The sequence below is a fragment of the Enhydra lutris genome, unplaced genomic scaffold (genome assembly GCF_002288905.1).
Source record: "Enhydra lutris kenyoni isolate GAN:26980312 unplaced genomic scaffold, ASM228890v2 scaffoldscaffold22, whole genome shotgun sequence".
NCBI classification, from domain to species: Eukaryota; Metazoa; Chordata; class Mammalia; order Carnivora; family Mustelidae; genus Enhydra; species Enhydra lutris.
In genome coordinates, this window is record NW_019154106.1 from 16,109,466 (window position 1) to 16,250,278 (window position 140,813).

The 140,813-nt window shown below is 42.5% G+C and overlaps 3 protein-coding genes across 7 annotated transcripts; all 3 read left to right on the forward strand.

The window, feature by feature from the left end:
• The first annotated feature begins 1,938 nt into the window (after positions 1-1,938).
• Positions 1,939-42,222, forward strand: LOC111149561 (formin binding protein 4). Of its 2 annotated transcripts, none has more exons than XM_022506657.1 (17): positions 1,939-2,192; positions 3,141-3,230; positions 6,494-6,630; positions 7,170-7,356; positions 11,001-11,148; positions 11,293-11,413; positions 13,921-14,262; positions 15,180-15,390; positions 19,511-19,632; positions 20,708-20,812; positions 22,553-22,686; positions 23,676-23,863; positions 28,963-29,273; positions 29,402-29,546; positions 30,662-30,984; positions 38,214-38,371; positions 41,133-42,222. In XM_022506657.1, exons 1-17 carry the CDS (start codon positions 1,952-1,954, stop codon positions 41,221-41,223), a joined length of 3,054 nt encoding a protein of 1,017 aa, XP_022362365.1. In that variant the 5' UTR covers positions 1,939-1,951; the 3' UTR covers positions 41,224-42,222. The 2 variants fall into 2 exon arrangements, with proteins under 2 accessions (XP_022362365.1, XP_022362366.1); XM_022506658.1 differs by having other exon boundaries at positions 1,939-2,186.
• A 1,571-nt stretch (positions 42,223-43,793) lies between these two features.
• On the forward strand, positions 43,794-84,225 carry LOC111149824 (ATP/GTP binding protein like 2). Its single transcript, XM_022507117.1, has 18 exons — positions 43,794-44,239; positions 44,410-44,542; positions 44,812-44,875; positions 45,912-46,046; positions 50,667-50,720; positions 52,048-52,230; positions 57,273-57,380; positions 65,550-65,703; positions 67,429-68,211; positions 70,094-70,250; positions 70,950-71,076; positions 71,661-71,761; positions 72,783-72,913; positions 76,763-76,829; positions 78,974-79,099; positions 79,577-79,690; positions 82,258-82,341; positions 84,052-84,225. The coding sequence occupies exons 2-18, from the start codon at positions 44,507-44,509 to the stop codon at positions 84,223-84,225; spliced, it is 2,598 nt and encodes an 865-aa protein (XP_022362825.1). The 5' UTR covers positions 43,794-44,239; positions 44,410-44,506.
• A 19,295-nt stretch (positions 84,226-103,520) lies between these two features.
• Positions 103,521-123,740, forward strand: LOC111149800 (mitochondrial carrier 2). 4 transcript variants are annotated; one of them, XM_022507076.1, is made up of 13 exons: positions 103,521-103,671; positions 106,840-106,924; positions 107,084-107,190; positions 113,210-113,236; positions 113,808-113,870; positions 115,285-115,342; positions 115,601-115,652; positions 116,064-116,123; positions 117,645-117,738; positions 118,786-118,833; positions 119,570-119,637; positions 121,668-121,743; positions 123,531-123,740. In XM_022507076.1, the coding sequence occupies exons 1-13, from the start codon at positions 103,585-103,587 to the stop codon at positions 123,615-123,617; spliced, it is 912 nt and encodes a 303-aa protein (XP_022362784.1). In that variant the 5' UTR covers positions 103,521-103,584; the 3' UTR covers positions 123,618-123,740. The 4 variants fall into 4 exon arrangements, with proteins under 4 accessions (XP_022362784.1, XP_022362785.1, XP_022362786.1 ...); XM_022507078.1 differs by having other exon boundaries at positions 103,614-103,671; positions 107,052-107,190; XM_022507077.1 differs by lacking the exon at positions 113,210-113,236 and having other exon boundaries at positions 103,533-103,671.
• The last annotated feature ends 17,073 nt before the right edge of the window (positions 123,741-140,813 follow it).

Here is a 140,813-nt window from a genome sequence, read left to right on the forward strand (position 1 = left end):
GTAAGCCTGACAATTCACAGACCTGTACCCGTGGGGCAAATAATACATTATATGTTAATAAAAATAATTAATAAAAACATTAAAATCTTAATGGGGGCTTCTGGGTGACTCTGCCATTTAAGCATCTGCCTTCAGTACCTGTCATGATCCCAGGGTCCTTGAAATCATCCCCAGGTCTGGCTCATCTACTCCTCTCCACTGTGCTCTATCTCTCTCTCAAACAAAATCTTAAAAAATAAGATAAAAATTTAAAAACAACATTCTGAGGGATCATCTATACATTATGGATAATGATATACAGGGTTCTGGTGAGAATAAAATACACCTATACTTGGTTGTTTTTGTTTTTTAAGATTTTATTTCTTTTGGGGGCATCTGGGTGGCTCAGCTAGTTAAGCAGCTGCCTTCAGCCCAGGTCACCATCCCAACATTCGGGGATCGAGGCCAGCATGGGGCTCCCTGCTCAGCAGGGAGTCTGCTTCTCCCTCTCCCTCAGCTTCTCTCTTTCTCCTCAAATAAATAACACCTTTTTAAAAAAGAGAGATTTTATTTATTTTGAGAGAGAGAATAAAGTGAGCACGAAGCGGGGAGGGGCAGAGGAGAAAAGCTGACTCTCTGCTCAGCAGGGAACCTGATATGGGGCTCCATCCCCTTACCCTAAGGCAACCCCTTAACGGACTGAGCCACCCAGGCACCCCTACAATTGTGCTTGCAAAGCGCTTAGACAGTGGCTCACACATAGTAAGGGCTCAATAAATGTTAGGTATTATTAGTATGTTTTAGTAAGAACTGAACCGCTGGGGATATAAAAATAAATACACTCAATTTCTTAAGATTGAGAAGAGGGAAACGGATATAACGGACTTAACGCCAAAATGTCAAGCACTGGGGAGGGGCTCAGCACTGATACAAGGTTGAGAGATGATAATGCCTGCGCTGGATATTGAGGAATGGAGAGTTTTGCCGTGTGATAGTGTATTAGCTAGTCTTTAGCTGGGTGGCTCCAGAAGGGTAAGAAGGGGACGGGGTGGGGGTGGGGGGTGGAGGGCTAAAGGAAGATAAATCTAATAAAGCAGGTTATAAAGCAGGTTGAGAATCAATGGACTAGACTTGGTAAGCTCCTGTACCCCATCGCAATAATTTGGGATTTTTCCTCCTATGCAGTATAACGTCTAGTGATTTTTTCCAGCTGATAAGAATTTACAAAAGCATAAAGACCCACTAGTTTAGGGCGCCTGGGTGGCTCAGTCTGTTAAGCGGCTGCCTTCGGCTCAGGTCATGATCCCAGATCCTCGGATCGAGCCCCGCCCGCATGGGGCTCCTTGTTCAGTGGAGAGCCTGCTTCTCCCTCTCCCTCTGCCTGCTGCTCTGCCTACTTGTGCTCTGTCAAATAAATCAATAAAATCTTAAAAAAACAACAACACTCTTTTAGTGTTCAACGTCATACCCAAAGTAAGCCACAATAATCAGGACGAAAGTCTAGAAAGGGCCTGAAATGCAGCACAGCTTCCCAAAGGCCAAAACAAAACAATATAGCCAACAGCAAGCCGAGAAAAGGGACAAGATGGAGGACGACGGGATAAAGAAAAGACTTCGCAAAAGACGCATGGGTGGAGTCCGACGTAATAGAAAGTCACTCTAACTCAGGCCCTTCCGCGCTATTGGCCTGACTCTGACTCTTTTTCCTTTTCCATTGGCTCCTGGCTTCTTCGATGGATCAAAACAGCCAATCGCCTAGCATCGTGGGTAAAGCCCGCCCTTCCTCTCTGAGGGGAGGAGCCAGAAGAGCGGAGTGGACCCAAGGCGCTTGCGCGGGCGCGCGCTCCGCCGGTTAAAAGCAGATTCTCTCAGGAGGCGGTGTCGCGGTCCATGAATATTGATTACGCAGCGCCGAGCCGAGCGCCCGCCCCTCTCGGCTGGCCGACGCTCGCGGCTCGCGCTCGGGCTCGCGATGGGGAAGAAGTCCCGGGCGGTACCCGGCCGCAGGCCTATCCTGCAGCTCTCTCCGCCGGGGCCCCGAAGCAACACGCCGGGCAGGGATCCGGAGCCGGAACCCGACACGGAACCGGACTCGACGGTGGCGGCGCCCAGCCAGCCAGCTCCGGCGGCGCCACCGCCGACTACGACGACGACGACGACCACGGTGACTGCTGCCGCCGCGGCCCCGGACGACTCACCTTCAGAAAGTAAAGGTGCGCGAGGGGCCCCGACACTTAGGTGGGGAGTCCGAAACTCGAGCTCGGGGCTTGCGGCCTACGGCGAGGGCCGTGGGAGGAGGAGAAATCCAGGCCGGGGGTGGGGGGGCTTCCTGCACATCCGAGGCCTGCTGCGTGGGGCCCCAGGGGAGGACCGCTGTGGGCCCCGGGGCCGCGCAAGGGGCCCGCGGCGCCGTGCGCGCCCGCCCGGCTGACCGAGAGGCGCCATCTCTGGTGCGGGGCTCGGCCTGCATCCCGAGTCTCCTCGATGTGCGGCCTCGGCTTTGCATAACTTACGGATATTTGTGAAAGTACGAGCTTCTCGCCCGAGGCCTCGTGACCGGGAACCTGGCTTTCCAACACACGTCATGTGTTTTTCCCTTCGTTTTTGTCAAAACCAAGAGGGACCCTCTAGAAGGCAGCAAACCCATTTTATTGTAGCCCCCAAATTCCTTTAGAAGTGAAACTGGTGCGTTCCCGAGTACTTGTTTGTTCCCAGAATGGTCTTGGATTAAGAGTAACTGCAGCGCTGTTGCGGGAGCCAGATGCCCGAGAAGCCGCGACCGTTTCAGGCGCTAAAAAATCACGTTGGGTAGTTCCTGCGCGGTGCGGGGAGGGGGGGGCGGGTAGCTATAGCTGTGTTGTTGTAAAGGCCCGGTGGTAGCCCGGAGATTTATTGTGTGTGTATTTTTAAACGTTTAAATTATTTCAGATGTATTTCATGTACCATAATCATAGTCTTAATGTTAAAGTCACGTGGAAGAGGCCAGTTATGCTTGTTTATCGTCTCCCGATTATTTGGGTCAGTGATGAATTTAACACCCTGTTTTCAAATTGGTGAAATAGAGACTGAGAAGGTCAAATCGAAGATTGTTTGGTCATTTGTAGTGTTTTCTCTGGTCCATTGGCACACTGGTTTTCTTCTGTTCTTTTTTTAAAATCCAGATGAGCAGGAAGTGGTGGTGGAGGTTCCCAGAGTTCAGAATCCTCCCAAACCAGTCATGACCACCAGACCTACAGCCGTTAAAGCAACAGGTACAATTTTTTTTTTCATGTTTTCTACAAGGTCTTTCTTTCGTTAAGATCAAATTGGGTTTGTATATATTTTGTTGAATGCTTCAGTGTCACAAATTTACTGTTCTCCCATAAATGGAAATTTAAAATTTTTGAAAATGAAAGTAAAATTTTTCTGAGGGCTTGCTGGTATATACACATAAATCAAAGCAAAATTTGTTGTTGCTTTTTCTCTGTACCCAAGATACTTTGTACTGCTTTTCTTCTAATGCTGTTTTGTAGTTTTCTGGCTCGCCTGCCAGCTTGGTGTTCTTCAGAGACCTCAGCGATGTCTTTCATTCTGTGCATTTCTTTTCCAGCACAGTGCTTTGAGGTACCTAGTGAATACTTTTGGAGCTGAAAATTTCCCTTATTAAATATTTTTTTTAGCATTAAGGAATATTCGGATATACAGGAAATACCAAGAATGTTAGTTTTCTCCATTCTTTATATGTCTTGAAAGATCAAAATATGTTTTGTACTAAACATCTAATAATTTTATTCTTTTAAGTTTGGAGGTTTATGTATGCTATATTAATACACCTGAAATAATAGATGCTTGTTCCTCACTTCAAAAAAAAAAGTTGTTAAAATGTTTTTATAATACAGTAGAGCAAGCATATCTAATACTTTTATGCAGAAGAACATTAGGGTAATATGCATATGAAATTCTCTAAGGAGAAATTCAGAGTAGCCTCTGAAATTAGATCAATAGACTACTATGATTCTTTTAGCCTATTGATTGTTAATAGTTTCTATGACCAAAAGAATTAAAACTGTTTAAATGTTAATAGTTACTAGAAATAAGACACAGTTACTGTTTGAAACTTACAAGTAAGGTATACACCTAAGAAATAATTTTCCACCTAATGTAGATTGATTTGCAAATGGTGCTTATGGAGGTTTGAACAGTCAGCATCCCTCTCAAAAAAAAAAAAAAACAAAACTGCTAAGGACTATGGCTCTGAAGAATGTCCTTGCTTCCTCTGGTTTTAAGTAGAAACAACATCTCAGTAGTAGTCTGGAGTAGGTCCCATGAGGTTTTTTTTTTTTTTTTTTTTTTTTTTTTTTTTTTTAATTAAGTAATTTTACATAGTACTTAGGACTTTTTTCAGTGTTACTCTAAATTCATGCCTGTTCCTTATCAGTGATGAACTAAATTTCATGTGATTAGAACTTACATGCATTTCACAACTTGCTTTTATCTTGCTTTTATTCCTTTAGCATTACTTTCTGTCCCCTTAGCATTATTTCATGTAATCTTATAATGATCTGATTAATCATGAATTAGTACTGCATCAGGTACTGTGCTGTAATTTGCTTTACGAGTCCCCTGAGAGCATTTGAGTTGTTCACAGCTTTATTTACTTAATAAAGCTGTAGAATCTTTGTGTGAAAAAATTTTTGAATTATTTTGGGGGTTATACTCTGAAAAATGGGATTATGTAGCTGAAAGAAACTTGAAGAGTTTTGTGGGTCTTGATATATATAACCACATTATTAAGAAATAATTTATGTTGTCTCTACAGTATTAAGTATGCCTATTTCCCTAATATATTGGGTTTAATCATTTTCATTTATTTTGCTCTTTAACAGTCATTATGTTACTAGCTTGAAAGAGGTTTGATGTGTGTACTGTGAAAAGCTCTGAGGTAAAAAAGCAATAGGTGGGGCCTTGGCTAAACCTCTCGCCTGTGAGACTAACTTTGAGTCTGGGGAACTACCTACCCCTGCTTGGGGAATTTTGTAATAAAAATTCCATGCAGCTCATCTGGTTGGAACCTTTTACCAAAGGATGTGGAATTAAGGCTAATGATCTAGATGATTATATATATAATTTCCTGTAGGAAGGATTTATAAATTTCCCACCCCCCCCCAATCACCCAGAAACATCAGTGCTGAATACTAAAGTGCAGATTCTTTTCATACGCAAAGGCTTCTTTTCGTATTACTACCCTTACTGGGCTATTACTTCTTAGCAGAAAATCAGGAAAGTTGATGGACATGCCATAAAATACTTGGTAATTGGAAAATGGAGAACTGTCAGATGTCCACTTAAAAATCTTCCTAATCAGAAAAAATTTAAAGAAAATAAAAATCTTCCTAATCAGTTTTAAATATTTTAGAAATTGGTATTTAGTACAAGAACTTATATACTAAAAATAATGAAGGCAAGATGTATATGACTAAAGCAATGAATGTGAACTATGATAAATAAAAGGAACTTTTATATTTAGGTGATTTCATGAATTCATTTATGGAATTATGGTAAAACTGTGTTTTACTTTTTTTTTTTTTTTTTTTAAAGATTTTATTTATTTATCTGACGGAGAGAGAGAGATCACAAGTAGGCAGAGAGGCAGGCAGAGAGAGGGGGGGAAGCAGGCTCCCTGCTGAGCAGAGAGCCCGATGCGGGGCTCGATCCCAGGACCCTGAGATCATGACCTGAGCTGAAGGCAGAGGCTTTAACCCACTGAGCCACCCAGGCGCCCCTGTATTTTACTTTCTGATGAGTCTGTTCATTGACCAAATATTTATTGAGAACATAGAATGTTGCCAAGGTACTGGGAAATTTTATCTTACTGATAGCTGAAAAGTTTAGCTGGTGTTTAACATTTAATGTACTTAATTATAATGAAATGATCTATAAAAATAATATATATGTTTGTTTAATTGTAACAGAGTGGCCACAGGTAGAACAAAAGGAAATGGCGTACATAGCAGCATCACAGAGGCCATACCTGATACGTCTTGAGTTTGAGGAAGACATTGGTGATTAGTTGCTGGGTTTTTGTTGTATGCTTTGATCCTAGCACTTAGAATTCCATTATTATTTGTTGCTTCTTGTTTGAGGAAAAATCACTAAAGAAAGATTTTTAGTTTAAAAATCTCTTTGTTTCATCTACTAAACCCTAATTGGCTTGCTTATTTGGGATGGACACATAAAGCAACAAATTCTAAAATCAAGATTTACCATTTGCTATTTTGACAGAGTATGAGGTTGAATGATTATGTATTTTGAGAAGGATATCAAGCAGCTATGTGAATGATTTTATTAGCTCTAAGCATAATGTAATTTAAATCTCTCTGTGGTAGTTCAGTGATGATTTATTTTGAGGTTGTGGTCTAATCTGTAAGTAGAGTAAATGTAAACTCTGACTGAAGAACCATGTCATATTCTTTCTTGACTACTTCTTGGGGCATCCTGGCATTGTTATTAACACTGTTTACCATTTTGCTTCTAGGAGGTCTGTGCTTACTTGGTGCATATGCTGACAGTGATGATGATGAGAGTGACGCTTCAGAAAAACCAGCACAGTCTAAAGAGGCAAATGGAAACCAGTCAGCTGATATCGATAGTACACTGGCCAACTTCCTAGCGGTTAGTGGTGCTTTTGTTTGGGTTTTTAATTATTGAAGCCACTTTGGGACCTGGATCTCAAGTGATTAGCCTACTTTTTTGTCAGACTCAGTGTTTCCCGCTCCCTTCTTTTCCCCTTCTATCTCTCTTCCTTAGTCCCTCCCCACTGTTCTCTTCTCTTTTCTTTCTGTAAAGGTTGTAAGGAGGAGAAAAACGGAGAATTACAGGGTTTGAGGAACTTTTATGTAGTTGGGAGATGAGAGTTTTGATTCGAGAAGCTGAAAACTGTGTAGAACTTTTTTTTAAAAGATATTATTTATTTATTTGACACAGAGAGACAGCAGGAGAGGGAACACAGGCAGGGGGGTGGACTTCCTACTGAACAGGGAGCCCAGCTCAGAGCTCAGTCCCAGGACCCTGGGATTATGACCTGAGCCAAAGGCAGATGCTTAACGACTGAGCCACCCAGGTGCCCCCTAGAATTTTTTTATAGTGGTTGTCATCTTCAGTTTTCTGGTTTTGGGGTTATTAATGCATTTGTTAATGTTTTCATTCTAAAGGAGATTGATGCTATAACAGCTCCTCAGCCTGCAGCTCCTGTAGGAGCTTCTGCTCCACCTCCAACTCCACCTCGACCAGAGCCAAAGGAATCAGCAACATCTGCGCTTTCTTCTACTACTTCAAATGGAACAGACTCAGCTCAGACTGCAGGGTGGCAATATGATACTCAGTGTTCACTAGCAGGAGGTAAGTGTGATCCTTTGGGGGTTTTTTGTTTGTTTGTTTTTGATCTTTTATTTTATTTTACTTACTTTTTAATTTTCTTAAAGATTTTATTTATTTATTTGACAAGAGAGACCTCAAGAGAGGGGACACAAGCAGGGAGAGTGGGAGAAGGAGAAGCAGGCTTCCTGCAGAGCAAGGAGCCCAACACAGGACCCAGGGATCAGGACCTGAGCTGAAGGCAGATTATTAATGGCTGAGCTACCTGGGTGCCCCTATTTTTTATTTTTAAAATATTTGTCAATGAGAGAGTATAAGCAGGCAGTGGCAGTGGGAGAAGCAGGCTCCCTGCTCAGCAAGGAGCCTAATGCAGGACTCAGTCCCAGGACTCTGGGATCATGACCCGAGCCGAAGGCAGCCGCCTGACTGACTGAGCCTCCCAGGCATCCCTGATCCTTTGATTTTTAAAGAAATCTAAAGTGCAATTTTTAAAGGTGTTCTAGGCATTGACATTGTGAAAGATGAAAACCCCTATGCTTTAGCCCCAGACTTTAGGATTGTGGTCTTTTTTTTTTTTTTTTTTTTTTTTAATATTTTATTTATTTATTTGACAGACAGAGATCACAAGTAGGCAGAGAGGCAGGCAGAGAGAGGAGGAAGCAGGCTCCCTGCTGAGCAGAAAGCCCGATGTGGGACTCGATCCCAGGACCCTGGGATCATGACCTGACCCGAAGGCAGAGGTTTTAACCCACTGAGCCACCCAGGCGCCCCAGGATTGTGGTCTTTTAAATTCATTGTTTGTTTGTTTGTTTTTAAAGCAATGGGTGTGTGTGTGTGTGTAAGATTTTAATTTATTTATTTGACAGATCACAAGTAGGCAGAGAGGCAGGCGTGGGGGTTGGGGGAAGCAGGCTCCCTACAGAGCAGAGAGCCTGATGTGGTGCTCAGGACCCTGAGATCATGACCTGAGCCAAAGGCAAAGGCTTAGCCCACTGAGCCACCCAGGCGCCCCTAAATATACTATTTAGAAGATGATAAGGAGGACTGTTTTCTCTGAGAATTACTAAGATAATAATTGTATATATACATATGTGTGTGTATGTATGTGTGTGTGTGTATATATAATGTATTTTTTTAAGTTTTTATTTAAAAACTTAAAAGACACACCGAGAGAGGGAACAGAAGCAGGGGGAGTGGGAGAGGGAGAAGCAGGCTTCCCGCCGAGCAGGGAGTCTAATGCAGGGCTTAATCCAGCACCCTGGGATCATGACCTGAGCTGAAGGCAGATGTTCAACGACTGAGCCACCCAGGCGCCCCAATAATTGTATGTTTTGAAAAATAATTGCAAAAAAAAAGATGCATTCCCATTTTTTTAAAGATTCTTTTGGGGTTCAAGATACATGTTTAGACTATCAAACTGCCTTTTTTTTTTTTTTTGTTTTAAGATTTTATTTATTTATTTGACAGATCACAAGTAGGTAGAGAGGCAGGCAGAGAAGGGGAAGTAGGCTCCCCGCTGAGCAGAGAGGCCGACGTAAGGCTCTATGTGAGGACCCTGAGATCATGACGTGAGCCAAAACCAGAGGCTTAAACCACTGAAGCTGCCCAGGCGCCCCTCAAACTGCTTTTTTAAGCCATGTATGCAAAGAGGTTGTAGGAAGGAGGAGTTGGACCCCCCAGGGGACATTTGACAATGTATGAAGACATTTTTGGTTGTCACAACAGGGGTGGGAAATTGTTAGTGCATCTAGTGGGTAAAATCTGGGGTGCTAAACACAACATAGGACTACCCCCCCACCACATCAAAGAACTATCCAGCCTAAATGTTAACAGTGTTAAGGTTGAGGAACCCTGCGTTAGATTGTTAAGGCTTTAGAGCTGACTTGGGATGAGGTCAGAATTGCGGAGAAATTTGTGCCCCCCCCCTTTTTTTTTAGTTTTAAATTTTAATTCCTATATAACTAACATAGTGTTTATTAGTTTCAGGTGTACAATAATAATTATTTAGTAATTCTTTTTTTTTTCCCCCTTAATTTAGCAGTTCTGTCCATTACTCTGTGTCTATCATGATGAGTGCACTCCTTAATCCCCATTAAGTATTTCACCTATCTCCACTCCCACTTCCCTTCTGGTAATCATCAGTTTGTTCTCTATAGTTAAAAGAGTCTGTTTCTTGGTTTATTTATCTCTCTCTCTCTCTCTTTTTTTTTTTTTTTTTTTACCCCTTTTTCTCTTTTTTTTTTTTTTTTTTAAACCCCATTGCTCATTTGTTTTGTTTCTTAAATTCCACATGAGTGAAATCATATGTTATTTGTCTTTGACTGACTTTGCTCAGCATTATACTCTCTAGCTCTGTGTTGGGAAACAGCAAGATTTCATTCTTTTTTATGGCTGTGTAATATTCCATCGTGTATATATACCACCTTTTTATTTATTGATGGATTCTTGGGCTGTTTCCATAATTTGGTATTATAAATAATGCTATAAACATAGAGGTGCATATTATCCTTTTGAAATAATGTTTTTGTGTGTTTTGAATAAATACCCAGTGGTGTGATTACTAAATCATAGGGTAGCTCTATTTTTAATTTTTTGAGGAACCTCCATACTATTTTCCACAGTGGCTGCACCAGTTTACATTCCTACCAATAGTGTAAGAGGGTTCTTTTTTCTTCACATTCTCACGAACACCTATTCCTTATTTTTTTTTTAAGATTTTATTTATTTATTTGTTTGACAGAAAGACATCACAAGTAGGCAGAGAGACAGGCAGAGAGAGAAGGGAAGCAGGCTCCCTGCCGAGCACAGAGCCCGATGCGGGGCTCTATCCCAGGACCCTGAGGTCACGACCCGAGCCAAGGCAGAGGCTTAACCCGCTAAGCCACCCAGGCGCCCCATATTCCTTACGGTTTTTAGTCATTCTGACGTGTGGGGTAATACCTTGTTGCAGTTTTTTTGTTTTTTATTTTTTTTTCTTTCAAGATTTTATTTATTTGATAGAGACTCAGTGAGAGAGGAAACACAAGCAGGGGAAGTGGGAGAGGGAGAAGCAGGCTTCCTGCTCAGCAGGGAGCCTGATTCGGGGCTCGATTCCAGGACCCTGGGATCATAACCTGAGCTGAAGGCAGACACTTAACGACTAAGCATCCCAGGCGTCCCTGTCTCGTTGTAGTTTTGCATTTCCCCGATGATGAGTGATGTTGAGCATCTTTTTATGTGTCGGCCATCTGTATGTCATCTTTGGAGAAATGTCTGTTCATCTCTTCTGCCCATTTTTATTTTATTTTTATTTTTTAAAAATTTTATTTATTTATTTGACAGAGATCACAAGTAGGCAGAGAGGCAGGCAGAGAGAGAGAGAGAGGAGGAAGCAGGCTCTCTGCCAAGCAGAGAGCCCAGTGTGGGACTCCATCCCAGGACTCTGGGATCATGACCCAAGCCGAAGGCAGAGGCTTTAACCCACTGAGCCACCCAGGCGCCCCACTTCTGCCCATTTTTAATTGGATTATTTGGTTTTTAGGTGTTGAGTTATGCAAGTTTTTCAGTATATTTTGGGTACTAACCCTTTATCGAATATGTCATTTGCAAATACCTTCCCCCATTCGGTAGGTTTTTTAGTTTTGTTGATTAGAAATTTGTGTTTTAAAATTTGTTTTATTTTCTTTTAGTTGGAATTGAGATGGGAGATTGGCAAGAAGTCTGGGATGAGAACACAGGATGCTATTATTATTGGAACACACAAACAAATGAAGTGACTTGGGAATTACCCCAGTATCTTGCTACCCAGGTACAGGGAATACAACATTACCAACCCAGGTAAGAATAGACTTGAAAAAGAAATTACTTAAGAAGGAAGTTAGAGTTTTATCTTTTGTTGATAATATTTGCCTTCTGTTTTTCTTGCTAAGGATATATATACATGTGTATGTGTGTGTACATATATATTTTGTTTGTTTTTAGTTCTGTAACAGGTGCTGAAGCTAATTTTGTGGTTAATACAGACGTGTATACTAAGGAGAAAAACGTTTCTGTTTCCAGTAGTAAAAGTGGACCAGTCATAGCCAAGCGAGAAGTTAAAAAGGTCAGTTTCATGACTTATTTGCTTATTTCAAATCTAAAGAACTTGACTTATTTTTGCACAGGTATAGACATCTTCTGTTATTATTTTACAACCAGATGTGAAAATAAATAAATGCTGATTCTTAAAGCTTTACTTAATGTTTATATTTAATATGTAGCATTTATAACAGTTGTCCAGTTTAGTGGTTCTTTTGGAACTTTAGGGTACCGCCGAGGTTCATTGGGTCATTGTGAAGGATGGGGGAGCAGCAGGCAGGGCTTCAGATCTCCTTTTCCACTGCAGAATAGCTCTATTTTGGGAACCCCACGTAAGTTTTTTGTTTTTTGGTTTTTAAAGATAAGCTGCCATAAAAATTAAAATCTATTATTGGTAAAATAAGCATTTCTTTAGCCTCGTAAGACAAAGTAAGTTATATTCTGTAGTGTGTGTGTGTGTGTGTGTGTGTTGAATTTTAATTTATCTTGAATTTTAAATGATGAATTTAAATGGGGAGTATGGTAAGTATTTTCATTGGGTTCTTGACTGACTCAAGTAAGTAGAGGATGCAGCTCTTGCTCAGGGTTGTGAGTTCAAACTCCATGTTGGGTGTGGAGCCTCCTTAAAAATAAACACACACACAAATACACACATACTTTTAGAATAATTTGGTCTTTATAATAGAAGGGACATAGACTAAATATTACCCCAATGAAGGGAATGGGCACTTTAAGTTTAATCACACGTTTTATTTTAGAATTATTTTACTTTCCTCTAAATCACCTTTCTAGTGTGCCTGTGAAGTTATGTCATTATACAGAAGGGTGGAGATTATCCAGTTATATGTTGAGGTGACAAAACTTTTTCTTTTTTAAAGCAGACTTACTGTTTTGCCATCGGAATTGTTTTCAGTTTTGGAGGCAGAGCAATGGGTGATAGAAAGGTGGGCAGTTTAAGGAGGGCTGGTGAGTGGTAGAGACAGGCAGAAGTATATAGAAAATCTGAAAAAGGTGAACAGAGGATGAAGACCAAAACTAAGATTCCGGAAAGGTAGCTGCCTAGCTCCCAATTTCATCATCCTGTACCAACCTATCTTTCTCTTATTTGATGTCCTGTGATCTGTTCCTCTTCTGACACAAACTGGTTTCTAGAAAGGGAATCCTTTCTGTTTTGGAGGTTACTGATCTAAATTACAGGTCTGCCTCAAGGATGTGTGGAGCAAGGGTGACCATTAATTTGTACACTTGAGGAAGTTCAAGGCAATGTGGCCTACTTCTGGAAAGACCTGGATTCTTTTTACTCCTGATTGGGGGAAAAACCCAGCCTTGGGTTTTTTGGCAGGGCCCAGATAGAGTACAGAAGGCAGATGGGCGCTGGATTCAGGAGAAGGAACTGAAAGACTAGTTGTTTCACTTGTCATCTGACTCTCCTTTACTGCCCCTCTGGAAACTGACAGAGGATGGGGCTCTGGCAGGAACAACAGGTGGTCTTGGCTTGGCCCTCTGACTAACGAGAACTGCAGACAAAGGGCCTGACAGGTAGACTGAGAGTCAGTGATTGGCAACTGACAAAACTCAGATCTTTAAAAAAAAAAAAGGGGGGGGGGTGCCTGGGTGGCTCAGTTGTTAGGCGTCTGCCTTCAGCTCAGAGCATGATCCCAGGGTCCTGGGATCGAACCTCGCATTGGGATCCCTGCTCAGCAGGAAGCCTACTTCTCCCTCTGTTACTCCCCCTGCTTGTGTTCCCTTTCTCACTGTGTCTCTGTCAAATAAATAAAATCTTTAAAAGAAAAAAAAACCCTCAGATCTTATTTCATTTTAAAATTCTGCTTCTGGTAACCTGGCTTTAGACTTAAAGAATAAGGATATGTATGAATCCCACCCAGAACTAGGTTCTAGTTCAAATGCTGCTTTCTTAAAGTAACGATATTTGTATTATATTCATGTGAGGAAAATGGTACAAACATATTACTAATCTGTTGGTAGCCAGTGGCTTTTAAGACTATCCAGTAGTAGGGGTGCATGGGTGGCTTTGTCAGTTGAGCTTCTGCCTTCAGCTCAGGTCATGATCCCAGGATCCTGGGAACGGGCCCCGCATCAGGCTCCTTGCTCTTCGGGGAGCCTGCTTCTCCCTTTCCCTTTGCCTGCCACTCCCCTACTTATGTGCGTGCACACTTTCTCTCTCAAATAAATAAAATCTTAAAAAAAATCCAGTGATTGGGGGTACCTGGGTGGCTCAGTTGGTTAAGCGTCTGCCTTTGGCTCAGGTCACAATACCAGAGTTCTGGGATCGAATCCCACATCAAACTCTGCTTAGCGGGAAGTCTGCTTTTCCTACTCCATCTGCCCTTCCCCCTGCACAAGCTTTCTCTCCCTCCCTCTCTTTCTCGCTCTCTCAAATAAATCTTAGAATATCCAGTGATTGAAAAATAGTCAATTTTGGCATGAACAAATTGAATATATATTTAGGTGAGGGTTGTTTTTTCTTTATTTTTTTTCCTAAGATAAATGAGATTATTTTACTCTTTATAGGAAGTAAATGAAGGAATTCAGGCTCTCTCAAATAGTGAGGAGGAGAAGAAAGGGGTGGCAGCATCACTGCTTGCTCCTTTGTTGCCTGAGGGAATAAAAGAGGAAGAAGAGAGATGGAGAAGAAAAGTAATTTGTAAAGAAGCGGAACCAGTCACAGAAGTGAAAGAAACCAGTACCACAGCAGAAGAAGCAGCAACGATAGTAAAACCACAGGAGATTACATTGGACAACATGGAAGACCCTTCTCAGGAGGATCTTTGCAGTGTTGTTCAGTCTGGAGAAAGTGAGGAAGAAGAGGAACAAGATACCCTTGAGCTGGAGCTTGTTTTGGAAAGAAAAAAAGTAAGGTTTTGAAGCTTTTGTTAGATGCTTTTTCTCTCTTCTGTTGGACTCTGGGATCATTGTGCTCAGTTTACTGCCATTATTGGGATTTTGTTACCTTTACATCTAGTGATGTTTAAGCTTATACAATTAAAATTTGAACTGTGGAGTTGTTCTTTTGGTTCCTGATGGTGCTTTTGATAGTTGATAGCTAATAAAAACTGATACTGCTCTGATTTAAAGATAGCTGGATATAGTGAATAATACATCTTTTATTTAGCTTCTTAACAAATGAGCATTGTAAATTCTTGGTGGTAACTTGGTTTTCACCCCATGGTTAAGGCACAGGTTGACTTCCAGTGATCACCCATGGAATTGTACATATAGTTAAATGGGCCTTGTAAGATTAAGAGGAATCAATAATTTCATGTGCTTTCCTTTCAAGAAAGATGGTCCACAGGAAACTTTCCTGATTGAGAAATTGGTTTTTGCCTATTTTCTGCCCTGATTTTTCTTGGAACAGTTTCATCTACTACTTTGAATATGAAGTAAAATCTTAATGGGTGTTGTAACAGGAATATCTTCTTGAAGTTTTCCCCATTTTGAAAAATTTTGAAGCTATGGAGAGGGACAAGCTAAGTTAGACTGTATCTGTTATGTTCATATATTGGAAAATTTGTCTCAGTGGATCTCTGGGACCTATCCCATTCAAATTGATGTTTTTTTAACTACAATCATGAATAAGCATTTAGTGGATACTAATAAAAAATACGAGTATAATGCTTGGCTCTGATGGAAAAGTATATTAAGAAACACTTCCTGTTCTCAAAGCATTTTAATTCTCATAATATGTGGTTATCATTCTTGATATTCACAAATGCTTAAATGTTGGTAAACAGCTAATGACACTCTTAACTTTGTTGTCCTGTTCCTCTTAGGCAGAGCTACGAGCCTTGGAGGAAGGAGATGGTAGTGTGTCAGGGTCTAGTCCGTGTTCTGACATCAGCCAGCCAGCATCTCAGGATGGAATGCGTAGACTTATGTCTAAAAGGGGGAAATGGAAGATGTTTGTTCGAGCTACAAGTCCAGAATCTACCAGTCGGAGTTCCAGCAAAACTGGGCGAGAGACTCCAGAAAATGGAGAAACTGGTAATTCATGTTTTACTTTAAACTTTCAGAGTTGAAAGGTGTAGAGGGAGGGCTCCTGGGCGGCTCAGTTTTTAAGTGTCAGCCTTTGGCTTGGGTCATGATCCCAGGGTCCTGGAATCGAGCACCGGATCAGGGTTCCTGCTCAGCGGGAAGCCTGCTTCTCCCTCTCCCACTCCCCTGCTTGTGTTCCCTTTCTCGCCATCTCTCTCTCTGTCAAATAAATAAAATCTTAAAAAAAAAAAGGTATAGTGGGAAAATCCTTTCCCTTTTTTGGTTCCCTCTTAAGCAAAAAGGAGGTAACACTTAATCCGTTCATGGAAGTGCTGGAAAGGAAGCTTTCCTTTCACTTCTTTTTCTATCCGCCTCTAGTGGAGGAGTAAGAGTTAAGAGTTGCCATCCATTGGGTTGTAGATTCACTACTGATTGGGGGGGACTACCTCTTCCTCAAAAGAAAAGCAAGACTGATTCCACCCTTTAAAAAAAAAAAAAAGATGTTATTTATTTGGTGGAGAAATCGTAAGTGGGTAGAGGGGGAGGGGGAAGCAGACTCCCTTCTGAGCAGAGAGCCCAATGTGGGACTTCATGCTAGGACCCTGAGATCATGACCTGAGCCAAAGGCTTAAGAGGCTTAACCCACTGAGCCACCCAGGTGCCTCTGACTACCCTTTTTAAAGAAATCCTGCTGTAGTAGTCTTGATCTGTATTAAGCCCATGGGCTCTCCTTAGCTCACTGTTTACAGTTGGTAAGCAAGGCTGACAGGGACCACCTGTGGCAAGTGCAGCCTTGTCTGTGTTCTCTCTGTATAGAAGTTGCCTAGCATCTGGTTAGTTGTTTAGATGGATTGGTCCTTTCATGAGGATCCAGCTTATCTCTGTGCAGGGTAATGTAGAAGACACCCTGCTGTGGCTTTCCAATCTGTTACCAGAGCTGATATTTTGGGGCGCCTGGATGGCTCAGTTGGTTAAGCGTCTGCCTTCTGCTGAGATCATGATCCCAGGGTGCTGGGATCAAGCCCCAAATGGGGCTCCCTGCTCAGTGGGGGGCCTGCTTCTCCCTCTCCCTCTCCCCGGGTTGTACTTTGTCTCTCTCACAAATAAATAAATGAAATATTAAATAAAAATAAAACCTCTAATATCTTAATCTCCATTTGGCCTTAATTCTGTAGTGGAAAATTAGCAATAAGATTTCTGTACCGAACCTTAGTTATGTGTCCCTAACAGAAGATCCTTTATACCTATGGTTTAAAAACTACAAATAAAAAACACAGTAATAAGTAAATGCAAACAACCTTGTTTGAATTTTTCCTTTTCAATCAGCAGTATAGAAGAATAGGAAGTAAGAATCTAAAAGACCCCCTTTGTCTTTTCCCTATTCTCATTCCCTACCCCTGAAGTCTATTTTCTCTGTCCTTCATCTGACTATATCCTTCCAGAGCTTTCCTCTATATTCATTTTCTAGTTGTGTATGTATGTATAATGTATACATGTGCATATGTAATTTTTGCCATAGATGCGATTAACCATATGGATTGTTAGGCGACATGCTTTTTTCACTTAAAGTGTTTAAAATTGTTTTTAACTACTAAGTGGTAAAGATATTTTCATTAACTCTCCTCCATAAGTGGACATTTTCGTTGTGTCCATGTTTAACTCCTTAAAATAATGTTGCATTTGTATTGTCCAGTAATAGCTATAAGCCATTCAAATGTCCCAAGATGGAATGGATAAATTCTGTTGTGTTAATATTCAAACAATGAATCATGGAACACTACATTAAAAACTAATGATGTACTATATAGTGACTAACATAACATAAAAAAAAATTTATTTATTTGAGAGAGCACAAACAGAATGGGTGGGCAGAGAGATGGGGAGCCTGATGTAGGGCTTGATCCCAAGAATCTGGGGTCATGACCTGCACCAAAGGCAGATGCCCAACCAGTTGAGCCACCTAGGTACCCGTTCCAATATATTCTTGCTATTGAATACTAAACAGCTGTAAAATATGAACGATCTACAGTTAATATGGATCAACATGATTCTAAGAAACAGTAATGTTGAATTTAAAAAGCTACAGAAAAAAAAAAAAGCTACAGGAGAATATGTAATGTTAACATTCTGTTTATGTAAGTTGGAAAATAGGCAAAAATACTGTGCTTAAAGACCTATCCATGATGAACTAGAGGAAGGTACTTAACCATTGGGGTAGAGATTATTATGTCTGTGTGGACATGATAGCAGAGGTACTGTGAACTTCAGAAGTACCAGTGATAGTCTGCCGTAATGCTGGGTTGTAGTTACTTGAGTGCTTACTTCATTCTTTATGTTTACTATAATACTTAACAATAAAAACAGTGCTGTAATAAACATTTTGGTATATATATCTTTATGTAGATTTAGTGTCATATAGTGTAGATTCCTAGAGATACATTACTAGACTGGGACTAGGAGATTCCTAGAGATACATTGCTAGGTTAAGGGGTATGTACATTTTAATTTGATAGATCCTAATTGCCTTCTAAAACATTCTAGTGTTAGGGGTGTCTGGGTGGTTATTGGTTGGGCATCTGACTTCGGATCACGTGATCTTGGGGTCCTGGGATGGAGCCCCTCATTGGGTGTCCTGCTCAGTGTGGAGTCTGCTTCTCCCTGTCCCTCTGCCCCTCCACCTGCTCAGTGCTCTCTTTCTCTCTCGAATAAAATCTTAGAAATATCTATATATTGTAGTCTTAGAGTTCTTGTGGTGCTATCAGTTGGGTTTTTTTTTGTTTGTTTGTTTTTTTAAAGATTTTTTTATTTATTTTATTTGACAGAGAGAGATCACAAGTAGGCAGAGAGGCAGGCAGAGAGAGAGGGGGAAGCAGGCTCCCTGCTGAGCAGAGAGCCCGATGCGGGGCTCGATCCCAGGACCCTGAGATCATGACCTGAGCCGAAGGCAGAGGCTTAACCCAGTGAGCCACCCAGGCGCCTCGGTGGTATCAGTTGTTAAATTCTTACACCTACCACCAAATGTAAGGTGTCTAATGAATTATATACTAATAAGTGGGAGAACTTGGTTTCAGTTTGAAAATGCAGGAATATTAGTGATAAGAACAAGGCCATTATATGATGAGGTTATGTACTTAGGATAAACTTTTAGGCTGATAAAAGCTGTTGAAGGTGATATTAAAAGTCACATTACTTCTTCAGATCAAGGATTAATCAGAGCCAAGAAAAACCTTAAATTTGGTTATTTTCCTTAAAAAATGACTGATAGACTCATGACAGACTGATTTACATTGTATATGTGGATTAGTTTGGTAAGTGGTAAGCAAACATCCAGAGTTCTTATCTGTTACTCCATTTAAGTTGATGGTAAGTCTCTTCTCTATTGAAGATTCCCACTAAGACATCACCAACCAGAAGAGTAGGTGGGTCCAATAAAGGTTGTCCGCAGGTCTTAACCAGTTCAGAAATAAGATTATTAGGTAGTTTAAAATTAGTATTCCTCTGATTTTGAAAGCCTTTTTTTCAAAACCCAATTCATAAAGAATCTTTATATATCCTAGGTTTGATATGTAGCCTTTAAAAGTAATTAAAGCAGTGGTATTCTGGAATAGAAGATTAGAAAAAGTAAACAGATAAAGGAGAAAGAAGAAGCAGAGACTAATGTAAGGCTAATGTAAACAGGCTAATGTAAACGAATTAAGTGTTATTTATAGACTTTAAGAAAGGTGATTATAGGGGTGCCTGGGTGGCTCAGTGGGTTAAGCCTCTGCCTTCGGCTCAGGTCATGATCTCAGGGTCCTGGGATCGAGCCCCGCATTGGGCTCTCTGCTCAGCGGGGAGCCTGCCCTCCCCGCCCCGCACCGCCTGCCTTGCCTCACTGCCTACTTGTGATCTTTCTCCATCAAATAAATTAATAAAAATCTTAAAAAAGAGAGAGAGGTGATTATAAAGGATAAAGTTTTTTGGTTTTATAAAGACAGTAGGTAGATAAATCATTAGGGTTTCTTTAATAAGGAAAACAGGCAAAGGAAAAAGTAACTTTTTACAGATACCTCTGCTACAGGGATAAGAAAATATATATGGGATACTATGTTAGTATTGGTCCTTTAATTTCACATGGTTTCTTTTGTAGTAACTGGTGCTGACACTTCAGAAAAAACAGATGAGAATTCAGACAAAGAGATGGAAGTAGAAGAATCTCCAGAAAAGATAAAAGCACAAACAGCGCCTAAAGAAGAAGAACAGGATTTGAAAGTATGTATATTACTTAATATGGTCTGACATACAATTTTTTTTAAAGATTTTATTTATTTATTTGAGAGAGAGAGAAAGAACATGAGAAGGGGGAGGGTCAAAGGGAGAGGCAGACTCCCTGCCTAGCAGGGAGCCAGATGCAGGACTCGATCCTGGAACTCCAGGATCATGACCTGAGCCGAAGGCAGTCGCTCAACCAACTGAGCCACCCCATTGCCCCTTAACAAATATTTTTAAATTGGGCAACCATTAAAGTACATCCTTTATTAGCAAGTACAGTGATCTTTACCTCCACATATAAATCATTTATGGTGGCGGAAATGTCATATTTCAGGGTGAAATACTGAATTATAAGACAGACTTGTTGCAGAGAAATTATCTATAATTCTAAATGCTTTAATTGCTTTCTTAAAAGTTAAGCCTTCATTTGAAAGCAATAACAGCTTATCAAATATAGGCTTTTCTAGTTGGGAAGAACTGAAGAGCCTAAAAGTCACAAATTTAATTCCTGTGTGAACTACTTGGCCTTACACAAAGGCAAATTTGGTTCCAGTTTTATTTGAAGCCTCATGTCATGAGAATTGGACCACGTAAGTATGAGGCTCTTAAAGGTTGATATGTTGGAAAAGCTATTTAGCACATTTTTTTGACCTGAAAGAGTTTATCCAGTCACTGACTAGTGTACGACCATGTGAAAGGGACTGGGAGAATTAATTTTGTTCAGTGTGTAGGTAGTAAAAGAGGTAGTAATGCATAAATGATAGTTTGGACACTGTTGGGAGTTGTATCATTTAACATCTATTTATACCTGCGGAATCCTGAGTTGTCTCAGAGTATGTATACATTTAATTTCTCTAGACTTGTCATTATCGCTTGTTATGTGAATTAGTTTACTTAAATTAGAATCTTGTTTTCTCTGCATAACTTATTTAGATGCAGCTGTTTAAGAAGGGCTGTTTCTAGGCAGACCCTTTTTTTTAATTCATATTTAAGAAAAATGAAAGATTTTACATAATACTGAAAATACTGCTGATTCAAATTTATTTCTTCCTTTTTTTCATTTCTTGCATTGCAGTTTCAGATTGGAGAACTGGCAAATACCCTGACAAGTAAATTTGAATTCCTAGGCATTAATAGACAGTCCATCTCCAACTTTCATGTGCTGCTTCTACAGACTGAGGTAATTTAGCCATTTTTGGTTCCAGGTGGTCATGGTTGGTCATTGATTAAAATGCTGTATGTGTGAAGCATTTGTTTTACTTGTCTTATTTTATATTTTTAAAGATTTTATTTATTAGAGACCACAAATGGGGGGGTGCAGAGGGAGAAGCAGACTCCCCGCTGAGCAGGGAGCCCAACTCTGGACTCAATCCCAGGACCCTGGGATCATGGCCTAAGCCGAAGGCAGATGCTTAACCAACTGAGCCACTCAGGTCCCCTGTCTGTCTTGTTTTAATCCTAAACTTAAAAAAAATTTTGTCTTAAACTGTCTCTCTTGAAGCTTGCAGTCTTTTTTTTTTTTTTTTTTTTTTTTTAGATTTTATTTATTTATTTGACAGATCACAAGTAGGCAGAGAGGCAGGCAGAGAGAGAAGGTGAAGCAGGCTCCCCGCTGAGCAGAGAGCCCAATGTGGGACTCGATCCCAGGACCCTGAGATCATGACCTGAGCCGAAGGCAGTGGCTTAACCCACTGAGCCACCCAGGCGCCCCATAAATTAAAATTTTTAACATTGGTGCATATTTGAACCACCAACCCAGGAAATAAAACTGTTTATTAGCTAAAGCAAAACATAATTATGGAGGTAAATACTGAGATTTTATGTGTGTTGATACCACCTTCAATAGGCATATATTTTATTTAAAAAATGTTTGGGCGGGGGACTATCTGAGTGGCTCAGTCAGTTAAGCATCCAACTCCTGAGTTTGGCTCAGGTCATGATCTCACAGTGGTGAGATTGAGCCCCACATTGGGCTCAGTGTTCAGCATCGACTCTGCCTGTCTCTCTCTTCCCCCACTTGTTCTCTCTCTCTCTCTCTAATAAATAAATAAATAAGCTTAAAAAAATTTTTTTTTTAAGATGTAAGCTCTCTGCCCATTGTGGGGCTGGAACTCAAGGCCTTGAGATCAAGAGTCCCATGCTTCACTGGCTGTGAATGGGCATATATTTTAATATAGACCCGTTTTCTGACAAAATTCTATTGATAGTGATCAGATGAGGCCATGTCATGTTGAAAGACTTTGTACGTGCTACGAGATTATAAATCTGTTAAGAAGAAAAGTTCTGGGGGTGGCTGGGTGGCTTAGTTGGTTGGGTGTCTGCCTTTGGTTCTGGGATCAAGTTCCGTATTGGGCTCCCTGTTCAGTGGGAATTCTGTTCTCTTTGCGGCTCCCCTTGCTCGTGGTTGCCCGCTCTCTCTTCCCCAAGTAAATGAATAAAATCTTAAAAAAAAAGAAGTTCTGCGTCCTGTTTGTCACCTGCATAGTTTACAGTATGGCAGGTTATGATTTAGTAGGGAAGTTCTCCTGTAGGAATCTGACTTCCCTAAGGACTGAACTTTTGTTTTTGATGAAGAACATTACTGAACTGTCTACCAAACAAAGGTAAAATTGCTAGGGAATTTTACTGTCCAAAGGGGGAAATAAAACTGCTACTTGTTTTCAGGTACTGGAGAGCTGGCAGTGTAAAAAGTACTGGAGTACTGGAGTCCAGTCTCATTTTTCAGAACTCTGCAGAGCAAATAAGATTTTTTATGAAACTAAGATGGTTTGTTTTTTGTTTTTGTCTCTGTTTCTTGGTGTACTCTCTTCTTTGTGAGAGTATAGCAATACAGTCATGGACCAGAAAACATGTTCCTTTTACTGCTGCTTCTTGACGTAACAAGAAGTCTTTAACTTATTTCTCTATTTGTTGATTCTAGACTCGGATTGCAGACTGGAGGGAAGGGGCTCTTAATGGAAATTACCTTAAACGAAAACTTCAGGATGCAGCAGAACAACTAAAACAGTATGAAATAAACGCCACTCCTAAAGGCTGGTCCTGCCACTGGGACAGGTACGCACTCTTCTCCCCTTTTCACCTTTCACCTTTGACATCTCAGACATGATTTGTGATCACCACCACCTGACGACATGACAGCCTGTCTGGAGACTGAGAGCAGCTGCGGTTAGCGGTGCTGGGCAGGCAAAGCACCGCAAGCACTTACAGAGTCTGGGCCAGCCACACGGAGAAACAAAAAGCAATGTTTAAAGTGTTCCATGTAACGGATTTTTTCCCAAGATGGACAAAGCTGGTTTTTACTCTCCAGAGTGTTGTTGCACGGAGTAGGGCGGGCTTGGGGGTTAAGCGCATGCGAGAGCTCTGTGCGCTTTACAGGACCTCTGGAAGCAACTACTCCTGATTAACCTCGGTGAAGTTAAGGAAAGCTTCGTGCCTGAAGATGTGAATGAAGAACAAGATTACTATCTTCTGCCAGCAGGTCAGATGAAAATATTTCTTTTTATATTTGGCTTTTCTTGATTTTTTTTTCGTTATTTGAAATCTTTGCTCTTTTATTTTTCAGCTCCCAGATCCTCTCCCTCTCTTTAGCTTTCACTGTGTTTGATATCAAGAGTATGAAATGTGAATTCCACGGTCCAAGAGGGGAAGAGTCACCTTTCGCAAACTTCGTTGTTCTCTTCTTTGGAAGGGAAATTAGTGTTCTAGGATATTGAGTCCCTTCGTTAATGCAACTTGAAAGCCTGTTAAGCATTGGCAAAAAAAAAAAAAAAAAAAAAGTGTGAGAGGTGTTTTCTAAGTCATCTGTTGGAATGAGAGGGCTCAGGGCTGTATTCACAGAGCTGCTGGCAGTGCAAATAGCTTTGAATTATCGTTGGTTCTTCATTCTCAGTTGTCAAAGCTCTTTGTTGCCTTTGTGAATAGCAGTCCATTAAGAAGAGGTTCGTCCCTGTGAGAGCAGACTGCTGTCCTGGGACAGGACCAAATGGAAGTGTCTTTGTAGGAGAATGGGTCTTAAAACATGTGTTTTCTTTCTTGTAATTTAGGGATCATAGACGATATTTCTATGTAAACGAACAGTCGGGCGAGTCTCAGTGGGAGTTTCCAGATGGTGAGGAGGAGGAGGAAGAGAGCCAAGCACAAGAAAGTAGAGACGAGACTCTTCCTAAACAGACTTCGAAAGACAAAACTGGCACTGAAACAAATTCTGCAGAATCATCTGAGAATTCCACAGGTGGGACAATTTACCCTATACTAATTTGGAGAGAAATAACTTTTGGGGGAAAAAATGACTTGTGTTAGTTGATACCATAAAAGAAGGAAATAAATCAAGAGTTTCTATTAAAAAATAGTGACTTGACTTAAAACTACAAGTTAATTCTGAAGAAAACTAAGGCAGTGACTACTTGGAAATCAGCATACTATTAATTTCAGACTTTATTAAAATGTGAAATGATGAGCCAAAATATTTTGATTTTAAGAATGTCTTAGGGGCGCCTGGGTGGCTCAGTCATTAAACATCTGTCTTCGGCTCAGGTCATGATCCCCGGGTCCTGGGATCAAGCCCCTCATCAGGCTTCCTGCTCAGCAGGAAGCCTGCTTCTCCCTCTCCCACTTCCCCTGCTTGTGTTCCCTCTCTCAGTATCAAATAAATAAAATATTTTTTTTAAAAAGTGTCCCATAGGTGCTCCCTTCTACTTTTTAGATGGGATGCTTCCTGATTCTTGCATCATTTAATAAAGTGAATTAGATCTTAACAACAACAACAAAAAATTGTCCCATGTCCGCAGACAAAGCTGTGTATCCAGTAACAGGAATGCAAATTAATGTTAAGGAACTAGTAGTTGAAATGTCAATATCTACGTGGAGGTGATAATGGGGTTTTTGTTCTGCAGTTCTACAGAAAGCTTAGTCTGTTGGTACTGTAGCCTCATTTTTCCACTCCAGTCGTCTTAAAGACGTATGGTTGCTAAAATGTTTTGACGAAATGGTATGAAACTATGACCATTGTTTCAGATAAGCGAAATAATTGATGGGGTGCAAATTGCCAACAGTATTATAGTATAAAACAATCAGGATGGCTCTGAACCCATTTAAAGTTTTCATAGAGGTCTTAACGTTTGTTGTATACATTTAAAAAATGGCTTTCATAGCTCCTTAGTTCTCTGAGAATCTTGAGAGCACTAAAGAGAAGTGGCTTGATTTCTGCATTATGGAAGAAGATGTGTTTTCTTTTTTTTTTAACTTTCCCTCTGAATCCACTGTTCTTAAAATAACAAAAATAAGTGAATAGTGAAACATAGTACTATGATTAGCAACCATTTTGATCTGAAAAACTGGTAGCTGTTTATTAAAATAATAGCAAATAAAGCAGGAGTCTATGGTTTGGCTTTTAAAAGAATAAACCTTTTGCAGGTAAAGACATGGAATTTGTTGGTAACTTAGGGAGTGAAGAGCTGAATTTTTTTGTCCTCTGCTTATCAAAAATGATACTTTATTTATTTAAGATTTTATTTATTTGTTTATTTGATAGAGCAAGAGAGGGAACACAAGCAGGAGAAGTGGGAGAGGGAGAAGCAGGCTTCTTGCCAAGCAAGGAACGTGATGGGGGCTCGATCTCAGGACCCTGGGATCATGACTAGAGCTGAAGGTAGACGCTTAATGACTGAGCCACCCAGGCACCCCTTTACTTATTTATTTTTTAAAAATATTTTATTTCTTAGAGAGATAGCGAGAGAGGGAATACAAGCAGGGGGAGTGGGAGAGGGAGAAGCTGACTTCCTATGGAGCTGGGAGCCCCATGTGGGGCTCGATCCCAGGACACTGAGATCATAACCCAAGCCAAAGGCAGATGCTTAGTGACTGAGCCACCCAGGCCCCCGATACTTTTGTATTTATTTGGCTCCCTGATCCCAAACAGAAAGTTCTGATAATGTACCAAATGAAAGTGGTTGTGTTACCAAATGATTTTGTTCATTTCTTAAATAGCCTAGGGATAATTATCAGATCACTGAATAAAAAGCCACATTTGGCTACAGTGCTAATTTTGCACATAGCAAAGGGTATTTTGATTTTACTTCGTATTTCAGAAATATATTTTCTCAAGTTAGAGTATTTTACTAACATTCTCACAAAGAGATTTTCTTTTGATTTTTTTTTTTCCCCTTCTTTCAGTAGCAAAGATAGCTATGTCTCATAAGTTGGTTTTATCACTTGTTTGCTTTTTAGTAGTTAGTGAACTGAAGAGGCTTGATGTAGTTCTGGGAAGAAGACTACTCCTGAGCACTGTCTGATGTCCCTTGTATGTTGCAGAGCTGAATATTCCAGGATTACTAATTCTTTAAGTGTTCTCTGAACACCTTAGACTTAAAAGTTATTTTTTCCTTTTGTTGAGGACAAACACAGTTGGGTACCATGTGGTAAAGGGAAGACTTGGAGGCATTCCTGTCTGATGAAAACAAAACTAATTATGCTGTAGGAAAAAGCCACTGATAATCCTGCTTATATTCTTAAGCCTCTTTAATGAGAGCCACTAAAACTTTGATAAACTTGATTTAAGTAAAACCCAAATCTCACACTAAGGTCTTTGGGATTTGAGAGTATTTCTGATCACTAGTTTAAGCATATAAAGAAGGTTTGTTTCATATATTCTGTTTGTCATCGTCATCTCAGCAGTGGTTAAAACCGTCTTTTAAGAGAAGAAAAACTGCTACATTGTGCAGAGCAAGGAAGTTTCCAAGTTCTGTTCATTTTTTAATCCTTGTTCATTGTTCAAATTTAACATCTTGTCTCTAAAGACAAGTGATGTCTAAAATGTTTGTCATTTATGTTAAATTTAGCTGCTTTTCAGAAGTCCGTGGATCTCTTTTTTTTTTTTATAACTTCTTGCTTTAAATTGTTAAACTGTCCTCTTGGTTCAAAATACTAAGCAAAAGTTTTCTCTTTGGAGCAATACAGGAAAACAGTAAAGGAAGCCTGCCTTCAAATAAAAACAAAGATGCATAGAAAAAAGTTGTTGAAGAGCTCAAAATTTGTGTCTCCACGCTATTTTAAGCCTGTAGTTTTCAAATTTATTAGTGTATAGTAAAAGCTGTGTACCTTTAATCTCTCCTTGAACTTTAGACTTAAATGTTACCTTAAATGGCAAAATATACCAACTGGGTTATATTTAGAAACGAAGAGAAGCAATATGCAATAGAACATCCCTGGATATTCAAATGGATATTTCTTAAGTTTTTTGTGTCTAAGCTAAAGGAGATAATTATCAGTATTAACATACAGCTTTTGTGTTTTGAGCAACTTAATATGGGATTCAGATATTAATCAGAAATGCTTCTTGTTTGCTGCTAAATTTATCAAGTCTAGTTTATCGCATATTTACACAAAGTTTAATTCTGGTTGGCTTTGCTGGAGGTTGTAAACCACATTATTAAATTTGAACCTGTATTTCCTTGAGTTGCTTTGTATAGCAGCACATTATCATCATAAGCATATCTATATTGTATTACGCTTTTAGATGAGAGTGTAAAATTTGACTTGCTGATTTACCTACCAGATGTTGAAAGTTTAGAAGTTTACTAAGTTATTAATTCTCAGTATTTATTTTCTTGGGTTCTGATGTGATCTTGATATTCTGTTATTATGTAATATAGTAGACTACTTGGTCATACCTGGACTTTATTCATCTAAAAGTTAGTGTGTAAATTCATATTAGATATGACCAAATATAAAAGTCAGGTGAGGCAGTTGAAGTCTTTTAGCTGGAAAACTGCATTCTTGTTTTCTGGTGACTGTTTTTTCAGCACTCTTTTCCTTTAATCAACTTCTCAAAATAATTACAGTGAATTTTGTGAATCATCCTCTTAAAGTCTTTTACAAAAATATATTACATATCTGCTCCATAAAAACTAAAGCTGTCCTAAAAGCCAAATGGTTTATGGTGGCTTTGGTTTTACCTTGTTGAGAACCAGTGTGGTGTCTTTTGGGGCAACCAAGGTAAAGGGTTGTATCCTTGTTGAAAGACTTTGGTAATAGCACCCTTATTTAATCCACCACTTTTGACCATGAAATTTAACAGGTGATTACATTTGGATCTCTTCTCCGTGAGAAGTGAGATTTATCTAGCTGTTATTTCTAAAGCTCTTAGACCTCTGTCATTTCACCAGGACTTCTTGGTAAAATAGCACTAGCCTAGGAGTCAGACCTGGCCACTGAGAGCTGTATGATCTTAGGCAAGTCATTTTCCTCCTGGGTTTCATTACCTTTGAAATGAGAGAGTTGAACTAGATGATTTCTCATGTCTCTTCTACTCCTAAATTCTATGATTTTTAGGGAGAAAATTCCCTTCAGCATTCCTGGGATATATATCTAATAGTCCCATATATTGTGAAACTTCCCTATTGACGATAAAGAGGGATGGGGAAGGCTACAAGTAAGTATATCCTCCTATTTTCTTTAACCCTTAAAGCTTTTCCCAGGAGAGAAAGGAAAAGAATTAACTGGCTTTTGCAGAATTTGAGAACTGATTCTGCAGCTTTTTACTTATAATTTCTTTTTAACTAGACTCCAGCATCAATTTCACATCCTCTGGGTCTTCAAACACCTTTTTCATGTGTGCCTTCATTATCATGTACCTTGAAGATTTGTTGTTCTAAATTTCCCTTTTCTCATTACAAAAAAATTGCCCTTCTTGATTTGTGTTGCTGTGATTCAGCAAGTGTAACTCATTAAAAGGTGCAAAGGAATGATAAAGTTGACAAGAAAGAGCACCTTGCAAATGGATTTTTAAAACCTAGTAACTCAAATTAATTAAAATAAGTAGAATTCAGAACAGGTGCTTTGAATGAGTGCTTCTCTGGGTCATCCCCAGTCAGTCATCTAGCTCACTTAAAAATAAAATAACATGGAATCAGTATTGCAAATGCACATTATTCATTCCCCTCTTCGTTTTTGAAGTTAAAAAGACCCAGAGTTTTGCCTTCTAGTTGTGTATGTTGAAACTGTGAATGTTTGAAATAAGAAACATCAGGTTCAGATGACCAGATTTCTCACTGAGTTGATGTGGTGTGCTTCATTTATTCATCCATAAATCTGGACCCAAAGAACAAAACTAGTATATAATATAGCTGGGGCAAATACTAACTATGAGGTGCATAAATTCATTTTTCCATGGTAGTCATTTTTGAACTGAATTGTTTAATATTTCAGTGACCTCAGTGTAGAGTAGATGCCTGGGGGTCTGATTTTGTCTCACTAGTCACTTGAACATTGGTGCGAATGTAAGCCATAGAGTTTTTGTCTTGCCTTTGCCCTGACTCCTGTTTGTTTTTGTAGGTTCTCTTTGTAAAGAGTCCTTTTCTGGCCAAGTTTCTTCTTCATCACTCATGCCACTTACCCCATTCTGGACCCTCCTTCAGTCAAATGTGCCTGTGCTTCAACCTCCATTACCTTTGGAAATGCCACCACCTCCACCTCCGCCCCCAGAATCCCCTCCTCCCCCACCCCCGCCCCCTCCTCCTGTAGAAGATGGTGAGATCCAGGAGGTAGAGATGGAGGATGAGGGAAGTGAGGAGCCTCCTGCCCCAGGAACAGAGGAGGATACTCCATTGAAACCTTCAACACAAACCACAGTTGTAACTAGCCAGGTGAGAAATACTGTTTGGCATTCTGAAGAGTTTCTGGGGACTGGGGCATGATTTGACACCATGTTTTGTTTTAGAAGAGGATGTTTAATCAGGACTTTCAGCCACTAACTAGATTCTCTTTGTTTCAGAGTTCAGTTGACTCTACTGTCTCTAGTTCGCCTTCCACTAAAGCAGTAAAAAGAAAAGCTACAGAAATTAGTACTGCAGTAGTTCAAAGATCAGCTACCATCGGTAGTTCTCCGGTACTCTACAGCCAGTCAGCTATAGCTGCAGGTAAACCTTGTGATTAAAATGTTTTCCTCAGTGTGTTATATCTTTGTTTTCAGGATTAGATGTCAGGTAAAGGCTTTTCACTTCATTATTTTGTTTATATAGATGCCACACCCAGTGTGGAGCCCAGTGTGGGGCTTCAACTCAACAACCTTGAGATCAAGAGTTCAACACTTAACCACTGAGCTACCCAGGCACCCCGAAGTCTTCATTTTAAAAACTCTTTCTAGGGGTACCTGGGTGGCTTGGTCGTTAAGCGGCTGCCTTCAGCTCAGGTCATGATCCCGGTGTCCTGGGATCAACCCCTGCATCGGGCTCCTTGCTCAGTGGGAGGCCTGTTTCTCCCTCTCTCACTCCCCCTGTTTGTGTTCCCTCTCTCACTGAGTCTCTGTCAAATAAATAAAATCTTTAAAACAAAAAAACAAAACAAAAATCTCTTTCTATATGTTTCTTCTAGTTACTGAAAACTATTGTGTATCCTTCCAGATTGTTTTCTGTGCACTTCTATGATTTCAGTAATTTTGATGTTTAAGTACCTTACTGTGGGGGTGCCTGGCTGGCTTATTTGGTAGGGCATGCAACTCTTGAACTCAGGATCATGAGTCAGTCTATCTGTTTATCTATTTATTTATTTTTAAGATTTTATTTATTTGTCAGAGCACAAGCACGGGGAGCAGCAGGCAGAGAAGCAGGCTCCCAGCTGAGCAAGGAGCCCAGTTTGGGACTCAGTCCCAGGACCCTGGGATCATGACCTCACCCAAAGGCCAACGCTTAATTGCCTGAGCCACCCAGGCGCTCCTGTGGCTATATATATATATATATTTTTAAGATTTATTTAGTTGAGAGTTGGGGAGGAGGAGAGTGAAAGAAATCCTCAGGCAGACTCCCTGCTGAGCGTGGAGCCCAATGTAGGCCTTGATCTCACCTTCCAGAGATTATGACCTGACTCAAGACATTTAACCAACTGAGTCACCCAGGTGCCCTATGGCTATATTTTTTGAGGAATGGGTGTACTGATATTTCATAGGTGATCTAACCCCCAGTTCTCTTTTCTGTCTTTTCCTCATTTTTGCTTGTCACAATATCCTTACAGTCTTGTTTTATGTTTTCCGTGTTAGGTCACCAGGCAGCAGGGATTGGACACCAGGCAATATCAGTTAGCCATCCAGCAACAGGAATGGGTCATCAAGCCAGAGGAATGAGCCTGCAGTCAAATTACCTAGGACTGGCATCAGCTCCTGCAATTATGAGCTACACTGAATGTTCTGTCCCAATGGCAGTGACTGCTCCCACACTGCAGCCAGTCCCAGCCCGAGGTGCTGTGCCTACCACTGCCATTATTGAACCACCACCACCTCCTCCTCCACCTCCTCCTCCTCCACCACCACCAGCTCCCAAAGTGCCACCACCTGAGAAGACCAAAAAAGGAAAGAAAGATAAGGTAGAGTAAATCTAAGTTCCTATTTTAAAAAAATTTTGGGGTACTTGGGTGGCTCGGTTGGGTGACTGCCTTTTGCTTGAGTCATGATCCTGGAGTTCTAGGATCAAGTCCCGCCTCAGGCTCCCTGCTCAGCAGGGAGTCTGCTTCTCCCTCCAGCCCTTTCCCCTCTCATGCTGTCTCTCTCTCTCTCTCAAACAAAATTAAAAAAAAAAAACTTTAGAGCACCTAGGTGGCTCAGTCAGTTAAACATCTGCCTTCAGGTCATGACACTCAACTGACTGAGCCACCGAGGTGCCCCACGATTCTATTTTTTTTTTACATCCATTCTGGCAGTATAGAATTTAATTGGAGAGTTTCGTTTATATCAGTAAATTACAAATTTATTATCAGTAGTTACTAAAAGGGGAGGACCTACCACTACCATTTTGTTACTTGTTTTCTATAGATATCCTATAAAGCTTTTTATCTTCATTTCTTCTCTTACTGCTGCCTTTTGTGTTTAGTTGACTTTTTTTTACAGTGACACATTTTGATTCCCTTGTCATTTCTTTTTGCATATATTCTATGTTTATTTCTTTGTGGTTATTGTGGGTATTATATATAATGTGCTGAAGTTACAATAATCTATTTTAAACTAATACACTGCACTGCAGACAAAAAGCTATATAGCTGCACCGCACTCCATTACTGGTGTTATAAATTACGTCTTTATATGTTGTACCCATTAATGTAGTTTTAAAAGTATTTTTATGCTTTGCCTTTTAAATTTTTAGAAGAGTAATAAGAAGTAGAGTTACAAACCAAAATCATAATCATACTGGTTTTTATATTCATTCATGTATTTACCTTTACCAGAGAATTTTATATTTTTGTATGACAAGTTACCTTCTGGCATCTTTTCATTTCAACTTGAAGGACTCCACTCCCTTAAGCATTTTTTACAAGGCAAGTCAAGCAGTAAGGAACTCCCTCAGCATTTGTTAATTTGGGGAACATCTTAATTTTTTCCTTATTTTTGAAGGAAAGTGTCGCCTGGTATAGAATTCTGAATTGGCTGCTTCTTTTTTTTTTTTTTTTTTTTAATTTCACCCCTTTAAATATATCCTTCTACTGTCTTTTGGCCTATGTCATTTCTGCCAGAAATCCTCTGATAATCTTATCAAGGATCCCTTGTATATGACAAGTCACCTTTTTTTTTTTTTTTTTTTTTTTTTTTTGCCTTGCTTTTAGATTTTCTTTGGCTTTTGACAAGTTATGTCACAGTGTAGTCGTTTGGGGTTTATACTACATGAAGTTTGTTAGACCTCTTGGATATGTATATCCATGTCTTCCTTAAATTTGGGAAGTTTTTGCCTATTTTTTTCTTTCACTTTTGTTTTTGTAATTAAAAATTTTTTTTAAAGATTTTATTTATTTATTTGACAGAGAGAGTGTGCGCACACAACCGGGGGAACAGCAGGGAGGGAAAGGGAAAAGCAGGCTAACCAGAGCAGGGAGCCTGATGTAGGGCTCAGTTCTCAGACCTGAGCCAAAAAGAGAAGCTTAACAACTGAGCCTGACTGAGCAGGCCAGGTGTGCCTCCTTCCTACTTTTTTTAGAAGTATCTCCACACCCAGCATGGAGCCTAGTATGGGGCTTGAACTCATGACCCTGAGAACAAGACCTGAGTTGATATCAAGAGTCAGATGCTTAAGTGATTAAGTCATCCAGGCACCCTGTGCCTTTTTTTTTTTTTTTTTAAGATTTTGTTTGTTTATTTGTCAGAGAGACAGAATACAGGCAGGCAGAGTGGCAGGCAGAAGGAGAAGCAGGCTCCCAGCAGAACAAGGAGCCTGATGTGGGACTTGATCCCAGGACGCTGGGATCATGACCTGAGCTGAAGGCAGAGGCTTAACCAACTGAGCCACCCGGGTGTCCCACCCTGAGGCCATTTTTTTTTTTTTTTTTAAGATTTTATTTATTTATTTGACATACAAGGGATCACAAGTAGGCAGAGAGGCAGGCAGAAAGAGGGAGGGAGAAGCCCGCTCCCTGCTGAGCAGAGAGCCCCATATGTGGCTAGATTCCAGGACCCTGAGATCATGACCTGAGCGGAAGGTAGAGGCCCAATCCACTGAGCCACCCAGGTGCCCCCCTGTGGCTATTTTTAAAATGAGTTTTGCCCTTTTCTTTCCATCCTCCTGGGACTTCCATAATGCATATGTTGGTCCACTTAAGAGTATATTATAAGTCACTTAGGCCCTATTCACTTTGCTTCATTCTTTTTCCTTTTTGCTCCGCAGACTCAGTAATTTAAAATGACTTACCATGAATTTTACTGATCCTTTTTTCTGCCTATCAGAGTCTCCTGTTGAGCTAATGAATTTTTCAGTTCACATTTTTCAACTTCAGAATTTTTATCTGCTTTGGATTTTTTTTTTTTTATATCTATCTCTTTGTTGATAATCTCATCTTGTTCATGTATAACTTTCCTGATTTCCTTTAGTTCTTTGCTGGTGTTTTCCTTTAGCTTTTGGGGCATATTTAAAACTTTTCTTTTTCTCAACTTTATACTTTTTTTTTTTTTTTTTTTTAAGATTTTTATTTATTTATTTGACAGAGAGAGACACAACCAGAAAGGAAACACAAGCAGGTGGAGTGGGAGAGGGAGAAGCAGGCTTCCTCCTGAGCGGGGATCCCAATGTGGGGCTCGGTCCCAGAACCCTGGGATCATGACCTGAGCTGAAGGCAGACACTTAACAACTGAGTCACCTAAGCGCCCCTGAGCACTTTTAAGACAACTGTTTTGACGTCTTTGTCTAGTATGTCTTCAGCATGTGTTTATGGTTGGTTTCTAGAAATTTTCTTTTCCTTTGAATGGGTGTGTTTCCCAGTTTCCCAGTTTTGTGATTTTTTTTTTTCCTGTATTGAAAATTAGGCATTTGAGAAAACAACTCTCTCTCCCAGTCTTTGTAGCCTTGCTATATTTGTGGAAAGAACTTCATTAATGAGTCCTGTATGAAGGCTCAAGATCTTTGGGGGCCTTTTCTGGGCATTTGTATTCCCTGGATTTATGCTTTCCTTTTTTTCTCATTCCCCTGTATACATTTAATTTTAATTTTCCGAAGAGTCTCACACCTGCTTTTAGGAGCTTTACATGCTGTATAGTATTCTTCTGCCCCTAATCTCTTGCTTCCAGGTGTCCACATGACTGCAGTTTCCACATGGTTTTTGCATGCCATAATACCTGCCACTGCCTTTCATGGCTTCCAACCTGAAATCCAGCAAAACATACTGCCATTCCTACTTGAGCTCTCAGTTAGGCAGTTACAGAAACCAGTCCTTTAGGCAGCCACAGCCAGGATAGAACATTTCACTCTTTTCCTTCCCTCCTGAAGGAGGGAACGGAGAATTGGCTGTTCCACCCCAACCATGTGGGAGAGGGTGGTGCACATAGGCAAGCAGACAAGCCACAGAATTTCCTATTGTTTTGAGTGGGGCTACTACTACTACTTCTTTTTTTCACCAAGATTTTGTGTGTACATAATCTCTACACCCAGTATGGAGCTCAGACTTAAAGCTCTGAGATTAGAAGTCATAGGCTCTACCTACTGAGCCAGCCAGGCACCCGAAGTATGGCTTCTGATTGAGTGTTCTCTTGGTTGCTGTAGATCTTTGGTTCATTTCCAGAGTTCCTATAAAGCCATTTTAGTCAGTTTTTGTTTACAGTAATGTTTCTGTGAGGAAACAGGGTTTGGAGACATCATTCTGATGTCATGTCACACTCACAGCCACTTTTGAATGTCCTGATTACCAAAAAAACTTTCTTTCTTTTTTTTTTTCAAAGATTTTATTCATATGACAGACCGTGAGAGAGAGGGAATACAAGCAGGGGGAGTGGAAGAGGGAGAAGCTGGCCTCCTGCTGAGTGGGGAGCTTGACACAGGCCTGATCCCAGGACGCTGGGATCATGACCTGAGCCAAAGGCAGACGCTTAACAACTAAGCCACCCAGGCGCCCTGCAAAAACAAAAAACAACTTTCTCATCAGCTTTTGTCCTCTGTGCTAGCACTTCTCTTCTACCTCAACTTTAATCTTTTGCCCTGAGGATTAACAGGGCAAATTCATTTGCCTTACAATGGTTCAGAGAATCTTCTTGAATGGGTTCTGCATTCACACAAAATAGACAATGTTTCCAGATTAAACCATTTGTCCAACTTGGTACCATGTTTTCAGATAGAAATTATCTGGAAATGAAATGAATATTAGAGCAGTCAATAATAACAAGACAGTGTGTAAAGTAGACCAGTGTCAAGCTCTACACCAAAGTATACACAGCTCTCCTGAGTCAAAATACTGTTTACCACCTCCCTGCCTTTACTTTGTCCACCGGTCCCAATACTGTGTGCTTTTTACACAATTAAATGTTAGAACAGCCAGTTCTTGGGAATCATTTATCTTGTGAAGCCTTCCTTGACATCCTTTTGCTGACCCACCAGACATAATTGCTTCTGCCTCTTTTACTGCAGTAAGTAATTTTTTAGCCAGTCATGCTTCTATGGTCTTGAAAAATTGAGAATTCTAACTTGGTAATGTATTATTTTTACATACTTAATATTGAAACAAATGATGGCCTCTTTGTTGTGTATAGACCATTTTAAAAGAATATAAAATGGAGGAACCTGAGTTGCCCAGTCACTTGTGTCTGACTCTGTTTCAGTGCAAGTAATGATCTCAGTGTCATGCAATTGAGCTCCACGTGGGGCTTCGTGCTTAGCGCAGCATCTGCCTGGAATTCTCTCTCCTCTTCCTCTGCCCCTCTCCTTTATGTGTTGCACGCGTGTGCTCTCTCTCTCTAAAATAAGAATAAAATCTTTTAAAAAGGGGGGGGGCGTCTGGGTGGCTCAGTTGGTTAAGAATCCAGCTTTTGATCTCAACTCTGGTCTTGATCTCAGGGTTATGAGTTCAAGCCCCAGATTGGGCTCCCTGCTGGGCGTGGAGTCTACTTTAAAAAAAAATTATTTATATATATATATATATATATATATATGTAAAAGATATACTTAGTGCCTCATGTTCGGGAATATTTGAAATACATATTTTCAATCTTTTTTTTTCCTTTAAGATTTTATTTGAGAGAGAGAGAGCGCAAGTGGGGGGGAGGGGCAGAGGCAGAGGGAGAAGCAGACTTCTAACTGAGCAGGGAGTCCATCCCAGGACCCTGAGATCACAACCTGAGCCGAAGACAGAGCTTTAACCAACTGAGCCACCCAGGCGCCCCAGTTTTCAGTCTTTTTGCTAGAGTTTTGTGTGCAGCTTACTAGAAAATAAGTCCTAACCATTCAGTCTTTATTCATCTGACTTCAGTGTTCCCCTATGAAAATGTGCTTAAACAGTCAATGCAACTCTATATCCATGGTTTTGATTGTGATTGGCAATAAACTTCTAAAACATAACTAATTTTCCCATGACTGATAGGAATCACGTGATAAAAAAAATTTTTTTTCACAAAGCCCAGTAGAAGTCAAAATGAAACAAGAGTAACTCTACCCAGAGCTTTGTTCTTTGTTTTGTTTTGTTTTTAAGATTTTATTTATTTATTTATTTGACAGAGATCACAAGTAGGCAGAGAAGCCGGCAGAGCGGGGTGGGGGGGGGAGCAAGCTCCCCGCTGAGCAGAGACTGATGCGGGGCTCGATTCCAGGACCCCTGGATCATGGCCTGAGCTGAAGGCAGAGGCTTTAGCCCACTGAGCCATCCAGGCGCCCCAAGAGCTTTGTTCTTTAATCATGGTTGCCAATGTTCAGTGAAAGATTATACCTCAATGAGCCCTCTGTGCTCATGTGACCATTATTTGTTCATGTTATTTTTGACTCAGTTGGTTCCCTGCTAAGCCAGAGTGGGCTGTTCTGGAGCTTGCAGGAAGGGGGTATATACAGTATGAGAGCCTGTATCACAGGTGAAAGGACAGACTGGAACATGGGGACATGTGTGGGAACTAAAGGTGTCAGCACAACAGAGGGGCATTCGTTTCCCCCAGAAAGTTAAGAACTCTGAGTTACAATCAAAATAGGGTATCGAGTTACCAGGGAGCTACGTAACAGAAGAAAGACTAAAAATATGAAACTTATTTTCTCAGATTTTTGAAGACTTAAGAAATGTCTCACAAGTGCAGACTAGAAAAACAGGTTGGGCCCCCACATCCAGTCCAGAATGAGCACAGCAGCAGGTACTCACACCTACCACCTGTGTGCCTGCTGGTCATGCTTATGGTGTGGGTCTTCAGACTTAGCTCTGCTGCTCTTCAAAGTACAGGGATAAAATACTTTTAATGCATATGATTTGTCAGACATTCTCCTTAGAAGCTTGGGATTCAGTAGAGAGTCAAACAAACAAATCCTGTTTTTGTGGAGATTCCCTCCTGGAGGGCTGGAGAAGAGAGGGAACATGGAGACAAGTAGGCAAGTATGTGCATATTTGGTGCTTAAAATGCAGTGAGAAAAAATAAGCAGTGTTAGAGGACAAAAAGTGGTCTTTGGGAGGTGGTGTTGGCTCTGATAGGGTGGTCAGGGAAGGCCTCTTTGCTAGAGTGCCATTATCAGAGGCCTGTAGGTGATAATAGAGCAAACCATGTTGGACATCTGCAGTTACAATTTTGTAAGTATCACCAGGATTTTTTTTTTTACTATGAAAGTACATATTTATTTTAGATGATTTAGAAAATGAAGATGAGCCAAAAGAAGAAAAGTAAGAACTCCTCTTAGAACTGATCTTATTAATATTTTGATATATCTCCTTGCTTTTTTTAGTATTTGTTGCCATTGACTATGTTGCTCTTTCCAGGAAAGCTGGCCATTTTTTTCTCAGCTGTTTTTCACTTGATGTAAACAGGGCATCTGTTTAAAATTTGCCAAAGGAAACACTGTAATTCTGAGTTGAGATAAAAGGCAACAGTTTTGAATTCCATAAAATAATGAAGCTAAAGGAAAATTTTCTGACCTGATTTAATAAAAACACACTTAAAGTTTTTAGATTTTTTTATAGTTTTTAGATTTTCAGCCAAGCATTAATTAGGTTTATAGTTAGTAGAGATTTTTGACAAGAACTTATAATGGATTTATTTTGTTTCTGTCCTTTTGATTTTAAAGTCCCTTTATTCCTTAGATCTAAGAAGAGATCTTGATCTTACATGGGTCTCATTTCCATATTTTATGTATTATTTTCTTTTTGACCTTTAACCTTTGCTCTAGGCAAAGAAGAGTAAAACCAAAATGCCCTCTCTGGTAAAGAAGTGGCAGAGTATCCAACGTGAGTTAGATGAAGAGGAGAACTCTAGTTCTAGTGAAGAGGACCGGGAATCAACTGCACAGAAGCGAATTGAAGAGTGGAAACAGCAACAGCTGGTCAGGTAAAAAGAAACCACAAATGCGAGTGGGTTGGTGGTGATTTTAGAGCAGTCGTCATATTCTTTGAATCACAGTCCTTAATTTTTTTTTTTTTTTTCAAACTTACCTAAAGGTTCATAATTCACAGTAATGTTTATTTCCCCATAAAAATTATGATTTACCCTTTTTCAAAGTTAGAAATACCAAAGTTTTAATACTTTATCCTACTGATTGTTCCTCTTAAGCAAAGGAGTATCTTTAACTCTGAGCATACCAGGAAAAATAGATATCCCCTTTACCAGGTAGACCCAATAGACCCTTTTATAACTTTTTAAAAAATTATTTTACAATAATTAACGGAAGTTAAAAGGACGGGGGCTGGGTCAGTCGGTGGAGAATGGGACTCTTGATCTGGGGGTTAGGATTTTGAGTTCAAGCCCCATGTTGGGTCACAGACCTTACTTTAAAAAAAGACTTAAAAAGGGAAGGGGAGAAAACTTCATTAGAGATTTGATAAGAAGTGAAACATAGCTAACCCAGGTATTTTTCTTTATTTTTCTGGTTCTGAGGGTAGATAGAGTAAATAAACTGAGCAACATTCTTTGAATGCAACTAATAGTTCAGTTGTCATACATAACCTGGAATGTACTCATAAGTAGTCCTACGGTATTTCACATCCTTCTCAGTTAGGTTCTCACTTATTACTTCTGGTTCTCCCACTTGCAACATCAGTGAACACATTTGGGAGAGGATCACCATCTTTTGTTTCATAATTCAAAACATTTTTACTTTTAGATACATAACTACCAATTGAAATGGTCATTGTAAGGAATTTTTTTTGTTTCTTAAAATGTCCATTTATCCAATTATTATATACCTCCTTTTAGCACTTGGCTCCTTAGGAACCCTATGAAATAAATCATAGCATACAGCATAATAAAACCTGGAAGATTCTTGTTATATGTAATTTTAGGGAAATGACGTAGTCCTAGTTCTGTTCTTTTTCTCTCTCTCTCTTTTTTTTTTTTTTTTTTTTTTTAGATTTTATTTATTTATTAGCAAGCAAGGAGAGTGGCAGGGAGAGGGAGAAGCAGTCTCCTGCTGAGCAAGGAGCCCGATGTGGGGCTCAGTCCCTGGACCCTGGGATCATTACATGGGCTAAAGGCAGCTACTTGAATGATTGAGCCATCCAGGCCCCCGATAGTGTTCCTTTTCATTCATTCATTCATTCATTCATTTATTTTATTTTATTTATTTTATTTGTTATTGTTGTTCCTTTTTAGTGAGAATATATTTCCTTTTTGTTCTTAGAAATACACTGTTCACTCATCAATCTCAAATTTGAGAAAATTCTTCTAGGATATGGTCCTCTTAATATCCATAGTCTGAAATTTTACTTACCCGATAAGTTTTACCATCATAATTAGAATGTCTAATGCCACTGTCTGTTTGTTTGCATTTATCTTCTGGTTTGTCTAATAATTGTGGGATGGGGGCACCTGGCTGGCTCAGTTGCTAGATCTTGGGATTGTGAGTTCAAGCCCCATGTTGGGCATAGAGCTTACATAAAAAATAGTAATAATATGGGTGCCTGGGTGGCTCAGTGGGTTGCGCCTCTCTCTACCTTCAGCTCAGGTCATGATCTCAGGGTCCTGGGATTGAGCCCCACGTCAGGCTCTCTACTTGGTGGGGAGTCTGCTTCCCTCTTTCTCTCTGCCTGCCTCTCTGCCTACTTGTGATTTCTTTCTCAAATAAATAAATAAATAAAATCTTTTTATAAAAAAATAGTAATAATAATATTGGAGTGGAAGGAGACCATGAAGATGTTGCCTCCAGACTTTACTCCCTTGAAAGGTTGTGTACTCTTTGGGGCAACACAATAAGAAAACTAAGGGTGCACTTAGTGACAGTTTATTGCACTTTTGCCTCATTCTTGTAGATGATTCCATTATTTGGTTTTCTTATTATTTTTTTGTCTTTTTTAGTATTGCTGGAAACTGAGTAATGATTAATTCCTATGATGAAATAGCAAACTTTCGAGATGATAGGTGGGGAATCACAGAGATTCTGTATTTAGATTATTTTAGATTTATGAAAGGGTCCCAATGCATCCATTCTGGTTATTGTAAGAATAGAATCTGAGCTCAGGCTGTTTTGAAAATATTTGAATAAGCCATGAGGTATCATTGCTTAAAAATAAAACTCTTCAAAAGAGAACTTCAGGGGCACCTGGGTGGCTCAGTGGGTTAAGCCTTTGCCTTCGGCTCAGGTCATGATCTCAGGGTCCTGGGATCAAGCCCTACATCAGGCTCTCTGCTCAGCAGCAAGCCTGCTCACCCCCCAGCCCCTGCCTGCCTCTCTGCCTGCCTGTGATCTCTCTTTCTGTCAAATAAATAAAATTTTTTAAAAAGAGAGAGAACTTCAAAAACCAAAGGTTTTTGACGATGAGTTGAGGGTTAAGATACGTCTTTCCTAAAGAGTGGAACCTCTTCGGGGCCAAGATAAACTTTCACAAGAATTGTTGTCTTTCTTCAGTGTTGCTTTAATGATTACAAGAGATAGATAAAATTAAATACGCACTTACATGTTCATGAAACTGTAGAGAGAGTGTGTGTGTCTTTGATGCATCAGAATTAAGAAATTTGATGAAGAGTATATTGGTACCTAGTTGAGAAACTTGAAGCACATTCATAAAGATCACAGTTTCAGTGTCACGTAATGGTTTTTGTGAACAGTTTCCTCCTTTTTCTTGCCAGTGAAGTAATCTGTATGTTGTTTTCACAGTGGCATGGCAGAGAGGAATGCTAATTTTGAAGCACTGCCTGAGGATTGGCGAGCAAGACTGAAGAGGAGGAAAATGGCTCCAAACACATAGTTTTGTGGGCAGGGGGAGTGGGTTTTTTTTGTTTTTTTTTGTTTGGTTTTTTTTTTTTTTTTTACTGATCTTTTTCTTCTTCATGTTCAGTTCAGAGTCTTCATCAGTTTTACTGTTGTCAATAAACTATAAATGTTAAGAGGGAGAGCATATGAATTTCCTGGGCAAAAGCATACATGTACAGTTTTCACATTTATGAAATGTAATGTTTCTGTTTTGCTGAAGGGTGACATTGACCGAATGCTTTGACATGGCTGCCTTTATTCTCACACTGGCAAGCTCATTGTATCAGGTACATTAATCTCATCAATCTGGAACATGTGATTCAGGAGTATGATACCTCAGTAGAGCACTCGCTGACAAAAAGTGAAGGATTTTCTGTCTCATAGAGTCTCATTTAGTTCCTAGTGCGGCTCTCTCTCATTAACTTCTATCCAGAACAAGTGCAATTAAGAAGGCAGCTCTGTATTCTGTTTTGCTTAACTGGGATTATCCGAATCTCTGACCTCTTCTAGCCTGCCACTCCTGAAGTGCTGAGGTATATCGAGGTGTTTCTCTTGTGCTGACAGACCGCCACACTCTCTAGAGATCTCTTTTTCAAAAATTCTAGAACTGGTAGCTCAGTCATTTCACGTACCAGTGGCGTTACTCATATTTCAATACAGGCAGCAGCAGGTGTTCGTATCTTTAATTTTGAGGATTTCCCCCTCATATGTGTGGCAGTAAATGTAACAAGAGCCACTGTATGTATTAATGTGTCTCCATTGTCTCACCTTATTCCAAAATTCACCTCCCTTTTATGTGAATGTACTCTCCATAAAATTCCAGTATTTAAAAAGCAGTTTACTGTTCTGTACTTTCTATTGTATCACAATCAGGTAAAAGTCACTTTAAACTGAAGAAACAGCAAATTGTGTTTTAAAGCTGTTTGTATTTCTCCAGTTTCTGGCCTTGTAAATTTGTATATATGCTCTAATAAAGCTTTTTTTATACTTCTGATTGGTTATCCTTTTGCTGTTCTAAGGCTATTATTTCATGATTGTGTAATCAAGACTTGTTTTAAGTCCAGTCTTAATTGTTTTTTCTTCCAAATACAGCAGAAGGCATGTGTGAACACTGAAGAACAGCCCTCGGGAAAAAGAAGAGCCGCAGGGTCTTGAGTCAGTGGGGGTGAGAGTGGCGGTGGGGACAGGGTTTTGGCACCAGAAGGTGCTAAGACTTGTATTTTGGAGCTTGCACTCTATAATATTAGCTAATGTTTGACCTAAAATCCTGGAAACGATGTTATGTGTTTTTGAAGATGGACTTTTCCCCTATTTATAAAGGTAATCTCTACTTTGGTTATGTTCATATAAAGCTAACCAAAGACAACAATTAATAGTTTGAATTTTATTCCAATCTATTTATATGCATGTAAGTAAGAAGTCATGTATTTCTTTTACCATTATGCAGGTGTTGGGGTGACATTTTGTATACAAACTTGTAATTTGCGTAGAGCAAATTTGTAGAAATAAAGGCTACCGACTAGCAATTAAAGCTTTTGCTTTAACTATCTAGCAGTTTTCTAGACTTTTAGGAACTGCTGCAGAGCACCAGTACCTTTGGCATTATCTTCTTCTTCTTCTTTTTTTTTTTTTTTTTTTTTTTGTTAAAGAACAGAGTGAGGGAAAGAATTTGAGTAGGGGAGAGGCAGTGGGAGAGGAAGAACCTGGCTCCTGGCTGAGCAGGGAGCCCAATGTGGGGCTCCATCCCAGGACCCTGGGATCATGACTGAGCGCCCAGGTGCCCCCATTTGTTACTATCTTAACATAATGGAGCACTTTGATGTCTGACAATTTGATGGTCAAAATGTGTATTTTTCAAATCTATCTATGGGGTGGTGAGATAAAACTTTAAAGCGGAGGAGAAAAAGCTCCCTTTGAGCAACACCTGACAGTTAACCTAAGGCTAAGGAATAGCAAAGAAGTTTGGGATTTTTTTTTTTAAGATTTATTTTTTACTTTTTTAAAGATTTTTATCAGAGCACAAGCAGGGGGAGTGGCAGGCAGAGGGAGAAGCAGTGTCCCGCCTAGCAAGAAACCCTGTTTGGGACTCAATCCCAGGACCTGAGCCAAAGGCAGACGCCTAACAACTGAACCACCCAAGAGTCCCAACATTGAGAGAGCACGAAAGGGAAGGGCAGAGGGAGAGAGAACCCTATGCACACTCGGGGAGCCTGAGCCAAGGCAGGGGTTGATCTTGCGACCTGAGCCCAAGCCAAGAAACAGATGCTTAAGGAATTCGGAATATTTTCATGGACCACTAACTGTCATTGTATTCACCAATCCAATTTCGATGCCCCATAAGCGGGGCTGCAATACGACCTGAAAGGAACAATGCGTCTGAAAAACGGGTCTGGCCGCACTGCTGAACATTTCCCAAGATCACACCCAGGCGCCGGGGGCGGGGCCTCGCTCCCCGGAAGAGTCCCGCCGTCCTACCCTCCGCTTCCGCCTCGAGGTTGCTAGGCTACCGGGACCCTAGCAGAAAGCTGTGGCGGGCGAGCGCCAGGAGCGTGTTCTCTGAGCGCTGCGAGGCTCGGCAGCCGTCCCTGCTGTGCGGTGGCCTCCCGCCTCGCTTAGGCTTCTCTGCTGCCGCAGGCGTCGCGCACACCCCTGTTGCCCCAGACGGGCCGGGGAGCGGAGGCGGTCGCACCCTTCCTTCTGCCCTCCTAGGAAATCTCTACACCTCCTCTCCGACTCTTCAGGGAAACTCCCTCACCACCTTCCCCGGCACCAGGAAGCCCTGAAACCCTGAATTCCATTTTCAGGGCCCGCTATCCGGGCCCGTGACCTTTCTTTTTTTATCTACTCCGAGGTAACTCGGTCGGATCCCTCCATCTCCATTTCTTTCACGTTCCTTTCGCGTCCTGGTCGGGGTATCTCCCTCCTCCGAGAGGGGAGCATGGGAGCAGCAAGCGTCCCGGCGCCTCGGGAGGCGCAGACTGGAAGACAAGCCCCCCTCCCTCATTCCTCAGGTATGCCTCGGGCCCTCAAGAGTAGGAACCAGTAGCCCAGTGCTTGTACGTTTAAGAGGCTGGATTGGCTGAGACAGGGTTTCTTAAAGTCGCGTAAGAGCCGCGCAGGTGGAGGAGGATGGGGTGAAATCGGCAGTGTTTTTTTCAGTTGTCCTGTTCTGGTTTTTTAGCTTCTGTGTAATCAGCTGCCCTTCTGGAAACTGGGCAGGGCTTGTGGCTGGATGCCGGTGTCCCTGACTTGTCTTCAGCATACCGTGCAGAAGTAACATGTTCTCAGCATTGGAAACAGAGCTAACGCAGGAGGTCGGTACACCCCCCTCTCCAGGAAGTCCACAGAAATCCAATACTACTAGATCAGAAGGTATATTCTGGTGGCACCTTTTTCTAGCAGGAGATCTTGATCCCCAAGATAGAATAGTTTGCATGAATGTCTTTCAGTTGGTTTGTTTACAGAAGTCCTCACAAACTCAAGAACTGTTGTCCTTTGCAAAGATTTTTGTGTGCCTTTTGTTAAAAGATTTCAGAATTCTTTGAAAGGACTTTCCTGATTGATTCGGCTTTTGCTTTCACAGACTCTTCCTGATCCCTATGAAGACTTTATGTACCATCATCTTCAATACTATGGCTATTTTAAAGGTAATAAATATCACATTCTTACCTAGCATCACCTTTCCTGCCTTCATGGAGTAAATGGTTAGATTAACTGGAGAGTTACTCTCGGATAAATTAATGATGGTTCTTCTAGCACCAGGGAAAGATGAAGGGAAGTGAAAAGTACTTCATTATTGATCTGCTTTGTCACTTCTCTTGAGTGCCTGTGTATACAAGGGTCTGTCTATCCTTGTACCAATACCACCACCCTTTCTTAATTACACTATATGGCATTAAATAGTCTTGATAATCTGGAAAGACATGTCCTCCATCTGTTCTTCGGAAGTATCTTCGCCATTCTTGCCTTTAACATGTAATTTCAGAATTAGCTTGTGATGTTTAAGAAATTGGAATTGCATTGAATCTACAGATCAAATTTCACAAGAAATGAGAGTTTTCCAATACTGGGTTCTGCAATCTCTTTTTTATTTTCATTGTGGGGGGTATTCTGCAACCTATGAATATACTCTAGTTCTACATTTACAAAGATCTTGCTTAATATCTCCCAATAAAGATTTATAATTTTTTCATGGAACTTCATATTATTATGTCACTGTAAATGGTATCTCTTTATATTTTTATTTTCTAACTTTGTTCCTGGTATTTAGAAATAAAATTAAGTCTCGGTATTGATTTTCTTTCTATCAACCTTATTAAATTTTCTTACTATTTCATTTTGAAAGTGATTGCTAATTTGTTGAAAACTGAATTTCCAGTTTGCCAGATTCAGCAGAGCCCTCAAGACAAAGCAGCTTTGGGCACCTTGCTCTTTCCACCCCACCATGCTGCTTCTCAAGTCTCTCCTCACTGTAAAATGGAGAATATGTGCTTAACTCACGGAAATCAGAATATGAAAGCTCTTTAGAAAATGGGATGTATTCTTTGTAAAGACCTGTGGTGGTGATGGGTAGTAACAGAAGTAGTGGCAGTTTTGGTAGTAGTAGCGGTTTGGGTATTGACCTAGATGTTACAGGCGATGAAGCGGCCTTCCAGCACTTTTAATTACATTGTGTATTTGTAGCTCAGAGAGGCAGTTTACCAAACTCAGCCACGCACCAGCATGTTTGGAAGAATAATCCTCGCTACCTGGTGAGTGGCTCTTTTGGGGAAAGAGAGGATGTGATACCAGACCCGCTGCAAAAGGAGAAGCTACTATGTGAGTAATGGTCAGTGTGTATGAGCCCCAGAAACCTCACTGCCTTGAGCCACTTCTTGGGGTATTCGGGAGAACATGGCCTAACACGGGGAAAGCCAGAGGAGTAGCCTTGGCCAGTTTCTGACATCACTCAAAAATGTTATACCTAGATCCACTTTGGATTACAGGTTTATTTCATTTTATTTTATTTTTTAAAGATTTTATTTATTTGTTAGAGTGAGAGAGAGCACAGGCAGGCAGAGTGGCAGGCAGAGGCAGAGGAAGAAGCAGGCTCCCCACTGAGCAAGGAGCCCCATGCGGGACTAGATCCCAGGATCTAGGAACATGACCTGAGCCAAAGGCAGCCACTTAACCGACTGAGCCACTGGGGCATTCCTGGATTATAGGTTTAAATTAAAATACTATACATTCCAGATTACTTTTCTTCAAATTATGGGAAACTTTGTTAAGACATCGTGGTCAAGAATAGCACACTGATTTTTACACAATTGTGGCGGGTATATTTGTTAAGGCACTTTGTGTAAGAGTGGTGGAAACCAATTTCAGCTAGCTTAAAAATAATTAAAAAAAAAATATATATATATATTTATATAATATATTTATATATGTATGTATATATGTATTTAAAGACCAAGAAGTGGGGGCAGAGGGAGAGGAACAAGCAGACTTCCCACTTGGATTGGAGTTCAAAGCAGGGCTTGATCCCTCAACCCTGAGATCATGATTTGAGCTGAAACTGAGAGTTGGACAGTCAACCGACTGAGCCACCCAGGCAACCCCGAAAAATAATTTTTCACAAGGATTTCAGAAGTTCCCCTGGAATCTAAAGGCAGGAGTACAGATGAATTTCTCCCTCAATATATAACCGTCCAAACATCACAATTCACTTTTCCCCATATCCTCCCTAATCCCAGTTCAGGCTGCCATCATTTCTCACTGTTGAAACAGCCTCAATAATTGGTCTCCTGAATTCTTCTCTTGTTTCATGCTAACCCCTTTCAAGCCATTTTCCACACAGCATTATTCTTTTTTATGTGCAAATCTGATTGTGTCCTTTTTCCAGTTAAAACCTTTGAATGGTGGCGCCTGGGTGGCTCAGTGGGTTAAACCTCTGCCTTCAGCTCAGGTCATGATCCCAGCATCCTGGGATCGAGCCCCGCATCGGACTATCTGCTCAGCAGGGAGCCTGCTTCCTCCTCTCCCTCTCTGCCTGCCTCACTGCCTACTTGTGATCTCTGTCTGCGAAATAAATAAATAAAATCTTAAAAAAAACAAAAAAAAACCTTTGAATGACACAAAACCCAAAAGCCATAAAGTACCGTTAATAAAGCAAAATAACAAACTTTAAAAAAAGGTTGTGACAGATATGTCAAAGGATTATTTTCTTTAATATAGTAGCTCTAATAAGTCAATATATAAAAGGTGGCCAAATACAAAGGTGGGCAAAAGACATGAGCAAGCTTTTCGTAAAAATAAACACAGTCGGGGTACATGGGTGGCTCATTTGGTTGTGTGTCTGACTCTTGGTTCCTGCTTAGGTCATGATTTCATGGGTCATGGGATTGAGCCCTGCGACAGACTCTGTGCTTTTTGGGGCTCTGCTTGGGATTCTCTCCCTCTGCCCCTTCTGCATGCATGCGTGCATGAGTGGGAGCTCTCTCTTTCTAAAATGAATAAATAAATATTTTAAAAAACACACACAATTGGGGTGCCTGGGTGGCTCAGTCATTAAGCGTCTGCCTTCGGCTCAGGTCATGATCCTAGGGTCCTGGGATGGAGCCCCACATCAGGCTTCCCGCTCAGCAGGGAGTCTCCTCCCTCTCCCTCTCTGCCTGCTGCTCTGCGAACTTGTGCTCTCTTGGTATGTCTCTGTTAAGTAAATAAAAATCTTTAAAGAAAAGTATGTTAAAAACCACACACACACACACACACACACACACACACAGTCAATAAGCTTATGAAAAGATGCTCAATTTCACCTCTAATTAAAGATACAAACCAAATTGTCAAGGTGCCATTTTTTTAACTAATGGGATTTGAGCAAAAATAATTTTCCAATTACACCTATACATATAGGTCAGGGTATGGGGGAGCACTCTCCTACACTGCTTAGGGCTGTGGATGGGTCGACTACTTTAGGAAGACAATTTGGCAATATTTGGGAAATTTTCTTTTTTTTTTTTTTTTTCTAAAGATTTTATTTATTTATTTGAAACAGAGAGAGAGAGATCACAAGTAGGCAGAGAGGCAGGCATAGAGAGAGAGGAGAAAGCAGGCTCCCCACTAAGCAGAGAGCCCGATGTGGGCCTCGATCCCAGGACCCTGAGATCATGACCTGAGCCGAAGGCAGAGGCTTAACCCACTGAGCCACCCAGGCGCCCGGGAAATTTTCTTATTAGAAATTTCTGCGTAACCCTTGATGCAGTAATTCCATTTTCAGATGTTTGCCCACAGCCCAGTGCCCTGAAGGCTCTTCCATTCTGTGTCCCACAGCTCCTGGCAGGGAGTAGAAAGGCAGGGGTTGAGCAAAGGAAACTCATCTGGGTAGGATGGCTTATGAGCCAGCTGATTGCCCCTCTTCCGTTTCCTCCTGCCACATTTACTGACACTCAAGATAATAATAAGAAATATTTGCAAGCCTCAATATCATAAACACCATGAAATTCAAAATCCGCTGGTAGAGGTAACAAAATGTGAATGAGTTTTAGTGTGTAGTAAATGATAGGGCTTCTTTTATTCATGTTTTGCTCATTGGCATGAAGAAGATTTTTTTTTAAAGATTTTATTTATTTGATAGAGACACAGTGAGAGAGGGAACACAAGCAGGGGGAGTAGGAGAGGGAGAAGCAGGCTCTCGCCAAGCAGGAGCCCGATGTGGGGCTCGATCTCAGGACCCTGGGGCCATAACCTGAGCGAAGGCAGATGCTTAATGACTGAGCCACCCAGGCGCCCCAGAAGATTTTTTTTTTTATCATATTTGAAGCAAAGCATTTTTTTTTAAAGATTTTATCTATTTATTTATTTGAGAGAGAGAGAGGGCACGAGCTGGGGGAGGAGGGTCAGTGGGAGAGGGAGAAGCAGACTCTTGGCTGAGCAGGGAGCCAGACATGGGGCTTGATCCCAGGACCGTGGGATTGTGACCTGAACCGAAGGCAGATGCTCAACCAACTAAGCCATCCAGGTGCCACGCAAAGTGTTTTTGTTTTGTTTTGTTTTTAAGATTTTATTTATTTATTTGAAAGAGAGGCAGTGAGAGAGAGCATGAGCGAGAAGAAGGTCAGAGGGAAAAGCAGACTCCCCGTGGAGCTGGGAGCCCGATGCGGGACTCGATCCCGGAACTCCGGGATCATGACCTGAGCTGAAAGCAGTCGTCCAACAAACTGAGCCACCCAGGTGTCCCCAAAGTGTTTTTTTTTTTTTTAAAGATTTTATTTATTTTAGAGAACGTGAGCAGGGAGAAGGGCAGAGGGAGACAGAAAATCTTAAGCAGACTGCATGCCCAGGACAGGGCTTGAGGTGGGGCTCAATCCCAGGACCCTGAGATCATGATCTGAGCCGAAATCAGGAGTCCAATGCTCAACTGACTGAGCCACCCAGGTGCCCCAGCAAAGCATTTTTTTTTTTTAAGATTTATTTATTTAATTTAGAGAGTGGGGAGAGAGAGAGAGAGAACAGGAGCACGAGGGGTAGTCAGGGAGAGAGAATCTCATGCAGACTCCCTGCTGGTCATGGAGCCTGATCCCTCAGATCGACCTGAGCCAAAATCAAGAGTCTGAGACACCCCAGCACCCCACCAGTTTGCCTTCTTGCCAGCAGGTTCTTAGAGTACCTGTTTACTTACACCTGTGTAGGGATGAATGTGAAAACACACAAATGATTTTCCTGTCTGTTAGGTAGTAAACTAGTATCTCCTTATCATACTGGTTTACAGTTCTTTATGAGGGGATTGGAGCAATTTTACCATCTTTTCAAATGATTATTGTTCCCTCCCCCCATTAAACTAGGGAAAAGATTAAGAGATAGAAAAAATAGAGCCCTGAAATTTAAAAAAAAAATTTTTTAAGAAAAGACAGGTATCTGGGTGGCTCAGTGGGTTAAGCCTCCAACTCTTGATTTCGGCTCAGGTCTTAATCTCAGGGTCATGAGATCAAGCCCTGCCTTGGGCTCTGCCCGCAGCATGGAGTCTTATTGTCCCTCTCCCTCTGCTCCTCCCCACCACCACAGGCTCTCTAAAATAAATTAATAAATAAATCTTTTTCTTTTTTTTTTTTTTTTTTTTAATTTTAAAGAAGGAATGAGGGCACCTGGGTGGCTCATTCGGTTAAACGTCTGCATTTGGCTCAGGTCATGATCCCAGGGTCCCAGGTCCCTGCTTAGCAGGGAGTCTGCTTCTCCCTTTCCCACGCAACCCCCGCTCCATCACGCCCTTGTGTGCTCGCTCTCTCTCTCTCAAATAAATAAAATCTTCAAAAAAAAAAAAAAAAGGAAAGAAAGAAAAGGATAAATGGGGCCCTAACTCAGGGTTGGGGGGGTGGTCAGTGAAAGGGATAGGGAAAGAGAGCAGAGAAAAAAAGTCACAGATCCTTAGGACAAACCGTGCCTCTTCCTTCCTTTTTCTAGGGCCCACCTGTCTACCTTCCACTGTGCACAGACAGATAGAGGCTGTGAGCAGAGGTATTCCTTGTCCTTCCAGACCTGAAAACTCAAACTGCTTTCTGGGAGTTGTCTTCACTCACTGTTCTCCCCGCCAGATCTTGCACTCCCACACCCAGGGACCTTCTTCCTTTCCTCCCTCTCACCTTTCCTTTCTTTTCCTTCTTCCTCTCATTTGCCTTCTTGTTCTCTGCCCTGGAAGCCTCTTTTCCTCCCTTTTTTCTCATTCTGTTTCCCAAGAGCTCATCTTTCTCTCCTGCCCTGCTCACCTCCCTCCCTTCCCGTTGGCCCCCTCTTCATTAGTCTCTCTGTCCTCCCAACCACTGTTTTTTGATCTTGAAAATTAATTTGTAGATTGTTTCACTGTAGTTAATAAGCCTTAGGTATTTTTCTCTAAAATGCTAATGGGTGAAATAAGTTTCCTCTTTTGCCTCTCTCTAAGCAAAAATAATATGACATTGTTTGATTTAAAAGACAAAAATTGGGGCTCCTGGATGGCTCAGTGGGTTAAGCCTCTGCCTTTGGCTCAGGTTATGGTCTCAGAGTCCTGGGATCAAGCCCCTCCTTGGGCTCTCTGCTCAGCAGGGAGCCAGTTTCCCCTCTCTGCCTGCCTCTCTGCCTACTTGTGATCTCTATTTATAATAAATAAAATCTTAAAAAAAAAAAGACAAAAATTTTCGGGGCACCTGGGGGTCTAAGTCGTTGGGCATCTGCCATTAGCTCAGGTCATGATCCCAGGGTCCTGGGATCAAGCCCCACGTGGAGCTCCCTGCTCATTGGGGAGCCTGTTTCTCCCTCTCCTTCTGTCCCTCTCCCTGCTTGTGCTCTCTCTCTCTCTCTCTCTCTCTCTCTCTCTCTGTCAAATAAATAAATAAAATCTATTTTTTAGAAGATTTTATTTATTTATTTGACAGACAGAGATCACAAGTAGGCCAAGAGGCAGGCAGAGAGAGAGGAAGAGAAGCAGGCTCCCCGCTAAGCTGAGAGCCCAATGTGGGGCTTGATCCCAGGACCCTGGGATCATGACCTGATCTGAAGGCAGAGGCTTTAACCCACTGAGCCACCCAGGCGCCCCTAAATAAAATCTTAAGGAAAAAAAAATACAAAAAATTTTCTTTGAGCTTTACATTTAAATATTTAATAGACTACACAAAATGTTAATGTAACTTTTTGTAATTTCGATGCTGTAATCCTAGACTGAATCTTCTGTTTAAAGGAGACACAAGTCTAGGATTGTGCCCCTGTGCTCATATTCTAATACAGTGCTTCAAGTTAGTCATCATGGTTGAACAGCCAAGTCCCCAGAGAGGAAAAGAGAGCCATTCACTCATTCCCTTTCCCCTTGCAGATTCCCTCATGCTTGGTTCACCACTTAAGAGCAGACAACTTCTTCATGATGAATTTGGAGAAGTAAAGCCATGTCTTCGAGAACCACGAGACCTCTTTGCCTTCTTCTCCAGCAGCGGGCCACTGCAGGCTCCAAGATGGCCAATAGAATGTGAGGTCATCAAGGAAAGCCTTTGTCATATCGGTAATGTGACTTATGTGTCGTGGTACTGCTGTTCTGACAGACATTGTTTTTTTTAAAACAAAGATTTTATTTATTTAGTTGACAGAGAGAACACAAGCAGGGGAGAATTAGGCAAAGGGAGAGGGAGAAGCAGGCTCCCCGCTGAGCAGAGAGCCTGCTGTGGGCCTCCATCTCAGAACCCCACGATCATGACCCAAGCTGAAGGCAGACGCTTATCCAACTGTGCCACCCAGTCGGTGGCACAGTCCTGAAATGATTAAGCCCTGGGAAACTGATACATACTGATCAAAATAAGAAGTTACACTACTGTGTAAACTCAGATGCTTCTGAGGTTATTGGAATGGGAGGATATCTTTCTAGAGGCCAAAATACATCAATACTTAAATCTGTTTTCTAGTATTCCTGTCTCAGTATTAATATGGTTGGTTGAGTTTTATGAGTTGTATTTTTACCAGCCTTGGTATAACTGATGAATACTATATGTACCAGAACATAGTGGTTATTGTTTTTAATTGTATTTCAAGTTTGTTGGAGTTTTTTTTAATGGGAATGGTGGAGACTATTTTTGTGAGATTGCTGGTTATATCTCTGAGCTATTGGTGGTGCAGGTACAACCTTTAGCATTCATTATATGAGGCAGTTCTAAGGTGGTTCCATTGAAAAGTGGAGACTTTTCTAAAGGCTGGAACACTTGTGCCTATCAAGCACTGTGTCTCTGTTTTAGACTGCTAGATAAACAACTGGATGTTTCTTACTTTCACACTTCCCTCTTATGCTATTCATTCAGTATGTATTCATTAAGCCTCTGCTGTATGGTATGTACAGCACTCATGTTATAGAATGATGATGAACAAGATGGAGACACCCAGAGTTCGCGTACTGGTAGGGATGCTGAAGATATACGGAGGGCATTGCCTAGAGTTTGGTCCCTCTAGGAACACTTAACCTGAGCCTGGAAGATTAGGGAGGGTTTCTGAGGAGTTGACATGTAAGTTGAGATCTGGTAAGTTACAAGTGATCCAACTGAGAGAAAATATTCCAGTTAGAGGACATGCAAGAAGAGCCTGGCCTGTCTGAGCAACCAGGGAGCACTGAGCATGAAAGACAAGAGCTAAAGCTGAAAATATAGGGATGTGCTCAACATCTTAACTGGGCACAGAACTGCTCTTTAGGTGTTTGAAAATCTGGCGGAGGGATGGCATTTTGAGTTGGTACAATAGCTGAGAAGTCCTAAGAGCATTTGTCCCTACCCTGGACAATTTTTGAATTAAAGTCCAAGTTGATCTGGACGAACAGTGGGATTTTGCTATTCCTATATAAAATAGGCAAAGAAAATTCCTGTGAGGATTTTAGACTCAGTTCCAAGAGAGGGGAAAAAGTGGGAAACTGGAATTTAATAATCACATTATTGCAGGGGTAATCCACTAAAGCATGAGATTTTTTTTTTTTAAAGTAAACTCTATGTTCAACATGGGACTTGAACTCACCACCCAAGATCAAGAGTTGCATTCTCTACTGACGGAGCCAGCCAGACACCCTAGCACTAGATCTTTTAAAAAGATCATTTAAAAATACACTTATTTTTTTAATTTCAAGGAAATTTAATAACAAGCACCTTAAGGTTTCAGCCAAATTGACAGCCTCATCACTCCCTATCACCTTAAAGATAAGAATTTAGCATTGTTTTATTACTGAGCTGTGCCTTTATTATTTGTTCTTTTTTTTTTTTCTAAGCTCAGCCAATCAGAAGATAACATTAGAAGCAGTAAAAAAAAAAAATTTAAGGACAGATTTTGGAGTAATTCCAGTGAGGTTCTGGGCCCAGATCTACCTACTAACTGAATGACCTTGAGCTAGTTATTTTTTTTAAATTCAGGTTTATTTAAACTGAAAAAACAGGGGTGCCTAAGTGGCTCAGGTAGCTGAGCATCTAACTCTTGATTTTAGCTCAGGTTATTATCTCAGGGTCGTGAGGTTGATGCCCACATCAGGCTCTCTGCTCAGCGGGAATCTGAGATTCTCTCTCTCCCTCTGCTCCTCCCCCTGAAATAATAAATAAATAAATCTTGAACTGAAGAAACAAAAACAATTCACCCATTTCTCCTATCCACCTCTGGCAACCACCAATGAGCTTGTTTTTTTTTTTTGTTGTTGTTGTTGTTTTGTTTTGTTGTTTGTTTTTTGAATCCAGTGTGTAAGAGAAATCATACAATATTTGCTTTTCTCTGTCTTATTTCACTTACCATAATGTCCTCAAGGTCTGTCCTTATTGTTAGAAATGACAAGATTTCATTCTTTTTTATAGATGAATAATATTTCATTGTATATTTATACCACAATTTCCTTATCCATTCATTCATTGATGAACACTTATGTTATTTCCATATCTTTGCTATTGTAAAGGATGCTGCAGTGGGGGTACACGTACCTTTTTGAGTTAGTATTTCCATTTTCTTCAGATCAATACCCACAAATAGAATTGCTGGGTCATATGGTAGTTCAATTTTTGATTTTTTGAGGAACCTCCATACTATTTTTCCATAGTGGCTGTACTAACCTAATTTCCAACACAAGGGTTCCCTTTTCTCCATATCCTTGCTAAAACTTGTTATTTGTAAGTGTAAATAACACTTGTTATTTTGTGTGTGTAATTTTTTTATAGATTTTTTTTTTCATTTAGTTTTTTTTTTAATCTCAGGGTCGTGAGTTCAAGCCCCATGGTGAAAAAAAAATCAGGGGTGGGGCGCCTGGGTGGCTCAGTTGGTTAAGCGTCTGCCTTCTGCTCTGGTCGTGGTCCCGGAGTCCTGGGATCGAGCCCCACATCGGGCTCTCTGCTCGGCGGGGAGCCTGCTTACCCCTCCCTCTCTCTGCCTCTCTGCTACTTGTGATCTCTGTCTCTCTCTATCAAATAAATAAATAAAATCTTTAAAAAAAAAAATCAGAGGTGCCTGGATGGCTCCATTGGTTAAGTGTCTGCCTTCAGCTCAGGTCACGATCCCAGAGTCCTAGGAAGGGAGCCTGCTTCTCTCTCTGCCTGCCACTCCCCCTGCTTGTGCTCTCTTCTCTGACAAATGAATAAATAAAATCTTTTTTTAAAAAATGAAAAAAAAAAAAAAATGAAGTCTCCAGCTTTGTTCTTCTCTCAAGATTCCTTTGGCTATTCAGAGTCTTTATGGTTCCATAGAAATTTTAGGATTATTTGTTCTATTTCTATGAAAATGCCATTGGACATTTAAAAAATATTAAGTCTTCCAATCCATGAATATCTTTTCACTTATTTGTATCTTCTTTAATTTCTTTCATTAACGTCTTACAGTTTTCAATATACAACTTTTTCACCTCCTTATTTAAATTTATTCCTGGGAATTTTATTCTTTTGATAAAATTGTAAATGAGATTGTTTCCTTATCTTATGTTAACTATCTTTCTGATAGTTCATTACTAGTGTATAAACATGCAACATATGTTTGTGTATTGATTTTGTATCTTGCAACTTTACTGAATTTATTTATTTTAACGATTTTTCGATCAAGTTTAATGGGGCGCCTGGGTGGCTCAGTGGGTTAAGCCTCTGCCTTCAGCTCATGTCATGATCTCAGGGTCCTGGGATCGAGCCCTGCATCGGGCTCTCTGCTCAGCAGGGAGCCTGCTTCCTCCTCTCTCTCTACCTGCCTATCTATCTACTTCTGATCTCTCTCTATATCAAATAAATAAAATCTTAAAAAAAAAGTCTGTAGTGTTTTTTGCATGTCATGTAATCTGCAAATAGTAACAGTTTGACAGTTTTACTCATTCCTTTCCAATTTGGATGACTTTTATTTCTTTTTCTTGCCTAATTGCTCTAGCAAGGACTTAAAATTCTATGTTGAATAGAAGTGGCTAGAGTCGGCATCTTTGCCTTGTTCCCGATCTTAGAAGATAGGCTTTCAGCTTTTACATTTTGTTTTTAAGGTTTTATTTATTTATTTGTCAGAGAGAGAGAGAGAGAGAGAGAGAGAGAGAGAGGCAGGACTCGACCCCAGGACCTTGGGAACATGACCTGAGCTGAAGGCAGGTCTTCACTGACTGAGCCACCCAGGCATCCCACAGCTTTTTACATCTGAGTATGCTTTTAGCTATGGACTTTTCATATATGGCCTTTACTATGTTGAGGTTCCCTCTATACTCACTCTGTTGAGTTTTTATCATAAATGGATGTTGAATTTTGCCAAATGTTTTTTTTTTTTTGCATCTATCAAAATGATTATATGATTTTTACCCTTCATTTTTTGACTGTGGTATATCACATTAACTAATTTGCAGAAGTTGAACCATCTTTGGATCCCTGGAATAAATACCATTTGATCAGGTATATAATCCCTCTAATGTATTATTAAATTTCAGTTGTGTTTTTGTATGCCCTTGGTGTTCATCAATGACTACTGTACTTAAAATAATACTGAGAAGTTGCCCAAGTCTCATATAAGAAATTTTTAGAATTGAGTGTTAATGAAAAAATTTTGTTTCCCCTGAAATAATTGATATACTTGTTCCTCTATAGTAATAAAGAAGTACGTAGCTAAACTTATTTTCCTGACTTTAAAAAGAAGCTCGGCACACCTGGCTGGCTCCATCAGTGGAGCATACAACTCTTGATCTCTTGATCTTGGGATTGTGAGTTCAAGGCCCATGATGGGTGTAGGGATTACTTAAAAATACAATCTTAAAAAAATAAAAAATAAAAATAAATTAAAAGTAGCTCAGGGCCAAATTTTAGAGAGTTGTTATAGGTCAACTATATTGACCTTTCTGGCTTATTTTTAACTCTTCTATTTAAAGTTTATACTTTTGTTGTATATGCTTTTTGTTAAAAATCATCTCATAGTGTGTATGGAAAGAAGCAAGACATAAATTTACAAACAAATCGGAAACTTGGGGTGGGATTTGGTTTGATTCAACCAAACTAGTCACTTGAATAATAATTATTATAATTGTATATTACTTTTGGATAAAGTACCTTTTATATTATTTCTTATTTTGTGCTTTTTAATGTTTTCTTTCAGAGTGGGTTCCACCTCAACCAGAATATTTCTATCAACCTACAGGAAATGAAAAATTACCAGAAATTGTAGGAGAAGAAAAAGGCACAGTTGTCTATCAATTAGATTCAGGTATTGTTATTTACACTGAACAGTCAGTGATTAATCATGACAAAATTATAATAAACATGTTTTCTGTAATAACAGTGGTTTTTAAAAATCTGTAGTTTAGTGATAAATAAACAGTCTTTCCAAACCAACCTAAATAGGAACCCTGATATTCATGGCCAGTCAGCTTTAAAATTTCAGTTGTTTTTTTAAAATGATGGTATTACGTCTTAAGAGTTTTAAGCCCAGGGAACCTGGGTCGCTCAGTTGTTAAGCATCTGCCTTTGGCTCAGTTCATAATCCCAGAGTCCTGGGATCCAGCCCTGAATCGGGCTCCCTGCTCAGCTGGAAGCCTGCTTCTCCCTCTCTCACTCCCTCTGCTTGCGTTCCCTCTCTCACTGTGTGTTTCTTTGTCAAATAAATAAATAAAATCTTAAAAAAAAAAAAAAAAGAGGGGCACCTGGGTGGCTCAGTGGGTTAAACCTCTGCCTTCGGCTCTGGTCATGATCTCAGGGTCTTGGGATCAAGCCCTGCATCGGGCTCTCTGCTCAGCAGGGAGCCTGCTTCCCCCTCTCTCTCTGCCTACTTGTGATCTCTCTCTCTCTCTCCCTCTGTCAAATAAATAAATAAATAAAATCTTAAAAAAAAAAAAAAAGAGTTCTAAGCCCATTTTAGAGCTTCTTCTGTGTCATTCCCCTTCCTAAAAATCAGATATTGGATATTCGGGGAACTTGCTCTTCTTTTCTCCATCTCTGTGTGTACTTTAGTGATTACTTTGTAGTATGTGCATATGACTATCATTTCCTATGTGGTTAATTAATTTCCATTAATTTGTAGGCTTCTTACAAGTAGAATCCACATCTTTTTTTTTTTTTTTTTTTTTTAGAATCCACATCTTTTAAAAAAATGTGTAGAACAGCAATAGCAAAATATACATTCTTTTCAAAGACACATGGTACATTCCCCAGGATACATTATATGCTAGGTGGTAAAGCAAGTCTTAATACACTTTAAAAAATTGAAATCATATAAAATATATTCTCTGACCACAATAAAATTGAATTAGAAATCAACAACAGTGGGCGCCTTGGTGGCTCAGTTGGTTGAGCGTCCTACTCTTGGTCTCAGCTCGGGTTTTGATCTCAGGATCATGGGTTTGAGCCCCATGTTGTGTTCCATGCTGGGCTTGGAACTTACTTAAAATTTAATCAACAACAGGGGGCGCCTGGGTGGCTCAGTGGGTTAAAGCCTCTGTCTTCGGCTCAGGTCATGATCCCAGGGTGCTGGGATCGAGCCCCGCATCAGGCTCTCTGCTTGGCAGGGAGCCTGCTTCCTCCTCTCTCTCTGCCTACCTCTCTGCCTCCTTGTGATCTCTGTCTGTCAAATAAATAAATAAAATCTTAAAAAAAATCAACAACAGAATGAAATCTGGGAAATGGACAAATATTTGGAAATTGAACAGCACGTTTCTAAGTAACCCATGGGATAAAGAAATCATAAGGAGAATTTAAAAATGTTTTAAACTGAGTGAAAATAAAATGACATATCAAAATTTTAAAGGATGCAGCTAAGCACTGCAAGGTAAACATATGGCTTTAAATGCCTATATTTGAAAGGAAGAGAGATCTCAAATCAATTACCTAAGCTTTCACATTAATAAATTAGAAAAATAAGCACAAACTAAGTCCAAAGCAACCAGAGGGAAGGATATAAAAAAGATAAGGATGGGAATCAGTGAAAATGGAAAACAGGAAAATAATCTGGAAAATCAAACCAAAAATTGGTTCTTTGGAAACATCAACAAAATTGACAAAACTGTAGCTAGACCAACCATGAAAAAAGAAGAGGAGATACAAATTACCAAGATCAGGATTGAGAGGGGACAGAAACATCAAATCTACAAAAATCAAAAGAATTACAAGGTACAACTTAATGCCAACAAATTAAACAACATAGAAGAAGGGGAAAAGCTGTTAGAAAAATACAAATTACCACAACTGACTCAGGGAGAAACTTTTTTTTTTCTTAAGATTTTATTTATTTACTTGACAAAGATCACAAGTAAGCAGAGAGGCAGGCGGGGCGGGGGGTGGGGGAAGAGGCTCCCTGCCAAGCAGAGAGCCTGATGCAGGGCTCCATCCCAGGACCCTGAGATCAGGGCCCAAACTGAAAGCAGAGGCTTAACCCACTGAGCCACCCAGGCGCCCCTCAGGAAGAAACTTTAAAAGTCTGAATAGACTAAAACAAAGAAGTTGAATTAGTAATTAAAAATCTTCCTGCAGGGGCACCTGGGTGGTTCAGTTGGTTGGGTGGCTGCCTTTGGCTCAGGTCATGATCCCGGGGTCCTGGGATCAAGCCCCACATCGGGCTCACTGCTCAGTGGAGAGCCTGCTTCTCCCTCTCCCTCTGCCTGCTGCTCTGCCTACTCATACTCTCTATCTCTGTGTCCAAAAAAACAAAACAAAACAAAACAAAACTTGAAAAAAAAGTCTTCCTGCAAAAGGGTGCCTGGGTGGCTCAGCCAGCTAGTGTCTGGCTCTTTGGATTCTGCTCAGGACATGGTCTCGTAGGTCATGTGATCAAGCCCTGTCTCAGGCTCCACACTCAGTGGGGACTTTGCTTGATGTTCTCTCCCTCTGCCCCTCCCCTCACTTGTTCATGGGTTTTCTCTTTCTCTAAAATAAATAAATAAATAAATAAATCCTTTTTTTTTTTTTTTTTTTTTTTTTAATCTTCCTGCAAAGAAATTCCTTGGCCAGTTGGGGACAGGGCTTGTTTGAATTATATCAAACATTTAAAGATGAAATAGTACTAATCCTTCATAGACTCTGAAAATAGTAGCTGGAGGAAATATTTCCAACTGTTTATGAAGCTAGTATTCAAAGTTAGACATCCCAGGAAAACTATATTCCTTACACATATAAATACAAAAAATCCTCAACCAAGGGGCACCTGGGTGGCTCAGTGGTTTAAAGCCTCTGCCTTCAGCTCAGGTCATGATCTCAGCATCCTGGGATCGAGCCCCGCATTGGGCTCTCTGCTCAGCAGGGAGCCTGCTTCCTCCTCTCTCTCTCTCTCTCTGCCTGCCTCTCTGCCTACTTGTGATCTCTGTCTGTCAAATGAATAAATAAAAAATCTTAAAAAAAAAAAATCCTCAACCAAAACCAACAAACAGGGGCACCTGGGTGGTTCAGATGGTAAGGCGTCTGCCTTTGGCTAAGGTCATGGTATGTAGGTCCTGGGATCGAGACCTTTGTTAGGCTCCCTGCTCAGTGGGGAGTCTGCTTCTCCCTCTCCCTGAGCCTCTCCCCCTGCTCGTGCTTGCTTTTTTTCTCTCTGTATCTCTCTGTCTCAAATGAATAAATAAAATCTTAAAGAAACACAAATACTAGCAAACGAAATCCAACAGCTTATTAAAAGGGTTATATAACATGACCAAGGGGATTTGTACCAGGAATGCAAGGGTGGTTCAAGCTAAGAAAATCAATGCGACACACCACGTTAATAGAACAAAGGGAAGAAACACACAGTCATGTCAACTAATGCAGAAAAAGCATAAGAACATTCAGAAAACTAGGAATAGAAGAGAATTCCTCTGCTTGAAAAGGGTATTTATGGAAAGGATGGATCAATTTCACACTAACTAAAATAGCTATAATAAAAATAAAGACTAACAAGTGATGGGTAGGATATGGAGCTGGTGGTCATAACATCTAAGACAGAAAGGAGATAAGGTGCCAGGTTGGTTCAGTCATTAGAGCATGCTAGAGGATGGGACTTTTGCTCTCGGGGTCATGAGTTCAAGCTCCCTATGAGGATATGGTATAAAAATTTGCTTTAAAAAAAAAAGGAGATATAATATTCAAGAGTAATGAACCTGGAAATGTAATAGGAACCTTCCCAAGGAAGAGGAAGTAGCTTTGAATTAATAAGGTCAAGATGCCAAGTTAGTAATAGGGAGGGGACATGGCAAGGTAAAGAAGCTGCCAATAAGGGCATCCTTTGGGGTGCCTGGGTGGCTCAGTCAGTTAAACCTCTGCCTTCGGCTCAGGTCATGACCCCAGGGTCATGGGATTGAGTCCTGGGATAGAGCAACAGGCTCCTTGCTCAGCAGGGAGCCTGCTTCTCCCTCTGCCTCTCCCTCCCCCAGCTTTGTGTTCTCTCTCTGACAAATAAATAAAATCTTAAAAAAAAAAAAAAAGGGCATCCTTTGTCATCACTAAAAATCATCTGATACTTACTGCACACAAAAGCACAAGAGCTAATCAGAACTTCTTTTTTTGAGATTTATTTATTTGAGAGACAGAAACCAAGAGCTCAAAGCATGAGCAGGAGGGGCAGAAGGAGAGGGAGAGAAAATCTCAAGCAGACTCTGTGCTGTGCATGGAGCTGAACATGGGGCTTGATCTCATGATGCTGAGATCATGACCTGAGCTGAAACAAGAGTCAGACACCTAACTGACTGTGCCACCCAGGCTCCCCTAATCAGAACTTCTTAAGGGTTCTCTGAGGTTGGGAAATGATGTGTTCAAAAAAATATAAAACAAGAAAAGTACTCTCACAATTTGAAAATCAACCTCTGCTACATAGGTAATGATCAGAAAGGAAATCGATTTTTTTAAAAAGATTTTATTTATTTATTCGACAGAGAGAGAGATCACAAGTAGACGGAGAGGCAGGCAGAGTGAGAGAGAGAGAGGGAAGCAGGCTCCCTGCTGAGCAGAGAGCCTGATGCGGGACTCGATCCCAGGACCCTGAGATCATGACCTGAGCTGAAGGCAGCGGCTTAACCCACTGAGCCACCCAGGCGCCCCAGAAAGGAAATCGATTTTATTGGAGGAAGAATATGTACCAAGTTGAGTTAGAAATAAAGTGTATCAAGTCAATGAAATCAGGGGAGGCTTTTAGAGAAACAACCAGAGGTAGGAGGGAGGGACTGTAATGTTTACATTTCTACAACTAACTTTGATATAATTGCATATTCTCTGCTCCCAGTTCCCCTGATGATGAGCTCTCATGTTAGTAATACTGTGTTGGAAAAAGCTATATGCAGTGAAGGGAATAAGGTGAAGAAACTCACAGTTTATCTAACTCCACCTTCTGGTGTGTCTAAGGAGGTTTTGGAGAGACTTTAAGTGTAAGATCTTAAGTGGGTAGATTTAAGTTATAAATAATGGAGAATGTATTTCTCCTGCCACCTCAAGAAAGTCTTGGGTATTAAAAGTCTGTTTTACCTCTTGCTGACCTGCTTGTGGTCATTGTCAGTAAACCAGAAGACCGTGAATCCACATTGCTTCATCTGTTCTATTCAGAGACATTTCCGCATAGGAGGAAACCCTAGGGCTGAAAGCTCATTCTCCTGAAAGGGCAGCTTTTGTGAGTTATTCTTATTGTCCTGCCTTTTTTTTTTTTTTTAAGATTTTATTTATTTATTTGATAGGCAGAGATCGCAAGTAAACAGGCAGGCAGAGAGAGAGAGGAGGAAGCAGTCTCCTTGCTGAGCAGAGAGCCTGATGCGGGGCTTGATCCCAGGACCCTGGGATCACGACCTGAGCCGAGGGCAGAGGCTTTAACCCACTGAGCCACCCAGGCACCCCTCTTACTGTCCTGTTAACACACAGTTGTGGCAGTGGTCTTGGTCTTGTGTGTTGTATTCTTCAGGAAGAGTTGAGCCCACCCTGTTGGAGGAATGAAGAAACAGAAAACCAAGAAGATGGGACTCCAGGGAGAATTTGGGAGTTTGTCAGTTTACATGCTATAAAATGTTAGAGAAAAGAAACAAGTTTTGTTTTTTTGAGAAATATTACTGTGGGCTATGAATTAGATCATCTTTATTGTTGCCTGAGAAACTCAAAAGAATGTTAAAACTCCCATATTAATTGTACCTGGTTGCTAGTCTATACTCTGTGGTTCTAGGAAGAGAGTGGACCATGTGGGTCCCCAGCTTTTAATCGGATTATGTGTGCTCTAAATTTTTTAAAAGATTTTATTTATTTATTTGAGAGAGAGAGAGAGAGAGAGCATGAGCAGGGGGAGGGACAGAGGGACAAGCAAACTCGCCGCTGAGCATGAAGGCTAACATGGCACTCAATCCCAGGACTCCAGGATTGTGACCTGAGCCAAAGCCAGACGCTTAACCCACTGAGCCACCCAGGTGCCCCAGTTATGTGTACTCTTGGGGTCTCTTCTGCTCCTGCCTCCTCTGTGTTTGCTTTCTTCTATTATGCACTTCTTTGTATGTTTGCTTTCTCTTTTGCTCTCATTTATTATCTAAATGTTTATTACCTGAGTCTCTACAGTGATAGAGTTGCCTGTCAACCAAAAGTCATCATAATATGAATATATTTGCTAATGAAATGACTAATAAAATAAGGCCCCATGCATATTACTACTTAATGCTTGCACCTATCCTGCCCCATGGTCAGCATCTTTGTTGTTATCAGTCACTAGCTGATTGGTGGATAATATTAATATCTGACAATATAATGCAAGTACAGTAAAAATCATTTGCAAAGTGAAATTATCCTTACAGGACATGCAAGATTTTATGAAATTGATTAATGTTGAAGAATTACTTGAATCACTTGCAAAGCCACTGACAAATGAGAATCTAGAAATTTCTTGTCTGTTAACAAGGAGAAAATCAACAAAAGATGACAAAACAGGTTCTTCTAGACACAATGATAAGACTACTGTGGTACACAGTCCTTGGGAAAACTATGAAGCCTTAAAATAGTTCTGCAGGGCGCCTGGGTGGCTCAGTGGATTAAAGCCTCTGCCTTCAGCTCAGGTCATGATCTCAGGGTCCTGGGATCGAGTCCCGCATCGGACTCTCTGCTCAGCAGGGAGCCTGCTTCCTCCTCTCTCTCTCTCTCTGCCTGCCTCTCTGCCTACTTGTGATCTGTCAAATAAATAAATAAATAAATAAATAAATAAAATAGTTCTGCAAAAGTAACTGTAAAATTCAAAGATGTCATATGGCAGTCTCACTGAATTTGTCTAAAAAATTGCAATCCAGGGCCACTGGGCTGGCTCATCAGTGGAGCATATGATTCTTGATCGTGGGGTTGTAAGTTCAAGCCCCATGTTGGGTGTAGAGATTACTTAAAATAATATCTTTAAAAACAAATTACAAGGGCATCTGGGTGGCTCAGTCAGTCGAGCATCTGACTCTTGGTTTCCGCTCAGGTTGTGATCTCGGGGTCATGGGATTGAGCCCCACCTGGGGTTCTGCACTCAGCAGGGAGTCTGCTTAAAGATTCTCTCTCTCTCTCTGCCCCTCCCAAAACACATTCTCTCTTCCACCCTCCCAAATAAAGAAATAAAATATTTTTTTAAAGTTGCAACCCCCACCAAAAGGATAGAAAGAGATTTTATAAACTAAATTTTGTAAATAAAATAAATTTTATATTTTGTTTTAACATCACTTTAAAGATAAAATTTCAATCATAACCTTTTCTTTTCTCTAATTAATATGATATTTTTGTTCCCTTCTTAAGTTAATTCACACATGCCAATTCTCAAACTTCTAATTTTTTTTATATTTAAATCTGGAAGGATATACCAAAAATTATATGGAGTATACTTTATTTTCTCTTTTTTGTTTTTTCCTTTACCTTTTTAAATTTTTTATTTATTTTTTTAAAAGATTTTATTTGTTTATTTGACAGAGAGAGACAGCAAGAGAGGGAACACAACAAGGGGAGTGGGAGAGGGAGAAGCATCCTTTCCACTGAGCAAGGAGCCTAATGTGGGACTTGATCCCAAGACCCTGGGATCATGACCTGAGCTGAAGACAGATGCTTAACAACTGAGCCACCCAGGCACCCCATCCTTTACCTTTTTTAAATTAATAAATAGGTACCTTTTTTTAGGATTAAGAATGTAAATATTTTTAGACGCTCTATGTGTAATATCATTTGTTTGAAAACACGCTTTTAAATTAGGGCTGAAATTCGTACAAACAGTATCTGAGATGCCAAGGGCACAGGCCATGCAGCCATACAACACCTTAAAGGTCTTCAAAGAAATCCACAAAGTTTAAAATTAAAAATCTCAGCAAGCACGGAAATCTGAATATTCATTATTGTTAACCTAGAATGGCATCGAACACACAGAAGAACTCAGTAAATATTGGCTGGATGAATGGGTTCTAAGTGGAACCTGCCCTGAATATGTCTGTCTCATCCGCAGTGCCCACTGAAGGTTCCTATTTCACCAGTGCCAGAGTGGGAGGCAAGCGAGGGATTATCAGGGAGCTTGCCGTCACACTGCAGGGACCCGAGGATAATACTCTCCTGTTTGAGTCAAGGTTTGAGAGCGGGAATCTGCAAAAAGCCGTCAGAGTGTGAGTAATGGGAATTTCCCAAGGGGGCGATAACTGGAGGGGCTGAGCCTTGTCTTCAGGAGTCATATAAGGAGTCAGTAGTGTTTTTGAAAAAGAGAGAGGTGGTAAGAAATGGTCATGAGGATGAAGAAGAATGGAATAATTGTGACTCATTTTCCCCCAGAGCAAAAATTTACCTACATTGTTTTTTCTGCTTGTGTAAGAAATTAGTGCTCATTTAAAATTTGTATTAATAGGGGCACCTGGATGGCTCAGTAGAGCATGTGACTCTTGATCTCGGGGTCATGAGTTCGAGCCCCACCTTGTGGGTAGCAATTACTTAAATAAATCAAACCCTTTAAAAATGTTTTGTGTTAATAAACATGCATAACATTAAAAAAATGAAGTCCTATAATCATACCTCCCCAGATACACCAGCTGTTAACAGTTGAGTATATATGCAATAATTTCCCCCCTCTTTCTGTTATGTATAATATACAGAAATGATTTTTTTTTTTAAAGATTTTATTTATTGGGGCACCTGGGTAGCTCAGTGGGTTAAAGCCTCTGCCTTCGGCTCAGGTCATGATCCCAGGGTCCTGGGATCGAGCCCCACATTGGGCTCTCTGCTCAACCTGCTCCCCCGCCACCCCCTCTGCCTGCCTCTCTGTCTACTGTCTATCAAATAAGTAAATAAAATCAAATAAATAAATAAAATCTTAAAAAAATAAATAAAAATTTAAAAAATTTTAAAAATAAGATTTTATTTATTTATTTGACAGAGAGAGAGAGACAGAGAGAGAACAAGCAGGTAGAGTAGCAGAGGGAGAGGAAGAAGCAGACTCCCTGCTGAGTAGGGACCCCCCGCAATGCAAGGCTCCATCCCAGGACACTGGGATCATGACCTGAGCCAAAGACAGACGCTTAACTGACTGAGCCACCAAGGCACCCCAGAAATTATTTATTTTTTAAAATAGCATGATGGTATATGTACTGTTTTACAAGTTGCTTTTTGCCACTTAATAAATTTTGTTTATTTTCCTATGACAGTACCACAGATTTATCTCCTTATTTTTAATAATTCATATTATTCATTTTCTTTCTTTTTTTTTTTTTTTATTTGACAGAGAGAGAGATCACAAGTAGGCAGAGAGGCAGGCAGAGAGAGAGGAAGGGAAGCAGGCTCCCTGCTGAGCAGATAGCCCGATGTGGGGCTCGATCCCAGGACTCCGGGATCATGACCTGAGCTGAAGGCAGAGGCTTTAAACCACTGAGCCACCCAGGCGCCCCTCTTTTTTTCTTTTTTTAAAAGATTTTATTTAGGGATGCCTGGGTGGCTTAGTTGTTTTATTTATTTGTCAGAGAGAGAGAGACAGCGAGAGAGCACAAGCAGAGGGAGAGGCAGGCAGAGAGAGAGGGAGAAGCAGGCTCCCACCAAGCAAGGAGCCCAACACGGGGCTCAATCCCAGGACCCCGAGATCATGACCTGAACCCATACAGATGCTTAGCCAACTGAGCCACCCAAGCAACACCCCCAAGCAAACTTTCTTTACCTAAATTTCTGCCAGCCTTATAGTATGAGTAGGGGGACCATGTAAATTAGAAAATTAAGGCTTAATGTAGCAGTCTTTCCTGTTGTAATAAGATCTGTTTTTGCCAGGGGGAAACAACACTTTTTTGGATTTGCTTTTTGAGGGGGGAGGGATGTGAGGTGACAGAGACAGTCTTCAATTTTCTCCATTACAGAGATACCTATGAGTATGAACTCACCTTGCGAACTGACCTCTACACAAACAAACACACTCAGTGGTTTTATTTTCGGGTTCAAAACACTAGAAAAGATGTGACCTACCGCTTCACCATTGTCAACTTGCTAAAACCCAAGAGCCTTTATACTATAGGGATGAAGCCACTCATGTACTCCCAACTGGATGCCGACACCCACAACATTGGCTGGAGGAGAGAAGGAAAGGAAATCAGGTACTTCAAGAACAACACGGAGGATGGGCAGCAGCCCTTTTACTGTCTTACGTGGACCATCCAGTTTCCGCATGACCAGGACACTTGCTTCTTTGCTCACTTCTACCCATATACGTACACTGACTTGCAGTGCTACCTGCTGTCTGTGGCGAATAACCCGGTCCAGTCTCAGTTCTGCAAACTCCGAACGTTATGCAGGAGCCTAGCAGGAAATACCGTCTACCTGCTCACCATCACCAACCCATCCCGGACCCCGCAAGAGGCGGCTGCAAAGAAAGCTGTGGTCTTGAGCGCCCGAGTCCACCCTGGAGAAAGTAATGGCTCGTGGATCATGAAGGGCTTTTTGGACTTCATCCTTAGCAACTCCCCAGATGCCCAGCTCCTCAGAGATATCTTTATCTTCAAAGTGGTTCCTATGCTAAATCCAGATGGAGTGATTGTGGGGAATTACCGGTGTTCGCTGGCAGGAAGGGACTTAAACAGGCATTATAAAACCATTCTGAAGGAGTCCTTCCCTTGCATCTGGTACACCAGGAACATGATCAAAAGGTGAGCCCCTTGATCTGTTGATCTTCCTCCGAATGCTGTGAGCACCGTCTGATGGGTGCGGGGGCTCTTCTTACGTAGGACTCAGGCGTGGCTTCGGAGACTGTCTTTACTGTTCTGTTTGCAGTCATATAGGTGTGCTCAGTTCCAAACTTTTAAGTCCTGTTTTATCTTTCTTTTCAAAGATTACATTTATTTATTTGAGAGAGAGAGAATATGAGCAGTGAGAGGGGCAGAGGGAGAAGCTGACTCCCCGCAGAGCAGGGAGCCCGACACGGGGCTCTGTCCCAGGACCCTGGGATCATGACCTGAGCTGAAGGCAGACGCTTAACTGACTGAGCCACCCAGGCACCCCCAGTCCTGTTTTACCTTTGGGCTGAAACTGAACATGCAACATTTCAGCAAGAGGCATTTCTCTTATTAGTGAAACAATGGAATAGAGAGTTCAGAAGTCAGAGAAATTCATAGGCCTTCGTCATGAGGCCTGTGTAGTAATAATACCAGCACCTAACAATCAGGCAGTATTTGTGTAGAGGGGACAGGTGATACTCTCAGTGCTTTACACACAGGACCCATGGAGTCTTCACATTAACTCTCTGACGCAGGCACATTCAGTATCCCCCGTATGTAAACGGTGAGGAAATTAAGTCCACAAAAGGTTAAGCAACTTGCCTAAGGTCACAGAGCTAAAAAGTGACAGAGTAGATATTTGAACACAGACTCTCAGGTTCCAGAGTCTGAGTTCTTTATTACCTCTTATATTGCCTCTCATAAGGAAAGAATAGTAAGTAAATCAGTTAATATTTTCCAAGCTTCTGTGAAAGCAGTTGAAGGCTATGATGGAATGGCACCCACCTTACCGGAAATGGAACCACAGCACAGAAGAATATGTGAGCGCACACACCTCATAACCGTATCTGTGGCGGGGGTGGGGTGGGGGGGAGTCGTGTGGGGCTGGTAGGCAAAATGGCTAAGAGCATGTGCTTGGAAGTCAGACAGGCCTGGCTTCGAGACCTGGTGTTGCTTCGGGCTTGTTCTGTGACTTGGAAGTGATCGTACCTCTCTGTGCTTCAGTTTTCCCCTCTGTAGAGTGGGGCTCAGCTCGCCTGCCTTGGGTGGTTAGCTGTGAGGAGGAAATGGGAGGGTCCGTGTCATCTGTCTAGCACAGTGCCCTCACGCTGTGAGTGCGTGGCGTTACTGTCCTCCTTCTCCTAATGGAGAAGTTGACCATGTTTGGAAGATTGAGCCAGGTGTCTGGGTGAGGAGGAGACAGAGGAGCTGAGCCTTACAGGAACTGGTGCTGGAAAGTCAGGGACCCAGGCTTTCTTTGTTTCTTTTCTTCATCTGGGCACTTACACCTCTCTCCTTCTGTCCCTCTTTTTTTTTTTTTTTTTTTTTTTAAAAGATTTTATTTATTTATTTGACAGAGAGAGACAGCAAGAGAGGGAATACAAGCAGGGGCGGTGGGAGAGGGAGAAGCAGGCTTCCTGCCAAGCAGGGAGCCCGATGTGGGGCTTGATCCCAGGACCCTGGGATCATGACCTGAGCCAAAGACAGACGCTTAACGACTGAGCCATCCAGGCGCCCCTACTTCTGCCCCTCTTTCACCAGGTCTGCCCCTAGATTTCCTCCACTTCATTGTTAGCTTACACAAGGCCTATCCGCCACTCCCTTCAACAGCAGGGTGTTTCCATCCCAAGTCCCTCTGACCGTCAGCGCAAGGACTGCTGGTAGCATGTTTACAGCAGTGGCCAAGAATGGAGATAGGGTTCTTTGAAGGGGTTGACATTTTCTTTAGAGGGACAGTAGCAAGACAAACGTAGATCCTTGATGATTGTCATGTATTTGGATGTCTACTAAGTCCTTTGTTTGCCCCCCTCAATAGACTTCTGGAAGAAAGGGAGGTTCTCTTGTATTGTGATTTCCATGGCCACAGCCGCAAGAATAATATCTTTTTGTACGGCTGTAATAGCAACGATCGCAAGTACTGGCTTCACGAGCGCGTCTTTCCTTTAATGCTAAGCAAAAATGCACCAGATAAGGTAAGCACATAAGGTAATTTCCCATCCATTGACTAAGGAAGACAAGAACTCAGCTAGTGTCTTGAATGTCAAAGTAAGCCAGCATTCCCAAACAGGAGTTCAAGGCACCCTAGTCCTGCAAAATGTCCCCAGGAAAGGTGGGGAGGGGAAGAAAAGGTCACAGGCAGTAAGAAACAGAATCTACCTTCTCTGCTTTGGAGATTCACAGTCTACAATAACATACTAAATGCTCTGAGAAGTCTTGCACAGGAAGTCTGTGTAATTTTATTAGTCCTTCCTCCTCCTGAGCAACATGACTGTAGAACTCATTTCTCCTCTGTAATACCTGTTAACATCCCATAGAATTGCTATTTTATGGAACATACTTTAAGAAATAATATACAGGGGCGCCTGGGTGGCTCAGTGGGTTAAAGCCTCTGCCTTCGGCTCAGGTCATGATCTCAGGGTCCTGGGATCGAGCCCCGCATCGGGCTCTCTGCTCAGCAGGGAGCCTGCTTCCCTTCCTCTCTCTCTGCCTGCCTCTCTGCCTACTTGTGATCTCTGTCTGTCAAATAAATAAAATCTTTAAAAAAAAAAAAAAAAAAAAAAAAGAAATAATATACAGATCCCTGGGAAACCATTCTCGTATCCTGTCAATGACTCTAAGGCATCTTGTGTTTGCTAGTTTATGTTTAGCGGTGGATTTGGGTTTCTCTTTAGTTCTCTTTTCAGAGTTGTAACTTTAAGGTGCAGAAGTGCAAGGAAGGCACAGGCCGAGTCGTGATGTGGCGCATGGGGATCCTCAACAGCTACACCATGGAGTCCACCTTTGGGGGGTCCACCCTGGGTAAGCTCTCTTGTACGTCATAGGTCAGCCTGGTAAGGGGAAGCCAAGCAAAGCACGGAGGGCATGAAATCCTTTCGAACACTGGAAAAATGACTGACCTTGATTTTCCTAACTGCACCTTCTGCCGAATTTGACCAACCTAAATATGAGGGCGAAATGTTACCCTTGATGGGGCAGCATAGCATAGTGCCTGCTCAGGACCTGGAGTCAGGCAGCTCCGGGTTTGACTTTCAGCTCCACTTGGGATCTGGCTAAGTCACTTAACTCTGTGAACCTCTTTTTTTTTAACTTAGCAATAACAGTAGCACCCGCCTTGTAGGTCCTACCCAATGAGCTAATGTGCATTAAGCCGTTGGCACAGCGCCTACCACGGAGTAAAACTTCAGTAACTATAGCCATGTGACTGCAGACTTTTCCTCATTGTCAAGATTCTTCTGAACCAAGCCAGAACTACAGGGAGAAAGACCCTGTCCAGAAGCACAATATTCTAGAATCAAAGATGGTGTTGTTAAGGAGGTGTTCATAAATTAGACCGCATTTGCTCATTCAGATTTGATAAGAAATGTTTATGATTTTTTTTTCAGGCAATAAAAGAGATACTCACTTTACCACTGAGGATCTAAAGTCTCTAGGTTACCATGTTTGTGACACCCTTCTGGATTTCTGTGATCCTGACCGAACCAAGGTAAAAATGGGCTTTCAAAAACTGTGGTGATGCTACTGTGATCAGTTTTACATGGGTCCGAGGTCAGCCCAGTGAGATTATAGGTGGTCTTTATTTTCCTCTTACTATCATTTTTAAGTTTTTATTATCAATGAAAGTAAGAAAGCCCCCAGCCCGCACACCCTCCACCAATGGTAAGACCTCATAACTCGCCCAGAAGGTAGGAGCCTTCTTGCCGACTATCCATCAGCACACCTCTCTCTCACTTTGCTTCTCGGAAAAGCGAGGGTCCTTTCTCTTCTCCAAAACCAACCCTGCCCTTTACGCACTTGCCAGCCCCCACTCCGCGGCCTCCCTAATGTCATGCCTCATTCCTTCCCTCCTCCATTTTCTGTGTCCTCGGTTTTTTCGTCTTCTTACTTCTTCCCGTCAACCACACGTGTTCTCAGCCGCCCCAGTCCTGACTCCTGCGTGGGTTTCATCCGGCCATGTTTCTCCAGCGGAGGCAGGAGGGTACTCTTAGTTCCCTTTATTGCTCAGCTACTTAAAAGGGAGTTTGTGCTCATGGGCTCTATCTAACTCCTCTCTCATGCCCCCTCTCAGATGGCCCCGGGGACACTTACACAGACTGCTCTGGGTGCAACTGTTTACGAAAACATATCTAAAGGAGAATGCGACCACAGCATGGCCTGTGAAATCACATCTGGCATGGGCCAAAGTCTGAATGACCCCATTCTAATGTTTCCTTTTTTGCTATTCAAAAAAAATAAAATAAGTTAGAACTTTGCATTATTTAAGAAGCTTATTATTGTCTATAGCCAGGGAAAAGTACCTAAAGCAGTGTTCACTGATGTTCTGCCTTAGAAACACTTGCTACCGCTCATGTAATTTATATGTTAACATGTCCTTATTAACAGAGGTGACAGCCCACTCATCTTTATGTTCCCAGCAATAAATAAAGTGCCTTTCAGCATATACTTAGTAAATATTTGATAAATAAATCAATGGATAATCAAAAATGTTCTTTTTTCCACTTCCACAGTTCATGCAGTGTTTGGCAGAGCTTAAAGAGCTCTTACAACAGGAGATCCATAAGAAATTCAATGAACTTGGACAAGATATGGATTTAGAAGGAAGTTGGAGTGACATCTCTCTGTCTGATATTGAATCCAGGTAACAAATTTCATTTCAGAGAAAAACCAGAGAAGTTCTTTTTTTTTTTTTTTAAGGTTTTATTTATTTATTTGACAGAGAGAGACACAGTGAGAGAGGGAACACAAGCAGGGGGAGTGGGAGAGCGAGAAGCAGGCTTCCCTCTGGGTCGCGGGGTTCGATCCTAGGATCCTGACCCAAGCCGCAGGCAGATATTTAATGACTGAGCCACCCAGGCGCCCCTATTTTTTTTTTTTGTTATTGTTGTTTGTTTGCTCTGCTGTTTCATTGGTTTTGAACCTCAGGTGCAAAATATTGAATAAATCATGGCACGCTTAAATATATCATTTCTTCAGCAACCATGTATTGAGTGCATGTTCTCTGACAGCCTCATTTCTTGAGTTAGGGAGATGAGCAGGCAATACATGTAGGGCCTTTAGGCAATTGTAAAGCCTTTGTCTTTTACTCCAAGGAGGTGGAAAGCCTTTGGAAGGTTTTAAGTAGAGAAGTGTCATGTTCCGACTTGAGTTTTAGTTTCAGTAGGAATACCCTGGCTGCTATGTGGAAAATAGATTGTGAAGAGGAAAGGTGTAAGCAGGAACATTCATTAGGAGGCTCTGGCAATAATACAGGTAAATACAGATGGTGGGCTCGACCTGAGTAGTTGTAGTAGTGGTTGGGGATGTACGAATTGGTTGGATTCTAGATACATTTTGAAGTCTCAAACAGGATTTTCTTATGGCTTTTATATGGAGCATGAGAGAAGGAGAATGTGTCCATAATTGGTTGAATGGAGTTGCCTTTTACCGAGATGGGGAAGATCAAGGGGGTGGAGAAGATTAGGGGAGAGATGAAGACCCAGAAGCAAGTGTTAGGCACATTCAGTCTGAGCTGTCAATTAGATATCGAAATGGAGATATTGGATGGGCAGTTGAATATATGAGTCTGGAGTTCAGTGGCGAGGTCAAATAGGGTCATCACTAGATAGGTGATATTTAAACCTTGAGACTAGGGATACCTGGGTGTCTCAATCGGTTAAGCATCTGATTCTTGGTTTTGGCTCAGGTCATGATCTCAGGGTTGTGAGATCAAGCCCCACATCGAGCTCTGAGCGGGGTGTGGAGTCGGCTTGAGATTCTCTCCCTCTCCCTCTGCCCCTTTCCCTGCTCACATGCGTGCACATTCTCAAATAATTAAATAAAATCTTTTGAAAAAAATAAATAAAAAGATAAATAAGCCCTAAGACTAGATGAGATCCCAAGAGAGCAAGTGCAGACAGAGCAACGAGGAGGTCCAAGTCTAAGCTCTAAAAGGTCACAGAGATGAGGAGGAGCCAGGAAATGAGGTGAAAAATCCAGGATCCCACAATGGCCTCCAGGCTATGGGAGCTAGCCATCTCCTTACAACCTCCATCCTCACCCTCTCACACACCGCTATAGCTACCCTGGCCTCCTCACTCTTCTTCAGACTTTCTGGGCCCTGTTCTGCCTCAGGGCCTTTGTGCTAGCAGTCCCAGCTGCCTAGAATGCTCTTCTCCCAGATATCTGTGTGCTCATTCCTCACCTCCTTCAAGTCTTTGTTTAAATGTCAACTTTTTCAATGTGGCCTACTCTTGTTACTCTAATACTGCCACTTGCTCCCCTGCCTTTGCCTTCCTGCCATTCATTCCCTGTCCCCCAGAGGTGCTCTACTTTTTCCCAAAACATTTCATCACCTCTGTCCTTCTATGTCATTTACATCTTTATTGTGTTTATTATGTATTGTCTGTGTCCCCCTATGAAGATGTGGGTCTGCAAGGTCAGAGAGCTTTATTTTGTTCACCTCTATCTCATGCACCTAGAACTGTACCCAGCCCATAGGGAGAGCTCAATACATATTTGTTGAATTAATTTAGTGTGTAGGATATCACCCCCACCCTAGTCATCTCCACAAGTATTTTAGGAAGCCCTCAGGTGGCTGGGTGTCTCACAGGTATGCAAGTACCCCTTCTACTCCAGCTTACTGGCCAATGTGCCCCAAGCCTGCCCTGGCTGCCCTCGTTCAGGTTCCTGGGCTGGACATGGCAGTCCTCCTCCAGAGGAGGCACTGTAGACCGCAGCGGGCAGGGCAAAGGGGCTGGCTGTCTGTCCTACTCTATGTGGCACACATGGATGGACATCTGGGCCCTGGAGTAGTTCTGCTGGCTGGATCTCCCAAATGTCTTCTTAGGAACCTTAAATCAGAGCGTCAGGCTAGCCAGTGTGCCCATTCGCTATGTTGCTGCCTCCACTTTCCCAGAATTCTCTGCCTTGCTCTCAGGGACCACTGCACGAACCACGCTGCACTTTCAGCTTCAAAAACAAAATGCCCCTTCATGTCAACCCATTAGGATAGAGCCCAGGGGAAGTCAACTCAGAAACAGGGAGACTGCATTCTAGCTGGCCTAGCAGGGGTACTCTGATACAGCGAGTTAAAAATGATTGAAAGCAGTTTTTCAGCGTCTGCATCAGGAAGCCAGCTATCAGAACCCTCCATGGGGCTCCACTCGCCCATTCTCACTGTGATGCAGAAAAGCAGACTGTGAGTGTCCAACCCTGTGTGTGCACCCACACAGTCTTCAACATTTTCTGCGGCATACTGCATCTAATGCTTTTGTCTTGTTTATTAAAGTCTTCTCTTATCTCTGAAAGGGACTTCAGAGACTATTATCCAATGGCCTCAAAGGCTTACTATTCAGACTAGAAAAGCCTTTCGAGAACACGGAATGGGGAATTAGATCAGAGAAGAGAGGGCTTTCTTCCTGCTGCTTTACTGTGGGGTTCCTCATTGTGCACCAAAGAGAGGGAGGGGGAGCGTGAACAGGATGAAAGGTGTGAGAAAAAGAATGGCTTGAAATGCCATCTTTTCCCAGGAGATCTGAGTTTTGTGATTTTTTTTAATGTATGGAGACTGTGTGGTAGAGCACAGCTCCCAGTTCTAGCCAGCCACACCCCAGGAAAGGGAAAATACAATGTGACACTTGAACAGTGGATGTGATGAAGGCAGCAAGGTGGATTGTCTGAGCCCTCGTTCCTCATAGCCTTTGCAGGAAGGGGCTGACCATTTGTGAGGGAAGACTTTAGGTCAGTCTGGACATGCATCCGCAACTTTTGAAGCAGGAATTGGGGTGATGAAAGTAATGCCTCTGGTCCCCAACCTATAGATTCCTTGATATCAAATATGTTTATGTGTGTATTCAACACAGTTTTTTTTTTCTTAAAGAGTTTATCCATTTATTTGACAGAGAGATCACAAGTAGGCAAAGAGACAGGCAGAGAGAGAGAGAGGGAAGCAGGCTCCCTGCTGAGCAGAGGGCCCAATGTGGGGTTGATGCGGGGCTCGGTCCCAGGACCCTGGGATCACGACCTGAGCCGAAGGCAGAGGCTTAAACCACTGAGCCACCCAGGCGCCCCTCAACACAGTTTTTAAGAGTACCTGGTAGGATTCTTGCTCTTTGAACTGGTCCTGGCCAGACAGGAATGAATGAAACCCTGCTTTCAAACAAATCATCGTCCCTTGGTCTTGCCCGGGGCTGCACACTGAGAATCTTCCAGCCTCTCACTGTTGCTGCCCAGGGCACCTTGGCCCACCTGGCCAGTATTTATTTTGCCACACGGATTGCAAAGTCCTTGGGGTCAGGGGCTCTGCTCTCGATGCACTGCCTGGAATGCAGTACACATTCAGGATGAATGAATAAACATGCCTGTCAAGAATTCTTAGGCATCGAAATGCAGGCATTGGGGGCAAGTAGCAGACTTGATGTCCTAATCCCATGCTGCCAGTCTGCTAAATGTTCCCCTTCCTAGACATTAATAACAGGTATTTCCCTTTCCTCTTTCCTTTTGGAAACAGCACCAGTGGTTCTGACAGTTCCCTCTCGGACGGTCTCCCTCTTCACCTACTGAACATAGCCCATGAGGTAAGATGGGATAGACCATCACCCCAGGAAGGAGCAGCCAGATAAAATCTATAGAAAAGGGGCGCCTGGGTGGCTCAGTCTGTTAAGCTTCTGCCATCAGCTCAGGTCATGATCTCAGGATCTTGGGATCGAGCCCCACGTGGGGCTTCCTGCTCTGCAGGGAGCCTGCTTCTCCATCTGCCTGCCACTCCCCCTGCTTGTGCTCTCTCCCTCTCTCTTTCTCTGCCAAAATAAATAAATAAAATATTTTTAAAAAATAAAATAAAATATGTAGGAAATATAGCAGTGGTATCCTAACTGGTTACCCTGCCCTCGAATCTTTCATTTTGCCTTTATAACTTTCCTTTTAAAAATCTAGGGGAAAGGGACACGTAGGTGGCTCAGTTGTTAGGCATCTGCCTTTGGCTCAGGCCCTGATCCCAGGGTCCTGGGATCAAGTCTCGCATTGGGCTCCTTGCTTGGTGGGGAGGCTGCTGCTCCCTCTCCCATTCCCCCTGCTTGTGTTCCCTCTCTCGCTGTGTCTCCTCTCTCTGTCAAATAAATAAATAAAATCCTTTTTTAAAAAATCTGGGGGAAAATCTAAGGGAAAAAATGTGAGGATTCCATGTTTATTACAAAGTTCACTAAAATGAAAAAAAGTTTAACTAAAAGTGAAAACCATCTTAAGAAATAAGGGTTGTTAAAAATGACCCATACTTATTTATTTATTTAAGATTTTATTTTTATACTTCTTTCTCTATACCCAACAAGGAGCTCGAAATCATGACCCCAAGATCAAGAATTGCATGCTCCACTGACTGAGCCATCTAGGCAGCTTGACCCATACATTTTTAAAAAAGTGTTTCTCTGTTCATGTAGTTGTAGATAGTTTTTTATACTTCCATATATTGTTTTTTGTCCCGTCTTATTCACAGACTTTTTCTTACGTAGATGATATAAAAGCTTTACAAACAACAAAATATTTGTTATAGTTCGTTATGCACATGATTTCCTAGTTACATTAAGAAATGTCTCCTTCGGAGGGCGCCTGGGTGGCTCAGTGGGTTAAAGCCTCTGCCTTTGGCTCAGGTCATGATCCCAGGGTCCTGGGATCAAGCACCACATCGAGCTCTTTGCTCAGCAGGGAGCCTGCTTCCCTTCCTCTCTCTCTGCCTGCCTCTCTGCCTACTTGTGATCTCTGTCTGTCAAATAAATAAATAAAATCTTAAAAAAAAAAAAAAAAGAAATATCTCCATCATTAAAAAAAAAGAAAGAAAGAAAGAAATAGTTCCATTATAAGTTGAGCTGGAGGCTGAGTCAGGTGGAGACAGCCAAATCGGACCGGACCCTGTAAGTTTTTCAGCTGGATTTACAACATCAGTATAAGCTTCACCACACCATAGGTCCCCAGATAATTGGTCCTGAGCTTTACTTGCTTAATTAGTAAAGCCACCTCATGGTAATAGCCAAACTGAACCTTTTAAATTAAAAAATAATTTTTTTTTAAGGGAGAGAGAGGGTAAGCAGGGGTGGGACATGGGGGAAGAGCCAGAGGGAGCAGGAGGGAGAGAATCTTAAGCAGGCTGCTCCACACCCAGCACGGAACCTAACAAGGGGCTCAATCCCACAACCCTGAGATTACGACTAGCGCTAAAGGAGTCGGGCACTTAACTGACCAAACCACCCGGGGGCCCCAGCCAAACTGAATCTTTTAACCACACACTTAATAATATTATCTGTAGCTGACATTATTGCCATAAGTAATCTGGTTTTATGTTGTGAAACACAGATACGTGGTTATTTTATATATATATATATATATATATATATATATATATATATATACACACATACACACGTGTAGGTATATATGTATATGTAGGTATATATATATATATATGTATACACACACACACACACACACGTAGGTGCCCCTTTGGCAGTATGCCTATAGTAGTAGGATTTGGGGACGTTAAATGGGGAGTGGATTCTGCTACGGAGGTAACTGAACTGTTTGTTCCCCAAACGAGCAGGAGTTCAGCACCATAGGGCCCACGTACTGGGTCAGCCGTTGTGGCTTGAGTGTCGGGCGGAAGCGGGCTCCCTGTGGGTGCCCTTATTTCTGGAATCCCCAGTGACGACTTCCTCTGTGCTTTCTGGAATAGGTGAATCAAAAAAAGAAGATGTATAAGAAGAAAAAAAAGAAGCCACTTCAGACAAGGAAACAGCGAAATGAACAGTATCAGAAAAATAATTTGATGAGGGAGTTAAAGTTAACAGAAGATATCCCGGTAAGAAGGCTCTGTTGCCTACCTCTGCCCTCTGGTCAAAGAGCATTCCATGGAGGGAGCAGGACAAGGAGATAAAGTTTACTCTAAACCAGAAGGGAATGGGTAATGGGGTAGAAGGAAGTTAATTTGAGTTCAGAGCTCTTCCATGAGTCCTCTGGACATCTCTGAGCAGATCTCAGCCTTGGCCCACTGATTCTGCACTACACTCTGGCATGGGTTTTGACCACGGTGGTTACCGGAGTAGTGGTGGCTGGAGCCAGTCCAGGTTTGCTGGGTAGCGGGGGTGTCCGGCCTCATCCAGTATAAGGAGGATGGGCTCCTTCCCAGTCTCCTCCCACCTACCATCCCCACTCCATGCCCCCTGCTTCCTAACGATGAAAATGCTTTCAGACATGGAAGTTTTACTGTTGAGTGAATTGGGTAGATTAATTGCAATGGATCAGTTGAAAATATTCTCTTTGCACTCAATCCCTCCAGGAAAGGGCAGGGTTTGCTTCTACTCTGCAAAAGCAGCCTACCTTTTTCAGAAACTCAGAGAATGCCAATTCTTCCACGATGCGAAATGAAAAACCAAGGTTGAATGAGGTAGTAGTTTTGCTTGCTTTTTTTTTTTTTAACTCTTTCATGGAAAATTTATCAGAACATTTTTTGGGTAATATATTTAAAGTGTACAATGTGGTATTTGATTTATTTACACATCATGAGAGGGTTCCCACCTGAGTTAATTAACACATCTACCACCTCAAGTAATTACTTTTTTTTCCTTTAATAACTGAAAGTTTATACCCTTTTACCATCTTCTCCCTATTTCCCCCACTCTCCAGCAACCACCATTCTACTCTCTGTATCTGTGAGTTTGATCTTTTTTTTTTTTAGGTTCCACACATAAGTGATACCATGTGGTGTTTGTCTCTCTATGGCCACTTTCATTAAGTGTAATGCCCTCCAGGTTCATCCATGTTGTCACAAATGACAGGATTTTCTCCTTTTTTAAAACTGAATAACACTATTTGCAGATATTTTCTCTCATTCCATAGGTTTTCTTTGGTTTTGGTTTTATTGGGGGGGTTAAATTATTTTTAAAGTAATCTCTACCCCAACCATGGGACTTGAACTCACAGAGTCACATGCCCTCCCAACTGAGCCAGCCAGGCACCCCTGCCTTCTGATTTTGTTAATGATTTCCTTTGCCGTGCAGAAGTTTTTAGTTTGATGTAGTCTCACTTGTTTATTTTTGCTTTTGGTGTCAAATCCAAAAAAATCATTGCCAAGGCCAATATCAAGGAGCTTATCCCCTCAGTGTTCTTCTAGGAGTTTTATGGTTTCGGGGCTTCAGTTTAAGTTTTTAATCCATTTTGAGTTGACTTTAGTGTATGGTACAAGACGGGGTATAGTTTCATTCTTTTGCATGTGGATATCTATTTTTCCTAATACCATTTATTGAAGAGACCTCTTTTCCCCATTGTATATATTGACTCTTTTATAAAAAATTAATGGATTGTATATGCGTGAGTTTATTTCTGAGTTCTCTATCCTGTTCCATCTTGGACTCTTTGTTGCAGATTCTCTGATTTTTCCAATTAGCAGGTCCCTTCCACCGGCTGAAGAATACAATAGGCCTCTATCTATGTCACCCTCCTGTCAATGCCACCAGGAGCAGGGGAATCTTAAAATTACTGGGGACATTGAAACTGCTTTGGATTAGACACTACTGAAGTCTAACAACCACTGGTGATTTGTGATTTTACACCTAGAACATAAAAACAGGCTGCTGCATCCTCTGTCTATCCCTCTGGTCAACAAATTGAACTGTGTTACCACTACATGCTTCACCTGCTACTGAGTGCTGGGAATGCAGCATTGAACAAAACACTATCTCTGCCTTAGGGACCTTGGAGTCTACTGGGGATTTTAACAAGGAAGCAGGAAATTATATCACAGAGTAGGATAAAGTAGGGGCACAGAGGAAAGGTGTGCAGTCATTTTTTAGTACTTTGGAATTGTGTGGCTCTAAAATCCTTGCTGGATTTAGTTTTTTAAGATTTATTTATTTTAGATTGAGAGAGAAAGAGAGAGAGCAAGAGGTACAGAGGGAGAGGGAGAGAGAGAATCTCAAGCAGACTCCCTGCTGAGCGCAAAGCCTGATGTGGGGCTTGATCGCACGACCCTGAGATCATGACCTAAGCCAAAATCAAGAGTTGGATGCTCGAGGCACCTGGGTGGCTCAGTGGGTTAAGCCTCTGCCTTCAGCTCAGGTCGTGATCCCAGGGTCCTGGGATAGAGCCCCGCATCAGGCTCCCTGCTCAATGGGAAGCCTGCTTCCCCCTCTCACACTCCCCCTACTTGTGTTCCCTCTCTCACTGTGTCTCTCTCTGTCAAATAAATAAAAACCTTAAAAAAAAAAAAAAAGAGTTGGATGCTCAACCGACTGAGCCACCCAGGTGTTCCTTTGGGTTTTTTATGTATAAAAATAAGCTTTGGTGGGGCACTTGGCTGGCTCAATCAGAAGAGCATGCCACTCTTGATCTTGGGGTCATGAGTCCAAGCCCCATGTTAGGCATAGGGATCACTAAAAATAAAAAATAAATTTTAAAAAAATGTTAAGTTTTGGTATACTAGTAGATAACTCTTAGTGGATAGGGTGGGAAACAGGCCCTTCTCATGCCGAATGCTACCCTTGGTTAGCAGGGATCTAAAGTGGTCCCACGGTGTTACACTGAAGAACCCCCACAGAGCATGGCCCGCATTGAGCGCCGTTCAGTGTCTAGTGTGATGGCGGCAAGAGCACAGCTTTCAAGTCTGTCTTGAGTTCAAATTCCAGCCTCACTATCGCTTTTCATGAGCTACTTAACCACTCCAGGACTTGGTTTCTGTATCTAAAATATTGGGGTAATAATACATGCATCATAAACATTGTTGAGAAAGTTAGATGAGAAACTGTGTGTCAAGTGCCTGCCATATGGTAGGCAACTCCATGAATATTAGTTTCCTCCTTTTCCTTGAATTATTATTCCTCTGTGGCTTGCCTCTCTTTTCCTGTTACAGTACTGTGATGACTTATCACGCAGGAATAAAAAACTCTCAGTGTCTATTCTGTGTAATGACACTTGTGCAAGTGGAAACGTTACTGAAAATGTGTTCGTTTATCTCCGCCACAGCTACATGGGAGAGACAAAGGCAGCTCCCTGGACCCATTGAAAATGACCTCCTTGATTCTGATGAAGAATAAAGAGAGAATGCAGGTATTTCCCCTACTGTGTTTACGTGGATGCCAGCAGCTAATCCGACTTGGCTTTCAAGTGTGTGACATGATCTGGAGGGGGAGTGAGCCACAGCCCACAGTTTCACCTCCTAGGATTTGCTCTGCTCAGGTGAACATCTAAGCTATCCGACCGCCAAGGAACACAGCCCACAAGGTGCTGCAGGACGGGAGGAATCCCACCTCTAGCCCTGGAGAATTTAGTTTCATTTTAGCGAACGATTGTTAGGTGGCTGTCGTTCTGTAAGTCCTTGGCAGCAGATAGTGAATAACGCAGCGGTTCTCGACCCTGGGAGATGTTAACAAGAACCCAGAGTGCCGCCGTCCATCATGAGGTGTGCCTCACGCCCACAGTTACCAGAGAGCATTCTGTACCGAGGTTTGTGAATGATTTGCTTTTTTAAAGGAGTAAGTTAGAATGAGCTTGTATTCTTCCCTCTAATAACATCCCTCTTGCTCATTTGCATTTGCATTTTCTTTCCTGAGAAGGAGGGAAAAGAGGTGGAGAAACAGCTAAGAATCTGTCGTGTCAAAGAGCCCTGAGGAGGCTATGGGTGGCTCACGTGCACTCTGGGCGAAAAAAGACTGAGAACCCGGACTCACATGGGTCTACCAGAGATAGAATGGACAGTTCTCCCACCAGGAGGTGACTGCTGTCTTTCCAAGGCTGCTGTTTGGGACTTCTCAGATCCGTGCTCCCATATACCTGTCAGTATCTTCTGGAGACCCTCCAAGATGCGGGACCCCTAAGGACTGTGAGACAGGATCCCTCCCTTAAGGCAGCAATCCTCTAGGAGGGGTGGAAGATATAGTGCGATAACCATGGCATCACAGAGCCTGGAGAGCACTGGGAAGACAGGTGTAGGTAAATTCAAATCAAGGAGGATTTCTGTCCTGACAAGCCGGTGAGCCTAGAGCTGCCCACCGGTGGGTCCCCCCTCCACACCCTGAAGGCATTCACTGCAGGAGGTCTCCACGTTGCTCAAGCCACATCCCACCCATTCTCAGAACCTGCTAGTTAGGCTATAACATGCAACCAGGGATTCAGTTAAACCCAATGTAGCAGGGGAATGCCATCCAGGCTTTTACCTTTGCCTCCATTTTCTTCTTCTTCTTCTTCTTCTTCTTTTTTTTTTTTTTTTTTTGATATTTTCTCTATTTGTTTAAGAGAGAGAGAGCATGAGCAGGGGGAGGGGCAGGGAGAGAAGCAGACTCCCACTGAGCAGGGAGCCTGACACAGGGCTCCATCCCAGGATCCTGTGATGATGGCCTGAGCAGAAGGCAAAGGCAGACGCTTAACCAACTGAGCTACCCAGGTGTCCCTACCTCCATTCTCTGGTAGAACATTTCTCTAGCGGAGACATAGGCATTTAACTCACATAGTAAATAAGCAGAGTCACAAACAGTGGGGCAATCTCCTCTCTTGTAGATCAAGTTCTTCTCTTTGTGTAATGTCTTTAGAGTTTATGAAATGCAGTCATGGAACTATGGGCCATTAAGGACCTTTCTTTGGCTCTCTGAAGGCAAATGCTTGACTCCCCTCTGCCCCGGAACATCAACTACTTTCTACTTCGGTATTTGAGGGGAAATGCAAATACTTCTCACTAACTCCTTGTAAAACCAACCCAGCCCTAACTATAACTTTAGAAATCGCAACCTAAAGTGATTCAACTTTTATATCTTGTTTGCACAGACAGAGAAGCCAGGATTCACAGTGTCGTGCTCTCCAAAGAGAAGCACAAATCCCAGCCAAGAGCCGGTTCCAGATATGAAGCCAAGCTGGTCCAGGAACACATATCCTGCCACAAAGAGGGGCTGCGCTGCCATGACAGTGTACCCATCCTTGCACATATACACATACCCATAGGCTGCCACATTTTGGGTGAGACACGTTCTGTAATGAGGGGAGTTGTACGACTGGGAGCTACGTTCACTTGCAGTATACTGTGTGGCGTGTTCATTGTGCACTGACCTTACACTGTGTGCTTGCGTTGCATGCGTGCCCTCCTGATACATACCTCATGCATTAGATTACTTTTCTCATAAAGTAAAATTTTATTATGATGTTGAGAAAAGCTTCCTTTGTCAGAAATTGAAGTGTGTGCTCATGAACCTACAGCCCAGATATACCTCACTTTAACCAATAGACATTCTCTCTAAAATTATGCGCAAATCAATTTTAAGAGCTCAGATTCTATTTTAAACATATTCTGGGAGTGTGCTTTGTTCAAAAAAAAAGTGTTGCATCAAAGCTTTCTAGCACCGAATGGTCAGTTAGTGATTTATCAGGTTTGCTCCTGCTGAGGTGTTACCACACAGAGAAAACAATTCATGTATTAGCCTGAGTTTAGTATGACTTATATTATGTTCAACACAGTGACGTACATTTCTTAGCCCACTGATTAAAATTCTTTCTCTCTAGCCAGTTGTTTCCTTTGATCTGTTAACTGCATCACCTTACATGAACGGATGTTTTATATTTTTATCTCTCTCGTGAGCAGCAAGCACAGCCTGTCGACTGCAGCCTGTCGTGTCCACAATTCCAGTGTCTGCGCCTTTTTTTTTTAATTAATAGACTTTATTTTGAGAACAGTTTTAAATTTACAGAGAAATTGAGGACATAGCTCAGAGAGCTCCCGAATACTGCCCACCCCACATCCCGCCTCACACACTGCGTGAATGTTTTTCAAGGTGATGATATCGGCCCAAGCTCTTTGTTGTTGTTTGGTTTGGTTTCTAATAGGGAACACCTCACGAATGTTCGTGTCTTCCTTCTGCAGGGGTCATGCTACTCTTCCCAGTATCTGTATCTCCTTGACTATATGCACTGCCAAAGCAGGTGTCTGCCCTTGTCCTGTTCCATACGTTACTCACATGCTAAAACCTAAACTCACACCCGAAAACCCAGCATTTTAAGTATCTAGAAAGCAAACAGCCAAAACCCCACTTTTGTCCCTAAGAGGGTATCTTTCAAGGACAAGTCCCTAAACAGTTACAAACTGCTGAGGGCCAACCTTTGAAAGTTGTTCGGAAATACTTGTTTTTGCTTCAAATAATTTTGGAGAAAGTTTGTAAAAAGTATCCCAGTATGATGTTATTTTTGGAATCAAAAACCAAAATATGCAGGGGCACTGGGGTGGCTCAGTTGGTTAAGCCTCCAACTCTTGATTTCAGCTCAGGTCATGATCTAAGACTGAGATTGAGCCCCATATCCGGCTCCACGCTCAGCTCGGAATCTGCTTGTCCCTCTACCTCTGCTTCTCCCCCCTCTCATGCACTCTCTTTATGTCTAAAATAAATTTTAAAATAAAATCTTAAAAATAAGTTAATCTTTGAAAAATCAAAATATGTGATCAGATTCTTCCTCAGAACTTATGGAATTTCTTTTTCTGTTTTTTTTTTTTTTAAGATTTTATTTATTTGAGAGAGAGAGCATGAGAAGAGGGAGGGTCAGAGGGAGAAATGACTCTCTGCCGAGCAGGGAGCCTGATGTGGGACTCAATCCCAGGACCCTGGGATCATGACCTGAGCTGAAGGCAGTCGCTTAACGAACTGAGCCACCCAGGGATCCTGGAATTTATTTTTCATAAACCATGCCCTTTTATATTCAACACTGAGGATTTTATGGTCTGAGATGATTGGTCATAGTGAGTTGGCAACGTATAGAATAGAATCGTAATATAGCTTTTGTACTTCACCCATTAGACTACTTGGAGTGATGGAGTGATGAAATTTTGTCTGCTTAAGCAATCAAGATCTGTGGGGTTATGATTAGATTTTTTAAAATTCCTTAAAAAAAAAGAGAGATTTTAGGAGCACCTGGGTGGCTCAATGGGTTAGAGCCTCTGCCTTCAGCTCACGTCATGATCCCAGGGTCCTGGGATTGAGCCCCACATCAGGTTCTCTGCTCTGCAAGGAACCTGCTTCCTCCTCTCTCTCTGACTGCCTCTCTGCCTACTTGTGATCTTTGTCTGTCACATAAATAAATTTTAAAATCTTAAAAAAAAAAAAAAAGATTTTATTTGAAAGAATGAGAGCACGAGTGGGGAGAGGAGCAGGGAGAGGGAAAGAGAGAGAATCTCGAGCTCACTGTATGGTCAGCACAGAGCCCAACACGGGGCTCAGCATCACGACCCTGAGATCATGACCTGAGCTGAAGTCGAGAGTCAGACACTTAACCGACTGTGCCACCCAGGCGGCCCTTTAAGTACTTTTTGAAAGGAAAAAACTTCCTGAGGTGGGGGCCAGAGGGAAAGCTTCCTGAGACGTGGTTTGGATGCTAAGATATTGAAGGGGCAAAAAGGAGAGAATCCATGCAGTCCAGGCACAGCCTCCACATGTAGTAATCGCCAAAAAGTGTTGTGGTTTGAGCTGAGCCCTGCTCAACGCACCACCCTGCAAAGGAGCAGCTACATATTTTCTTTAGAAGAGAGGCAAGTTTTCCTGCTCCGGTGATTAGGAAGAAGTGCCCCATCCGGTATTTACATGCTGCAGCCTCTGGCAGCCGAATGCCAGTCATTTCTCATCGTCCTTTTTTTTTTTTTTTTTTTTTACTTATTAGAGAGAATGGGAGAGAGCGGGCACAAGCAAGGGGAGCAGCAGGCAGAGAGAGAGGGAGAAGCAGGCTCCCCGTGGGGCAGAGAGCCAGATGCAGGACTTGATCCTGGAACCTGAAAGCAGATGCTTAACCGACTGAGCCAGCCAGGTGCCCCTCACTGTGCTATTGGTAGGAAGCTGTGAGGGGTGCCTCTAGCTGGAAAGTTGAAAATGATAAACTAATTGATTCTGTGTGAACATCACAAATGCTACAGGACAAACAACCCAAAGCATCTTGATCACTAAGAGTGAATCAGGAGAATGGAATCAGGGAAAAGTAGAAAAAAGAGCATTTTAGTCAGGTCAGAGACCAAGATCAACTTGACATTCAACAGTTGTCGAAAAAGGTTAGGGTGAGGGGGTGGTGCCTGGCAGGCTCAGTGGTAGAACATGTGACTCTTGACCTCAGGGTTGTGAGTTTGAATCCCATAAAGATTAGTTAAAATATATACATATTTTTTTAATGAAAAAGGGAAAAATAATGTATTTCATACTCTGTTTTCTTTATAAGTTGAATGCATAGTCACAGATAGCATTTAAGACTCAAGATGGATTTCAGGTGAACATGTTTTCTTTAGAAGTCTTATTTTGGGGACCATGTGGTCACTATTGAGGTTCTGTGTCAGTATTCCTTTCTGTCTTTGGAGAAGGGACACCTCTTAAAAGTGGCAGAAACAATTCCAAACAAGTAAGGTGATGACATTGAGCATTCCGCTTAAGTTTCTGGTGGAACATTAGATACAGGAACTCTGTATGGACATACAGGCTCCTTGAAAAAAAAAAAAAGTCTAGGTGCGTGTTTGTTTTTTCCATTTGTCGTTAAAAAGGTGCAACAGGGTGCCTGGGTGGCTCAGAGGGTTAAGCCTCTGCCTTTGGCTCAGGTCGTGGTCTCAGGGTCCTGGGATTGAGACCCACATTGGGCTCTCTGCTCGGCAGGAAGCCTGCTTCCCCCTCTCTCTCTGCCTGCCTCTCTTCCTACTTGTGATCTCTCTCTCTGTATCAAATAAATAAAAAAATAAAATCTTTAAAAAATTTTTTTAAAATTTTAAAAAGGTGCAAGAATTTTGGAGATCTCCTGGTACCTGGCCACTCTGATACTACCGGTGATCTCTGGCTTAATGATGTCACCAATGTTGATCCCAGCTTTCAGCAAAAATGCCACACAAAAGGCTCTGCTTTACAGAAATAAAACTGCTACTTCTGGTTTTCCAGGCTGTTCTCAGACTAGTTGTGCTTTCATTCCCTAGAATAGCAGAGATGTTTCCAGAGCTCAGAGACTTGGCACTTTCTGCACAGGATACCTTTGATGCCAGAAAGCTTACTCTGTCCTTTAAGCTACAAAGGCAAACTATAAGGCATGGCTGGGTTTAGCTGAGCTACATTCCACGAGGGACCTATTTCTTAGTGGAATATTCCTGGGGAAGATAAGCCCGCCTCTGTTAATACTTGATGAGGCCCAGCATCTTCATCCCCCTTTTTTCACCTTGATGCTGCCTGATCAAATAAAAGGAAGCTCTGAATTAATTTTCCCCTTTAAGTGGGTTCCAGCTTAACTTTGTGTAGCTGAGTCACCTCGTCTGTGAGAAACAATCTTCTTTGTGAAACTGGGTTCAGAAAAGGATTGCTTTTAAAATTTTATTTATTTATTTATTTATTTATTTGTGAGAGATCATGAGAGGGGAGAGGGAGCCTGCTGCTGGACTGGATAGGGGACTCCCAGATCATGACCTGAGTCAAAGTCAGTCGCTTAACCCACTGAGCCACCGAGGTGCCTGGAACAGCATTGTTTTAATTAGTATATCTACAGACAAAGCTCTGGGGACAAAGCCTACACCACGTGTCCAGAGTAATGCTTGCTTTAATAAGAGTCAAAAGAAAGGAAGATCCCCAAGAATATAAAAAGAAATAACGCTACTTGGAAATTCAGACTCCCTGGGACCCTTCTTCCCTAAGATACGAACTCTTCCCATTGATCCATCCATCAGAAAGAACGCACCAGCAGACGCCATTCCTGCCCTCCTGCTTCAAACCCAGGTAGGAAAACAGAATTTGTTCTGCACTAAAACACACCAGTCCGGGAGACATTCTGCTAGCTTCAGAATGTGGTAGTGGGTTAGACAGAGCCTCCAACTTAAGTTTAAAGCCCCTGGGTCTGAACCCCACCCAGGCTGGTGGGGGAGGGAGTGCAGTGGCTTCACAGCTCCCCACCTGTTTCCTGCCCTTACAGTAAATTGACTGTCCTGAAATAATCTCCACAGTCTGTTCATTTTTACAAAATCACATTTATTTGAACATTTCTCACAGCTGTTGATCAGGCACTATTGTGACCGAGACAGCCTCCCTGTTCAGCCAGGGCCAGTGTGGTCTCCCCTCTCAGCCTCTGCTCCTTGGGGAAATGAAGGCTCTTCAGTTGATGAGTCCTGCCCCTTCCATCTTGCCCCCTGCCAGATTCGGTCCAAGCCATCTGTACTTCCAGACTGGCTATTCCTAGACCGTGGTATTCAGTGACTAGAAATTTCGCAACCCAGCCCCAGCCCCAGTGACTCTCCTTTCTCCTTATTGGCTTCACTTCCTCCCCAGCTCAGCCCAGACTGCCGGGCACATATGTCAGCCACTCTCTTGCCAGCATCCTGGAGTCCTCCATCTCTGTCCTTCTGCCACATCCACCTGGTAGTTCCCCAGTGTTGGATCAGTCTAGCCATCCCAACCATCTGTCTTCTACTCCTACACCCAGGCTGCCAAGATGGCTGCAGGAAAACGTGCCCTCAAGTGAACTGGGGCCCCAGCTCATGGATCCCGTCCAGCCTCTGAAACTAACTTCCTGCTTCTGAAACTGAAGTTTACACACACACACACACACACACACACACACACACCCCGCTTGCAGGACTAGTTCACACCCCCTCCATTTCCTTAAGCACTCTGCCCCTCCCTATTACCTTGACCCCATCAACAAACGACCTTGCTAGGAGGTGGTGGGAAAGAAGGCATGGGTTTAGTGCTGGTATTAGCAAAATGATTCTGAAACTTTTAGGGGTATCATATGACTGGGCAAATGAATACAGGTGTTGATGCTAAAAGAGTCGGGGTTCTCAATCTGGAAGAAGAAACACACACATTTAATGGAGGGAAACAAAAACTGTGACACTGGATGGGAATTGGAGACATCAGTGTGGACTCATGATTTCTAGACTATGTATGGGTGAGTACATTCTTATTGTATATATACATGTATGCATGTATATTCAGCTCTGTCTGCAAAAAGGGCCTAAAATCAATCCCACTCCATTAGCAATAAGCACACTTTGCCATGAGATCTTGTTCTCTAATACCATTCCCCCCTAAAAAGAATCAGGGTTTTTTAAAAAAGATTATTTATTTATTAGAGAGAGCGCAAGAGAGAGGTGGAGAAGGGCAGAGAGAGGCAGAAAGAGTCTTAAGCAGACTCCAAGCTGAGTGTAGAGCCCAATGCAGGGCTTGATCCCACAAGCCTGAGATCATGACCTGAGCTGAAACCAAGAGTTGGACACTTAATGGAGTGAACCACCCAGGCAACCCAGTAGCAGAGTGTTTTAGAGAAATGGCTGATTCCAGGGCTGGGGCATTGTAGATATGAGAGGAGGAGCCTGGAGCATCGTTTTATGCCAAAAAGAAAGTATTAAAAAAAAAAAAAAAAAGGAGGCATGTCATAAGATAAAGGAACCGGCTTTGAAGGGGCTGCCAGCAGCCAGATCTGGGATATTAGGCACTAAAATGCTTAAGGCACTAATAAATTGTACCACATCGAAAAAAATCAGAATCAGTGAATTCATGTCCTGAAAGAGGAAAGAAAGGAGGTCTCTTGCTCAAGTGGAATGACACTGAGCACCAAATGGGTGGTGTAGGGGAGTGCTGGAGTTTTGTAGCCATCACAGTGAAATGGACAAGAATCATTCATGGAGGCTAGATTTAGGAGGGAACATGATGATAAGCAGGAGGAGGTTTGAACGCGTCCACTCGAGGGGCCCCTAGATGACTCAACTGGTCAAGTGTCTGACTTCAGCTCAGGTCATGGTCTCAGGGTCCTGGGATCAAGCCCTGCATCATGTCAGGCTCCCCACTCAGCAGGGAGTCTGCTTCTCCCTCTCTCTCTGCCCTTCCCTCACCCTCATTCTCTCTCAACCTCTCTCTCTCTCAAATACAGTCTCAAATACATACATACATACAGTCTAAAGTGTCCACTCAAATTGTTAGTTGAAAGGGAAAAGATTAACTATGAACTGGAGAAATTGGACGCACTTTGACGGAGCGGCCACTGAGGGGCAGATAGACATCATGCGCCTTCTGATGTGATGTTTGCGAAGGAGGCATCACTTGTGTAGTATTCCAGTCAGAAATCCATACCCTGAATCTAATCATGAAGAAACATAAGGCAAAACCAAAATAAGGAACATTCTGCCAGAAAGATGGATCTAGACTCTGGCATCAGAATTCCTGGGTTCAAACGCTAGCTCCACAAGCTCTATGACTGTAGGAAAGTTACCCTCACAGACTCCATCTCCTCATCTATCATCAGGATCACTGGCAGGCCCCACCTTTCAGGGGAGCTGGGAGGACGGGTTGGGAAAATGCACACAATGCAGAGAGGGCCCTACACACAGAACGCTATGAGGACCCGTTAGTGAGCATTGCTCCTGTCCACCCTGGCTTCCTTCCCTTTGTTCTCAGAGAAAAAAAGTGCCCAGCTAGGGTTTAGGGCTAATTTTCAATTCCATCTCCCTCTGTTACCTTCTCAAATGTTCTAACATTGCTTTATCCCTTCTTTCCTCTGTCTCCTTCTTTACCAGCAACTTCCCTGTAGCCTAAAAACATACCAAGCCTCTACCATCTTTAAAGAAAACACAAAACATCCAACCATTCCTTACCATCTCCACCGCCCCCACGACAAAGCTCTCCCCTCCCTTCATAAAAACCACCTTTGATTCGAGGACTGCTATGCGTCATGAACTTTACCCTACATGCCAGACAGCCATAATACCCTGTTTCACAGGTGAGAAAATTTGGGCTGAGAGAGGATTTGAACCTAGATCTGCCTCACACTGGAACTGTCCAGTTAGGTGGCCACGGAGCACTTTGAATGGGGCTGGTCAACTGAGATGTGCAGTAGGTGTAAATACCAGATTTCAAAGACTTTGTACAAGAAAAAAACACTGTAAAAGATCTCATTGACATTTTTTATTGATTACATGTTGCAATAATGTGGGGGATATTTCAGGTGAAATAAAATGTATTATTTTAAAATTAACTTTTTGGCTCCTGGGTGGCTCAGTCAGTTAGTGTCTGACTTTGGCTTAGGTCATGATCTTGGGGTCCTGGGATCAAGCCCCCTGCTCAGCAGGGAGTCTGCTGCCCCTCTCACTCTGCCTCTCCCCCCTGCTTATCCTCTCTCTCAAATGAGTAGATAAAATCTTTAAAATGTTTTTTAAACTAACTTTACCTGTTTCTTTTTACTTTTCTAGTATAGATATGAAAATATTAAAATTTATGTGGCTGGCATTATATTTCTATTGGACAAACACTCTTTTAGAATATTCATCTTGCTATGAAATATGGCCTCTTGTCTTCTGCAATACCACTTAATCTTAGCTCCCTGAATGTATGCCGTGGTTCAGGGCTTCTCCCTCCACATGCCCTACCTGGGTGATCTACACGTGCTCTCGGCACATGTATGCCATGATGCTACTGGGTCAGACTTCTCCTACACCCCAGACCACTAGATTCAATTGTCTCCCCTCCGTCTCCACCTAGTTCCCTTCTGTACCTCAAAGGCAACATGGCCAAAGTGAAATTATTCTGTTTTCTTTTTCTTAAACCAGAGCCTCCCTCTATACCCCCTATCTTGCTCCCTAACACCTTTGTTTTTACCATGCTTATAACTTCTCCCTCCCCTGCACCTCCATATCCAATGAGAGACCACATCCTATGGACTCTACCTCATAAGTAAATCCAGAAAACTCTTCCCATAAACTTTCTGAGGACTTCAGGTTATCACTGTTGTCCTAAACTATTCAACCTGGTCTCCAAGCCTCCAGCCTTTCAGATCCTGACCCTCTTTGAAAGAGCGGCCAAGGGGAGCCCCTTACCAAGCAAATCTGGTCATGCTGGTCCCCTTGCAGGACACCTCTCTTCTGCAGGACCGTCCATCTCCAACATGGCCCTGCAGCTCCCTCGGCCTCCAGCTCTGGGTTCTGCCTGTTCTTTATGAACCTGAAACATTAACGGCCTCTCCCTGCTCCCTCCACGCCCACCCCTCCTTGCCCACTTCCCAAACACCTGTCACCTTTCACGACTCAGTTCAGTTATATGTCAATTATATCTCAACTTTTGAAAAAGACTCAGGGACACCTGGGTGGTGCAGTCAGTTAAGTGTCTGACTCCTGGTTTTGGCTTGGGTTGTGATCTCAGGATCGTAAGATCGAGCCCTGCATGGGGCTCCATGCTCAGTGAGAAGTCTTCGAAGTTTTCGCTCTCCCTCTGCCCCTCCCCCGCCCTCTGCTCTCTCACTCTCTCTCAAATAAATAAATTAATTTAAAAAATAAAAATAAAAAAGACTCAGCTGGGAAGCCTAGCTGGCTGGTGGAAGAGCATGCGACTCAATGTTGGGGTCGTAGGTCTGAACCCCATGTTGGGTGTAGATATTACCTAAATAAATAACTTAAAAAAAAAAAAAAAAGACTCAGCTCAATACTAGCCCACTACGTGAACCTGGTCTTGATGCTATTTCCAAGAAGACCTCACCGTCCTTCCTTTGCATCTCACAGATTCCCACCTCAGCCCCTGGGCCACTCCCGTGCACCAGTCGGTGTACTTGGCTGCCCTTCTTAACCAGAAGGATTTCATCTACAATCTGCAAGAGGGAAGGGGAAAAACAACAACAAAACTCAAAGAAAATGAGATGACTGCTTCACAGAAATAAGTAGTGCAGATGCAGTTCAGCTCCAGGGCTGGGTAATTTATTCAGCAGCTCACTGGCATCCTCAGGGATCTGGGCCTTCCCATCTTCCAGCTCTGCCAACTTTGGTGCCAACTTTGTCCAACTTTGTAGGATGTAGAGCAGCAGATCCAGGCAAACCACCACACTTAACAATGCCCAATGGAAGAAAATATTCTTCTTTTTCTTCTTTTTATAACCTCTTCAGTTTGGAACAATTTCTGATGTCAGTGAAACATATGACTTTTGATCTCAGGGTTGTGAGTTTGAGCCCCATGTTGGGAATAGAGATTACTTAAAAATAAATTCTTTTTTTTAAAGGTTTTATTTATTTGATGGGGCACCTGGTTGGCTCAGTCGTTAGGCATCTGCCTTTAGCTTGGGTCATGATCCCAGGGTCCTGGGACTGGGATTGGGCCCTGCATCAGGCTCCCTCCTCAGCGAGAAGCCTGCTTCTCCCTCTCTCAGTCCCCTTGCTTGTGTTCCCTCTCTTGCTGTGTCTCTCTCTGTCAAATAAATAAAACCTTAAAAAAAAAAAAAGGAAGATTTTACTTATTTGAGAGAACAAGTAAGAGATCACAAGCAGGGGAGAAGGGTAGAGAGAGAAGCAGTCTCCCCATTAAGCAGGAAGCCTGACGCAGGGCTCGATCCCAGGACCCTGAGATCATGACCTGAGCCAAGGGCAGACTCTTAACTGAATAAGCCACTCAGGTGCCCTTAAAAAAATAAATTCTTAAAAAAAAAAGTCACAAAGATAATAGAGTTCCCACAGATCCCTCACTCTTCAGTTTCCCCTGATGTCATCATCTCCCATTACTGTGGACCATCTGTCAAAATCAGAAAAACATCAGTACATTACTATTAACTAAATTCCAGACTTTCTTCAGACTTCAGCGCTTTTTCATTTAAAGTCCTTTTTCTTTTCCAAGATGCCATCCAGAACACCATACTGCATTTTTGTCATCATGTCTCCTTAGCTTCCTCTTGCCTGTGATTGTTTCCCAGACTTTCTTTATTTTTTCTTTTTAATGCGTGAAGTTTACTTTGAAGATTTTTTTTTAAAGATTTTATGTATTTATTTGACAGAGATCACAAGTAAGCAGAGAGGCAGGCAGAGAGAGAGAGGAAGGCAAGCAGGCTCCCTGCTGAGCAGAGAGCCCAATGTGGGGCTCGATCCCAGGACCCTGAGACCATGAACTGAGCTGAAGGCAGAGGCTTAACCCACTGACCCACCCAGGCACCCCTACTTTGAAGATTTATCTATTTATTTGAGAGAGAGGAGTGCAAGCAGGGGGAAGGGCAGAGGGAGAAAGAGAGAATCTCAAGCAGACTCCTCACTGAGCACAGAGCCCAACTTGGAGCTCCATCCCAGGACCCCGAAATCATGACCCAAGCCAAAACCAAGAGTTGGAGCCCTAACTGACTGAGCCACCCAGGCGCCCCTGGGCTTTCCTTATTTTTCATGACTTTGACAGTTTGTAGAATGGTCCTCAAATTGGGTCTGATACGTTCCTTGTGATTTGACTGGCGTAATGGGGTTTTGGAAAGAATACCACAGAGAAGGGCCCTCTTCATCACATTACAGAGGCTTTTAAAATCTTGTGGGCAGTGTGGAGATCTACTTGTCTTGTAGCCACCCAAGACAAGCTTCACATGTAAGTTCCCTCATAAAACTGCCATCTACCAGCCTGGGCTGTCCCACCTCTTTCTTTGGTCTCTCCCCACCCTCGGAATACTGGGGGCCTGTTTCAGATTTCACCTAGGAAGCCAACACCATATTACTAGGTCAAAGCATAAAAACCATATGACTGTCTCTAAAGATGCTAAAAAGCCTTGTGGTAATATTCAGCATCTATTTCATATTTGTAAAATTAGTCACTAAAATAGAAGAGATGAATACTTTCTTAACATGATAAAACGTAAATATTTTCTTTCTTTTTTAAAAAAAGATTTCATTTATTTATTTGACGGAGAGAGAGATAGCAAGGAGGCAGAGAAGCAGGCGGAGGGGGAGGGGGAAGCAGGTTCCTTGCTGAGCAGACAGCCCGACGTGGGGCTCAATCCCAGGACCCTGGGATCATGACCTGAGCCTAAGGCAGAGACTTAACCCACTGAGCTACACAGGCACCCCAAACGTAAATATTTTCAATTCAAAACCTAGAATCAGGGGCACCTGGGTGGCTCAGTGGGTTAAAGCCTCTGCCTTCGGCTCAGGTCATGGTCCCAGGGTCCTGGGATCGAGCCCCGCATCGGGCTCTCTGCTCAGCAGGAAGCCTGCTTCCCCCTCTCTCTCTGCCTGCCTCTCTGCCTGCTTGTCATCTCTGTCTGTCAAATAAATAAATAAAATCTTTAAAAAAAAAAAAAAAAAAAAAAAAAACCTAGAATCATGTTCACTGGGAAGCACAAGAAGTATTCTTATTGAAGTCAAACACAAGATGTCCACTGTTACCATTATTACTTAGTATTGTTCTGGAGTTAATATCCAATTCAATCAAACAAATAAGGTAAAGAAATAGGGGCGCCTGGGTGGCTCTGTGGGTTAAGCCTCTGCTTTTGGCTCAGGTCATGGTCTCAGGGTCCTGGGATCGAGCCCTGTATCAGGCTTTCTGCTCAGCGGGGAGCCTGCTTCCCCCTTTCTGTCCACCTGCCTCTCTGCCCACTTGTGATCTCTTTCTCTCTCTCTGTCAAATAAATAAATAAAATCTTTTTAAAAAAAGAAATAAATATTTATTTCCAGTAAAGGGGGTAAAAATAAAAATAATATTTACAGATGATATAACTCAATACTTAGAAAACCCATGAGAATCAACTGAAAAACAATTACAAACAAAATTCAGTGATTCAGCTATGTATATTTACATACCAAAAAATTAAAATCTTTCATATATATAAGCAGCCAATTAGGAAATACAGTGGAGTAAAAGACCCCATTTACAATAGCCATCTAAAACAATGTGACACTTGGGAGGCCTGGGTGGTTCAGTTCGTTGAGCATCCAATTCTTGGTTTCGGGTCAGGTCATGGTTTCCGGGTCATGGGATCAAGCCCCAGGTCTGACTCTGCACTTAGCATGGAGCTTGCTTGAGAGATGCTCTCTCTCCCTCCTCCTGTACCCCTTGCCCCTGCTTTGTGTGCTCACTCTTTCTCTCTCAAATAAATAAATAAAATCCCCCCCCCAAAAAATGTGACACTTAACTAGAATGTGAAATCAGAAATGTGAAATGTCCAAAAGAAGAAAAAAGTTAAATGCCAGGAACACAAAAGTGTTGACATATGGAAATATTCTTGTATGGGAAGCCTAAATGTCATGAATATGTCAATTCTCTTTAACTTCAAATGCTAATTTCATGTGAATTTAAATTTCAAGCAAAAATACTAATTTAAAAATTTGCTAGGGCAAGCTTATTTTGAAGTTCAAGTGAAAAAATTTAAAAAGGTGGAAAATTCTGGAAGCAAAGAATAATAAGAGATTGACCCTACCAGATATTAAACCATAGCCTCCAATATTTAAAGCAGTTTGGTACTAGGTTACAAATAGATACATAGGCCAATGAACAAGAAAGTCCAGCAATAAGAAACAAAGAAGAGCAATGAAAACAGTAACAACCATAAGAAGGAAAGGAAGGAAAGAAAGAAGGAAAGTCAGAGGAGGGGAGGGAGGGAAAGAAAGTCCAACAATAGAACACAGTGCATTAAAAATTGAATATAATTAAGGGCCATTTCAAATGAGTGAGGAAGAAATCTTCATTAAGAGTTTTTGGTAGGGACAACTGGGTGGCTCATTTGGCCGAGTATCCACTCTTGATCTTAGCTTGGGTCTTGATCTCAGGATCATGAGTTCAAGACCCACACTGGGCTCCACCCTGGGCATGGAGCTTACTTAAAATAAAATTTTTTTAAAAATCAAGTTTTGGGAACATGTAGATAGATATTTGGGGAGAAAATCAATATATACCAGAGTAAATTGCAGGTGAATCCAAAGTTTAGATATATAAAGTAAACCCATATAATATTTGGATAAACTATTAAAGAATTTAAAATATATAGAGGAGTCTCTATAAATATATGAGGGCTCTAAAAAGGATGTTTGAAATAAAATGTGCTTAGTATTCAAGTTGTGCATTCTTATGCGGCGTATGGTGATTGTGCTGTTGTCATTGTTAAGATTAGGTACATTGAGGGGCGCCTGGGTGGCTCAGTGGGTTAAAGCCTCTGCCTTCGGCTCAGGTCATGATCCCAGGGTCCTGGGGTTGAGCCCCATATCGGGCTCTCTGCTCAGCAGGGAGCCTGCTTCCTCGTCTCTCCTCTCTCTCTGCCTGCCTCTCTGCCTACTTGTGATCTCTGTCTGTCAAATAAATAAATAAAATCTTAAAAAAAAAAAAAAGATTAGGTACATTGACACCAGGGCATTTCACTCTCAGCACCATAGACTTCTGGGTCAACAATTCTTTGTTGGGGTGCCTGGGGCTCAGTTGAGTGTCCAAGTCTTGATCTCAGGGTTGTAATTTCAAGTCCCATGTTGGGCTCCATGCTGGGCATGGAGTCAACTTAAAAAAGTTTTTTTTTTCAATAATGATTCTTTGTTGTGGTAAAAGGGACTTTACAAACATATTAAATTACTGATCTCAAGACACAAAGATTATCCTGGGGTTACCTGGATGAGTCCTAAATCACCAGGGTCCTTATAAAAAGGAGGCAGGAAGATCAGAATCGGAAGAAGGAGCTCTGATGAAGAAGAGGTTGGATCAACGGAGCAAGGGGCCGCGAGCCAAGAAATACAGGCAGCCTCTAGAAACTAGAAAAGGCAAAGAAACAGATTCTCCTCTGGAGTCTCCAGAAGCCATACAGCCCTGGCAACAGCCTGATTCTAGCCCTGTAAGACTGATTTCAGACTTCTGACCTCCAGAACTGGGACATAATAAATTTGTGTCATTTCAAGCCCCTAAGTTTATGATACTATATTATAACAACAATAAGAAGCTGAGATGGCACCAATACATTACACAGTAACTCGCATAGCAGCATTGTGGTGAGAAACACAATACCCCTGCCGAGGGGTTATTGGCACTTTCTCCTCCTCCACCTGCCTCCAGGGCCCAGCGAGGCGTCACCACTTTCTCAGCCCCTCTCACAACTCCATTTGTCTTTCCTTTGATTTCAGCACCTCAATTTTCCTTTCAGGGAAACTGTGCCACTCAATCATGTACTTTGGGTGGGCTCCCTACTAGATATAACCTGCATTTCAGCTCTAAAGGAAGGCATGTGGCCTGTGCATCAGCCAAAGTGCGTATCCCAACCCTCTGATCAGAATAAGTAGTTCAGAGGCACTTGGGTGGCTCAGTGGGTTAAGGCCTCTGCCTTCAGGTCAGGGCATGATCCCAGGGTCCTGGGATCGAGTCCCACATCGGGCTCTCTGCTCAGCAGGGAGCCTGCTTCCCTCTCTCCCTCTGCCTGATTCTCTCCCTACTTGTGATCTCTCTTTCACTGTTGAATAAATAAATAAAATCTTTTAAAAAAAGATTATAAGAAAAAAGAAAGTCCTAATTAAAACAACAGATGACAGGTGCCTGGGTGGCTCAGACCGGTAAATGTCCCACTCTTGATTTTGGCTAAGGTCTCAGGGTTGTGAGATTGAGCCCCATGATGGGCTCCATACACATCGTGAAGTCTGCTTGAGATTCGCGCTCTCCCTCTCCTGCTGCCCCTCCCTGCCTCATGCATGCTCTCTCTCGCTCGCTCGCTCTCTCTCTCTCAAAAAAGAGACAACAGACAAGTATTTTAGTTGGAACTAAGGCAATTTAAAAACATATATGAGGAAGGACTGTGAGATATATAATCTCATCTATAACTAACTGAGGAACATGAAGGAACTCAGAGGAATGACAAGCAGGCTGGGCCTGGAAAGGAAACTGACACCCACTCTCTAGAAATTCCAGAAGTTTCCACTGGGATATTTATTCCAACAAACACGTACTGAGAGCCTTGTATGTGCTTGGTACTAGTCTAGGCACTGAGAATACTGAGGTGAACAAAAGGACAAATTCCCTGCCCTCTTGGATGCAAGTCTAGAATGCTGGGGGCAGGGGAACACATTTAAAAATCATACTTTGAATGGTGATAAAGGTTACGGAGAAAAATAAGGGGGAGTAAGGAATGCCAGGTTGCTTTTGAAATTTTCACCACGAGCCAGTGAAGGAGGGCTTATTCGTCCCAAGTTCAGCACAAAGAGCTTCAGTGATTTGCCCAAGGTTGTCAACTACTAAGTGGCAGAATCAGAATCAAAAACCGGGGGGGAAATGTTACAGAACGCTTGATCTCTCTTGCAAGTTAGGCTGCGTCCCAGCCCAGCAGTGTATTCACTGGCAAATCCACTCATTTTTCTCTGGGCTTCATTATTATTCTTGACCTCTTGTCAGCTTTTGACACTCCCGCGCGTCCTTCCTTTTCTCTGGACTTCAGTTAAAGATTTTTAAAATTTATTTGACACCCAGAGAGAGAGCACAAGTAGGAGGAGCAGTAGAGGGAGAGGGATAAGCTGATTCCCCGCCGAGCAGGGAGCCTGATGCGGAACTCGATCCCAGGACTCTGAAATCAGGACCTGAGCTGAAGGCAGATGCTTAACCAACCGAGCCACCCAGGCACCCCTAAAGATTTTATTTTTAAGTAATCTCTACTCCCAACGTGGGGCTTGAACTCAACAACTCCGAGATCAAGACTGCCAGGCTCCCCTTGACTTGTTCCTCTCACCACTTGAATATGGATCATCAACTACAACTCCCCATAGTGAACTCTATCAGGGAACGCCACTCATTCAGATCTTAGTCTTTGTGAGTTGCACAGTACACAGCTCAGGCAGCTGTATATAACAACCCTATACCTTTTGCACTTCTTATCTATGCTACTGACTTCAGTTCCTTTTTTTTTTTAATTTATTTATTTATTTGACAGACAGAGATCACAAGTAGGCAGAGAGGCAGGCAGAGAGAGATAGGAAGGGAAGCAGGCTCCCTGCAGAGCAGACAGCCCGATGCGGGGCTCGATCCCAGAACCCTGGGATCACGACCTGAGCGGAAGGCTTTAACCCACTGAGCCACCCAGGCGCCCCTTCAGTTCCTTTTTTTGTAGATTCTCCCAAAACTTTATGGGTAGCTTCTGCTTTGCACCATTGGAGAATATGGTAGAGCAGCCTACATTTCCTACCCCCACCCATCCTGGCAAGAAGCTCTTTACCTCAGTGCCCACAGGCATCAGTGGGACAGACAGTGGATATTTTCTTGGCACCACCAATGCACAAAAGAATAAAGAATAAAGAGTGCCCTTGGTAGATGGTCTCTATTGGTAATTATTGTCTGGTCAGACACTATTGTTAATTATCAATTGTATTGATGTCAAATAAGTTCTGAATTTAGTTAAAAGCAACTTGTAAGTTTCTTATAATTCTAAAAGCTACCATTTAATATGTATACATATATATATATACACACACAGATATATATATATATATTTTTTTAAAGATTTTCTTTATTTATTTGACAGACAGAGACCACAAGTAGGCAGAGAGGCAGGCAGAGAGAGAGAAGGAAACAGGCTCCCTGCTGAGCAGAGAGCCCGATGCGGGGCTCGATCCCAGGACCCCGGGATCATGACCCAAGCCGAAGGCAGAGGCTTTAACCCACTGAGCCACCCAGGCGCCCCCAGATATATATATTTTTAAAGATTTAATTTGAGAGAGAAAGTGAGCATGAGCAGGGGGGAGAGGCTGAGGGAGAAGCGGATTCCCCACTGAGCAGGGAGCCTGATACAGGGCTTGATCCCAGGACCCTCAGATCATGACCTGAGCCAAAGGCTAACGCTTAACTGACCGAGCCACCCAGGCACCCCTACAATTTAATATATTTTTGTGGGCCAAGCTGGGTAGGCATATTATTCCATTCAACCCTTACAACTGTGTGGAGCAGAGATTACTATACTTATTTGTCTAAGAAAATTCAAAGAGGTCCTGTAACTGCCTACCAACAAATAGTTAATAACTGGTAGAAATGGAATTTAGACCAGGTCTATTGGCCTTCAAAGGCCATGCTTCTTCTAGCTTATAAAGCTGCCTCCCAGGGCCACCGAACACCATGCTGAGTAAAGGATAATAATAATTAAAACTATTTCGGGGAGCCTGGGTGGTTTATTTGGTTGAGTGAACAACTCTTGATTTTGGCTCAGGCCATGATCTCAGGGTCCTGAGATGGAGTTCTGAGTCAGGCTGCACTTAGTGCAGGGTCTGCTGAAGATTCTCACCCTCTCTTTGCTCCTCTCGCCTTGCTCATGCTTTCTTTCTCTCTCTCAATCTCTCTCTCTCCAAAAAAAAAAAGGAAAGAAAGAAAAGAAAACCAAACTATTTCAACATACAGTTAAAAAAAATTGTATCCTACATATAATTCCACTTGCCGGCCAGTAATAACCCTGAAGGGTGCCTGGGTGACTCAGTTAAGTGTCTGACTTTTTATTTTGGCTCACCTCATGATCTCCAGTGGTGAGACTGAGCCCTGCGCCTGGCTCCCCAGTCACACCGGAGTTGGCTTGAGATTCTCTCCCTTGCTCTCTGCCCCTCCCTGCTCAAATACATACATACATACAAATAACCCTGAGAGGTAGGTAGTAGTGTTATCCTTAGATAGAAAAACTGAGTAACAGAAGATAAAATGTTTTCTGAATCACTGAGATACAAAGGAAAGCCAGGAACCAAAAGCATGTCTTCTCCAGGTACCTCATTCTCTGAGCCATGCTGCACCTCCCTAAGCTACAGAACATGTGAACTGGAGGCTGAAGGGTTAAGGACGTTGCTTTTTTTCCTTTTCCTTTTATAGCCTGTAGCCTCCAGGGCACTGAAGTATTTGTTCATTCATGCAATATTTATTGAGCACCTAGTATGTGCCAGGCGCTGAATAGACAACAGTGAACAAAGGCTGTCCCAGTTCCTGAACTCACAGAGCTTGCATTCTGGTGGAAGGCACAAACGAATAATTTCAGACAGTAAGTACTACCAAGCGACGTGGTACAAAATAAGGGGCAGGTAAATTTAAATAGAGGTCAGAGAAGCCATTTCTGAGAAGGTGACATTAACTGAATGAATGAATAGCAACTTCCACATTAATTAATTGTTCAGTATAAGACGTAACTAGTTTTTGCTGGCCATTAGGTTGTTTATGGTTCCGAATACCCTTGTACCTTATGTTGCAGATGCTCAAAGGGCAAGTGGTAGACGGCAAAGCATAACAGAAAACCCTCTTCAATTCTTTTACTACTCTGACCTTGCCTTTGCTGTCAGGGTCACACCCCCCATTGCCACGCCCATTCTTCTCCATCGGACGTTCCAGGCCTGCGCAAGCGCAAGAGAAACTGCCATTCCTAGTGGAAGGCGCTGATCCCACTATAGAACGCATGCGCCCCTGGCCTGTAAGCCCCGCCCCGACCCCAGCGCCGGCTCGCGAGCGCCTGCCGTTTCTCGGGGCGGGGCGGTGGGCGGGGACTGGGTGGGGAGGCGCGCGCCGGTGCGTGCGTGCGCGCGCGCCGCGGGCGGGCCAGTGAAGCCGGCGGTCCTGGCACGTGATCCGGGAGCGGCTCGGTCGCTTGGTGGCTCCGTCTGTCTGTCCGTCCGCGGGTGCCATCATGGCGGACGCGGCCAGTCAGGTGCTCCTGGGCTCCGGCCTCACCATCCTGTCCCAGCCGCTCATGTACGTGAAGGTGCTCATCCAGGTATGAGTCGTCGCCATCCCCTTCCCCGCCCGGCGCCTTGTTCAGTCGCCGCTGCCTTCGGCGCTTGGCGATCGGCTCCAGCCTTCCGGGCCTCTAGTACCCTGAGATGCTGCTCCTTCCCTGCCGCCTCTTCCTTCCCCTTAGGGACAGCTTCCACGGCCCGCGGCTCTTCTTCCACTGTCCATGGGCCTTTCCCAGGTCTCGCCTCCTGCCAGGCGGGGAGGCCCGATCCTTTCCCCGCAGCCAACTGCCGTCCTGCCCTGCCTGTCCTGGTGGCTCTCTGAACTTTGTTTTTTCTTCCCTGAGGTTGATCCTGGCCAGTTGCCACCACGAGTTTCCCAGCCCTGCCCTCCAGCCCCCTCTGAAATCAGCATTCACCTCCTCCACCCCAAACGCAAGACAGGAAATCTGTTAAAGACAAATTTGAAATTCGAGGGGAGCCAATACTTTATTAGCTTTTTTTTCTTTCATTTTTATTTGCTACTGTTACTGCTGCTATTCTGTTCCGAGATTTTAGCACCAGATACCCAGGTAAACACAAGGAGCGCATTCAGAAGTGATAATGAAGTGGTTGCTGATTCAAATTTCGGAAGGATTCACTGAGCTCACAGAGCGCTCTCCAGCAGCAGCCCATGTGGCTCATGACAGCAAAAATCACCTCTGTCTGAGCTGGAAATAGTTAAGATGAAAGAGTTCAAGCATTTATGTTAGTTTTTGATCTACTGTGAAACAATCCTTAGATGGTATTTTATTCACAGGCAAGTAAGCCAGGTTTTTTTTTTTGTTTGTTTGTTTTTTAAAGATTTTATTTATTTATTTGACAGACAGAGATTACAAGTAGGCAGAGAGGCAGGTAGAGAGAGGAGGAAGCAGGCTCCCTGCTGAGCAGAGAGCCCGATGTGGGGCTCGATCCCAGGACTCTGGGATCATGACCTGAGCCGAAGGCAGTGGCTTTAACCCACTGAGCCACCCAGGCGCCCCAAGTAAGCCAGGTTTTAACTAGTGATACCCTATTCCATAGTATTTTCAATTGCCTTTCCAGAATTCCCTGTGATGAGCATGCCATTCATTTTTTTAAAACCTTTGTTGAAAGTTGACAATTATGTCATGCATAGTACCAAGGAAGGAGCAGTTGTTAGAACTCCTGTCCTCACTTGTCCTACCTTTCTTTCAGAAGTATGCACGACACTAGGGAGAGCCACATTTCTTAATCTTGAGTTGATACTTCTCTAAAATACGTGTTGCCAGGTTGACCCGTTGGATGCAGATTCTGTATGTAAAAGCCCACTATAAATTAAATTATTTTAATTAAGAACAAAGACTTTGATTGAAATGTGCTGTGACGTCTAAAACAGAATTGGCACATTTGTAGTTAGATGGTGTCTTGAGGTGACGTTTCACAGTAAATCTGATATGAGCCCATTACTCAACTTCTTCAGGAGGCAGGGTTTCGTAGTGACATTGAGAGCTCTTGCTTCAAAAATTTGAATATCCTTAACCCTGTTTACACAACTTCTATGTCACCAAGTGTCTTAAGGGTTTTGGTGTAATTTTTAAATACTCAGTTTTAAAAATAGTGGTATGGTAACACTTTGAGGGAGCTCAGGAATTATTTAATTGAACAGGTTAAGAATTACAGCAGTAGCGGATCAAAGCCAAGTCCTATGTCATTCATTCTCTCAAGTTTCCCATTACTACTAAAAATGCTGAATATATTGTAAAACTAAAATCGTAATCATTAACTGTAAAGTGTCCTTCATTAGATTGTTAATGAAATGACAGTCTGCTTATTTAATATGGATTTAGCTTATAAATATTTCCCACATGAATTATCCAGCGCTCTCTGCATTTGCCTTTTGAGTGTTTCATCTTGCTAGCCAAATACAAAGTTGATGGTGGCTTAGTCTTCTGTTTTGTTCAAATATAAAAAATGCATTCAGGGCGCCTGGCTGGCTCCGTGGGTATAAGTGTCTTTTAATCTCTCAGCCGTGAGTTCAGCCCCACTTGGGTGGGTCAGTCAGTGCAGTGTCCAACTCTTGGTTTTGACTCAGGTCATGATCTCAAGGGTCGTGAGATTAAGCCTTGTGTCAGGCTCCATTCTCAGTGCCAAATCTGCTTTAGATTCTCCCTTTGCCCCTGCCTGCCACCCCCTTCCCTAGCGCATACATTCTCTCAATAAGATAAACGAGTAAGTCTTTTATGTAGGGACTCTTGGCTGGCTTAGTCAGTTGAGCGTCTGCCTTTGGCTCGGATCGTGATCCCGGGTTTCTGGGATCCAGTCTCACATTCAAGTCCCACATTTGGTTCCTTGCTCAGCGGGGAGCCTGCTTTTCCCTCTGCCTGCTGTTCTCTCTGCTTGTGCTCACATACTCCCTCTCTCTATCAAATAAATAAATAAATCATTTTTTAAAGATCTTTTTTTGGGGGGACGCGTGGGGTGCTCAATGGGTTAAAGCCTCTGCCTTTGGCTCAGGTCATGGTCTCAGGGTCCTGGGATCTAGCACCACATGGGGCTCTCTGCTCAGGAGGGTGCCTGCTTCCTCCTCTCTCTCTGTCTGCCTCTCTGCTTACTTGTCATCTGTGTCTGTCAAATAAATAATAAATAAAAATCTTTTTAAAAAAATTTTTTTAAGTGTTAGGTTTGCTTTAGAAAGTTTTGTTTTTTTTTTAAGATTTTATTTATTTATTTGAGAGAGAGACAACATGAGAGGAGAGAGGTCAGCGGGAGAAGCAGACCCGCCCCCCCCCCCCCCAGCAGGGAGCCCGATGCGAGACTCAATCCAGGGACTCCAGGATCATGACCTGAGCAGAAAGCAGTCGCTTAACCAACTGAGCCACCCAGGCACCCCTAGAAAGTATTTTTGATACTCCTCAGTAAACTGTAGCTTTCCTAACACAAAAGTTCCCTTATTTTATATTCAATTTTATATTTGTCCATCTCAGCTACATGGTTTACTTTGTAGAATTTGAACCAAAAGAAAGCTTGGAGTTCATTGAAACAAGTCTTACCAGTTGACAGAATAAGAAACTGACAAGGATGATACTTCATGATTGCCTCGGAAAACATACACTACACTGCATTTTCACTGGGGTTAAAAATTAGAACCTTGCAGCCAATACATTTTGGGGAATATTGCTTGGTATTGATATATTCTCTTGTTTTTGAAGGTGGGATATGAGCCTCTTCCTCCAACAATAGGACGAAATATTTTTGGGCGGCAAGTATGTCAGCTTCCTGGTCTCTTTTGTTATGGTAAGTGTTTTTTATTTATTTGGAATTTGGAGGACATTGAGAACGGTGCTAGGTAGGCAGGAGTTATAGAAAGAAAAGATCTAGAAAGCCTGTTTACATGACATTTCTATGTAACCCTTTCTTCCAGCTGGAATTTAAATCTCTGACTTGTGTTCTCAGCTCAGCACATTGCGAGCGTCGATGGGAAGCGTGGGTTGTTCACAGGCTTAACTCCAAGACTGTGTTCAGGCGTCCTTGGAACTGTGGTCCATGGTAAAGTTTTACAGGTAAGAAAATCAAGTAATCTCAAAGATTTCGATTTCTTTTTATGCAGTTTGTTTTTCTGACCAAGAGCAATTTCAAAGATATATTTAAGACCAGGTCCTTTCTTCTCTTGAAAACATTTACTTCAAAACCCATTCTTAAGTCTTCCCTGGGATGCAAAGGAATTTGTATAAAATGAAGTGATAGATTTTGATCTGCTGTCCTTCTTCCTCTGAACTATTCATTCTGAGCAGAAACACTTACTTGATCTCCTGTGTAGCTCATTTTATTTCTTCAAAGAAGGAAGGAAGCTGATTGAAACACATATTTCTTTCTGGAGTTATTTTCCTCCTATTTCTAACATTACCGCTAGTAAAATGTTCTCTGTTACAAGCTTATTTTTTATGTATTTATGTATTTATTTATTTTTAAAAGATTTTTATTTTATTTATTTGACAGACAGATCACTAGTAGGCAGAGAGGCAGGCAGAGCCGGGGGGTGGGGGAACCAGGCTCCCCTCTGAGCAGAGAACCCGATGCGGGGCTTGATCCCAGGACCCTGAGATCATGACCTGAGCTGAAGGCAGAGGCCCAACCCACTGAGCCACCCAGTTACCCCTTATGTATTTATTTTTTTAAATATTTTATTTATTTTTAAAGTAAGCTCCACTCCCAGCGTGGGACATGAACTCACAATCCTGAGATCACGAGTCGCATGTGCTATGGACTGAGCCAGCCAGGCACCCCAGAAACTTGTTTTTTTTTTTTTTTTTTTAAAAACTTAACAAGGGGCACCTGGGTGGCTTGGTGGGTTAAAGCCTCTGCCTTCTGCTCGGGTCTGGGATCGAGCCCCACAATGGGCTCTCTGCTCAGCGGGGAGCCTGCTTCCTCCTCTCTCTTCCTGCCTCTCTGCCTACTTGTGATCTCTGTCAAATAAATAAATAAATAAAATCTTTAAAAAGAAAAAAAAAAACTTAACAAAAGGAACGTAAAAGTCAGGATAGTGGTTATCTGTGGGGAGAGAGAGGGGGGAAAGGGATCATGCATGGGGCTCAGGGGTAATGGAAATTATTTTCCTTGACCTGGATCATGACTACATGGATATTTGCCTTTTAATTATTTATTCTGTTTTACATTTATATTTTATGCACTGTTTCTGCTAATGTATTATGTCACACAAATTTGGGGTTGGGGAACACCTTTTTTTTAACCTCACCAAAGTACACATCAGGCTTGCGGTTACTTTTGGGAAGTGGGGGAAGAGATGAGAGGTGGAACTTTGGCTGTCTGTTTCTGTGGAGTTTTATTTTAAGAAGGCCAGAGCTCTGAAACAAAAGGGGCAACTGTTAAACATGTTTAACCTTAAACTGAGATCATGGACATATGTAGGTGAATTATTAATTTTTCTTATGTTGGCAGTGTTTCCTAAAATGTTTGTTAAAATATCAAGGTTATGGGGTGCCTGGGTGGCTCAGTTGATTAGGCGTCTGCCTTTAGCTCAAGACATGATCCCAGGGTCCTGGGATGGAGCCTCACATCAGGCTCCCTGCTGAGCAGGGAGCCTACTTCTCCCCCTGCTTGTGCTCTCTTTCTGTCAAATAAATAAATGAAATCTTAAAAAAAAAAAAAAAAAAAAAAAAACCAAGGTTACATTTCTTCTTTCTCATGGATCCTCTTGTTTTGCCAGCTTCTTTTCACCTCAAATGCCAAAGCTAATGATTCTGATGGTGCTGGTTTCTCAGTTTTACCAGTTACCATGTAGTTCAAACAGAATGGCCCTTTATTGTATTTATAAAGGTGTTATGAATACAAATTCTGCACCACTTAAACAGTCCATGGGAAGGTATTTAGCATGAGTGTGGTGGAGAATATAAAACTAAGGGATTTCTGGTTCATTATTCTGTCTCCTACTGGCACCAAGGTATGTTAGCCTCTGTGCTCTTAACTCTCCAAAAATGTCACAACAGGGGCGCCTGGGTGGCTCAGTTGGTTAAAGCCTCTGCCTTCGGCTCAGGTCATGATCTCAGGGTCCTGGGATCAAGCCCCGCATTGGGCTCTCTGCTCAGCAGGGAGCCTGCTTCCCTGCCTCTCTGCAGACTTGTGATCTGCCAAATAAATAAAATCTTTAAAAAAAAAAAAGTCACAACATATGCTAACCAAATCTGTGTATTACTATCAACCTAGGTAATACATCAAATGTATTAAATTCCAATTGGTTACTAACTGCTTATTTAAACAATACTTGGCACAGTCCTTCCTTTACTTTTGTAGGCTTTAACATTAACCAAGTTCTAATGTTTTATCATCTGATGAGCGTATCTTGATTTTGTTAAAGTTTCATGATCTAATTGGCTTAGATTTTTTTAAAGTTTTTATGTGAATTCCAATTAGTTAACATACAGTGGAATATTAGTTTCAGGTGTACAATATAGTGATTCAGCACGTCCGTACAACACCTGGTGCTCATCACGACAGCGCCCTCCTTAATCCCCATCACCCATTTCACCCATCCTCCCCCTCCCTCTGGTAACCATCAGTTTGTTCTCTCTAGTTAAGGGTCTGTTTCTTGGTTTGTCTCCCTCTTTTTTCTTTCCCTATGATCGTTTGTTTTGTTTCTTAAATTCCACATATGAATGCTAATTGGCTTAGATTTTAAATTCTCTTCAGCCCTCCTTGATTTCTGAGTGGGAGAGGTTCTCTAGTAGTTGCCTCACATGGAAGCTGTTTCACCCCTCAGTCATTTCATTATTCTTTACACGCATTCTTTTTTTTTTTTTTTTAAAGTAAGCTCTGTGCCCATTGTTGGGCTTGAACTCACAAGCCCCGTGACACTGAGATCAGGAGTTGCGTGCTATACCCACTTTACACTTACTCTTCTTGTCATGCCTGTGGGCCAGATGTGGAAACTTGCAGGTGACCCCTGGGTCTGAGTAATGGAGTCTTAATGGGCCCAAGCTTTCGGTGGATTGATGCCTGGCCTTTTGTCCCCAGCCACACCCTCCCCTGGGCTCAGTGAAATTGTTGCCATTGCTTAAGTGAGCTTAATGGGAAGGCATCTGTCACGGAGTCCCCTGGTTTTGTGTATAGACTTAGACCAAAAGTGAGAGTACTGCTTGAGAACAAGTTCCTTTACCTACAGGAAAAGTAAGCTCGAGTGGAATTTAGCAGGTGCCCTGAATATGTGTTTACTTGTGGCATGACAGGGAATTGATTCTATACTTACTATCAAAAGCAGCTTTTTTGGGGGCGCCTGGGTGGCTCAGTGGGTTAAGCCGCTGCCTTCGGCTCGGGTCATGATCTCAGGATCCTGGGATCGAGTCCCACATCGGGCTCTCTGCTCAGCAGGGAACCTGCTTCTCTCTCTCTCTCTCTCTCTCTCTCTCTGCCTACCTCTCTGTCTATGTGTTCTCTCTCTCTCAAAAAAAAAAAAAAAAAAATTTTTAAAAAAAAAAAAAAAAAAAAAGCAGCTTTTTGCATCAGGAAAAAAGACCAGTTCAGGGTTGTTGAAATTGTTAGCCGTTATAAGAAAGAGTTCTGTATATCTGAACAAGAATGAAGTTGAATTCTGTTCAGAATAATGTAGAAAGGACAGGTAGGAAATTTTACTAACAGGGTAAAAAAAGCTAAGTCTAGAAATGAGCAAGAATTTTTAAGTATGCGTGAAACTGGAACTATTAGAATTACTCTAACTAAAGACCTGGAATTTGACCCCAAAACATCATTTTGCTTGGTCTTGAAATTTGTTCTCTTTGTTCTGAATTTTTTAAAAAAATCTTTTTACAGAAGAAAGTATTGTCTTTTTTTTAATCTGGTAGGATTAGTGGCTCTATTGTCTCTGATTCTTTCTATTTCACCTATCCCATCTTCTGTTTCTAAAATATCCCACAAATAGTATTTCCTCTTCCAATATAGTCTGAACTCTGGCAGTATTCAGTATTTTGGAAGAGAACAGAATCTTCTCTCTTGCTTGTTTTAGAAACAGTCAGATACAAACAGAAAAGTGAGGCAATTTTAGCTATTCTGACTTGGCACCAATTCTTTGTTCTTTTGTACAGTGAAGAAAAGAGCCTTGCAGTAATTTGGTATTGGTACTACTTTTTTTTTTTTTTTAAAGTGAGGTAAAATTAGTACATAACATTTTCAAGTTTCAGGTGTACAGCATTGTAATTTGACATCTGTATTTGTTACAAAATGATCTTGTGGTTAACATCCATCACCATACATTTGACCCCTTTTCCCCACTTCGCCCATCTTCCATCCCCTTCCCTTCTGGTAACCTGTTCTTCCTGAGTTTGGTTGGTTGGCAGGTTGGTTTACAGTCCAAATGTGAGTGAAATCACAGCTTTTGTCTTTCTCTTTCTGATTTATTTCACTTGATACCCTCAAGGTCCACCCATGTTGTCACAAATAGCAAAATTTCAGGCACCTGGGTTGCTTGGTTGGGTGGCTGCCTTTTGCTCAGCACATGATCCTAGAGTCCTGGCATCGAGTCCTGCATCCAGCTCCTGGCTCTGTAGGGAGTCTGCTTCTACCTCTGACCTTCTTCCCTCTCATGCTCACTCACTTGCTCTCTCTCTCTCTCAAATAAATAAATGAAATCTTTTTTTTTTTAATGGCAAAATTTCTTTTTTTTTTTTAATGGCTGAGCAGTATTCCATTGTGCTTAGATACCATAATTTCCTTATCCATTCACCCATCAATGGCCATTTAGGTTGTTTCTGTATCTTGGCTATTATGAATAATGCTGCTATAAACATCAGGGTGCATATATTTTATCAAATTTAGTGTTCATATTCTCGAGAGGTGGAATGGCTGGATTTTATGGTCGTTCTTTTATTTATTTATTTTTTAAGTAAGTAATCTCTATGCACGGGGTGCCTGGGTGGCTCAGTTAGTTAAGCATCTGCCTTTGGCTCAGCTCATGATCCCAGGTTTCTGGGATTGAGCCCCACATCAGGCTCCTTGCTCAGTAGGGAGCCTGCTTCTCCCTCTCCCTCTGCCTGCTACTGCCCTTGCTTGTGCTCTGTCTCTCACACTCTCTCTCTGTCAAATAAAACAATATTTTTTTAAAGATTTTATTTATTTATTTGACAGAGATCACAAGTAGGCAGAGAACTGATCCAGGGGTGCTGGGATCTAGCCCAATATTGGGCTCCCTGCTCGGCGGGAAGCCTGCTTCTCCCTCTCCCACTTACCCTGCTTGTGTTCCTTCTCTCGTTGTGTCTCTGTCAAATAAAATCTTTAAAAAACAATAAAAAAATAATCTCTGTGCACAACATGGGGCTTAAACTCAGCCCCAAGATCAAGAGTCACATGCTTTACCAACTGAGCCAGCCAAGCACCCCTATGATAGTTCTTTTCTTAACTTTTTGAGGAACCTCCATACAGTTCCACAGTGGCTGCGCTAGAGTACATTTCCAGCAACAGTATCGGGGTTCATTTTCCTCCACATCCTCCCTAACACTTGTTATTTCTTGTCTTTTTGATGATAGCCAATCTAACTGGTGTGAGATGATATCTCATTGTGCTTTTGGTTTGCATTTCCTGATGATGAGTGACGTGGAACATCTTTTCATTTGCCTCTTGGCCGTCTGTATATCTTCTGTGGAAAAGTGTGTGTTCACATTCTCTGCCCATTTTTTTAATCAGGTTGTTTGGCAGTGGTCCTGCTTTTTCATGAAAAAGCCATGAGGCTTTTTCCATAGCTTTAATGTTAGGTTATGTTTTTACCAGCTTATTTCTGCTAAATGTGTATGTGTAGTAAATAATGCCCTTGGATTTTTAGTTTTTGGTTTGTTTTCCTATTTCTTCTTTTAGATAAGAGTTTTCATGAGCATTCACTTGTTCCTCCAGCTGGCCAATATATGAAACTTAGCAATGAGATCATCTTAGAGACACTTCTTTCCAATTAATTGGAAATAGAAAGTATTGGAAATATGCAGCCCAAAAAAGGAAAAAGCCAACTGTTTTATTCTCATTTTATGTCCTCTCTCAGTGACACTATGACAGCCCTAATCATCCTTTCTTTTCTCTTCTTTGTAGCATTACCAGGAATGTGACAAGGTTGAGGTATGTTGGAGCTGATTTGTATGCACGGGCCCGTTTCCCTTGCAAGTTGTTATTGCTCTTTGGTCTTTTTTCAGAGAAAGGACAAGCAGTCAGTTCCCCTTTCATCTCAGTGAGTGTTGGCATACAGGATGGCCACCAGTTTGAATAGTTCGATTTAAAACCATCAAGATATGGGTGCCTGCCTCGCTCAGTCAGTGGAGGGTACAACTCTTGATCTTAGGGTTACAGGTTCAAGTGCCACGTTACATGTAGAGATTACTTTAAAAAAATAAAACCTTTAGGGGCACCTGGGTGGCTCAGTCGGTTAAGCGGCTGCCTTCGGCTTGGGTCGTGATTCCATGGTCCTGGGATTGAGTCCCACATCGGGCTCCTTGCTTGGCAGGGAGTCTGCTTCTCCCTTTGCCCCTCCCCCTGCTTGTGCTCTCCCTTGTGCTCTGTCTTCTCTCTCTCTGACAAATGGATAAATAAAATCTTTAAAAAATAAAGAATAAAACCTTTTAAAAAATAACAATCATATCAAATTAAAAATAAAACCACCAAGATACCTGTCTTCTTTCATTTTGATTTCCAGGATTTAGGCTCTGGAAATGTACAGAAAGAAGTCACACCTTCCTTCGACCAAGTTATCAAGGAGGTAAGAGACTGATGATGTCCTGTGCTGTTTCCCTCACTCGCAATGTATGCAATGTGGCAGTTTGTGGAGTCAGGATCATCAGGCCCATGTGTTCAGCATTTATTCCAAATAAAATAGACCTTCAATTCAATTTGGGCTTTTCTACATGATACCATAAAAAGGAAAAAAAAAAGCATTGCTTTCTATTTGGATTAGATGCATTTCAAGGAAACTAATTTTGTCCACTCATTTCATGTGTGAAATTGAAGAGGTTTCTACTGAAAGTCTTCTAATAGAGGTGTAAACCTCTGGCACAATTGTGTTTAAGTAGTGACCTGCCCCTTCGTGTGTCAGATAACATCTATCAGGACACGCTTTTACAACGTTATTCTGACTTGGGATTGTTCCTCGTACCCATTTCCCGTTCCCTTCCTCTGTCATTGGAGTTTGTTTCGTGCCTGACTTAATATTTTTGGCTTTCAAAACCACTCTTTTCTTTCTTTTTTTTTTTTTTTTGACTTTTTTATCTTTTTTTTTTTTTTTTTTTTTTTTTTTTTTCACTCTTTTATTTCTTAGTCTTTACATTGTTTTATTGTGTTTAGTGAGATCACAGTCTTCTAGTGAATGCTGCCTTCTAAAACACATATTCCAAAAGAAGCAGGTCTAGATGTCAGATGAATCAGCTTTGTTTTTGGTAAATTTTCTACCTTTTTTTAAAAGTAGAGGTACGTGTATTAATATGTTTTGTGGTTTTTTTTTTTTAACTTGACTTCACCCATCCTGTGACACGGGCTCTTCTCAGGACTATCATTGGCGCAGGGGCGAGGGATATCTTAACTAGATGACCGAAGGTGATGTTTAAATGCACAGGTGAATAACGGACCTGCTGTCTTCACTACCTGCCTCCCCAGTGTTGTAATCTAATTTTCTCTGCCACTTCTTTACAGAGTCCTGGACAAGAAAGATAAACTAGGATAAATAGCGGCTCTAAGATACTGCACAGTTACAGGGTTGGGGTGGAAAAACTAGTCAGAGTTGCTCTGTTGGCACAGATTAAACAGAGCCCGACATTCGAATAATATAGATCACAGACTCTCTGAAATCACTCTCAGGGAGAAAGCAACTTAAAAATGGAAATACCAGGCCTTGTGGTTTTATCCCAGCTGGGTTAGTGTTTGCTAGCGAGCCTCTTAATCTTTGGATTGGTTGTTCCAATCTGTAAAATTGAGAAGATAACAGAAATCTGCTTTGCACGTCAGTTTTGAGAAGTAACCATAACAGAACACTGAAACCCAGGAGGAAAGGTAAGAGAGGATAACGGTGTATTACACTGTACCACATTCAGGGCAAGGGTGCTGTGCCGCCAACATTACTTCTCACAGGAATCCGAGTGTCGTCTGTTTAGGTTTCAGACGTGTGTGTTGATTGTTTCTAGACGACTCGAGAGATGATGGCCCGTTCTGCTGCTACCCTCATCACACATCCCTTCCACGGTAGGTTTACAGTTGGTGACTGAAATCTGATTTGTGACCCACCTTTCATAGCATGGGCTCTCCTGACCGCCTAGATAGGTTGATAGGGGAGTTCACTGAAGTACCTTGCATGCGTGTTCTTTGTTTGCCTGCTCCTTTTGGCATTTGTCCAGTTTATCCAGAGAGCAAAGTGTTTTTAGATGGAAAAACTTTCTTCTTTTTCAGGGCTATCAAAGTTTATCTCGACATAGTTTTAAAAATCTTTTCTCTGTTCTGCAGTGATTACTCTGAGATCTATGGTACAGTTCATTGGCAGAGAATCCAAGTACTGGTAAGTGTTTTCGTTTTCCCATATTCAGAGAGATCTTTCGAAGTGTTTTATATTTTAATGGTGCCTTAGAGTTTACAGAGCAAATTGAGAGATCATTTGTTCTGCACAAAAATGAACCAAAAAATGGTAAAATGGAAGACAATGGCCCAGGCAGGTTTAGGAACCTTTCCAGGATCTCAGAGTAAGTTGCAGAGCCACTGAAGCCAAAATTCACCCTGACTCCATGTGACTGCACCCTTGGGTAGTCCTATCTCCACTCCTGTCTCCAAATTCAGCTGTCTTTGCAGAGTGAGAGTGGCAGATAGGGAGGGTGGGGTATAAATTTCCTTGTCAAAAGTGATCATTGAACAGTTTTTTAATAGCTCCAAAATAATCTTCATGTATTTTTGCCTTTCCATCTTCTGTACCTAGTGGACTTTATGATTCCATAGTAACCATCTATCGTGAAGAGGGCATCCTAGGATTTTTTGCGTAAGTAAATTGTTGATTTACATGCGCAGTTATTTGTGGGGGTGGAAAGCTTTAATGAAAATCAGGACACGACTCATTGTTTAATCCTTGGAGAAAATGTACTCTCGGGGTTTACTTCCTGTGACACTCTGTTAAAGCCCCTCAGACTTAAATTCTGCTGTAAAGATCCCAGACTTTGCTTCTGGACATCTAAAACATTGGATATTAGGGTTTTGGTTTTTGTTTGGGGGTTTTTCATTTTGTTTTCAATTCTGTTAAAATTTTGTTAAATTCATTCCAAGTTTCTACCTTTATAAGTTCCTATTGTGCAGTAGATAAACTAGAGAAACTTAATTTTTGAAAAATAGGAAAATGATCTTCCTTATCCTGAGAGTAATACATTTTTGCAAGGCCGTATTCACTCCCTTGGGTTTCCTTTGGAAGAACTTAGACTACCACTCTCGTTCTTCTTTTAATAATGAAAACTAGAATGGTCCTCTTTTATTTTCAGAGTATTGCCATGTAACTGGGATTTTTTTGTTTGTTTTTTAGTTTTTTTTGGAGTATGATAGCCTGGGGGGGGGCCTGGCTCACTCAGCTGGTAGAGCATAGCTCTTGATCTCAGGGTCTTGAGTTCAAGCCCCATGTTGGGCATGGAGACTACTAAAAAAAAAAAGAAAGAAAGAATAAGTGAATAAGTAAATGGTCTAGGAGATAGGATAGCTATTAAATTCTTACTTTAGAAATTAGAAAAAGTTGGTGCTCTGGGAAGTTCATTTGCTCTGGTCACACAGCGGATAAGTGATGGACATGGCATTTGAACCCTGGTCTTCAGTCTGTGGGGTGATGTTCATCCTGCTGTGCTGTGCTGCATCACCTCAGCCGCTTAGGCCCTGGGAATCTGTTTTTTTGACGTCCCTCACCCATCTCTGTTTGAGCCATTCTCGTTTTGTAATTTTGTAGTCATTTTCGGCCCTGTCAGATCTGAATGTCAAGTAGCTTAGCCAAAGTGATATTTAAGTCTCTCCAAAACAGGCAGATTTTTGTCCCCCCTGCTCATAGTTCTTAATAGTTAGGTGAGCCCATTAGGTGAAGCTTTGAGGGCATATAGCTGGCCTGCATTTGTCAAATGGGAATGAAAGTCGTTGGAGATTAACCTCAAGTACAATTACATTAACTAGATTGAACTAGTCTGTACTAGGTTCCAGCATTTGTTGTCTTTTTTTTTTTAATTTTTTTTTTTATTTGACAGAGATAGAAATCACAAGTTGGCAGAAGTAGGCAGAGAGGCAGGCAGAGAGAGAGGGAGAAGCAGGCTCCCTGCTGAGCAGAGAGCCTGATGCGGGGCTTGATCCCAGGACCCCGAGATCATGACCTGAGCTGAAGGCAGAGGCTTAACCCACTGAGCCGCCCAGGCTCCCCATGTCTTTTCAGTTCTCTCGAAGACTTTGAAATCTTTCTTTGAGAAGTGTTTGTATTGAGTGGATTATCTTTTTACTGATCGCAGTTCTTGGCTCTTATTTTTCTTATTTCTTCATGTAGGGGTCTTATTCCCCGCCTCCTAGGTGACATCATTTCTTTGTGGCTCTGTAACTCACTGGCCTACCTCGTCAATACCTATGCACTGGACAGTGGGGTAGGTGTGATCTGGATAAGATGTGTTGGGGCTGACTTTATTGTATTCACTGGGAGGCTTGGTTAGCTTCACAGTAACGTCGTGGGGCCCCTGGCTGGCACAGACAGTGGAGCATGTGACTCTTAACCTCAGGGTCATGAGTTCAGACCCCAAGTTTAGGATGGAATCTATTTTAAAAAATGATAAAGTGGCACTTCATTATGTTTTTGCCAGACTCATTGTTACATGGCTAAGCACTGTGAGTCAAGTTTTGAAAGGCTAATGGGTTGACCTATACTATTTACCGTAGAAAGATGCACCTGAAAAAGTCCCTGGGGTATAGCCGAGTAAAGCCTAAGAAATCTGTCCCTGTCTCTGTGCTGCCGTGGCGGCCTCGGTATTGATAGATGATTTTTGCAGATACTATGAAGCAGGACATAGTGTACCAAGGGTTATTTCGTCCAATCTGAAACGTTAAAGGGATTCCTGGACTGGGCTTCTTAGGAACCTCAGCCTGGGAGGTTTTAAGAATTAGCCTTTCCTGGAAGCTGCGGGCCTCTCTGCACAGAGGCAGCCCCGTAGCATGGTGGAAAGTAGAACACACACAGGGAGGACTAAACCCACGCAGTGCGCTTCTGCAGTACGGAGGCTGGTCTCTGCAGCGTCTGGGACACAGCGGGGCGCACACAGAGGTAGTCACTTGTCCCTCGGATACACCATAAATGTTGTTTCCGGGGATTGGATTTCTAGGACGTGGGAAAAGGTTACCAGTCTCATTGCCTTTTTTTTTTTTTTTTTTTTTAATCCTGGGCCTATTATATTTGTTCTTCCGCCATCACATAGTCTCCTGCGAATTTGTCTCTTCATGTTGAATCAGGTTGATCATTTTGTCCCCTGCCTCTTTAGGCTCATAATCAGTATTTTATGTTTTCATCTTGAAATTAATTTTCTGGCTGTCAAACTAAAAATTTAGAGATAGAATAGATTGAGATGGTAGGAGACAATTCGCCCTTAACATCATCTTAATTTTCTTACTCGTTCTAATATAGACTTTTCTTCGTGTTTTAGGTTTCCACCATGAGTGAAATGAAGAGTTATTCCCAAGCTGTCACAGGAGTGAGTTTTTTAAAATCCTCTTGACCTAGGGATAGTTGTGTTTTGTTTCATTTTCTTTTTAATTTCACCTGGGTCATGTGTTATCACTGCTTTAAGGCAACGAGATGTCTCAAAGGAGAGTCTCAAGCTTGTTAACGTCTGTCAGAGGCGAGAATAACCCAGAGTCCCTGCGTCACAGGAGCGGCACTAACAAGCCCACATGGTTTGGTCTATTTGGCTTTCAGGGGGGTGGGAGGGACATGTGGGCGTTTCTCAGCACATCCTGGCCCGCAGGTCTCAGGCCTGCTTCCCCCTTCTGATCTGCCCCGGAGAGCTTCACCCTCTTGAGTCATGTGGCGTCTTCTCCCTCTTGAGTCCTGGTATTTGACTCCCGAAGTAGCTTCCATCGTCTTTAGAAGGACATGCATAATTTCTTACTATCTCAGGGATGTTTTGAAATGCTTCATTGTACTTAATGGCGTTTACTTTTTCTGTTAAATCATGTCCTTGAGTTTACTTGAAAGAAGACTCAATCGCAGTAAGAGAAGCCTTCTGGTCTTCAGTTAAACTGTTGGATAATGGGGATGTTAGGAGGAGGTATCCTGTTCAGGCTCAAAAACGCATAATTTCTTCTTTCCTGGGATGCTGAGAAAGCAAAACCAGCGTTGGAGTGTTGACCATAGTGGGAAGCAGAAGAAGAAGAGACTAAAGATTCAGAACAACCTAATAACTTAGCTGTCTTTTTACCACTTTACAGTTTTTTGCCAGTATGTTGACCTATCCCTTTGTGCTTGTCTCTAATCTCATGGCTGTCAACAACTGTGGGTAAGTGCCTCGCATTTCTTATCCCGTTCACCTGACAGGCAGAGCAGTCCAGGGAGAGATTTGGGGAAGAAAAGTACAGTTGATGCCATTACTAGATTTCCTGAATTTCTAACTCTCTCCGCTCCATGCACCAACAACGGTATTAGCTTATATTCTAAGCAGCCCCCTCATATCCTCTCTTAGAATAGAGAAGGGCGCAAAGACTGTTTCTCAAGTACTTATAGACAGTGTACGCTTGCCTGTGGTTTAAGTGGAATTGTGATCAAATTACTGGATTTCCACATCCTTCCCTGTTTTTCCTAGGGGCTGCATGGAGAAAGTAAGTTTTAAAGAAAGAAAAGTAGGAAATTCGGTTCCTAGAAATGTTCTTTTTTCTTTCTTTCATGGGAAGGTTCTTAACCTTTCACTGTATTGGTCGGGGAGGGTGGGTGGCGGTATGGCGTGAATACCGCTGATTGCCAGCTTCTAGATGCCAAGTGCCTGCACCACACTGAGCAGAAGTTTTGCCTCTTGCTTTAGTTCATTGTTCCAATATAGTCCCCGACACAGTGTGCCATTAGACCTGTCATGGTTTTCAAACCAGATGTCAAGCAAAGAGCCATGTGGAGTTTTAAACATAGTTGTCGTATTCCATATCCTGTCGTCTTCTGTTTGTTTTGTGTCTCAAGACCCTGAGATCAAGAGCTACATGCTCTAAAATTCCAAATTACCAATCACACCTGGGATTGGTAGGGCAGTGGCCACATTTTAGCTCAGAGCATACACAAAAGATGAGTTGAATGTATTATTATTCCTTACAGATTTTTATTTTTATTTTATTTTTTTTAATATTTATTAATTTGACAGAGAGATCACAAGTAGGCAGAGAGGCAGACAGTGAGGCGGGGGGGGGGGAAGCAGGCTCCCCACTGAGCAGAGAGCCCAACACGGGGCTCTATCCCAGGACCCCAGGATCATGACCTGAGCCGGAGGCAGAGGCTTAACCCACTGAGCCACCCAGGCGCCCCGTCCTTACAGATTTTTAGGGAGGAAGTGATTCTGGGTTCTACCTGAGTAAAGCATGTGGTCGCCAGTTTTTAGGTTCTTTTGAACACTTAGGTTTTGTTTTTTGTTTGTTTTTTAAGATTTTATTTTTTTATTTATCTGATAGACACAAAGAGAGCACAAGCAGGGGGAGCAGCAGAGGGAGAGGGAGTAGCAGACTTCTCTAGTAATCAGGGAGCCTGATGGCGGGGCTTGATCCCAGGACCCTAAGATCATGATCTGAGCCAAAGGCGGACATGTAACGGACTGAGACACCCAGGCGCCCCACCACTTAGTTTTTAAATCTCCTTTCTCTGTACTTTAATCACATAATTGCTATATTCTAGAATTATATTCATTCTCAAAAACCTGGGTGTTTTAGAAGATTCATAACTGGTTGAAGTTTGTGTTTACTTGTTTCAAAACCTAAATATGAGGGGTGCCTGCCTGGCTCAGTCGGGGAGCAGGCAACTCGATCTCAGGGTCGTGAGTTATAGCCCCACATTGGGTGTTGAGATTACTTTAAAAAAAAAAAAAAAAGACCTAAATATGAGGGAGGGAAATCCTTTTTGGATGCTTTTTCTTTTCCTGCTCCAGTATAATTTGTTCCATTGAAACTAAAATCACCTCTTGGGGAACTTTCTAGGTAGGAGAATATTTTGACCAAGATTTATCAAACTCTTGGGGTGCCTGGGTGGCTCAGTGGGTTGAAGCCTCTGCTTTCGGCTCAGGTCATGATCCCAGGGTCCTGGGATCAAGCCCCATATTGGGCTCTCTGCTCAGCGGGGAGCCTGCTTCCCTCCTCTCTCTCTTTGTCTACTTGTCAGCTCTCTCTGTCGGATAGATAAATAAAATCTTTAAAAAAAAAAAAAAAAGATTTATCAAACTCTTGAGAGAATGCTTTGGAAATGTTAATTTGAATGGCTTCCCCCCCCCGCCCCCCCCCCCCCCCCCCCCTTTTTTTTTTGTTCCGCGCCCCCCCCCCCCCCCCCCCCCCCCCGTTTCAGGCTTGCTGGTGGATGCCCTCCCTACTCCCCGGTATATACTTCTTGGATAGACTGCTGGTGCATGCTGCAAAAAGAGGTACTTCTGTCTCATTCTCTTTCTCTCTCACTCTCTGTCTCCATTCTTCCCTCCCTCCTCACCCCTCCTCTCTCTCATACTTTATTTTATTTTGTTTTTGTTTGTTTTCTTAAATAATGTCTCTGGAATCCCAGGTTAATTTTTGTAGGTTGCCCTTTAGTTACCAGTTATGTACCCTTTACACTGTTTTGTATGTCGCTGCAGCACAACAGTAAAGTGTGCTGCGTAGAAATATCAGGAGGGGTCATGAATTAAGAATCCCTAGATGTGACCAAGAATCCATTTGAGTGATCACATTCAAATTATAAATAAGGTCTGGGTAGATGATTATCTTGGGTGTTAAAACGATGGCCCCAATTTCAGATTCTTTTTTTCTAATGTCACCTCTTTTTTGTAACTTCTCAGGATCTCCTTATATATTCATGTGTTTTTCTCCAGTATAGTAGAGAGGAAACTGAGAAACGAGAGGTTGTTGATGACGTTCTTTGTCGTAGTGATGATAGTGGAGCTGGTCTCTTCTAGTCTTTTTAGAGAATGATTTTGTCCAGACTCCAGTTTCTTCTTTATTATTGCTGTGAGGTATGTCATCTGCAACCACAAATTCTCAGTCCAGGCAAAGCTTTGTTAGGAACCAAAATAATGGGTGGCTGTGCACTAAATTTAACACAGGATCACATTAAATGGCCATCAGTTTTAAGCTGTTTTGAAGTGGCACACACTTTTTCAAACATTGTAGAAGATAGTGTATGAGGACTCTCTTTATCACGTTATATCATAGCACTGGAAATGCCTGTGAGAAAGTCCTCCGTTCACAGAGCTCAGGCTTCCCCAGCCTGACCTCCAAAAGAAAAGGCCTAAGTGCTCCTGTAGTTGCCTTTACCCAGCACCCATGCCAGGCAAGCCCCTTTGATCAGGCTGGAACGCTTGGATGATTTCCATACAGACCTGATGTTGATATCCTGGGTTTCATTCTGAGTCTTACACTTTTACTGGGCAATCTCCTGTTGTGGTCACCATTTAAAAGGGAAGATAGACCTCCTTTCCCTACTTTCTAAGCCCTGCTGTAGGAAGGAAGCAGATAGAAAATGTATTAGGGTATCAGACACCTTACCTGGGGAGCAGTAAGTCCTCTAAGCGCTTAACACAACAAATCTTGATGGGGTATTTACTGTATATCAGGCATCACGCTGAGAGCCGCCTGTGTACCAGCTCCTGTAATCCTCAAAATAACCGTATGAGGATAGGTACCATTCTTTATCATCCCACTTCACATCTGAAGAGATTGGGACTTTGAACCATTCAGTAACGCTAATTGTATAACCCAGGGCTACCCAGCCTATATTTGTGGGAGCAGGATCTATGTGCAGTCTAAGTTCAGAGTCTGTTCAATTAAGCTTACAGCATTATTACTCTCGTAAGATTTTAGAAGTATTTCCTAAAGCTGTGACCATTCCACTGAAAAGTAAATAAAAGCTAGCCCTTCATGAGTGGTGGGACCATGTCAGCACCCTCTGTGTATTGACTCGTGATAACCTAGCTAGCAAGTGTCAGAGCCAGAATGCAAACTGTGAGTTCTTTGTAAGGAAGAGATCCTTGCCTTACACATGTGGCAACATCGTAGTTGGCTTCCAGAAAGCTCAGCTGGAGCCGGAAAGGCTCAGTCTCACCCTGGCCCTTTTAGTCACGTCTCCAGAAAAGTGTCCAGATGCATCTCTCTGCTGATTTGGACTAGCTGACCTCATGTTCACACTAGACTTTATTTGTTTTTATTTTATTTTTTTTTCCAGGGAAATATGAGCCGAGGAAATAGCTTGTTTTTCCGGAAGGTCCCCTTTGGGAAGACTTATTGTTGTGACCTGAGAATGTTAATTTGAAGATGTGGGGCAGGGACAGTGACATTTCTATAGTCCCAGATGCACAGAATTATGGGAGAGAATGTTGATTTCTATACAGTGTGGCGCGCTTTTTTAATAATCATTTAATCTTGGGAAAATGGAGGTGTTTGGTGTCTGCCTTTTTTGTTGTTTTTATCAGCACTACATTATTTACCCCTGATGTTCCCCCTTTAGTTATTCTGAAATGGGACATTTTTGCTCCAGACTCGTTCTTTGTAAATGGGGGTATTTTCTCAAAAGGTATAGTCAGGTTGTCATGTGATTTGAGTCTTAATTTTAAGGCTTTGTAAAACGTAGAATACATTCTCAAGAAGAAAGAAGTAATTCTATAAAATTTTAAGAAATGTAATAAGGTAAACTATATGGGAGGTTATGAATTACCTTTTCTTTAGTAGACCTTAAAACCTCAGCATCCGCCAGAATCTGCCTCCCAGTATGTGCTTCTAAGCACGTTTGATTAACCCGGTCTCTCATCCTTGAAAAAGACAATCCATTGCTAATGACCCTGGAAAATCTCCACACAGGCTATCTGCTTCTTCAGTAATAGATGATTGCCAACAACAACAAAAAAGGGAAAATTACAGAGAACAACCAGGATTTGGAAAGCAAGCCTATTGGCTTCTCCCCCGCACCACCATGAAAAGAAATTGTCATATAAAATATGAAAAGTGAATACTGCAGCAATAGCCCCTTCTCTAAGAGCTAAGTGTTTGCCAGTCCCTAAATTGTATCATTATACATTTCCATGTGTATATAATATTTTCCGTACAGATTATCATCTTAATAATCTTCTATTCAGTTTTTATTTTGTTTCTTTGTTGTTGTTGCTGAAGGTAAGTAGTTTGCTTTTCCTTCCTAGTGACGCCCTGGGAAAGTGTACTTAAAACTTCATACCTGATAATGCACACATAGGTCCACGGGGCGCTTAGGATACTGACCACCTCGCATGTCATACCCTCAGGCATGTTAGCATTCATAGGAAGAAAAAAAACATTTTAGAAGGAAATCATTTCAACTCAAGCATAAAGCTCCTATTTACTCAGGCCTTTTAAAGCAGGTTCAAATGCTCGAAGATGAGAAAGCATATGGTTTCCCTTAAATAATCCACTGGGATTTTGCCAAATGAGTAAGCACTTAATTTGCCGCTGCTCAGATTTCTCTATCAAAAGAGCAGCACCTATAATATCAGAGTGAGCTTGCAGGGGTCTCCTCCCTCCCTCAGGGTTTAGGAATACAGCCTGAAGCTCATGAGCAGCCTACCTTGAAATGTCTTTGATTGTCTCTTACTTTGTCTCAAAAAGTAATGTAAATTTTATATTCTATTCAATATTATCTGCATTTGTTTTAATATAAAAATGTTTTGCATTACCCACTTTTTTCCCCTCCAAAAAAATCTTCAGTAAAGATGATCCAGGAAAATGTGCCATGTTTATTATCCTGTGGCTTCCGTGCTCATACATACCGGCCTATACCTAGTCGAGAAGCTTCTTGGACTGGAAGAACCAGTCTGCCACCAGAGGGCACCATGGCTTCGATTTTTGCTGATGCAAGTTGGGCCATGCAGGATTTTAGGAAGGCCTGGAATTTTTCTAAGTGCTGTCCAGTCAGTCCGTCTGACTTCTTCCAAGCTACAGATCCAATAAGGGTACTCTACCAGTGGTCCTCCATGAACTTGTATAGGCTGTTAACATAATCAGACGTCTGAAGTTATTCAAGGGTGAAATACATGTAGGTACTCTTTAAGATCCACCTGCAAGAAATAATCCTGTGTAAGAACTTAGATAAGAATCATCTAGTAAGCTGCACCTGTGGAACTGGGCAAGTGGTTTGCCGTGGCAGTGCTGAGCTGAATTGCCAGGAACTGGTCCCCCCAGAGTGTGATGGTCATTGAAGCCTTGATTGAAGAAAAGAATCTGGGGGTTTCTTACAGCTTTTGGAGTGGCTGTAAAAATAGGGCATACAAGCAGCCTTAGGGTGAAAGAAACTTTAAACATAGCCCTCTATGGGGCTCCTGGGTGGCACCGTCGGTTAAGCCTCCGGCTCTTGATCTCAGGTGTTGATCTCAGGGTCAGGAGTTCGAGACCCGGGTTGGGCTTCACCCTGGGCATGGAGCGTGCATTAAAAAACAAAACACATAACCCTGTATTCCAGCTTCTTACTGAACCTAAACTCAACATTGGCTTTGCTATAATTTTCTACTCCAAAAATAGCCGCCTTTCCCTCTCTGCGTTGAGACTCTCCCTCTATGGTGAGACTGCATCCTCATGCCCTCTCTCTCTGACGTCTTAGTCCTCCCGACCGGATGAGGTCCGCCTTCAAACCCCGCTCCTCCATGGCTTGTAATTACAGTACAAACTCGTCTGACAAAGCGGAAACTGCACCTGTTACTCACTGCTAGGTTCAGGGCGTACACAGCAATGGCATTACTTCTTTCTGATCTGAAAATCTGTGGGGGTCAAAAAATCTTATTTAGCCTTTTAAACCAGGCCCACCAAACATCAGCCTTTCTGGGCTTTAGAGAAAAACTAGCCTGTCACATCACAGCCCATGCAGCTGGTCACTTTAAGATCCTGTGGCAGGTTAAGGGAGCAAGGAGAGAGAAAAACATTGGGAAGGAATGAAAGTAATGTCTGTCAAGCCTGTCATGTAAGTTTTAATTCTCAGAATCTTTGGTAGAGGAGGTATCCCTACTTCAGAAAGAAAGATAATTTAGGAATAAGGAAAATTAGTAATGCATTTAAAATTACATGGATGGGGCACCTGGGTGGTTCAGTGGGTTAAAGCCTCTGCCTTCGGCTCAGGCCATGATCCCAGGGTTCTGGGATCGAGCCCCACATCGGGCTCTCTGCTCGGCGGGGAGCCTGCTTCCCTCTCTCTCTCTCTGCCTGCCTCTCTGCCTACTTGTGATCTCTCTCTCTCTGTCGAATAAATAAAATCTTTAAAAAAACAAATAAAATTTACATAGATAATTCCGAGCTGGATTCACACTGGAGTCTTTCAAATCCAAGGTATGTTTTCTGTTTCGTGGAGGCTATGAAGTGCTGAGAAAAAAAGTAGTCAGTGAGCCAGATGATGAGTAATTCAGCCATCCAGGCAAAAAGGCCCTGCATTTTGATCAAAGCGGTGAAGTCAAAAAACATGCCACCCACAGAGTAGAGTAGAATGGTCTTAGGACAGACCTAGTTCTTGACTGCAGAGCGACAAACTGGTGAAATAGCCAAAAGTAGGAATGATCACCCATCGCTTTTCCCAACCATCCTGGTAGTTGATGCAGATGGAAAGCTGAGTTACTGTATGGTGAGGATTCCTAGGAGTACCTTCAGTCCACATGTGTGGACTCCCTACTACCCTGCGGGGTTCACGTTTCTTGAAAGTGATGAATGTGTCAGTTCCTCTCGTGGATTCTTCTAGAACATCCCTGCCTATTGAATGGGTTCATTCAGGCTGCCTCCCTTAGTGCCATAGTGATCTATATCTTTGGAGGTTTTTGTTCTTGTTTTTTAGATGTAGACAAAGATGTGTTTTCTCTCCTTTGCAGAGATTTTTAGGCTTACCTAAGGATGTCACATGCGACCTCTCATTTTACTTTTTCTCCCTCTATTGATCCCTCATCTTACTGTCTTTTCAGACAAGTGATCCAGAATCTTGCATTCTGGTTTTTGTACTAGAGGGAAAGTTGTGATTGAAAGATTCTTTTGTCACCAACCAAGAACTACCGTCTTTGGGAAAAACATCTTTGATGGTAACAGCGATTAATTTTGTAAGGCAACTGAGAGTGTTTTCCTTCCAGACACCTCTGTGCACATGAATCAGCTTCCTTATCTGTTTTCTGCCTAAAGCGATGTCTGGAGGAGGACCCCTAGCAGTGCTTGTGTTCAGTCTCCCCAGCAGGCCCTGCCAGTCTGCCATGATTGCATGGCTGGGAGACAGAATCTTGAAAAGCCCATTTTTCCTTAGTCTCATAAGTGGATTCCTCTGCAGCCCAGGCCCCAAATGTCCTGCCTGGGACCAATTAGGCAGATTTTGCATTAAAACCACAACTGTTCTGGAACCAACTTATCGCAGCCCTGACAAAGAATGTTTTCAGATAGATGCAGATCTGTACCATACACCAAACTCTGGGCGAAAATGGTGCTTCAGAGAGTGGCAAGGGCAAGAGGGAGAGAAACAGAAGTAGGACCAGGATGTGCTGGTCAAGATTCCTCACCGTCCAGAGAGGGAAAGCCATTCATGGAACAAGGCCTGTCCTCCCAAAGTCCACAGCCAGACGACGTGTGAGAAAGCTTTCCAGCAGCACCAGCTCCGGCCTGCCAAGGCAGCTGGGAGAACGACTCTTCTCTGGTAATGCCACATTTACATGGAAAAGCTATTCGGTATGGCAGTTTATTTCCAGAGTAGCCTAAGGAGTCGGAGGTTAGATAAGGACAAGAGAGAAAGTACCTACTTGCTTTCTATCCAGTCTGGGGCCCTGCCCTTCTGGCGTCAAAAAGACTGGAGAGAATGTGCTTTGGCTGGAAACGAATGAGGAGGATGAAAACGGAAAGAACAGAGCCGCACCTCACTTAAGACTGCTCACCTCCCACTGGAACGCAGTATCCTGCCTTTCCAACCCTCTCCCCAGGGGCCCACATTTAGGGTTTGTACATGCAGTGCTCCGTTATCAAGTGCACAACCTGCACACAGTCCTGTCTTGGGGGCCAGAGGGGACTGAAGGCATGTCCTCAATCCCGTCCCATGGTGCTGGCTGGGCAGCAAGGGAGGGGTGCAGCATGGCAAGGACATAAAAGCTAGGAATGTTGGGAGGATTAAATGGAACCATGTGTGGAACAGCAAAGCCTGGTCGGCTGAAACGGCCCTCCCCGAATCTCCGCGCTCACTGTGGTGGCTTGTCCAAGGCAGTGCGTGCCAGCAGAGGCTGAAAGGAAGCACCGTGGGACCCACCAGAGGGCATGCTCACATCCCTGCGGGGGAAACTCAGTGAAGACTTCATGAAAGAGTGGCATTTGAGTTGGTCTTTTAAGGACAGTGAGGATCCTGGGAGCAATTTCCAGCTCCGTCACTTAGCAGCCACATGAACTTGGGCAAGTTGCTTAATCGTTTGAAGCCTCGGGCTCCTCATCTCAAAAATGAGAATACTGCTTTTCTTATTGGAGTGTTAAAATAGCACAGTGCCTGATGAAGTACATTTAATTGGGAGCTGTTGTTACTCAAGATTTAGAAGCGGGGGATAGTTGACGAGTACAGACAGTACGGGCAATGTCACGGAGTCAGCAGAGGCTAGAGTCAAGGGCAAGGAAATTGCATCTCCCCAACAGTGCCAACCTCTCAGAGCTGTACTTCTACCATGTGATAAGCACCCAGAACTGGAACTAACACGTAGTCCTCCATAAGCATTTGTGGCCTGAACGGACGTCATCCTTCAGGATCCTCAGACTGAGTTACGTCTCAGCCCCTCTCACCAACCCTACCTGGATGGAACTTGCGTTCTCAAACTTCACTAAACCCTTCATCATGACCCCGTTTCTCAGACAAAACCCTGGAGATGACCTTGAGTCCTCTCTACCCCTCCCCCTACTTCTGAGAAGTCACAGCTGGATTCCCAGAAATGCCTCTTGACTTTGTCATCCCCAAACTCCCAGTGCCTGTCTCTGCTCGACAGCCGCCTCCTATCTTGTCTTCCCCTGGCCAGCACGGGCCAGTAGGCACGAGATAAAGCTGGAGAGCCATGGGCCCCCGGGGCTGCAGCCCACACCACCATCTTTCTCTGCCCACACCGGCTTCCAGCAAGGGATCAGACGCTCCTGGTGACCCAGTTGCTTAAGATTCCTTGCCATTTCATCCTTAAATCCTTACACCCTGTGCCCAAGCCAGTCTCAGCTCTTCTCCTACGACCTCCTCTGCGCTGCACATTTGTACCTACTAGCAGCTGCTCTGTGCTCTCTTCCACTGAAGCTTCGTGTGGGCGGAGCCAAGCTGAGAGACAGAGATATTTATAAGTACAAAGTGGGTGTAAACTTCTGCGGTCGCCAACGTTTTAAACAAGCCCAATTCCACCTCCCCTCCATTCGAACTTTGAAATTCCTGTCCACCTCCTCATCTTCCATCTCCTCCCAAAGCCTGTGAGTTCCCGTCCTCTCGATAAGCCTAGAAACCTTGGTGGCTAAGAGATGTGACCTGGGAAGAAGTGTGGGAAATAGAAATGAATTCAGCATCTACAGACAACTGCACAGAGTAAAAGGTGTTGAGATGACTGGCATAAATGGACCTACCACCTGGTAGGATATTTTTTTGGTGGCCTATCTCATGTCCTGCCCCATATATCCATTAGCTCACACCCATAAAAAACCCCCATCAGCAAATTAGGACCCCCATTTAACTGAGAAAAGTGAAGCTCAGAAGGGTTAAGTCACTTACCCAAAACTAGTAAGTGACAAAGCCAGGGTTCAGACCTGGACCTGCAAGTCTGAGGAATTTCTAATAGTGTGCTGGGCACATACATTGAGTCCTACTGTTTTTTCTGCATAAAAGTAAGGGAACAGACTTAAGAAGTTAAACACAAAACTCCACGTGAGGGAACCCGTGACTTTATAATAGCCAAAGGGTCAATGTCACATGTTATGCTTGCATGCTGAGAAACCCGACAACCTGGCTTAATTATGAAAAGGAATTTATCAGCCCCAAGTAACAGAAGTGGCCGGCGGTTAATCCAGTGGTTGGAACAAGGCATTCGGAGTCCCACTGTTCTCATTACTTCTGTCCATGGGCCTCTGCCTGCTTTCCCTTCAGACGGGCTCACTCAATGTACCAGCAAGGGGCCCAACGGCAGCTCTACTCGCGTGACTTCTTAGAGCTTGTAATTCCAGAGAACAAACAAATCCCCTGGAGGACTCTGGCACAGAACACATGGCAGTTGGTAAACCGCTGAGCGTGTGGGGAGCACTCCGCAGCTCTACCAGCCAGACCTGAGTCACGGGCCCAGCCTAAGGGGTGAGGATGCAGGGTCCAGTCTACTGGGACCATATTGTTTGAGCTGGAGGGGCATGGCTCGTCAACGGAAGGTTGTCCGGGCCAGGCCAAGACACTGCAGCCCGGCCAAAAGAGTTTGAATAGAAAGGGAAACAACACGGTCCATAGAGAACGTATAAGTTCTGAAAATTGATGAACCTGAGGTAAGCACAGAGATTGATGTGAAGCCTTCTATGCACCAGCATGTCCATAGATGATCTCCATCACCCCATCAACCACAAATTATGCCCATTTTCTTTTCAAGTGTGCAGAATAGAAGCTCAGATTAAAACAACTTGGGGCGCCTGGGTGGCTCAGTGGGTTAAAGCCTCTGCCTTCGGCTCAGGTCATGATCCCAGGGTCCTGGGATTGAGCCCCACATCGGGCTCTCTGCTCAGCAGGGAGCCTGCTTCCTCCTTTCTCTCTCTTTGCCTGCCTCTCTGCCTACTTGTGATCTCTGTCTGTCAAATAAATAAATAAAATCTTTTAAAAAAAAAATAAATAAAACAACTTGCTAGGAAGGGGCGGAGCCAGAATTCAGACCCAGGTAGGTTTGGCTCCAAACCCTGCCTGCTTTCCACAGCAGCACAGTGCCATGCTGGGAGGAACCGGTCACAGGGAGCTTTTGGTTAGGACAGATAGAGGAACATGGCAGCCATGGCCCTGGGGGAGTTCATTTCCAACTGTGCATACATCCCCCAAGGGCAGGACGACACAAGAGGGCCTCCAGCCTGGCAATCACAGCCCAGCTCATCAGGGCCGCTGAGAAATGCTTTCCGTGCATCGGTACAGTGTCCTCTCCATGGGAAGAGAGGGCTACCAGGGAGCTGCCCCCATCCTTCCTTCCTACCAAGGCAATGAATTACCTGGTGCTGCTGGTATCACAGGAGCCACAGGAGAAAGATCAAAAAGGAAGTGCCATGGGGCTGGGCCGGGGTGGGGGAGGGTGCAGTGGCTGAAATGAATGGATGAATGAATACATAGTCTTAGAAAAGAAATTGAAAAAATTGGAGAAAAGTTATCCTGCGTTTAGAGAGCTACATGGGAATGTGACCAGAAAGGGATAGAAAGCTCTAAAAATGGAAAATGAGGACAGCCTATTTGCAGAAACCCTTGACAGTGCAAGGCGTTGAGCTAGGAAACCAGTGTGGCCCCAAAGAAAGCTCTCTGACACTCGGACGTGAAAAGGCAGGGTATGAGACGCGGAAGGGAGGAAAGGAAATCCTGGATAAATTGAGACTTGGGAAAGGTGCCGACAGTAGAAGACACCTTTGGTTATGTGCTGAGCACGAGGAATAAAGAGGATTCATTATATAGGGTTCCGCTTGAGGGTTGAGCTGTCAGCTTAGCGGTCGTCAGAAAGCAAAATACTCAGCCCCGATTTGCTTCATTCTCTCACAAGGAAGAGCATTTCCGAACTGGGTCGAGTAAAGCAAAACATGATTTAGAGGTTACTGAAACTCCAAATAGAAGATAGTAAGGGAAAACAAAACCTAAACACCTAGCCATTTATAACGAGCTGCAAACCCCAAAGCGTTAAAAAAACCTTTGCAGAGAAGATTCCAGAACACTTGCCGAGACCGGTGAGATAGCTGGGGAGAGAAAGAGAGGGGCCACAGAGCCTGAAGGCTGCAGATGTCCTGACACTGAGAAAAGATGAAAAGGTAGATTCTGGAAACTCGAGGTGGGTATATTTGAGGTGAATTCCTCCTCCAAATTTATTCTGGCATATAATATAAAACTGTGGGCTTGAGAACCCCTAGAAAAAGAATCCGTATCTTCACTAAGAGCAAGTTAAGGTAGATGATAATACCAACAATAATTTATTATTTGGATGGCCACTAGGAAAATTCCCTGGACATGGTGTGCCTCTGTTATGTTACCTGACTGGGGAGACAACTAGGGAAACTTGATCTCAGATATCACCTGGTCAGGTGGACTGAGAGCCCACTCACCCCTGTGCCCCTCTCCCCCTAGCTGGTGACTCACTGGGTGCACATCTGGAGAGAAATCCTAAAGCTCCATTCTTCCAACTCTGCATTCAGTCAGCTCAGTAGTTTCCGGTACCTGCTACACTCATCACCTTTGCAAGCTGGCACTGCTATTGGGAGGGAAAGTTAACATTTGGATGTCAGAATCAAGCTTCTAAAATATCTTGAAACGAGGGGCTGAAAGCAAAAGGATGAATGAACAAGCAGTGGAAAGACTTGCATTTGTTTTAGCTATTTATTTCAGCTTAAAACGGTGCAAATTCACTCTCTTAACAGTTCTGTAGGCCAGAAGTCTGGAGACGGGTCTTGCAGGGTTAAAATCTAGGTGTTGGCAAGGCTGTATTTCTTCTGGAGGCCCTAGGGGAGGATTATGCCAGGCCCTTTGCAAGCTGTGTTCCTTGGCCTGTGGCATCTTCATCCATCCTCAAAGCCAGGAGCATAGCATTTTCCAGTCTCGGAAAGACCTGCGGTTAGATTTGATTTTATTTCTTTAATGAGCTGCACAAGCACAGGATGGAGGAAGTGTGGCTTGACAGTGGTGCCTGTGGAAAAGGCTGGGAGCTTCCTGCCCACGTCCTTTGGAACTGAAACCAGTAGGAATGGAGCAGCTACCAAGAAAGATGATAGTTCTCCCCATCCTTTACTTTAGGTGCAAAAGGGTGAGACAAAAGTATGTTTCTCTTTCTCTCCCTATAAACCATTCCTCTCCCCAGGATGAATCAGCCTCCTGTTAAGGGCTTGCTGTAGATCCTCCAAGAGGTATTCTATGCACACAAAAGCAAATGCATACTGTTTTAACGTAAATGATTGCATACTGTACACCTTTTTTTTTTACTTAACAGTAAATCTTAGAGATTATTTTACATCCCTTATATGAAATAATTGCTCATTCCTTTATAAAGGGTACATAGTATTCCATTGTGTGTGTGTGTCTATATATGTGTATATATATACATATATATATTTAAGAATTTACTCAATGGGTCCTCTGTTGCTGGACATGTAGAATTTTTTTTTTATTTTCAATATTCTGCTATTACAATGCTGCAGTGAATAGCATGTCATTTCAAACATACTGGCATGTATCTGAGAAGCAACTTTTCAAGAAGTGGAATCACAGAGTCAAAGGGCCTGTATGTTTTATATAGTAGGTATTGTCCAATTGCCCAGTTGTTCCAGTTGGCTATCCCACTGGCAATGTATGTGCTTTTCCAAAGCCTCCTCACCAGTAGGGCGGGTTATAAACCTTAGTGTTCTCTGACGACTTGAGAGTTAAAAAAAATGATGGCATCATACTACGATTTTCTTATTCTAATAGTTATTTGTATTTTTTAATTAACTTTATATCTTTTACCCAATTTTTTACTGAGTTGTTGAGTTGCAAATAAGTTTTCCATTTTGTTGTTTGTCTTTTTTTTTTTTTAAGTACTTGGTCTTTTTTTTTTTTTTTTTTTTAAGATTTTATTTATGTATTTGACAGAGGGAGAGAGACAGCAAGAGAAGGAACACAAGCAGGGGGAGTGGGAGAGGGAAAAGCAGACTTCCCGCTGAGCAGGGAGCCTGATGCAGGGCTCAATCCCAGGACCCTGGACCACGACCTGAGCCGAAGGCAGATGCCTAACGACTAAACCACCCAGGCTTTTTTTTTTTTTTAAGTATGCTCCACACCTAGTGTGGAGACCAACATGGGGCTTGAACTCGACCCTGAAGTCAAGACCTGAGCTGAGATTAAGAGCTCGAAGCTTGACCAGCTGAGCCACATGGGAGCCCCTCTTTAGATTTTGTTTCTGGCAGTTTGCCATGTAAATATATTTCTCTTTTAAGCTGTTGGAAATGTATAGATACATTTATCAATTTTTTTATGACTTCTGGATTTTATGTCATACTTCAAACTTCTTCACTATAAAATTTTTTAAAAAGTTATCACTTGATTTCTTTCAGTATTTTTTTGTTTAATTTTTGCCTTTAAATATGTGATCCATTTGTTACTTCTTTTGGTATAAGACATGATGTACAGATCCGACTTATTTTTTTTTCCAAATGGCTACACATTGTTCCCATACAGTTTATTGAATCATGTACCTTTTCTTCTCTGATTTAAAATCCCACTTTTAGGGGCACCTGGCTGCCTCAGTAGGTGGAGCTTGTGACTCTTGATCTTGGGGTTATGGGTTTGAGCCCCATGTTGGGTGTAGAGATTATTAAAAAAATAATTAAAAATAAAATAGATATATTTAAAAAAATAAACTTAAAATCCCACTTTTATAGTATTCTAATTCCAGTATGTATTTGGATCTAATACTGGATTTTATACTCCATTCCACTGCCCTACTTCTTTTGATACCTTTGAAAGAAATTATAGTTTATTGACATTTTAAATTACATTTCAAATGAAAGCTATAAATTTGTTGGAGAAGTTTGGGAAATAGAAAAAATAATACAGAGAAAATAAATATCATCCCTGAACCTACCAAAAATAACTAAATATTTTGGTTTTATTCATCCAATCTTTTCCTATGTAATTGTATTTTTTTTACTAGCCTGAGATGATACTATGTAGGTCTAATTTTCCATCCCCCAAATCTAGTGTGATCTCAGTGCCCTAAATGGAACCAGTGGTCATCTTACCCAGACTGAATCCACTCCTCTTTCTCCATCCTCCCAGATACTGTGCAAGAGATGGACTCTTCCAGTTCCTTCCCAACCCCTCATTCTAGTCACCATGCTCTCTTATTTTCCCTTAGATTCACAGGCCCTAGAGTGTGAAATCCTCTCAATATACTCTTTTTTTTTAATTTTATTTTTTATAAACATATATTTTTATCCCCAGGGGTACAGGTCTGTGAATCGCCAGGTTTACACACTTCATAGCACTCACCATAGCACATACCCTCCCCAATGTCCATAACCCCACCCTCCCTCTCCCAATCCCCCTCCCCCCATCAACCCTCAGTTTGTTTTGTGAGATTAAGAGTCACTTATGGTTTGTCTCCCTCCCAATCCCATCTTGTTTCATTTACTCTTCTCCTACCCCCTTAACCCCCCATGTTGCATCTCCTCTCCCTCATATCAGGGAGATCATATGATAGTTGTCTTTCTCCGATTGACTTATTTTGCTAAGCATGATACCCTCTAGTTCCATCCACGTCGTCGCAAATGGCAAGATTTCATTTCTTTTGATGGCTGCATAGTATTCCATTGTGTATATATACCACATCTTTATCCATTCGTCTGTTGATGGACATCTAGGTTCTTTCCATAGTTTGGCTATTGTAGACATTGCTGCTATAAACATTCGGGTGCACGTGCCCCTTCGGATCACACCTCTCAATATACTCTTAAAGAAGACCAGGAGAGGGGAAAATAACCTGTAAAAGTTAGAATGCTTTTAACTGCAAGAAACAGAGGATTCAACTCAAAATGGTTCAACCAAGGGGCGCCTGGGTGGCTCAGTGGGTTAAGCTTCTGCCTCCAGCTCAGGTCATGGTCTCGGGGTCCTGAGATCGAGCCCCACATTGGGCTCTCTGCTCAGTGGGGAGCCTGCTTCGCCCCCCCCCCCCGCCTGCCTCTCTGCCTATTTGTGATCTCTCTCTGTCAAATAAAAATCTTTATTTAAAAAGTGGTTCTGGGGCGCCTGGGTGGCTCAGTGGATTGGGCCTCTGCCTTCAGCTCCGGTTGTGATCTCGGGGTCTTGGGACCGAGCCCCGCATGCAGCTTTCTGCTCAGCAGGGAGCTTGCTTCCTCCTCTCTCTCTGCCTGCCTCTCTGCCTACTTGTGATCTCTCTCTGTGTCAAAAAAATAAATAAATTATCTTTAAAAAAAAAATGGTTCAACCAAGAAGTGGGTTTATCATCTCCCATAATGTGATGTCCACAGGTAGGATAAATCCAGACCATGTTAACTCAGTGGCTCAGTAATATCATCAAGGACCATGAGCCTTGCCATCTGTTCATTCTGTCATCCCCAGTGTATTAGCTTTTGTCCTCATGCTTTCCCCCACATGGTTGTAAGATGGAGTCAGTAGCTCCAAGTATCATCTCACACAATATTACAGAAAGCCCAGAAGACCACATGCCCCTTTCTAATCCAACATTGCCCAAAGCAGGAGCTGAGGGTAGTTGGGAAAGGTAAGAGAGCATTTTGGTTGTCACAATGATTGAGGGACACTATTGGCATCTAGTGGGCTGTGCACAGGGATGGTAGGTGTCCTATAATGTTTAGGACCGTTGATTATGTGAAACATTAGCTCTCATTCCTTACTACATTAATGTAGGTAAGAAACAAAACCCGCTTTTCCATACAAAACAAAATTTTTTGCATGGTTTTAATGTACACTGAATTTTCCAAGAATGTAACTTCCCTGTAAATTGGGGAAGGATTGCAATTTGTTTAGTTTACAATTTCACCAAAGAGTTGTTCATGTTAGGCATCGTAATGGTATTGGCACTCTGGACAGCACACCCTTGTATCAGCATGTGTTCGTAGTTGTTGCACTTGTGATTCTATGAAGATTCTATACTTCTAAAAGTATAAACAGGGGTGCCTGGGTGGCTCAGTGGGTTAAAGCCTCTGCCTTCAGCTCAGGTCATGATCCCCAGGTCCTGGGATCGAGCCCCACATTGGGCTGTCTGCTCAGCGGGAAGCCTTCTTCCCACCCACCTCTGCCTGCCTCTCCACCTACTTGTAATCTCTGTCTGTCGAATAAATGAATAAAATCTTTTAAAAAATATATAAATATTCATTTCTATTTGGTATTTATTTATTATGGCAATGTGCAAGTACTTACATATAGAAAAACAGATTATCTTATTAAAATTACTTTCCTTTTCTTTATATCACACTTGGAGCATTATATAATCAATTGTATTGATTTTTTCTTTTTTTTTTTTTTTTAAAGATCTTATTTATTTATTTATTTGACAGATAGGGATCACAAGTGGGCAGAGAGGCAGGCAGGCAGAGAGAAAGGAGGAAGCAGGCTCCCTGCCGAGCAGAGAACCCGATGCAGGGCTCGATCCCAGGACCCTGAGATCATGACCCGAGCCGAAGGCAGAGGCTTTAACCCACTGAGCCACCCAGGTGCCCTTTTACTACTCTTTAAAAAAACTGAGGTGGCAGGGATAAATTGCTCAGTACCACTCGTGTCTCTCCCTGCCCCTTCCCCCTACTCCAACCGCCAACTCAGCTGGGTTGTGGATTGGGTTTCCATCCCAAGCTGTCCCCCTGCACAAGCATTCCAGACTCTCCCAATCTGCCCACTCATTTCGCTGTGCTGGGTAAACACAAGCAAAGTGATTCAACGCACATGCACACACATGCACACACACACACGCATGTTCAGAATCAATGCAATGCCTGTCATCAAAGGACACTATTGTCAGAAACAGGGATCAAGATGCCACGGGGCCACAGGGATTCTCTCCCTTACCTGCTGTGGCAGGACATACCTTTCCTTTCTTCCCCCCCATTCCTCTTTTCCAGCGACTGTCACTCCCTGAGGTTCCTGCAGCCCATGGATACTATTGTCTCCTGCCAGGCCCATTGCCACCACTGTTAGCTCAAAGAAGAGTGGGTCTTTTCCCAGCCTCCTCCAATTGAAAAGCTGACATTCGTCCCCCAAGAATGTGTCGATTATGGTGTCAACATATGGCATTCCATAGCCAAACATAAGGGATCTGGGACTCTGATGGTCTGGAGTTATTTGTACCTCCTGTTCCCTCCATCAGCATGGGTCAAAGAGAACTTGGAACAATAGCTCAGAGAATGAGCCTGGGTTTGGGGAGAAACTCAGTGAACGTCCTACATCTTCACCCCAGTTTTGACTCCCCCAGTGTTGCAGCTGTCTGCTGCTCTAATAACCCAGAAGTTATGATTTAGGACAGTCCTCTCAGGGCACCTGGGTGGCTCGTTGGTTGAGTGTCTGCCTCTGGCTCTGGTCATGATTCCAGGCTCCTGCGATCGAACCCCGCATCGGGCTCCCTGCTCACTGCTTCTCCCTCTCCTTTTCTGCCTGCCGCTCCCCCTACTTGTGCTCGCTCTCTCCCACTCTGTCAAATAAATTAAATCTTTTAAAAAATCTGTTATTCTAAAAAAATAAAAATAAAACAGTCTTCTGTGTGCCTTGCCAGCCTGCCACACACACTGCAGTCAGGGTGGCTGGCTGAGCACGGAATCCTCTCAAAGGCCTCCTCAGGCTGTGAGCCGCTGATGCTGCAGCCTCCACGCTGGGGTCCGGGCCAGCTTCCAGCTGCACGAGCCCTGCCCTTCGGAGGGCTCAATGCCTGGTTGAATGCTCTATGGTCACCCATCAAACCCTTGATTTTTGAAGAAGAGACCCAGTATTTGCATCTTGCACCAGACCTTGCAAATCTGGTAGCTGCTCCAGACCTGGGCTGTTGGCCACCACATCTTCATAAATGGCCTTTCCATGCAGCCTGGGCTTTCTCACATCAAGAGAGTTTCGAGAGGGAGTGAGCGAGCGCAGGGCAGAAGCAGTATCTCCCTTTAGGACCCAACCCAAGTCCTCCTCTTTTTTTGTTGTTTTTTAAGATTTTATTTATTTATTTGACACACAGAGATCACAAGTAGGCAGAGAGGCAGGCAGAGAGAGAGAGGGAAGCAGGCTCCCCACTGAGCAGAGAGCCTGATGTGGGACACGATCCCAGGACCCTGAGATCATGATCTGAGCCGAAGGCAGAGGTTTAACCCACTGAGCCACCCAGGCGCCCCCAAGTCCTCTTAAGAGGGGAGTGGCAAGGTCACCAATATGAAAAGAACATGGCGGATGGGAAATACTATCGTAGCTGTCTTTGGAAAATGCCATTTGCCACGTCTGCTAAGAGCAGGTCACCTCCCCATTCCCAGGCCTCAACCTCCCCATGTGCTGAAGGGGGCCGGAGCTCAGTCCCCCTCTGGGGAGAGGTCATGGTGTAAGGGCCTATTTAGCCAGAGTGGCCCCACCTTGGTTGAACAGCCATTTTGTTGTTTATGCAGTAAAACTTAAACTGACCCTGCCCCCACCCCCACCCACCAAGGGGAACTTACTTAAAAGCAAGTCCGGGAAACCAGCCCCCACCCCCCCCCCCCCGCCCCCCCCCGTAACAAAGCCCAAATACAAGGGTGGGTCAGGTCAGGTGGAGATAACAGCCCGAATGCAGGGATGAGTCGGGTCAGGGGGAGACATTCAATCAGTAAAGCGCGCATACTGTCTCCCTAGCTACCAAGGAGTGTGGGCCCCACCTTTTGGGCACCAATTCTGACCAAGGTAATAGGCTAGTTCAAAGAGCTACTATGGGGTGAATTGTAATCTCATTGGCCACCTGTGTGTGGCCGGGTCCAACCACATGGCCTTTGCTCTATTAAAGTTAGTCTGTAAGAGGCGTGGCCCCGGCTGGTCAGTTTGACTCAATGCTGGGCGCGAAATAAAGCTTTGCTTGACCTTCACTTTGTATCAGTCTCGCTCCTTTAATCACGGACCCATTATTGGGGGGCCCAACATTGGGGACCCAACAACGGCAGAGTTGGGAACCTGACCTTCACAGGCGCCCCCAACTTTCCCATTCCAGGGTTACTTACCAGGCACTCAGAGGAACTGGAACCCTGGGGGATGGGGCTAGAACCCCCACCCAGGAGCTCTAAATGTTTGGTCCCCAGAGGGCTGAAATCTCCCGGGAAGACAGAGACTGCAGCCCCGACATCTGTTTCTCCTGCCAGCATCTCTGCTGGGCTAACACTTCCTCCTCTTTCATTTCTCCCTGGGGCATGTTGTTGTCTTTCTCATTAACTTCCCCTCAACTCCCAGCAAGGTCCCTAGACACCGAGCTCTGTTAATTCCCCTGTAATCCACTGGCAAGCCAGGAAGCTAATTAAATTGTGAGCCTGTACGGGTGCTCTCTCTGTCGCTCTTGGACTCTCTCAGTCTCTCTCCAGTCCATCTCCTCCCTTGCTTTTCCTTTCTGACTAGCCCTGTGTAGTTTAGATTCATCTGCACACTTTGTCTTCTTGTAGGTCTCCCGGATGGCGCTTCTTATGTCCCCTATCTCTCAGCCAGAGTAATCTTAAAATACAGCTCGGAGCTCTGTCCCCTGTCCTGCAGGATAGTCTGAGCTCCTCAGCTTGGCATATAAGCGCATGCACCTGACCTGCCATACCTTCCCATCACAAACCCTTCCCTCCGGAG

Coding starts and splice junctions, on each gene's coding strand:
- LOC111149824 (XM_022507117.1), top strand. CDS start 44,507: ATGTTCTCAGCATTGGAAACAGAGCTAACGCAGGAG. Junction 65,704..67,428: donor CTGCAAAAAGCCGTCAGAGT/GTGAGTAATGGG, acceptor TCTCCATTACAG/AGATACCTATGAGTATGAAC. Junction 79,691..82,257: donor CAAGGTTGAATGAGGTAGTA/GTTTTGCTTGCT, acceptor TCTCCGCCACAG/CTACATGGGAGAGACAAAGG.
- LOC111149800 (XM_022507076.1), top strand. CDS start 103,585: ATGGCGGACGCGGCCAGTCAGGTGCTCCTGGGCTCCGGCCTCACCATC. Junction 107,191..113,209: donor TCCATGGTAAAGTTTTACAG/GTAAGAAAATCA, acceptor TCTTCTTTGTAG/CATTACCAGGAATGTGACAA. Junction 116,124..117,644: donor GGCATCCTAGGATTTTTTGC/GTAAGTAAATTG, acceptor TTCTTCATGTAG/GGGTCTTATTCCCCGCCTCC.
- LOC111149561 (XM_022506657.1), top strand. CDS start 1,952: ATGGGGAAGAAGTCCCGGGCGGTACCCGGCCGCAGGCCTATCCTGCAG. Junction 6,631..7,169: donor CACTGGCCAACTTCCTAGCG/GTTAGTGGTGCT, acceptor TTCATTCTAAAG/GAGATTGATGCTATAACAGC. Junction 15,391..19,510: donor TCCAGAAAATGGAGAAACTG/GTAATTCATGTT, acceptor TTTCTTTTGTAG/TAACTGGTGCTGACACTTCA.